Source organism: Camelus dromedarius, chromosome 22 (genome assembly GCF_036321535.1).
Source record: "Camelus dromedarius isolate mCamDro1 chromosome 22, mCamDro1.pat, whole genome shotgun sequence".
In the NCBI taxonomy this organism is placed as follows: Eukaryota; Metazoa; Chordata; class Mammalia; order Artiodactyla; family Camelidae; genus Camelus; species Camelus dromedarius.
The window spans coordinates 8,121,991-8,266,169 of record NC_087457.1 but is presented as its reverse complement, the minus strand read 5'-3'; the positions used below and the strand labels follow the sequence as shown (position 1 = coordinate 8,266,169).

The 144,179-nt window shown below is 43.4% G+C and overlaps 3 long non-coding RNA genes and 1 pseudogene across 3 annotated transcripts in view; 3 read left to right on the top strand and 1 right to left on the bottom strand.

The window, feature by feature from the left end:
* LOC135318843 (uncharacterized) overlaps positions 1–4,157 on the bottom strand; it is a 5,063-nt gene extending 906 nt beyond the window's left edge. Inside the window, exons 1-2 of the long non-coding RNA XR_010377226.1 lie at positions 4,043–4,157; positions 2,401–2,651 (exon numbers count right to left, since the gene is read on the bottom strand). This is a non-coding gene — a long non-coding RNA (uncharacterized LOC135318843). The remainder of the gene's footprint in view (positions 1–2,400; positions 2,652–4,042) is intronic.
* A 14,594-nt stretch (positions 4,158–18,751) lies between these two features.
* Positions 18,752–22,482, top strand: LOC135318842 (uncharacterized). The gene is made up of 4 exons (XR_010377225.1): positions 18,752–18,864; positions 19,654–19,763; positions 21,158–21,705; positions 22,360–22,482. It is a non-coding gene; the product is annotated as an uncharacterized LOC135318842 (long non-coding RNA).
* A 12,605-nt stretch (positions 22,483–35,087) lies between these two features.
* LOC135318892 (trafficking protein particle complex subunit 9-like) lies at positions 35,088–97,584 on the top strand (annotated as a pseudogene).
* A 3,681-nt stretch (positions 97,585–101,265) lies between these two features.
* LOC135318894 (uncharacterized) lies at positions 101,266–109,387 on the top strand. The gene is made up of 3 exons (XR_010377296.1): positions 101,266–104,866; positions 105,302–105,440; positions 107,333–109,387. It is a non-coding gene; the product is annotated as an uncharacterized LOC135318894 (long non-coding RNA).
* Positions 109,388–144,179: the final 34,792 nt, after the last annotated feature.

Genomic DNA, 144,179 nt, shown 5'->3' with positions numbered 1-144,179 from the left:
TTATTCACAGGCGCTGAAGCTGTGGAATCTCGATCTCACCAATTTAAACGGTATCATCACTAATTACAAAAGCAATCTTTTTTTCAGTAGCAAAAGCAGAAAAGACTTTGTGCTCCACACCTCCAACTTTCTTCCTCTGCCTTCAGAGGTGATTCTCACTCTCTGGGCAAGGGTAGAAAGTAACACACAGAATATTACTTTTCAATGTTTTTTTCCCACTCTGAAGATTGCTTTCCCAGAACCAATGAAGGCTAGGATGGTTTGGCTTCCCTGGACTGAGGAATCAGAGGCAAGGGGGGAGGGGGTGGGGAGATAATTCAGCATTATTGAACAAAACAGAGACATTAAAAGGTTCTACTCTAAACAGAAAGGAAGCAGGATGCTATAGAAATGGGAAAACCATAGTTGGAAATGCAATAACGAGTTACAAGAGAATAAACATGAAGATGTAAAAAAGAAAAAGTACATCAAAATAAAAAAAGGTGGGAATGGGAGATAGTAGCAAGAAAAGATAGATTTTTTTCTCTTTCTTTTCTTTTTCTCATTATTCTTAGGATGTATTGGAGCCTACGTGATTATCAGTCTAAAGGAAATAGATATAGTAATGGGTTGATATACTTGAAAAATAAGGTAACCCCAAATCGAAAGCATACAATAGAGTCGCAAAAAACAAAACCCAAAAAGAAACAAACTCAAAATGGCTTAAAGACTTAAACATTAAACAAGATGCTATAAAGCTCTCAGAAGAAAACATAGGCAAAACATCATTTGACATACATCTCAGCAAGTTTTCCTAGGGCAATCCACCCAAGCAAGAGAAATAAAAGCCAAAATAAACAAATGGGACCTAATTACACCTATCAGCTTTTTCACAGCAATAGAAACCGTAAACAAAACAAAAAGACAACCTATGGAATGGGAGAAAATATTTGCAAAAGATGAGACTGAACATGGCTTAACTTCTAGACTATATAAATCATAGAATTTAATAAAAAAAATAAACATCCCAGTCCAAAAATGGGCAGAACAACTAAACAAGCAATTCTCCAATGAAGATATACAAATGGCCAATAGACATATAAAAAAAGGTCAATATCGCTAATTATCATAGAAATGCAAATCAAAACTATAATGTTATCATCTCACACTAGTCAGAATTGCCACCATTCAAAAATCCACAAACCATAAATGCTGGAGAGGCTGTGGAGAAAAGGTAACTCTCCTACATTTTTGGTGGGAATGTAGTTTGGTGCAGCCACTGTGGAAAACAGTATGGAGATTCCTCAAAAGACTAAAAAAAGACTTATCATTTGATCCAGCAATCCCACTCCTGGGCATATATCCAGAGGGAACCTTAATTCCAAAATATACCTGCACCCCAATGATCACAGCAGCATTGTTTACAATGGCCAAGACATAGAATCAACCTAAAGGCCCACTGACAGATGACTGGATAAAGATGTAGTATTTAGATATAAAAGAATATTACTCAGTCTTAATAAAGAAAGAAATAATGCCGTTTACATCAAAATGGATGGACCTGGAGATTACCACACTAAAGTGAAATAACTCAGACAGAGGAAGACAAGTATTATATGATATTACTTATATGTGGAATTTTTAAAAATGGTACAAATGAACTTATTTACAAAACAAAAACACACTCACAGACTTAGAAAACAAACTTAGGAGTTTGGGATTAACAATTACAAAATACTATATGTAAAACAGACAAACAACAAGGATTCACCGTAGAACACAGGGGAAAGTATTCAGTATCTTGCAACCTATAATGGAAAAGAACCTGAAAAAGAATAGACTATGTATATGTACAACTGAATCACTATGCTGTATACCTGAAACTAACAAAACAGCTGTATATCTGAAACTAACAAAACACTGTAAATCAACCACATTTCAATTAAAAAAAGGTAAGCTCTAAATAGCTTTATTCAAAGAAAATCTTCAACACTTACCTCTTACAGAAATTAAAATGGGAAGCTTGAGCAAGACCAAATTATACTGAATGAGAGGTTACATACCTTCTCCATCATGTGGCCCATGCTACACACACATCGTGTTTTCCTTCAGGTAAGAATGGCCCTTACTGCCCAGGGAGCGAGTCCTGCTGGGACAAGGCCTCTGTGGCAGTGGCCTCCTTGTCACCGCTCCATCTCACCAGGAGGCCAGGGTTTTAAGAGGGGAGGGAACACAGAGCTCATACACTTCAGATCTATTTCCTGAGAAAAACTATGGAAAGAACAAATTCACCTGCAGTGCGGGAAACATGAGCAGCAAGACCCCTAAGCAGACCGACAAGCCCGAAGCAAGGTGGCCCGATGTTCACATCGGAACCAGAACAACAACCGTCTGGCTCCAGTTAAACGATCACCATCTCACCTGCAATGAACTGTTTGTACTCAGTGTCAGGGATGTTTCTGTTGAGACTTGAGAGATCAAAAAAGTCAGACCAGGGAATCAGGACCTGGTGGATGTCCAGGCTCTGCCAATGGTAGAGGCGACCCCAAGGGGGTAGCACCAGCACCAACTCCACCATTTTCAGCAGGGTCTTCAGGAAGAAGGTGATGTGGATACAGACGCCCCTACGGAGGCTGAAGCCCTCTGGAGGGTTGACGTCACACAGAAGGTACCTTGCAGGGAGCAAAGGAGAGCGGGTCTTCAGGGCCAGGCCTCTGCACAGGAATCCGGGCTTAGATATAACAGATACAATGGGAATCCCTGCACAGCACATGGCCTAGACTCAAGACACGTTCAGCAGCTTCTGGTTTGTATAGTGGAGGCACTGCCCACCCATCTCCATGTGGCCAATTACTTCGAGTCCAGGAGCACATGCAGAAGACATTTTGGCATCTGTCTAATAACGCTAAGCACCTGACTAGTACCTGAGCACCCGTTCTCCAGGGGCTCTCAAGCTTCTTGGTCTACAGACCCCTGTACACTCTTAATTACTGAGGACTCCAAAAGGCTGCTATTTATGTGGGTTAAATCTATCAATAGTTCCTGTGTTAGAAGTTAAATTAGAACTTTAAAAAATGCTTATGAGTTCACTTAAAAATAATAACAACCTACTACATGTTACCATTAATACTCTTAAGCAAAAAATAAGTATATTTTTCTAAACAAAAATCATTAATGAGAAGAATAGCAGTGATTTTAATTTCTGCAAATATCTTTTGGACTGGTGAGAGCTGAATTCTATCTGCCTCTATATTCCCTGTTTTGTGGTATCACAGACCAGGTTTTCCCTGGAAAACCCCACAGGAAACTCGGGAGTGCAATAGTGTGCAAAAGGCAGGTGACATACCGGCGTTTCTACGAAAATAGTCTTGCATCTCAGGGGCCTCGGACACACTTTGATAACTGCTGCCCTACCCTAGGCGAGACTCTCCTACACAAGAGCCAGGCAAGTGTCCTGGCTTCTTTAATGAGTTACCGCAGCCACACCCCTCCCTTCTCTGTGTTAATGTTTCCCACAGCCTCCATTACTGCAGTTGAGGTAATCCTCAACTGGGACCTCTAATCCCAGAAGACTGCCAACCTTGAGAGGGAGGGCCCATCTACCATCCCTACAGCCCGCACAGTCTATTTTGAGTCAAGCCCTAGATAACTGCTAATCGGCACTGACCCTTGTGTCTTATTCCTGAGGTTGACTGAAGGAACCAACATCTGGATGGAACCGAAATTTCCCTGCAGATAAACAAGGCTGATAAACCACCCCATTCCAACATCTGATTCTGGGGCTCTTCAAAACCCGGGTAAGGCCCCGCTTCATATAAGATGGGTCCTCCGCCTGCCCTTCCCGGGGGGTTCTGGGAGGCCGCGGCCACCAAGGGCGACCCAGACTCGCGGCCCCAGCCCCAGGGCCTGAGGGGGAGGAAAGCTTGAGGCTGTGACCAAGCCCTGCCCTGCCCCGCCCCAACACGCTCCCCGGCACCACAGCCCTCCCCGGCCACCGCCCCAACCCCGATCCCACCCCGGTTCATGTCCGCCGGCCCCGCCGACGGCGCGGACGTAAGTTTACCGTCTGTGGTACGCCGCCCCAGACAGGATGTCGGCCGCCGACTGACCAGGCCAGAACTAGTCGCCCGGCCGAGCAAGCCGCCAGCCCCAGCAGCAAGCACCGCCATGGTCCCGGGCAGCTGCACACTTCCGGAGCCCGCTGCCCGCCCAAGAAGCGCACGCCGGCCCGCGCGGAGCGCGGCGCATGTAGCCATGGCAACGTCACGGGGCCCTCCCCTAGCGCTTGCGTCGTGCGCCCTCCCGAGGCTAGACGTGCGAGGGCAGAACCTGCGGAGCCAATGGGAGCCAGGGAGCGGCCAGGACGGGGGTGGGGGGAGGCTTATGGGGCAGCTGGGCGGGGCCGGGGCGGGCGGGGCCGAGCGGACATCCTCACATGCAGGTGGCGCCGGCCGGAGGCTGGGGCGTTGCTGCCACCAGTGGGCGGGGCAGCGGGGCAGCGGGGCGGGTGCACCCTCAGCTGTCCGTGTGCGGGGCTCAGCCTGGGCTCCGCGGCCTCCACTTGCACCGGACCTGGACCCAGGCTGCCGGTGGGCAAGATAGAGGACTGAGCCCAGGCACGCATGGCTGGCCAGGTAGGGCACCTGAAGTGCAGATCCGCCAGGCCCTCTGTCGGACTTGAAATCGCGCTGCTGGGCAGTTTCCAAGAAGACGGGATCTGTCCCAAGAGGGGATGTAGGGCAGGGGTGCCAGATGCCGGGTTGGGTGTGGTCTTACAGGAGAGCCACGGTGAGAGGGTGTAGAGCAGCCCCTTTTTGGCGGGGCTAGGAATTTGGGATATGGGGTGGGGATGGTGTGTGCCATGCTCTGTGGTCTCCCCAAGAACTCTCACCCCCAAGCAAGGGACCCTGCTCCTTCCAGCCTTCACTGCATCCCCTGCCTTCCCCAGCACCACCGCCCCTGCCCCCGGAGTGTCCCATGACCTCTCCCCACACCGGGCACTGTCCCTGTTACAGGCACTGAACTCCTGGTGGTTCCTGCCCGAGGGTGGGTGCTTTATCTGACCTGTTAGGATGCCTGGAGCCTTGTATGAAACCTCAGACCATAATGCAGTCGTGCACAGAGGCCCCTCAAACAGGATTCCCTGCATGGCCCTCCCCACCACACACCCACAGCGCAGCTGCCACACTGGGCCAAGCCTGCCTGAGGGCCGCTGGTCCCTCTCCTACTGTCCCTGGTCAAGAGTGCACTGCCCAAACTGCTGGGTATTTAGGGGGCCTTAGAAGAGCAGCTGGTATTTTCATGGGCAAATATTTGCTCTTTTGGGAAGATTTGAGTGAAAAGGAATGGAGGTTATGCTTTTTCTGTTGCCCTGGAACTGGTGACTAGGATGCAAACTTAAGTCAAAGCAGTTTTTAGAGAGAGCCGCAAAATATCTAACGCAAAGATCACTGTTCCCCAACAAAGGCAACACCACCTGGCGGGTGGGGGGCCTGGCCCCTCTTTCTGAAGGTTGGGGTTTGCACCTTCCAGCTGTGACAGAACCCGAAACAGCTCTGAACACGCTCCAACAGGCTTTTCCAGCACAAACTGCCTTTATTTTGAATCTCGGTGAAGGAACCAGCTGAGAAACCTGGGTAAATCTCCCTGGGTGTAACCAGGCCTTTTATGCTGAATGAAAGAGCGGCTCTCCACATGCTAACATCTTAGGACTGAATCTGTGTCGAAGCTTTCATGCATGTAGCATGTTGGGGACAGCGTTTCATGGTGAGGGGAACTATATAACTTACAGGTGTATGGGGAAGCCCTGAATCCAACAGGCTTTTCCTGCGCACACTGCCTTTACTTCGAAATTGGTTGTTGCTGAGAAATCTTGGTAAGCGTTCCTAGGTGTAACCATGCCCATTATGCTGGATGAAAGAGCGGCTCTCCACTTGTTCACATCTCAGAAATGAATGTGTGTTGAAGCCGTCATTCACGTAGCGTGTTGGGAACAGAGTTTCGTGGTGAGAAGGACTATGTAAATTACATGTCTACGATGAAGCACTCGCTCGAACTGGGTATTTCAGCGCATACTGCCTTTATTTCAAAACTGGCTTCTCAGAAGACCTGTGGTCTCCACTACAGGTCTGTCTCCAAGCCCAGGGCCAGCATGGTGACTCTGCTCCCCCTGTCTATTCTGGGAGGTCTAGGTGTCCTCCATGGCCCTTCCACCATTGTTTCTTTTGGAAACACCCCCCAGATGAAATGGGCCTGAGAACAGGAGAGCTGGATGCCAGCAGCCACTGCCTAATGTGTGGCTCCTGGGAGGTGCATCTGCTCTCCGTGGGCTCTGATCTCCCCTCCCCTCTCCCTCAGCCCCACCCCTCTCCTTCTGCAGTTCTTGATTGATCCTTGGATAATGGTCCATACCAGGAATGACCTGGGAGAGGTTTTATGAGTCTTTAAGGGAAAAAAAAAAAGAAATCTTTAGACAAATTACTGAAAGTAACTTCCAGCTTTCCCGGGAAAGTCCTCTTTCCAATGTTTAAGGCCAGTTGACAGGGTGTCAAGTTGCCTAACCACTCACATCTGAGCAAGTGCTACCTCTCTCTCCAGTTCCCCGCAGCATCCACCTATGGCAACTTGGCCACAAGGGAGCAAGAAAGCTCTTTCCCCACCCCAGAGCCAGCGTGGTTTGGAGGCAGTGGAGGCTGAGAGAAAGGGCCCCGCCCTGAGGTTTGGGGGGCCTCCAGCCACAGCCAGAGGAGCCTGGGTTTTCAGAGTGGCCCAGAAGGGAAACCAGGCAAGGCCGCCTGGCCCAAGTCTTCCCTGCCCAGAGAGCCCCATGAACTGCTTTGGGCCCCACTCTCCATTTGGGCCCCCTGCAAAAAGTGATCCACACCTGAGAAGGCAGATGGACGGCCCTTTGTCTTGGGGTCCCTGCAGGTTTGTCCTGTGAGACCTGTGGCCACATATCTTCCTTGTTTCTCCAGGTCACTGAAGGGCCTGTGCTGGGCACCTAGTTGCTCAGAGACATGGGAACAACTCTAAACTCTGAAGAAGGACAGAGAGATTGCCTGGAAGCAAGGATTCCAGGGAGATGCCTTGCCCAGAACAGGCGTCTGTGTCCTGAGTTGACCCCTGGGAGGCAATGTGGGGCTGTGGGGTCCTCTTCAGAGAAGGGAGCAGGTGTGCTTTCCGGGGGTGGGGTCCTGCTTTGTCCAGTCATGTCCTTGTGTAAGACTCATTTACAAACACCTCCCAGTCCACCTAGGGGTGGCCCCAGTGGTGGGAGTAGAGGAGGAGAGTGAAGGGTGCAGACTTAGGGCCCCCTGACCCACACAGGGAACCAAGGGTCAGTGGGAACATCTTGGGAGTCTAGTGCAGGGGTGGAGTACGAGAACTAAAAACATGCCAAGTCATGCAATAAAGTGACCCGTGACCACGAGACACAGGTGACCGTACACCAAAGGAGGGAGATAGAAATTTAGACCCAGGCTCTGAGAATCTTGAGAGGGGCTGGAGGGTCCCAGGAGCCCTCTGGAACCGCTTTTCTAGGGGCACAGGCATCCCAATACACACATTTCTCATGGATGCTTTTTGGGGTGCAGAGTGAGTTACCAGGATCCTGAACTTAGTATGGAATCCCACCCCCTTGTTCATTATGGTTCCTGGCAATAAATTGCTGTCATTTGTTCTTGGACATGCACAGGGGAGCTGACTGCTGTGGGGGTCACTGCAGGACTAGAATCTTCTGGTGTGGGCTCTGTGACCACAGAAACCCAGGGGGATTTCTTAACGGGAGCACCTGGAGACCATGCCTGCAAGGACCACCCTCATGGGATGGCCAAGGAGCCCGTGGTACCCTGGTCACTAGGTGACGAAGTTGTGAGGTTGCCTGGGGTATCCTGGGGGCATGTAGGTTTCTGTGGTCAGCACGTGGGCCCAGCACTGCTGGATGGCCTGCACAAAGAGGGGCCTGCCCTCCTGATGATGGCTTCTAACACCTGTAGGGAAACTGCTCCCAGGGCTCCTGGAGGTCCATATTGAGAGCGTCCTGCCAGCCATGTGGGGTCACCTTCCCCTGATGCAGAGGCAGACCTCTCCCCCTTGAGGCCCAGGGGACATGTGGCTCAGGTCCCACCTGTGTGCCCTGGACATGCACAGCCCCAGATCTCTGGCACAGGCTGGAGTGTGGTCGTGTCGGGGCAGAAAAGGCCCAGGGAAGGGGCTCATTCAGGGACAGAGGCCACTCTGCAGGGATGCTGGATCTGGCAGCGATGCACTGCTTCAGAACTCCCCTGGGCTGGGTTTCCTAGCTGTGGGATGGAAGGGTCTCTCCTTCCTGCGGTGCAGTGTGGGGAACTAGATCCATCGTCAATGTCAGCCTTGAAAGTGGAAGTTGCGTTACCTCCATTCCTGGAAAGAAAAATCAGGCCCCTCCAGCCCAGGTGACTCAGAAAGTCATTCAGCAATGTTCGGGGTCCCCACTTTACGCTTTGAATTAGAGCTGAGCGGCTCAGTAGGCCAGATCCCTGTCCGTCACTCCAGGATTAGTCTTTCTGCTGGGGACAGGATCCTCACAAACACCTGTGTCTTTGTGGGACACTCCACTCTGACCATCTGGGAGGCAGGGTGCAGTTGTGGGAAATCGTGTTTCCATGAGCAGAGGGCCACCAAGTGTTGGGGGCACAGGAGACTGTGAGAATGAGTCCCACAGCCTTTCTGGAATCAAAAAAATTGCAAATGTGAAAAAGTGCATAATTTGTTTTATTGAACAAGCTGCTTATGTACGTTTGGAGGGCCAGGTTCAAGGACTCTGCATCCCTCCAGGACAATAGCCTCAAGAGAAGAACAGACAGAGCAGGAGGAGATCTGGGATTTCTCCCAGGAATGAGGCGGAACAGGGATTTCTGCAGATTTGCAAGGAGTCCCCGACCACTGAGCACGGGGTTACAACCCCACGTGACCCCTGTCGTGTTTGGCTTGGGCTCTGGGTCTGGCCTGATCATGTTTTCTTCCAGCTGAGTTCCAGAAACTCAGAGGGTGGGCTTAGAGGAGCTGCGTTTGGAACCTAGTGAGGAGGTGGAGGGTCCTTTATATTGAGTCCCTTCAGCCTAATATCCGTAGCTGAAGCCCAACACCCCCCAGGCCCCAAGGGTGGCCGTGGAGGGAGAGCAAGCCTGGCAGGCGACCTAGGGGACCCACTGCTGTGTCCCTCCCTTGTCTTCATTCCCTTTCACCTCGGAAGGTGTGATTGTGTCGTGTCATGGTGGCCACCGCTGTGTCCCTCCCAGCAATCTCTCTTCTCCATCAGGTGGGGTTCCCACCCCCGCTCAGCCTTCTCTCTGCATGGATGCAGAAGGACCAGGCCAACATGAAGTTCTGAGCTTGAGCAGTAAGGTGGAAACAAAGAAACCAATGGAAACAAAGAAGCAAGTGATTGTGGCAAAGCTCCCCACCACAGAGAAGCTGCCCTGAGTGGAAGGGAGGGTGTGGGCATGCCCATTTGTTTCCTATCTCCCAGTGCTCTTAGCTTTCTTATTGCAGACCTGCATGGTTACAACAAAATGATCTGCAAAACTGAAAATATTTCCTTTCTTGCTTTTACAGAAAAGGCTGGCCAGCCTCTGGTCCCGGTACCAGGCAAGTGATTGGAGTTCCTTTCCTGTTTGGAAACAACGGGGCAGGCCCAGGTTTGCAAAAGTCTTTAAGAGTAGTTACGGAGTTTTGCTTCTAAAATTCTTTACAGCTGTATATACTTCTGAGATGCGGTTGTGCTGTGTAATTCTGAGCAGGGATTTTCTCAAACTGTTTCTCACTTCTTATACCAGACATTCCTAAATTCCAAGGGGAATTGCATATTAAGGAAGGCACGGAATTTAGGAAAAGTATACAGATCTCATTTCCTTTTAAGCTTTGATGTACCTCCATCACGGCAGTATTGGTTATGTGTTATTCATAGAGGAACTAAATAGTAACCAGATTAATAGAAAATAGGGGATTTTAGGTACACAGTTTCATCTTTTCAACAATTTTTGTAATGTTTGCAGTTTAAGATGACCATTCCTGAGAAACAGGCAGCCTCTTAGAATGAAATAGCATTTCCTCTGAATCATACTTAATTTTTATTTTGTAGAGAGCAGGAAGGGTAATCACACATCACACACTTGGGGACCTCAAAGATAAAATTTAACTTTCTGGGAGCGCAATCCCCCATCTCCCCCTGCTCTTTTCACTGTCCCATTCTCCCTGGAAGGCTCTTTCTTATCTTCTGCTCATGGCTCCGGTCACTCTTTCTTCCTCCTCGTCCCTCAGCTGGTAACGTTACTTTTCTACTTTGAACAAGCCTACAAGCCAACAGAAGAGAAATTTCACCAGCAACTCCCAGCACATCCGCTCGCCTTCTGACCTCACTCTGTTCCCCACCTCTTATTACAAGTGACATGGAAAGCCAATTCCTCCAAAAGTCCCCGGGGCCCCTTCCCTCCAATCTTCTCTGGGTTGTCACTCCCAAAACCATCCTCTTTTTCACTACATCATTTATTTTGTTCTCCTGCTAGTTGGCTCCCATCAGTATATAAACGTCCATCCTCTTAAAAGAAACAAACAGCACTCCTTGACCCTAATTCACCCCCACCAATTGCCACCCTGTGTCTTTGCAGAAAATCTTTAAGGAGTTGTTTAAACTCACTGTCTGCATCTTCTCCTGAACCATCCCCTTTTACACCCACTCTGGCTTTCCCCCTGACCCCTCGCTCTATGGAAACTGCCTTGTCAAGGCCATCAGTGACCCCATGTTGCTAAATATAGTGGTCACTTTTCAGTCCTCATCATGCGTGGCCCCTCGGCACCATTTGACCCAGCTCTTCCATCCCTCCTCCTCCGTGTTCCTGCTTCACTCAACCTCTAGCCCATCGCTCTGTCTGCTTTTGGTCTACTGGCTGGTCCTTTCGCAATGTCTCCTCTTTTTTCCAAACATATACTGTGGGTGTGTCCCAGAGCTGGTTCCTAGGCCTCTCCTCTCTCTTTCTGCTATTCCTTTGGTGGAAACAACCCAGCCTTGGAAATTGGCATGCCATCAATTTCTCGATTTCTCCAAAAATCCCTGATTTGCCCTTTCCATCTGGACCTTTATCCCTGAGACTCACATTCTTTTTCTTTCATTCATCTTGGTTTCACATTCATACATGTGTTCTACTATGTAATTACTTTTCCAAATTTTGAATCAGTACATATATATCATGTAAAATGCTCAAATCTGTATTATTTCCACTAAGATGCTTATTTTACCTGAGAACATTTCTGCATTTCTGTATTTATGCGAATAAAGCAAATAGTATTTCTACAAGCCTCAAAGTGAAACAGTGTGTTTGTTTCGGGCTGTTATGTAACATGAAATAATGATACATCAACATAGTCCTTTTTCATTTATTTTTATGTAAAACCGAGATGAGGTTTTTGCACTGAAAACTGGTTTTATTGAAATTTTACCTACGTTACGGACAGTCAGTTTATGTGAAAGCCCTCATTTCTCCCCTTTTCTGATATATTTTCCATTTGGCTATATATAACATATACCTTGGCATGAAACAAAATTCCCAAATCATTCACATAATGCAATTAATACATTTAATTTATATTTTTTAAATGTTAAAAATAAAAAGAAAACAGTCTCCTCTACCTATTAAGCATTTCTGTGGCAATATGTAATACAACACTTAACCATGACATTGAAGAACTGAGCTGAAACCAGCCCCTTTCCACCTGCTCAGCCCCACCTTGTCCCATACACTGTGGATGGAGAGGACATCCCTCCCATTGTCCAGGTCCAGATGTTGGAACCATGTCCTTTCTCTCTCTTTCTCTTACACACACAGACAGAAAATCCAGCTTGTTAGAAAATTCTGGATACTCTGTCTTCATTAACCACCTGCTCCCTGCTCCCCGCCCTCCTAAGAGCCAACTTCAGCCCTTCCTGGACACCAATAGCCTCCTGTTTCCATCTATGCTTTCCTACAATCTCTCATCCACACAGAGTCAAAGGGAGCCTGTAAAAGCATACATTGAGGGGGTGGGTGCAGCTCAGTGGTAGGGCACATGCTTAGCATACATGAGATTCTGGGTTCAATCCCCAGCACCTTCATTAAAATAAATAAATTACCTCCCCCAGAAAAACACAAACACAAAAGCATAAGTTGGACTACATCACCCCTCCCCTCAAAATTCACTAAACGGTTCACCATTTCATTAGGAGCCAAAGTCATCACAAAGGCCTCAGGACCCGGCGTGCTCTGCCTCTCCGCCCACACTCTCCCCCTCACTCTGGGGGCCACTGGCTGCGGCTCTTCCTTCTTCCTCTGGATCTATTCTGCTTCAAGTTCATTACTCCGTGAGATCTGCCAGGATTGCCTTATTCCCTCCTCCCTGCCTCCCACCCCACCGCCATCACCCGAGTTTGCTCATATCACTCATTTTTTTTTAATTTTTCCAAGCTCTTGCTACTCCCAACATGCTGCCTGTTTCCTCTGCTAAAACTCTGAGCCCCCAGTGATGGGGAGTCATGTCTATTTTGTTGACTGATAAAGCCCGAGAGCCTTGGGAACGGGTCTAGTTAGGAGATACCCGTACGTAGTAGGAGCTTATACACATTTGCTGAATGAATGTAGATGCCCTGGTCCAATCCGATGGAGCACTTCTGTGTCCTGCTCAAAGAATAACTCTCCTTTCCACCTGAGAGGGGGTGACAACTTCCTTGGTGGTCAAAGGCAAGATCTTTTTGCTTTATGCTGTTAACCTTAGGCGGGGAGACTGGGGGATCTTCATATATATTTTTAAATTTGGTTCACTCTGCAGTTTGTCTTTAGTCTCTGTGTAATTTTGAGAAACTCTTTATGAGTGATCATTCTTCCATCAGATTGAACAGGGTCCAGGGGGAAGTACCAAGCCTGTCTCATCGGCCATCCTGTGTGTCATGTCCTGGGACCCAGTGGATGCTCAGCACGTAAGTGAATCGACAGGATTGAGTGAAGAGATGGGAGCATATCCTTATTGTGGTGGCTGCTTTCTGTCCGATGCCTTGAGATTTGAGGAAGGGTTTACAAGTGCAGAGGGGAGAGTTCAGGTCCTCTGTGCTCTTCCTGAGTGCCCTGGCCTTACCCATTCCTCCAGCCCCCTCTGGGCAGCCAAGCCAAGGAGCTGGGCCACTGGGGGTTGTGCTGATCAATAATCCACCTTCACCCCAAGTACGGAGGGTAGGTACACGTGGTTGTAGACTCTGGAGTCAGGTCCTTGGAGGAATTCCTCAATGAACTATGTTTTGGACATTTTATTTTTCTCTATAACCTCCAGCTGAAGAAGAAGATTGTCTTAGACACATGAAAGTTGAGGACGCCTACTGTCCCCTCCGAACCCAGGTGGGGCTGGGAGTCTGCTGTTTGTACAGCTGGTGGGCTCGTGTTGCTTTGGACATCTCTATGCCTGAATTCCTGCAGTACACTTGGTGGTAAGGACGGGGGTGCCTGGCAGGGAGGGAAGCGGGTCGGGAGACTGCACAGCTGGGGAGATGTTAACCTGGGGTGAGCGGGAGCCTGCTGATGCGTGGCATCTCAGTGCAGGGAACTCTCCACACTCAGAGGGGTTCCCACTCCCGCAGGGGCCCTTTGATCAGGGTGCTGGGCGGTCAGGGGACCGCAGGGGTCCCAGTGGGGATTAAGGTGCCTTCAGGCAATGGGAAGTGAGGGGTCCAGCGGCACTTAAATTAACTGTGCACCCAAACCCAGCCCCCACCTCTTTCAGCCTGTTTCCTAATCTGCAAAACTGGAATAATATTAACCATCCCGCGGGGTCGTTGATGGGCTGGGACAGACTAGACAGTCAGGAGCTGGAATTCCTCTGTCCCCTGATTGTTTTCCTTCTTTCTAACTATTTGCTCTCACAAGCTCAGTCTCTCTGTCTCTCTTTCTTTCACTTCTAACTTTCTCTCATGCTCTGGTTTCATTTGATTTCCAACCACCTCCCCTCCCCCTCGCTAATCGCTAGATGAGTGAACTTGATTTCTGTGTGTCAGTTCCAAATTCTTAGGAAAGATGCTCTGACTCCCTCTGGATCTGTTTTCCAACCCATCAGTTGTGGCCAGAGGATCGAGTCCCTCTGGGACCAGCGGAGGGTCTCTGCCCAGCCCCCCAGCCACCACTGTGGGAGCACATAGCTCTCCGAGGAGGAGGTACTGGCTGTGACCTTGTGTCAGTCAGTATGAATTTATGTCTCCTCTTGCCCCACCTTCATCCTCCTAAACAAAGATGAAAATTAAACACTCCCGGGATTTGTGTCATGGATCACTCAGGGTGGGGGCTAAGGAGGCTGGAATCTCTGCTGCATGTAAGGGGCTACAGTGAATCCCCAACGAGAGCCTGCAAAGGGAACAACACCGGCCCCACCCGGCACTTAGGGCGCTGAGTCTGCGTGATGTTGAGCTAGGCTTCTGACCACAGCTCAGGGGTCTGGTCTGACCAGTTAGCCTTTGAAACCAACCAGCTTTGGATTCCTCAATCCCTCCCTGAGGATTTACCTGAACCACCAGCTTCTGTATCTCTGAAGACAGATGATGGAGACCCTTCACGTAAGCCGTTCGCACAGCCCTTTACAGGCCTTTGTGCTGCGCGGTCTGTCCGGCGAGCTGACCGAGGTTGGTATTTTACTGATGTTAGAAATAGTCTGGTTTCCCGATGCACTGTTCCACTGAACAAGCAACAGAAGCCACTTCTCGCTGATAAAAGCAAAAAAGGGACTTAATGAGAAGATACTGGGAGGGTGTGTGGAGTGGCCAGGACCAGAGCCAATCCAGGAGCTGTAGGAGGTGTTAGGGAGCCCCAGGCACCAGACCAGGCAGGGTGCTACCGGGCCCCCTGCCACCCCAGAATGGACCCCCCTCCACCTGACCCTCCACCTCACTCACTGCAGGTTCACGTCCCGGCAGGGCCAGGTCACACTGAAGCCACCAGCACACACCTCAATAGGGGAGTTGACACCTTCTCAGCTGAGGGCGTGCCTGGTGTGGGGAGAGGCCCAGTTAGAGGAAGGCGGTTCTCCTACTGTTCCGAGTTAAGGTGCAAGTCAGTGCCCATCACTCAGGAGAGCCAGGCTGGTCGGACCTCATTGTGGTGACTAGGCCGTCTGAGTTCACTTATTACTTTCTATGTTTGAAGGCCCTGGAGGGAGCAAAAGTGAAGGTTCTAATACTTATTTTGTGTTTCCCACGTACCAGGTGTGGTAAGCAAGCCACTTCATGCAAGGCCCAGAGCAACCACGTTAATAGGCCACGGAGCAAGTCGTGCAGTCAGGCCTCTGTGGTCCCAAAACTCGTGTCCCCATTGGCTCTGTAGTTCCCAGTCGAAACTGGGGGGATTTATTGGGACTGTGTGCTCCTGTAGGGGCTGGGATGTGTGTGTTTAAATCCACATCTTCAGAAACTCGGCCAGAAGCACAGCCAATGATTGCACGGAGGCAGAGGAGGGGAGGCTTCCAGCCTCTGGTCCTGCTTGTGAGGAGCTCAGAAGTTGCTCCTTCTGTCCTGAAAACAACACCAGGGCTGAGGGAGCTGCAAACCCACTGCTCTTCTTAGATCCACAAGAAAACTGAGGGGGAAAGCTGCTCCCAACCCAGAGAGGCAGCCGGGCAGGCTTGGAGAGTCACAGCTCCCAGGGCAGAACCCGCTTTTGTAAGAACCCCGGCGGCAGGCAGATTTAACAGGTCCATGAGGCCAGCGGGAGGCTCAATGTGGGGAAGTCTGAGTGTGACCACTCCTGGGGGTCAGTCAGAGGGGCCCCCTGCTCTTTTTCATACATTTTACCTCCAGGACCGTACTCTGTTCTCAGACTGAAAGTCAGAGAAAGACTCCTCATGCTTCCTGCCTGGAAAGCAGAAAATAACTCTATTGAAATACACCCATAACATTGTGTTTCACTGGGGGAAGTTGTCTTTTATTTGTTTGTTTTTTTAATGAGAAATTATTTTACCAAAACCTAACCAACCTGGGGGAAGGGAAATACCTTCTGTGTCACCCAAATTGGGGTGAGAGGAAAGAGACACATTTGTGGAGGTCACAGCTCAGGGCACAGGCTCAATGAGAACTAATCACAAGACTACAGATGCCCTGCTCTGTCCAGCTCCCCCAACCCCTTACCTCCACGTCATTAGGGCCCCTGTGTAATGACAGGAATAAAACTAAAAGAAGTAAATGTCTCAGGAGTGTCTTGGGAAAACCCAAAGACAGCGGGGAGATGAAAACGAGGACACACAGGCGGCTTTAGCCTCTCGCACGAATAGCTGTAGCAAACTACACACAGCCCAGTCCCAGTAGATTAACAGAAAACCTCACAGAAGAAAGTATTTATTTTGATTCTCTTACCCAGTGCATTCCATGGTGAATCTTCACCTAGAATTTAGTGGAAGCAAGTCCATTTTTAAAGGGGCATAACTGAAGAGGGATGGCTTTCCAGACTCTGACGTGCAGAGACAGCACCAGCCTGAGTGAGAGCATGGTGAGGGGTGGGGTAGGGGTGGGCTGCCTTCTTCCCCAAATAAGGAAACTTCCTGAGGCCAGCACAGTGGGAGGGAGGGCCATGGGGTGGAAGCATCCAGACTTCTTCCTGAGAACTGATGGGATGCCTCCAAGGGACCATTCAGGTGCCCAAAATGGGCCCTGAGGGTGGGAGCCAGTCAGTCTGCCTCAGAGCCCAGGACTGAGGTGGGCGCATAGCAGGCAGGTCTTACTTGGCCAGATCCATTTCACATCCCCAAGCCCTGTGTAAAACATGAAGCGTGGACGGCCTGGTGAGCACAGCTCTGCCCTCAAGACCGGTTTCAACTCCTCTCTTCCCGGAAAACATCATCTCTGAGCCCGTCCTGGGTGACCTCACAGAGATCACCCTAGTGGCCCAGGCTAGTGACCGGGAACATGTACCTTCCTGCAGCCAACCCCAGACGTCCACTGATGCATCATATACTGGCAAAGATGTGAGTTCCTGTGCATTGGTCTAACAGCAGAGACTCTGCCACAGGCCCAAGAGGTGGTGTGTGGGACATGCAGGGGTGCAGGAGTGTAAGCAGTGCAAAAGTGTAAGTGGTGGCAGGGGTGCAGGGGCTGTGGAGGGCGCAGGCAGTTCAGGGGATGAAGGGTTGCAGGGGTGCAGAAGTGCAGGGAATGCAGAGGTGCAAGGAGTGTAGGGGTGCAGGGAGGTGCTTATGCACGTGGCCAGGATCAGAAGGCAAGTGCACATCCTCGCAGTCAGCCTGACCCTGGGAGGCTGGTGCAATGGTTTGGGGCGGCGGCGGCTGCGGCGGCGGGTGGGAGGCTGCCCGGGCAAGCCGGTCGATTTCTTCTCTTCCCTGCAGCCTGGCCTGAGGGGGCCTTGGCCGCCGGAGATTCGCCAGATGTTGGACTCCAGGTAAGCTTGCTCCTGGGAGGTGGGGCGATTAGGTCAGGGGGCGGTGGCAGCGGCAAGGGGGCGGAGCGGGGCTGCCCCTGGCGAACTGGTGGAATAGCTGCCTTGTCCCGCCTGCCGGGCCTGGGAGCGGCCTCTGCTGCCTCAGGTCGCCGGACACACCTGTCCCACTCAGCTTGCTGAGTGCGGAGTAGGGGCGGTGCCATTAAGGTGCGGGGCCCACGGGGGTAGGGGGTCTGCCGCGCGGAAGCCGGTCAATTCGCTCCGCTCTCCCCCGCGGCGGAGCCTGGGGGCGGCTTCTGCTGCCCTAGAGGCTGGACGCAGGTCTCCAGGTGAGCTTGATCCTGGGAGGCGGCGGCGGCGGCGGCAGGGGAAGGGGGTCCGTTCCAGGGAGCTGCTCCATTTTCTCTCTCCCCCGCGGCCTGGCCTGGGGGCGACCTCTGCCGCCGGAGATTTGCCTTAGGTCCGACTCCTGGTGAGCTTGCTCCAGGGAGATGGGTGCTGTGCAGTCAGGGGGCTGGTAAGGTGGTGGCTGCGGTGATAGGGAGGCTGCCCTGGGGGAGCTTGTGGATTAGTTCCCATGTCTGTGCCGCGTGGCCTGCAGGCGGCCTCTGCTGCGCCAGGTCCCGGGACACCCCTGTCCCACATTGCCTGCTGGGGGCGGGAGGCAGGGTAGTCAGGGTGCAGGTGTGGTTGGGTTCAGGAGCCTGCAGCAGAGGAGCGGACCCATTTGCTCCCATCTTCCCCGCGGCTTGTCCTGGGGGCGGTCTCTGTTGCCCTGGGTTGCGAGACACGTGTGTCCTAGTCGGCCTGACCCCGGGAGGCGGGCGTGGTTCATTGGGGGTCGTGGCAGCAGTGGCAGGTTTTCCCATGGAGCTGGTCCATTTGCTCCCATTTCCCCCCATGGTGCGCCCTGAGGGCGGACCCTGTTGTCCCTAGTTCGCCGGACGTCCATCTCCAGGCCAGCCTGCTCCCTAGAGGAGGCCACCGTGAGGTCAGGGGGCAAGAATGGTGGCTGCTGCGGGGGTAGGGGGATGCCTTGGGGAGCTGGTGGATTGGCTCCCGTCTCCCCGAAGGCCTGGTGTGGGAGTGGCCTCTCCAGCCCTAGATCACCAGACACAACTGTTCCATTGAGCCTGCTGGGGGAGGGGCGCTCTGGGCGGTGCCTTTAAGGTGCGAGGGTGGCGAAGGCGGGGGTAGAGGACCTGCAGCACGGAGCCTGACAATTTTTTCTCCTCTTCCCCGTGGCCAATGATGGGGGCGTCCTCTGCTGCTCAAGAAGCCGGATGCCCGTCTCCAGGTCAGCTTGCTCCTGGGAGGCGAGCGCGATGCGGTCGAGGGGCAGAGGCAGCTGCGACGGCCGGCTGCCCCGCCTAATAGGGCCACTTCTTCTCCTCTCCCCTGACCTGGCCTGGGGATGGCCTCTCCCGCCCAAGATTCGCCTGACACCCCACACCCGGTCAGTTTGCTCCTGGGAGGTGGGTGCGGTGAGATCAGGGGGTGGAGAACAGAGGGGGCTGCCCCTGGTGAGCTGGAGGATAAGCTCCCATCTCTCTGGAGGCATGACGTGGGGGCGGCTTCTGCTGCCCCTCGTTCCCAGGTCACACTTCTCCTGGTCATATTGCCCCGGGGGAGTAGTAGGGTGCGGGGGCGGCGGGTTGTTGGCGGGGGTGTGGAGCCTGCCGCTTGGGAGCTAGTGGTTTAGCTCCCATCTCCCCTGCAGCTTACCCTGGGGGCAGCCTCTGTTGCCCCAGGTCGCAAAGCAGTTTCCCTGACAGTTTAACCACCGGAAGTGGGCAGGGTGTGCTGAGGGGGCGGAGGCAGCCGCCAAGGCAGCGACGGAGGGGGCTGTCCCTGGCCAGCTGGTCAATTTGTTCCCATCTCAACTTTTGCAGCCCAGTTTCGCAAGACGCCGTTCTCCAGTTTATCGTTCTCCTGGGAGGTGGGCGCAGTGCATGCAGCCCAAGGTCTGGGCTCTCCCCTGGGGAGGGGCAGAACTCTCTTGTTGTCCTTTGTCTTTATTCTTCAGCGAAGTGGTTACTGGACCCAATTGTTAATCCTGAGAAAGTGTAGCCTGTGTTACGGAAGGGCTGCTGGACAGTGAGGTTTCTGGGTGGGTTTTCACATCAGCTGATGCCCCAGGCAGGCAGGAAAGCTGTTACTCAGAGGTTCTTAGTCTGGAGTTGTGGGATGTTCCCACCATCCTCACCATGTTTTTAAAAATGTGTTACTCCCCTCTTTTTCCTAGGTGACATTTTAGGTTATTGGGTCAAAGATTGCTGGCACACTCATCCCTGTTCTCAAACATCTTTTAAATTTGGGTGAAGTGATAAGTAGGGGAAGATGATTTACTGAAAGGTAAGAATACTTAAATTTGCATTAAAGCTACATTCTGTCAATCTTTCTCAAATGATTTTTCTCTGATTCTAAATCCACGACCTAGTGAATGTTGTCCTCCTGTGTAAATCATTGATCTTCACATCACATTTGTTGATTTGTCAACGAGATTTGTTAATTAGATTATTCCTGAAAGGAAAAGCTCAGGCTTTTGAGAATTCCTTGTCTGATGTCACCCAGGCAGTCACAGTAGAAGACAGAGCTGATATAAAAGTCCCTCAGCTGCCTGAACTGCAAAGCTTCTGGGATTACTGATCCCTGAAATGCAGGTGACTCTTGATGTTAATCTGGGGATGGTTTACATGATCAGATTCTTCCAGTCCTGTAAATGGGTTCCGTGGCCCCAGCCCCGGGAGAGCTGGTCATAAGGGCCATATCGTGAGGGGTGGGATGGGAAGGCAAGGTGTAAGAGCTGGCATCACTGAGATTCCACACTCGCTAAACACAGACTCCAGAGCCTGATTGTTGTCAGGTTCTGTTCTGGATTTGAGAGTGTGTTCAGACATGATTCTTGCCCTTCAGGAGTCACTGCCTGGGTGGAAGTAACCTTTACATAGATCTGGGGAGGATGGCAATTAAGTAGATGGGCTGTTATGCCTAGGCTCCCTCATCCAGGCACTCGTAGGACTAACGAGAGTCATGTTATTCACTCATTCACTGATTTATTACCCTTGAATTGATCACTTGTCCCATAGTAAGTGAAACAAGGTATCAGGAACCTGAGTTTTGTCCCCTCTCCTATCACTGATTGTATCTGTCAGTCGGGCACCCTGTGTATGCATTGTGAAATGGTGGTATTTCTTGCCCAATGGGGCAGCACTGTCAGTTCTGAGAATCAGGGGAGTCTCGTGGGTAGGACAGCACCCTGACACACATGGCAACCCCCCACCCCGTGAGACAGCATTGTCGATGCTCAGGTGACCCGATGTAGACGGCGGTGTTAAACCTGAGCATGTTTAGTGACCTTGGCGGCTCTGAAAATACAGACTACCGGTCCCTAACTCTGGAGACGCTGTGGGTCTGCACCCCAGAATTCTGCATTTTAAGAAGCACTTTAACTAATTCTGATGAAGATGATCTGAGTGCCCCATTGAGAAACAGTGTTGTGCGATACAACAATATTGAGGATTCTCAGGGAATGATGTCTGTTTAGGATGGTCCAAGGGCCCTCACTTGAGACTTTTGCCTTGGGTATAATTGTATGTGTTCAGAAGTGATGTCTCTCAATTCCAGTGCTTGTCACCATGCTCTGTGCAGGGACTTGCACTCAGTAGATGGCAAAAAGTATGATTCTTCAGGTCACCGGGCTAGAGTGTGAGCGATATTTTATTTTGGTTTTCTTTATGGCAATGCAGAGTCTCCCGAGAAGAGATTCAGACTGAACAGCTTTGTGTCAGGCTTTGGAAGACCGCTGGTGCCCAAGGGGTTCTCTGACAGCACAATGACGAATCTAGGTCCCTCTTTCACTGCTACGTCAATGAAGTGGACCGCTTGGACAAGGCCAAAGCTGGTATCCCAACCATAGCCCTTGACAGTGATATTCGGCTCCAGGAAGCCATCAGATGCAGCAGGTGGCCAGAGGAGGAGCCGAACAGGCTCATGAAATGTGACATCCCCAATTTCATCAACACGGACCAGAACTCTTCCTTTGGGGAAGATGATTTCCTGATTTTGGAACCACCAATTGTTCTAGAAGATAAGCCAGTTGCTCAGACCTCACACAAAGACTTGAATTGAGAAAACGTGCTTTGTCAAGTGTCTTTCTGAAGATGTGAAGTATGTCTTTGTATGGCAGGAATTCCCCTTTCACGAAATTGTTTGTGTTTGTGTCTGAAAGAGAGAAATGGAGACAGACAGAAAGACGGAGACAGAAGAGCGCCCCCTCAGAAGAGAGCTAGTTAAAGTGAGTTTTTGTGCCTTTAAAAAACATTTGGGGTTTTGGGGGCAACAATGTATTTACACTGTCTCATTCTCCTAGTTGGAAACCTTGGCCCCGTACTCAGTGTCAGCGTCCTTGAATGGGGGTTGGCACGGTGCGTTTCATCTGGCGCTGCCACTTCCACACTCTGCCTTTAGCACGTTGCTTTGCCTCTCAGGGCTGCCACCCTTTTAACTATAAGGAGAGGAGTCTGGAGTAGGTGATCCATCCCAGCTCTGCTGTTTTGAAAATTTCTGATTTCGTATTCGGATGAGGCTGGGATACACCCAGAGCAGTATAAACCAGGCCCTACCTCCTGTCTCTTGCTGGGGCATCCCTCAGGTCTGTGCCTTCTGCTCAACACTTTACTGAGCCCAGCATTTGTCAGGAGCCCAAATGCCTACCGGGATGGCAGGAGACTTGTCTCTCGCTGGGGCATCCCTCAGGTCTGTGCCTTCTACTCAACCCTTTACTGAGTCCAGCTTTTGTCAGGAGCCCAAATGCCTACCGAGATGCCAGGGGACGTCTCTCTTGGTCACGGTGGCCATAATTTCTATTGGTTGTGCTGAAACAGCTCAGCTGAGATCCTCCGGCCACCCTTGCTCAAACCTGAGGACAACCCTGTCATTTCTTTCCTAGGAGGAGGATCAATCCATGGTGCATTTTATGACAATCCTGTCCCCAGGAATGCACGGAAGGTTTTCAGCTGAGTAAGGGGAGGTGCCTCTGTGTCCCTGTGTCCCTGTATCTCTGTCTGCTCACAGTGCCCTGCCACTGGCTACTGAGCAAGAAAAGTGCTATTCACCATGCTGTGTGTTTTGCAGATGTGTAGGTGATGGTCGTGTGGCTCGTGTGTGGGCTTTGAGCTGGGATGTTGAAGAGCTTATAAATACCTCATCAACATGTATTCGAGGTGGTCTGGTGCCACACAGACTTGATTGATGAAGGCATCAAGCCTGCACACTGGTTTGGAAACAACTTGGTTTTGATCAGTCACACTGCATGCATGACTCGCTGCTAATCTCTGGGTGTTTTTTTCATTTTAGATTTATTCACCCAGTGTCTTGCTTAAGCTGGAAAATACTTTTATTTCACCAGAATATTCTCTGATTCTTTGTTTTCACACATCCAGTTTTTTAATTCCTTTAAAAATTGTTCTGTGTTTATAATGCCTCCTTATTTCTATCATCTCTAGGTTCCCAGTGGCCTGAGCCATGCACCAGATTTTATGTAGGAACTGTACCACCAAAAGAAATCCCCTCGCCATAATAACTTTTGAGGAAAATATTATTCTCTAAGACTCTAACACTAAATCGTAGAACAAAGCATGGAACATTTCTTGTAGTTAATACATGTTCATGCAAAAAAAAATTTGATATTTTCATTGAAAAATGTTGATTTTAATAACTTTTACTAATGTGAATATTATTATTCATAATTTAAATAACCAAATAAAACCACAGTTATTTATTATTAAGATTGGAAACTATGTACACTGTCTCTCAATTAGAAGACTGAAGTGTATTTAAAAGATGGAAAAATACCCATGATGACACCATCTTTTTTATTAACTAAATATCAAGAACTGTGCAGGGTTAAGATTTGACCCCCTGCAAGCTGCCAGATTAGCATGAGGTAGTGTGTGGATGCTGCCAGAAGACAGGACACTCCCCCAGGATCAAAGACAAAGGACTTCCTGCCATTACAGCAGGCAGCCTGTGGTTCATGTTCATGTTGGTTCCTGAGTGCCTTTCCTATTGCTGTTGTAACAAAGGACCACAGACTCTGGTTTAAAGTAACACACATCCATTGTCTCACTGTTCTAGGGTGCAGAAGTGCAAAGTCATTGTCAGTGGGCTAAAACCAACGTGTGGCCAAGTGTACGTTCCAAACCGAGGCTCTTGGGAGGGATTCATCTTCCTACCTTTCCCAGCTTGCAGAGGTGCTCACACTCCTTGGCCCAGGGCCCTGTGTCACTGTGACTTCTGCTGCCACTTCACATCTCTGTCTCTGACCAATCTGCCTCTCTCCTCTAAGGACCTCCGTGATGACGTTTGCTTTCCCACAGTGATCTGCCATCCCAAGGTCCTTGACAGTCACACCTGCAGAGTCCCTTTTGCCATGCACAGTGACATATTCCCAGGTTCTAGGGATCAGACCGTGGACATACTGGGGGCCATTATTCTACCAAGTTCTTCCCTTTGGCCCCACTGGTTCTTGTCCATCCCACATGCAAAATGCATCCACCTCATCCGAACACCCTCCAGAGTCTCATTTACTACACCATCAACTCAAAGTCCAACATGTAGTCTGACTATTATCAGCTCAAAAGCCTGAATATTTTCATCCTCATTGCCTAAGTCAGGCATGATTGAGACCCTGGGTGTGATCTTCTCTGCTCAAAATCCTGCAATGGCTTCTCATTTCACTCAGTGAAGAAGTGAGAGTCCTTATGGTGACTTTACAGCTTTCCTCCCGCTCCCCAAGCTAAGCTCATCTCCGGTTTTCTCCCTGGCTCTCTCCGCTCCAGCCACACTGGCCTCCCTGCTGGCCCTTGGGGACATCAGACATGCACCCACAGGCCTGTTGCCCTGGCAGGTCTCTGTCCAACTCATATGCTGAAGTCCTAACCCCCAGGACTACAGAACATGACCCCATTTGGTAATAGGGTTGTTGCAGATGTCATTGGTTAAGAAGAGGTCATTAGGGTGGGCCCTAATCCAATATGACTTGTGTTCTGATAAAAAGGGGCAATGTGCCCACAGAAACACGTGTACATGGGAGATGACGTGATGAGATGTGGAGAGAAGACGGTCGTCTCCAAGCCAAGGAGAGAGGCCTGGACCTGCCTCTCCCTCCCAGCCCTCAGGAGGAACCAGCGCTGCTAACACCCTGCCTGCAGACTCCCTGCACCCAGGGCTGTGAGACAGTGAGCCTCTGTGGTTCATGTCACCCAGTGTGCGGTGCTGTGTTATAGGGAGCTCAGCAACTAGCACCCCCTTCTCAAGGTCCTCAGTGAGCCCAGCTCTGGCCATCTCATTTTAAACTGGAAACTGCCTTCCCCTTGTCTCTGCCCCAGAAACCCCCTCTCCCTGATCATATTATTTCTATCACCTTCTAGAATACCATATATTTCACATGACTGTCACGACTGTAGTCTATGTTCTGCTCCTCCTCAGTCCTACAGGGACAAGGATCCTTATTTGTTCACTGACGGACCTCAGGTGGCTTGACCAGGACCCGTGGCACAGCAGTCAATACAAATTGGCCAGATGGAAGGAGGGATCTTTCCTTACATTCACAGGTGAGTGAACGAAGATTCTGGGGGACTGAGTATTTCGCTCAGGCACAGAGCTGGTAAGTGTCAGGCCAAGGTGGGTTTCAGGTACCTATGAACCTGAGGGAGGCTTGAGTGATTCCCTTTCCATTGATTAGTATTTCTCATGTGTCTCTTTTTCTGGCTCTAACTTTTGACCTCTTTCTGTTATTCTTCTAAGCTTTCAACCAGTTTTAAGTTTTAATTTTGCTTTGTCTCAGGTAAACAAATGAAATCTGTAAATCTTTTAACTCATTATTTATTTCATCTAAATACATTGTGATTAGTGATGATGTTTTATTTCTGGCATCTTGTTTTGTGAATTCTATTTGCTTTGCTCTGCTTTTCTCCTGCCTGTTATATACCTTGCAGTCATGGTTAAGAGCATGGCGTCTAGAGACAGCCTATCCGGGCTTGTCTCCCTCCCTCGCTAACCATGTAACCAGGATATGTAATCCCTCTGAGACTCACTTTCTTCATATACAAAGAGTGGTACTATCCACCTCACAGTATGTGAGCATTAAGTGATAAAATAGATGAAGAACTTAGAATAGTGACCGGCCTATTTTGCATTCTTCATTTTGACTTCTTTATTTTTATTCTCTTTTTAAACAATTACTTTAGAGATTACTGTTGAATTTTAATGAACACCCTAGATATTGAAGATTAAAATGTTACTTAACCCATACATTGAATTTTATATACCAAATGATATCTGTATTTTGTTTCCATAAGTTCTGTTTAGTTCTTTAAAAAATTGATCTGTTTTCTTTTTCATGATGTCCTGATTGTTCATTATGTTATATAAGATTAATTTTACCTTTTAATGATTCAGTCATACTTATTTATGCTCTCTCTTAGATTGTTTCATAATTTTAGGCTCTGGAATATTAATCATCCTGTGTTTTACGGTTAGCTCTTTCTTCCCTGTGGCACTTATTTCTTTCTGTTTTTAGTTGTGTGTCTGTGTGTGTGCAGAGTTGTGGGATCTTCTCTATAGTGAGTACAATTTTTTTCCTATGATTGTCCCTTACATCCTGGTTTTTAAATTTTCCCTAGAGAACAATTTTGTGTTGCTTATCCTAAGGCTCCAGGTGATATGATCAACCTTGAATTATTATATTTTTTGGTTTGGGAATTCCGGAATCTTAAGTGGAGTATCAATTTGGATTCCACATTCATATAAAGCAGGGGCGTGGAGATTAGACTTTTTTAAGGGAGACTTTGTTTTTCCCTAGAGAACCTGTTGTTTCACCACTTTCCTGTGTGCACATGTGGAGAACTGTGAGTCTCCCTTTCAGTGAAGAGGCAAGTCTTCCAATACGTCTTATGCAGAGGTTTCTATAAAGGAAGACTCTTCTATATCTGGTATGAACCCTTTTTCCTAAATGGATATTGTATCCCTATTTATGTGCAGATGAAAACCCCTTCCCTCCAGGGTGCGGTTGCATCAGCTCACAAGATTACCATTTTGGCGTTAAGTGTCCTCTTTTTATTGTCACCTGGGAACTTCTCTCTCCATAGTTAGCTCTGTGTTACTTTTGTTGTTGTATTTTATCCGGCATTACTGAAAGTTTTACTTAAAAGGGATCCTGATTAACTCTGTTTACATGTTTCCAGAGCTGAAATGTTCAGTTCTAGAGTATCTGTTTGATTTTTCTTAAAAATACATTCCAGTATATTTCTCTGGTGAAAGTCTTGACCCTGTTATATATTCTCCCATCATTTCCTTATTTTCTTGAATATATTAAAAGTATTTCATAGCCTTTATTGGTAACTCTGATGCCTACATCACCTGGGGGTTTGCATCCATTGTCTAATGATTCTTATTCTCATTTTATCCGTCATATAGTCTTGACATTTTACATGTCTAGAAATTCTTTATTACATGGCAGACATTTCAAATGAAAAATCCATATCTTATCTTCCATGAGAGGTTTTCCACCTTCCCGTTAGGCAGACAGGGTGAGGGACTGATCATCTCACTCCAATCAGGCCCTGAGTTGTGTCAGGACAGAAGTGCCTTTTTTCTTAAAACAGCTTTGAGGTATACTTGGCAAAATAATTTTCACACATTTAAAGTGTACAACTTAATACGTTTTGACATAAGTATATCCCCAAGAAAACATGACCACATTCAAGACAGTGAACATACCCATCACCCACAAAACTCTTCTCCTGCATTTTGTTGTCCCTCCCTCCCTCCCCGTCTATTCCCCTGGAAACCATTGATCTGCTTTCTATCACAACATACTGGTTTGCATTTTCAAGATCGTTGTATGAATGGATTCATGCAGTATCTACTCTATGTTGTCTGACTTCTTTCATTCAGTGTAATTATTTTGAGAGTCATCTGTGTTGCTGTATTAATAGCTTATTTTTCTTATAGCAGAGTATTGCTTAGTGCTGAGTTTTTCCTGAATAGTTTATTGTGTGCATTGTTTGGATAGACCATCCTTTGTTTCTCCATTTACTTCTTGATGGATGCATGGGTTATTTACAACTTGAGCTATTATAAATAATATTGCAGTGAATATTTGGTTACAAGTCTTTGTATGGACATATGCTTTTATTTTCTAAAGCATCAGATGAGGAATGTCTGGGTTATATGGTAGATAGGTGTTTACCTTTTTTAAATAAACTGTTAAAAAGTTTTCCAAAATGGTTGTGCTATTGTAAGTTCCTCATGGTATGTATCAGTTCTGGTTGCTCTACTTCCTTGCCAGCACTTTGTAAGGTCGGTCTTTCTAATCGTATACATTCTAGTATGTATGTGTACTAGTATTTCACTGTGGTTTTTAAAAGCATTTCTCTAATGACTAATGGCATCTTTAATCAGCATCTTTTCATATGCTTATTATCCATCTGGATATCTTTACTGACGTGTGTTTTCTGGCCTCATTCAATCATTCAGGTGTTTGCATTATTATTGAGTTTTGAAACCATTATATTCTGGATCAGACACAAAGAGAGACCTTTACCAGATATATGATCTGCAAATAGCTTCTGTCTATGGCTTGTCTTTTCATTTGCTTCACAGTATTTAGAAGAGCTTTGAAGAGTCTTCATTTTTGTAAAGTTCACTCTATCAGTTACTTTTTAAAATAGATTATACTTTTCATGTCATAGCAAAGAAATATTTGCCAAACCCAAGGTCATAAAGCTTAAGCCTATACTTTTTCTCTTAGCTGTTTTATAGTTTTAGATTTCCTATTAAGATCTATGATCCACTTTGAGTTAATTTTTGTATATTTTGTGAGGTGTGGATCAAAGTTCATTTTTTTTTTTTTGCATATCACTATCTAACAATTCCAGCACTACTTGTTGAAAAGATCCTTTCCTCCACTGCATCCTTTTTGAGAATCAATTGTCTATATAACTGTTGGCTTAGTTCTGAACTTTCTATTCTGTTCCATTATTCTATTTTCCTGTTTTACACCAACAGCATACTTTCTGATTACTGTAGCTTTATTAAAAAAAGTCTGAAAATCAGATAGTGTAAGTCTTCCAACTTTGTTTTTCTTGTTCAAAGTTGTTTTGGATATTTGGGATCCTTTGCATTTTTATATGAATTTTAGAATCAGTTTTTAATTTCCTTACATCCTGTTCTGCCAAAATTCCACCCGTGAATTTGGCCATCTCCAAAGCCACATTTTCAGAAGAAGTCTCTCTAGATCCCAGGTGAAAGGAATTTCTCTTTTGTCTGTGCTCCATTCACATTTCATAATATTTGATTACATTTATTCATATTTGGCTGTATGTACTTGTCTGATATTCCCTGCCATATAGTAAACCTCTCAAGATTAGGAATCTTGACTTGGTTCCCTATGTCTGCTGAGAAAACTAGTTCTGTGCTTTGCAGGGGTGACCCCTGCACTAAGAGGTATCTGCAGCACACATCTAGCTCATTGCTTGCATATTGTCAAGGAATCCTGCAGATTTAGAATTGTTTATTGATTATTGTCTCCAAGACGGCTCAGTCTTTTTTATTTCTATTACTACTGCTGCAGTTTCAAATAACAATGGGCTAATTATTTTCCAAATATCAAAACATACTGTAATTGAGTTGTGATGCAAATTATGTGCTGCTGTGTCTTAAAAACCTGCTTAGTGTTCACAGGCTCCTTCACTCATGGAACTTTTGGGAGAATGACATATACTTAGACATAGCACTGCTGACTTTGGTGACCTGAGCAGCAGTATCTGAACTCACTCCTCCTGTATTTCCAGTGTCCCCTCTTGCCCTCCTCAAGCCCCCCATGGGGGGACCTGCAGTTCTGCCCTCGAAAAGCCTGTTGCTTCTCAGGAAGACTTCTCTATGAAACATAATCATATCATTCTTGTGGGGACATTCAGTCCAGTGATCTGACAGCAGGGGAAAATGTTTAGTCTGCTCTTGGTAGAGCCTAAACTCTTCCATACTTGTTAGAAGCAAATCCAATGAGGAAACTGTGTTGGCATCTAACAAATCAGCATAAATGTCTGATGAGGAAGATCGGCTTCCCCGTCCCACTCAGGCGTCATGTTGATGTGACGCTCACCTTGGCTAACATTTTCTCCTGTGAGCAACGTAAGGTTGAAGACGTTATGAATCGCTTTTTGTTTTTCTTCCTTGGTCTTTCCACATTCACTGTGTCTGGTGAGATTATATGAATCCTGCTTATTTTCAGCCCAGCACTTACCCTTTTTAAAGGATCACGTGTTTAAAAGGCTAGTGGACAATATGTTAGAAGATAGAAATTGTTAGATTTTGGACCTAGAGTTGAATCTTGGTTAGGGGTGAATGAAAATTCCCATTAAAATTTTAAATTCAGTGTTACAAACTTTTAAAAATAGTTAAATATTAGTCAATTTCATTAAACACTTTAACAGTTATTTACGTTTAAGCCTGTTCCTGGGGCAATTTTGCAATGATTCCCTCCCTTTATTGATTCCCTCTTTATCAGAATCTTTGAGAGGCCCCTGTCATCACTGTCAGTATCATTATCATCATTATCATGGAACTGATTCCTCTGGAAGATTCTAGGAAAATAAAGAGATGGGTGGGGTTATGTGTAGGTCAGTGTGTGCATATACAATAAGAACAGTTATCAGACATTAGATGCAAGATATCCATTTTACTTAGAGAAGAATGTGGTCATGAAATCCTGATGTGGTGAATGAAGGAAGCAGTGGGAACAGGATAGTCAATGGAAAGGAGGAGGAAGTGAGCGAAGCGGGGAGCATAGATCCTTGGTTAGCCGATCATCAAATTGGTGTGAATTAGGGGGGTGTGGTTGCAGAATCATGTTCCTCCCCCGCCACAGGTTAGCCAACTGTGACATGTTACTGTACATGGCAAAAGGGATGACAGATATATTAGGAGAAAAATCTTAGAGGATTTCTGTCTTCTAAATTGTCTATTAGCCTTTTAAACCCATGATACATTATTAAAGATTAGCGGAGGGCCACAAATAAAAAGGATTCATATAATCTCACCACACATACTGAAGGTAGATAGACTAAGGAAGAAAAACAAAAAGTCATTCATAAGTGCCTTGAACCTTAATTTGCTCATGAGAGGAAATGTCACACAAGGTGAGTGTCACAGCCACGTACATAATGCCTGAATGGGAGGGGAGAAGGGGATCCTGAGATGAGACAATAGGGTGAGTAGCTTGGATTGTCCAGGTGGGCCCAATGTAATCACAGGGGTCCTTAAAATGGAGGACATAGCCCAGCTGAGTTTAAAATCAGAGGGTGGTGTAGCCATGGAGCAGTGTTCAGAAAGGCTGCTGGCCATGAAAATGGAGGAAGTCGTGGGACACAAGCTAAGGAAGGTGGGTGACCTCTGGAAACTGGAAATAAAAAACAAAAATGAGGAAACATTCACTTCTAGATCCTCTAGAAGGAAGGAACCCTGCTCGCAACTTGAATTTAGCTCAATGAGAACTGTGTTGGATCTCTGACTTCCACAGCCATAAGGTGATAAATCTGTGCTGGTTTAAGCTGTTAAGCTTATGGAAGTTTGTTACAGTGGTAATAGAAAAATAACATAGTGAGCGGTAGTGTAAGGGATTAAAGTTCTAGTCTGGGGTGTGGAGAGAATTCTGACATTTACACCTAAAAAAAACCAGGTGCAGTGGGAAGGTGTTTTAAGGAAGACCTACCTGACAGGGCTGTTAATAGGACTGTTTGGTGTGAGGAGAGCATTGGAGTAGAGGAATCAATTAAATCTCTACCAGAAAAATAAGGAATAAAATATAACAGTGCTTCAGTGTTAGTGGATGCAGGAATGGAAATGGGCAGAGAGATATAAACATTACTTTGAAATTAGCTGCAGGTTTGATGATTGCATGTTGGGGAGAGTTAGCCGATGTGTGGACTGAATGCATCCCCTCAAAATTCATATGTCAAAACCCCATCTCCCATGGTGATGGTATTGGGAGGCGGGGCCTTTGGGAAGTGATTACTAGGATAAAATAAGGTCATGAGAGTAGAGCCCTCATGAATGGGATTATTGCCCTTATAAAGGGCCCCAGATTGCTTGCTTCTCTCTGGCCAATGAAGATAGTGGGAAGACAGCCATCTTCGAGCTATGAAGGCTATCATCTCCCAGATACATTGACCTCAGCCTCCACAACTTAAGGAACATGCTGGTTGTTTAAGCCACCCGACCCATGGTAATATGTTACAGCATCCCAGACTGACGAAGACAGTGGAGAATGCCTCTGAGTTTGACACTGATTGCCTGGAGAATGCTGAAACCCAGGGAAGTGGGCAGCACAGACGTTTACTCATTTAATCCTGGCAACACTGTACGAGATATAGTCTACATATTCCTCGCTATTTAAAAGGGAAGGAAAAAGAGACACAAATAACAACAACAACAACAGCAACAACAACAACAATTTTTCCAAGATTCACACAGAATCCCCTGGAGGCAGAGTGAGAATTTATACTCAGGCAGGCTGACCCCAGAGCCCCTGCTCATAACTACTAAGTCAGATCACCTTGATTATGTGGATCAATTTTTTTCAAGTGTGATATGAGTGTACTGTGTCCAGTAACTTATAATTTCAAAATAACTCACTGTAAGGGAAACATTAGTCGCAGGCATTGCAAACCACAGAAAGCTAGACATACAAAAATAACTCGTTAGGGCAAGATAACCAATAATGTTTTTAAATATTATACTTGCTGAACCTTTGCAATAAAATGTGTATTTATAATTCTGTCTGGCTACAGAGTAACTTCATAATCCTGAATGTGGCTGGTGGCTCCCATGTTGGACAGCACGGGCCTAGAGAATTTAAATGAATTGTCCAGCCTCGCCCAGGAAGCTCGTGGTGGGATCATAGCTATAGGTTGGGACTTTTCCTTCCTATCCAACAAGTCCCTCATGGAGGCTTAGAAGCTTCTCCTTTGGTGCCCAGCTGTCTATCCGTACATATGACATCTTGTCAGGTGTCCCAGCCTGCTCCTGAACATCAACCAGTAACCACTTCTGCTCTTTTCTGGCCAGGTAATACCTTCTAGCAACTTCCATTGACTTCTTGGCATCAGTTCTTACCTGGAAGGGTAGTGGCTAGAGATGCAAATGTGTCCACATAACAGGGTTTTCATAAACATAGCAGGAGTTTTCAAGAGAAGAAAATGTCAGGAAGAAGAGTGGAAGCAAGTCATTTAATATACCAAATGGGTACTTTCAATGTATGTTTGTGTTTTCAAGTCCAGACTTGTTCTGCTCGTGCATTACAGGCCAATAAATCGGGAGACCAGGTTTTGGGGCAAGAAATAGCGACTTTAATTTGGAAAGCCAGCTGAGAAGATGGAAGTCTAATGTCCTGGAAAACCATCTCCCAAAGTCAGAATTCAGGCTCTTTTTATATTAAAAAGGGGAAGCAGGAATGCTTGGTTGTTGCAAACTTGGTTTATGAATTCATTGTTGTTAGAATCTTTTGTTCTTGCCGCTCTTCACCTGGGTCAGATCCGTGTAAACCTCCAACAAACACATGTTATTTTCTATTCTGTAACTTGTTATCTTTATATGAATGGAAAAGTGTTAATATCCTTTAAAGTCAGAGCCTTGAGAATAGGTTCTCCTGTATATTTCAGGCTCTAGGCAACACTTTTACAAAAGGTGCAGAACCAACAAGACTAAACCTAGGAAACAGGGCACAGGGTTAAAGTCAAAAGAACAGATCTAATATGGAGTCATATTTGTTCTTTCCTATTTCTGTAGTGCCACGGAGAAGGCACTTTGGGCAGCTTTTTGTAGGGTCCTGGAGGCTTTCTCTCTCAGCCTCTGGGCGCCTCTATTGTAAACCCTTCATAGCTGTCTGGCCTGCTGGAAAACCACTCCGACTGTTTTGCCTGGAAGATGTGTTCTGTTTATAAATCATCTCTACTCCTTGGAAAACAACTCAAGAAAACTCAGTTGATTTTCCGCCAACCCTGGGCAGGGGTGAGGGATAGCATGTTATTATTTTATAAAATAAAAATAAAAATAATAATAATAATAAAAATAATAAAAGAACTCTTAAAAGAGCACTGGGCACATAGGAGAGTCAATAAATGTTTCCTGGCTTAAATTAAAACTGATGGCTCAGTGATTCCATGGCTGCTGTATTTGCTGTGCTAATTACTCCTTTGTTCCATTACAATTGTTTTTTAACTGAAAAAGAAATCCATGCATATGGTTAAAAAAATTCAAACAGAGCACAAAAATACACAAGTGAAAGAAGTTTTCCCTCATCCTCTGTTCTTTCAGCCCTCCCTGGAGATGTCACTGTTTATTATCCTTTGTGTGCTTTTCCAGGTATGCTAAGCACGTTCCCACCTATGTATGTAAATTCCTTTAAACTTTTACTTATTTTTAACTTAAACGGGTTTAAATCCTCAAGTGCCTTCTGCCCGGGTAATAGAAAAGAACAAATCTGACTCTGTACTAGATCTTTTCCTTTGACTTTAACCCTGTGCTCTGTCTCCTAGGCTTCATCTTGCTTGTGAAACAATGTTGCCTAGAGCCTGAAATATACAGGAGAGCCTATTTTCAAAGCTCTGACCTTTAAGGATACTTAACACTTTTCCATTCATATAAAGATAACAATTTGCAGAATAGAAAATAACGTTAGTTTTGCTGGTGGTTTACAGAGATTTGACCCAGGCAGATAGCTGCAAGACAAAGGATTCTAACAACAAAGAATTCCTACACCAAGAAGTTTGCTACAACCAAGCATGTAGGAAAGGAGCCTGAATTCTGACTTGGGGAGATGGTTTTCCAGGACATTATTTTGCTATGAAGGTCTAGAGAAACTGGCTATTCCATGCCCCAACACCTGGTCTCCCAAATTATTGGCCTGTCCTGCACTGAGGAGAATGAATTTGGACTCGGTAACACTCCTATCTACCTAGCAAGCTGGGCACTGGAACTGAGGACAGCTCTCCCACACCCAGGGACCTACTGTGAGCCCTTGATGGTTCCACTAGGGTGGTGTGTGGTTACTCAGGAGGGAAGGGGACTATGCACCAACACTCAGGCAGTCTGCTCTGTCTGGGGCTCTGATCTTGTACCTCCCGCTCCCAGGCAGCCCAACACCTGGGACAGTGGAGCTAAGGCAGAGATCGTGCCTGCCTGTTTCTCAGCGTGTAAAAGGGGAATATATACTCTTCCCAAGGTAGTTCTGAGCGGCAACACCCGCGGGTGCTTGGTTCCCAGAACAACAGAAAACCCAGCTCTGCGTGGGGGCAACGGGTGTGATACCCGTAGGGATTCTGCAGAGGCCTCGGCTGGAGGGGTGGACAAGGGAGGGAAATTTTGAGGTGCGGGTCTTGAAGTGTTAGAGAAGGGTACAGAGGCAGGACTGCCGCTTGTGTCGGGGTGCCCCCCAGAAGTAAAGTTTTTCTCTCCATCTCTGCTACTCCCCTCCCCTCTCTAAATCCCTCCCTTCTCTCTGCACCTCCTGTCCATCGGTCTCCCTCCACTTTTCCCCTTCTCCCCTCCTCCTCCCATCTTCTCCCTCCCTTGCTTCCCCACCTTCTCTCTCAGAAACCAGAGGATCGCTGGCCCTCCTGCGCATGTGCAGTCGGTGCCAGCTGGACCGAGGTTTGGAAGCTCCAGCTCCGAGCCGGGGATCGGCCCCAAAGGCTTCTCAGCTCTGTTGCCCGGTAGGCCTTTGGCTCCTGCCCGGGGCCGGGGCCTCCGGCTGTGGAAGTGCAAGGTAGGGGGTTCACGGGAAAGTTCAAGGCGGCTGCGGGAGGGCGGTCCGTGTGTCACAACCCGCGAGGGCGCGAGTCAGCGTGTGTTCAGCTGAATTGCTCGGGCCAGGCCCCTCTGCCCGCGCCACCTGCCCCGGCGCCCCGGCCACAGCTGTCCAGGGCCAGGTGTGCACCTGCCGCCTCTCGCCCCAGCCAGGCTCCCCTCAGTCCGCGGCTGGCGTCCCCTTCCCCTCTCCCGCCCGCGAGTCCTCTCCTCCCGGGCTTCCTCTCCATGGCAGCCGGCCCGTCCCCGCCCCTGGGCGGGCTGTGTCCCGGGCGGGCGGGATCTGCGTACCCGGACGGGGGCGGGCGGTTGGGGCTGGGTCTGGCCTCCGAACGGGGCTGCAGCCCGCGTCCCCCACCCCGCTTTCCCTGCCCCGCGACCCTGGGGCTGCCCTCCTCTCCCTTTCCCGCTCCCTCAGGGCCAGCTCAGTGGCATGGGCGCTGCTCCCCGGGCTGAGAGCCTCAGGCTGTAAATACCAGCTTCTCCTGGTGAAGTCGTCAAAATGGAGGTCAGTGTTGAGGGCACTTCCGTCTCCCCCCTCAGTGTTTCTGCTGCAGGTAAATTCCTTGAACACTTTCAGGTGTTATGATGGCGGTGCTTGATGATGTCACGTGTTTTTATAGTGAGAGGGATTACAGTGTTGAAAGCAGAGCTTGGTTCAGTTAAAAATGATCTGAAAGCATGAGGCTGTGACATCCTCCAGGCTTCCCTCTCCCAGGGTGAAACGTGTGAACCTCGATTTTAGAAAGATAGTTACAGTCCCTAACTAGCCCAGCCCAGCTAGTGTGTGTTAACAGGAACAGCACCACCAGAGGCGTTGGAGACCGAGGGACTTTGCAGTCCTAAATAGCTCCTGGCACAGTTTGGTTTGTTTTGGTTTTTTGTTTTTCTTAAATTGTGTGGCAGACTAGTTGTATAGAGGTGAAAATAATTGTCAAGAAACATTTTTTCATATAACAGCTTTATTGTGATATTGTTCACACACCATGAAGTCCATCCATTTAAATGGTACAATTCAGCAGCTTTTAGCATATTCACAGTGGTGCAAGCATTATTATTCCAGAACGTTTTCATCACTTCAGAAAGAACAGTGGAAATCAATGACCTATCCACTCTTCCCCAGTGGTGGTTCTAAAGAAGTTTCTTGGCTTTTCCTGACCATAAATTAACTTGTTACATTCCATGAAACATCTGATAGGCATTCTAATCAGAATTGCATTGAATCTGTCTATCAAAACAGTAAGAATTAATGTCTTTATGGCAAAAACTTCTTCTACATGAATATATCTGAAACCCTATCTTTTCATCTGTCCAGAGCCTGGCCCATGGGAAGTCCTCACTAATTTTTGGGCTTGTGAATGATGAAAGTCTATACATTGTTAGTTGCAATTGTAGCCTTTCACAGAAGAGAAATGTAACCTCAGTGAAGCCAAGTGACTCTCTAATGGTCAGAAAGGGTGATAGTCAGTGCTGGAGTGATCCAGTGGACTTGCTGCTTGCAGCCAGAATTCTCCACCACCTACAGCTACAGGTATTACAGTGTTCTTTTATTTTTTTTAATGACTTGCTTTTATTTTTCTAATTATTTTTTTATTGAAGTTTAGTTAACTTACAATGTTAGATTCAGGTGACAGCAGAGATTCAGTTATTAAAATACGCATATATATATACCTTTTAGATTGTTTTTAGTACAAATCATTACAAGAACTTGAGTATAGTTCCCTGTGCTATATAGCAGGTCCTTGTCATTTATTTTATATTAATTAATGTGTATCTGTTAATCCCCCTTTTCCTGCCTGCTAACCACAGTTTGTTTCTATGCCCATGAGTCCATTTCTAGCAGCACCATTTTTCCTAGTTAATATATGCTGCTTGGCTGCTTTCAGTTTCAGTAAATCCATCTTATCTGTGGGCGCTTTTCTTCTGGTGGCCTTTATGTGGTTTGCACACGTGGTAATAGAGATCTGTATTTGGGAGAACTCCAGGCCTCATGTAGTCCCTGGTACAGAGTACCCACTGAGTTGATGCTTGAACTGGGAAAAAAACATAGTAAATGTTGGAATTTCCACTATGCTTGAGACTTCCAGGTTTCTATAACCTCTCTAGCCAATCTTAATGTTGGCTGCACCCATACTGGATAATTTGCTGGAACTCCATGTTATGGTGATGTAGAGACAGCGCCTTGTATGCTTCTTCTCTTTCCTTTTTCGAACACTCATTCTCCTGGGCCTCCCAGATCCTCCCACAGCAGTGCCCAGGGCTGGCTTGGTGCTGCGCTCAGGCAATATTTATTAATAAGGACCTTTCCTAATCTCTTCTGAGCCTCCACTTCCTTCTCTGCACAATGAGGGTTTAGACTAGATAAGTCCTTTTCAGTTTCTTTTAAAGTCATGTTTCCTTTGAGAAACAGAAAATGCAAATCTCTCCTCCCATTCCAACCCTTTAGATTTTGATACGTCCTCCAAGGAGTGACATAGCTCTTTGTGGAAAACTGATGTGATTGTGATTCCAGGTGGCACAGAAAAGACTCTTCAGAGATTTATTGCAGGGAAAGGGCAGGAAAGGTGCAGTGTATCACACTTTCTAGTGTGAGCAATGGAGCAGGGGATTGGGTTTAAATACGTTGTCTAATGTGGCCTCTCTCTAATCTTGCACAATGTGATAAACCTCTCTCCCTCAGTTTCTTCATGTGTCAAGTTGGGGTGATAGTATTTTAGGGTTTTTGTGAAACATTATACACATAATCCATTTGTGTCTTGGTAGAAACAAGACCTGCTAGGGAGTCAGTGATTTCTTTAAAAAAAAAATCTTGTCCATAGCACTCTGTCTATGTGTATTTTGAAGTTCCTAGAGGGTGAGTGTTGAAACTAAAGTCCATCGTGGGACAGGTGGCCCACAGTTCTCTGTGCCCCAGATTGCCCCCTCCTCCCCAGTCCTCTTCCCCTCAGTCCAGGATGAAGTTCCCTAGTAGATTTACACAGAGTTCTTGTGGAAATGGCTTTTCATTTTATTGTTTCACCAAGGGCTGCCATCTTGATCTCTGTGGTCAGGTTTTGGTGACCTGAAGGCTATGCAATTGGGGGTTTCTATTTAATAAAAAGAAAAAAATTACAAACACAAACTTAGACCTAGGGTGGTGACAGGGGCTCTTGGAAGTGGGGACCATTAGCTTTGTTAGCTTCAGGTGCAGTGGCCTCTGGCCATGAGGACCCATCCTCGTGTTCTGAAGTTGGAGGGACCAGTGGGTTCAGTGGGTAATTTAACTGAGTGTATCTCATGGCCTAGGGATTGTCCTATTTGTGCTGTGTGTTCCTTATTTGAGACAGTGAGCTCATTTAACCTCAATAGCTTCTTTAAAAAATTAGACTTTTAATTTTGTGATGTAATGTAGATTCCCATGTAGTCATAAGAGATAATTTGGAGAGGGCCTATGGACCCTTTGCCCAATTTTCCTTAATGGTTCAATCTTGCAAAATTCGGGGACAATTCATTACTGACTCACTAACCCTTTGAGGTTTGTGTTATTGCCCTCATTTGTATTCATGACTAAACTGGGGCTTAGAGAAGCACACAGACCTGCACAGCTCACCCACATGGTTAATGTAGAGTCGGGTGGAACATGGGCTTGGGATTTCCAGGCAGTACCATTGTGATGGTCTGTGGCAGGGGCAGCATTCACTTGCGTGTTTATTCATTCATTCAACAAACATTTATTGAGTAACCTCTGTGTGTCAGATGCTTTAATAGGGTTATCAGATTCTTCAGCAGTACTGAGAATCAGGTAATATTTTCTGTTTTTTAATCTGAGAAAATTAGCTCTGAGAGGTTATAACCCACCCCCAAAGGAAATATAGCTCATAAAGGAGGGATAGTAAATTTGTACAGTCCCCACTTTTTATGCAGGTTGTAACCTAGGCATTTTACATTTGCAAACTTCCATAATCCAGATATATTCTTGTTAGGCAAGGATTTTTTTTTAATTGAAGTATAGTCAAGTTTACAATGTTGTGTCAATTGCAAGGCGGTTTTTTTTTTTTGAATTTTGAGTTAAAAAATATTTTTTTGAGGAGAGTAATTAGGTTTGTTTATTTGTTTCACTTTTTAAAATGAGGTACTGGGTATTAAACACAGGACCTCGTACTTGCTAAGCACGTGCTCTACCACTGAAGTGTACCCTCCTCCCCAAAGCAAGTTATCTTATCCATTATTCTGCAGCTTAGGAGTTCAAATAAATTGGAGTTGAAATCCAGATGTTTTGATCCCACTGTGGTTCTTTTCTTTATATTCTGCTTAAAGGGGTTTGGAAAGCAGTTCCTTTGTTCATTTCTTTATTTAGCAGTTTTGAGCACTGACTTTCCATCAGGGTCTGGCTAGGTGCTTGGAACAGAAAACAAGAAATGACCCTGCTCTGCATGGGCAGGAAGCCTGGACCAAAAGCTGGGTAATGTGATCCTACCTACGGTAGCCATGTGCAGACACTGAGGATAAACTGTACCCCCGGCTTTGCTTGGGCTTCCCTTGCCTTCTGGCTGGTACACACCAGGTCACCACAATCCAGAGGGGCCCGCAGCCCACAGCCCACAGCAGAGTATGTATCTCGATCTCCTCTCCTCTCTCAGCAGGGGCTGCAACATGAGCATCCCTCTCTACGTGCAGTGCGCTGAGAACGACCAGATTCTCCCCGTGGTGATCCAAGCCATGGGGATCATCTCAGAGGAGAATTTCTTTTGCATCTATAAGCGAATCTCTTTGGTGAGCCAAATCAGCCCGTGCGGCTCCCATTGGGCACTCTGTATCCACTACAGGCACCACTATGCGCCTGAGAATGGGTGGAGAATCTTCCAGACCCACAGCAATGTAGTGGGCCTTGTCACCATTACCGACTGCCTCTCGGCTAAGGCCTTTGAGAAGCTCCACGTGCAGAGGAGCTGTATGGCACCTCGTTAATGACTCTCAGCTATTTGTCTTTGTGCTGCATGGGGAGGTAGCCGAGCAGACACGCACCGACGTGGCCTTCAATCTACGAGGACTGCAGACTGGTGAAGAAGAGGATCGAGGACTTCACTGAGTCACTCTTCATCATGCTCAAGTACAAGTGGCTGGATAGGGCCCCCAACAAGTCTGGGGACAAGATCCCCCTCCTCTGCACCTTGTTTGAGAAGGAGGACTTCATGGGACTGGACACAGACAGCAGGTAAGTCTACCTGGAGGCCCGGCCACCCTGGCTGTGTGCCGGATTGCTTCCCTACATCCAGGAAGGGATCAGCAAGGAAGAGGGCTGTCTTGTAGCCAAGGGTGGAGGGAGGTGCAGCCCGCTGGTTTACAGACATTTAAAAGTGAATCCGCCTTTGTTTCAGAGAGATCCTTTTATGGTTATTGTGGACACTTTCTTCCGCTTTTCAGCCAGGACCCCTGGTGGGACCCCTGGAGTTGCTGTCCAATAGAGTAGCCACAGCCACTGATGCTAGGAGTGCTGGGGAGGAGGCTGGTCTGAGCTGACATGTGCTGTAGGACAAATGCACATCAGACGCTGAGACTTATCTAGTAAAAGGAATGTAATCTACCTTGTTACTTTCTATATTGATTACATGTCAAAATGATAGTATTTTACATACAGTAGAATAAGTAAGATCTGTTCTTAAAATCAGTTTCTAGTATTTGTTTTTTGTTTGTTTGTTTATTTCTTTGTTTACTTTTTAAATGTGGCAAATGGGAAACTTTTTACATGGATCTCATTTTATTATTGTTGGACAGCCTTTCCTGGGACAGTCTCATCCCTTTGCTTATAGATAAGATGCTGAATCCTGAGATCCAGAACGAGGCTCTGGTTGAGCTGAGGGTGCAGCCGGTGTCTCCTGACTCCTAGGCCCAGCACCTGCACGGCTCAGGCCCTCTATTCATGCCCGACAGCCACCATGCCAGGTTAGGACATTAGAAACACCGCCAGGGACTTCCGAATGAACTACTTACACAGGAAAAGGCGTGTCACGGAGTATGGGACAGAGCAGGGAATGGTTCATCTTCACTTTGTCCCTGTTATTACGTCAAAGTCCTCACATTGCCTCAAAAGTGCAGACGAGCTCTTCTGGGCTGCCTAACCCCCATCTTCTGCTCTGTTTCCCCATGTGTCCAACGTGCTGTCCCTCTGGCAGGAGAGGTTGAGATGCCTTTGCCGAGAGGTGGTCCCCCTTTGCTGGGGAGAGTGAGGGAAGCTGTGTCCCCCCGGCCTACGGCCTCGGGCCTTGAGTCTGGAGAGCTCTCATGGCGGTCCCACAGGTGACGGTCGGAGGATCTGGCACGTGCTGCCGGGCCCACTGTGGAGGCGGTGCTCTGTGATTCTTGAACTTACGTAAGATCAGATCCTACTTTCTGGTTGTTGGTCAGTTGGAGGAGAAGATTGCAGAGAATTGATAAAAAGAAAGTCCAGACCAGCCCTGTGAGTGAGAGGCACAGGGGACCCGAGTCCCACCTGCCTGTGGTGCCTGGCAAACTCTGGATGAATTTTCAGTTCCTTCCCGGACATTCCTCTATGGCTTAAGGAAGGGGTAAGGCATGTCGTGGCCATGATCTGTACTTGTCCTCACAGGGCCCTGTGATCTACATGTCCACACTCCCCTTCTGCTACTTGGAGATGAGGTGGCAAGTTTAGGAGCCTGGGCACTGCTGAAGGCACAGCAGCCAGCACCGGGCCACTCCCAGACTGGCTCCGTTCACCTCACCTGTCACCTTCTGGTGAGCCCCCAGGCATTAGTCCGGGTAGGTGCATCGGTGCAACGTAAGCAGGGACTGTCTTCTCCCCCTGCACAGACCGGTGGGTGAGCAGTGGAAGCCTGGAGCCCTGCCCCAGCCCCCTGTCCAGTGCCTCCTCTTTTGTCATAGGAGGCACTGGTGACATGTTTGCTCAGCAACTGCTTGACTCTGAGTCTGTAGACCCACCAGAGAATGACAGCTTGTTTTTGCCTTTTTAAGTCTGTCCTTGGGATTTGGCAGAGTAGCTGGATGTGTGCTTAGCCCATAGTGTTTGACACTGTCACCATTGTTTACCCAGAACCTCGTGTATCAGTCATGGTTCTCGGCATCAAAATACAGCAGAGCATTAAACCTCCCTCCTGGTGGGTCTTTCTGTTTTGGTACAATAAGCGCCCAGCCAGCATCTGAACGTCAGTGAGATAACGCAGCCAGTGAGCTCGGGTCAATCACGTTCTCCTCCAGTCACTTTTACTCCATTGTTCCTTTTACTATTCAGCAGTCATTAATTTATAAAACAATGTTTTGGTGCAGGAGCAGAGCCTAATTCTCTCCTGCTGCTCTTGGTGGGAGTGAGTAAAATTTTCCAGCCTGGAATGCAACCATATTTTGTAGCTCAAAAGCTATCTAGACGCTGTAGGTGGAATTTTGGTTTGGGGCTCTGACCACGTTGGTGTCCCCCGGCAGCGCCGCTCCACACAGGCCCCTGCCTTCCCTGGAGCAGGAGGTGAGGGTGGGTCTCAACGTCCCCAAGTCCCTGTCCTCATCACACTCACGTAAGATCTTGTACAGGCTGTCAAAGTCACTTTTGTTCTTGTTTCTTTCTAATTTTCGCTTGTTCCTCTTTTCCTTTTTCTTTTTTCCTTTTTCTCTTGTACTGCCCTGTGAGCATGTTGTTGCGTCTGAAAAAGTGGGCTGTGCACACCCTGCATTGGAAACAGCTGGATCGCCCTCCGTGCTGTCTCCATCGCTTTAAAAAGCAAAAACTTAACAGCTGCCTTGATCCATGTATTATCCTAGTCAACTTTTTATTTTCTAATTTTTTGGAATATTTGCTTTGTTAGCACATCACCCACTGGTGTTTGATACCTGTTAAAATCCTTGCTTTGAAGAAGCTGTTTGGTCCTCCTTATATTTGGTGACAAATGCGCCCTTATTAAATTTGTTTGATTGTTTTGAAGAAGTGAGATGCGAATTCATTTAGGCTGCTGCTGAGGGATTCTTTTCATGGAGTATTTAAACTTGGAAAGTCAAAGTCTGCAGCACCTTGCTCGATTCCTGCTTTTACACAAAAGTGCTTAGCACACGGTTCCTGGCTGTCGCTGTGTGATGTGCGTGATGGCGCTTACTGGCCGGCGGTCACTGGTGAGGAAGTGGCAGGCTCGGGGGTGAGCAGCCGCAGGGGACACTGTTGGAGGAATCAGTCACTTTTTTTTTTTTTTGCATTCAACTTCCCCCTGCCATTTACTTTAGTTTGCCTTCATAAAGGGACAGTACCGGGTCTATAATCCATGCCACTCTTTTTTTCCCTGTACGAGGCTGGTTTTTCTGAGTATCAGGACAACATGGCCTTCTCCAAAGAGGCTGGCTCACCTGGATCTGGTGGACAAACGGACCGCTAAAGGGGACCGAATGTTCTACTATGCTTCATCCAGTGGGCATTCAGAGCCGGGTCTGTGGTTTGCCTCAGCAGCCGTGCAGGCCTCCCTGTACCGGCCTTTACTTTTAACCCACGTTTACAGTAAATAGCTAACTCTGTGTCTGTTGCAGCTGACGTCCACGACTGACAGCCGCGTCGTTAGTTTTCGATAGTGAGACCCCAACACCACAGTCAGCTGTGAAGGAAGATGCTTTGGCCGAACTAGGACCTTGCATTCTCACCCCTACCATGGTTCATCTCCCCTGGGGGAAGGGTTTGGCCACCACCATCATGCTGACCATGAGGCCTTGTTTCTCCCTTCATGCTCTGGTCCAAATGTGGACATTGTGTTTTTCACTGACTTGGTATCGCTTGAGACAGGCCAGATTTTCTGAAATAGTCCATCACATTCTGGGTGGGGAACAGAACAGAAGTAAGTGTGGCAAATAGAAGGAGTCTAGGCTGTCCGGGTTGGCAAATGCAGGCTGGGATCTGTGATGGCTGGGCTGTGCCCTGGACACAGGCCTTTCCCGTGGCTCCTGAGAGCCCAGGGGTCAGAGTGAGAACAGCCTTGCCTGGGTTCCTCCATCCTCATCTGCTCACTGGCAGGTGTGTCTGCTAATTAGGAGATCCCCCAGACCTCGGGTCCTTCAAATCTCAGACCACGGGAGAACCTTGAGTCCCTTCTCCTGGGCCTCCTGTGTGAGAATCCAGTGCCTTCTGAGGTGACCATCGGCAGGAGATGCCTCCTCCTCCAGGGAGCTCCCTTCGGAGGACTGTGATTCACTGCACCTTGCTGTGAGCTTGTGTGGTTACGGCCATGGTCCCTGCAGAACCAGACATGAGATGGGCTTAGCGACAGAAATAACAGGACTGATTCCAGGGCAGGGCTGGTGGGAGGGAACAGGGGAAATTGAATGTGACCTCAAACACCTAGGTGGGTGCTGGGGCTGTTACTAAAATGGGGAGTCTGGGAGGTAACTGCCAGGAATCGAATTCCAGAGTAAATGGTGGACATGAGGCATTTTTAAGATGTCATTTGTCATCGAAGTTAGGACTTCAAAGAGGCACTCGATTCTATGAGCCTGGGGCTCAGCTGAAGGTGCCGGACTAGAGATACACGTTGGGATTCGTCCTTCTTAACTGGTGTTCACAGCCTTACATGTGGTTTAGTTCTTCTCAAGAGGTGCAGACTGAGGCTGAGGGAGGGCAGGGCTTTGCCTTGGTTGGAGGAAAGCCCAGACAATGCAGCTTTGGTGTGTCAGTCAGCGGCATTTGGGATTTTCAGAGCAATGCCATTTATCCTTAAAGGGCCGGGTGGTGGGCAGGCCAGCCAGGATGAAATCTAAAGGGAGGGTCGTGGCCATGTGTGAGACTTGGGATGATGCAGAGGCTGCAGGGTCCTGGAGGGGAGACTCCTCAGAAGCTGGAGTTGGAGTGGGGAGTGGGGAGAAGGTAGTCACACTTACCTGTCAGGGAGGGAGGGAGGCCTATGGAGTCCCCACCCTACCGGACTCTCTTTCCCATGAACAGAAGGCTATCAGACAGAGGATCTGAGGTGAGAAGGTATGGGCGCTGGGAGAGGAGCCAACCTGGAGAATGGTGCTTGGACAGTTCTGGAATAGTCTCCCTGCAAATAGAGTTAAAAAAGTCAGACTCTTAAGAACAGTGATAGTGACTGGGGAGGAGACAGTTCTTTTTCTGGCCTCCTATGGGTAAGGCATGTATCCGGGGGTATACAGAAGATTCGGGCAATCTATTCTGGGGGCTTGATCCTTACCAGGGGGAACAGTGCAAGTTTAAAGGGGGAGAAGGGCAGCGGAGGGAAACTAGCCAGGCCCCGTTTCAGGTACCAGTCGGCAGCCCTAATTGCATGTTCCATTCACATCCATCCCTCCCATGGGGGAGGTGGCAGCCCCCTTTTGCGGATTGGCAAGCCTTCTCAGAGGGGTTAATTTATTGGTCCATTTAGTGACTAGTAAATGCTGTAGCAGGATTCAAGCAGGGCCTTGTCAGACTTCAAGGGCATGTTTTCTCTACTAATTCCGGTACCTCCCTGTTGTACCTGGAATGGTCAAGTAGGTCAGTTTTGGAGCCTTTCAGAAAAAGTGAGATTTAAGTGCCTCAGGACTGTTTCACAAAGCTCAGTGTTCTTTGATTGTTCGGAAGCAACGCAGTGCTTTACGCCCCACAGAGGTTAGGTCTTACTCCTTTGACGATGACGTGGTTGCAAATGACGTACAGGTGCAAAACAGACTTAGCAGCTTCTGAAGGGGAACTCTCCAGTTCTTCCTTGATCGGCTTTCTTCCGCGGGATGTAACTCTGCTGCAGCGTAAGCCTGAGGTTTCTGTATGGATTGAGGGTTTGATAACCAATGTTAACATAAAATGATCAGATGGAGAAAATCGACGTTGGCAATTTATTTTTGGGTTTCATTAGACAAGATGCACTATTGGTTAATAGCCCATATAACGTATGAAATTGAGTACAGAACATTGCATTTCTTACTTTCTACATAGAACTGTGTTCCATTGTAAGGTTGTCTGCTTTGAAAATTCAGCTCAGCCACTAGGGCGCCTGTCAGTGTGTTGGTGTGATTGCATTTACACAGTGCATGTAATCTGGGGTTCCTCAGACCCAAACACTCCAGTGTTTGAATCATGGGCTGTAGCAATCACTTAGTTATACAAACGCTTCTGAAACTATATGATTCCAAAAAAAAAAAAAAAAAAAAGGAGAGAGAGAGATTGCCTTTATCAAATTTCCTTTGGAATTTAACTGCAAACTGTTGTCGAGCAGTTCTGGCTTGCTTTATATATGAATATATACATTTCTTTGTATGTAACTTGGTTTTTGGACTAGAACACCAAGCTCTTGCTTTCCATGAGCCACAAAAATCATAGCCAAATGACACATGTATGAAACATTTTATTCTTTTCTTCTGAGACAGAATCCGTGAATCTGGGACTTGGGCTCTGATTTTGCTTTTCGCTCTTCCCACCCCTCTTGTTGTCTCGCTCCTTTTTCCCACGTGGCCTCCAAGAGGTCATGGTCTCCGAGGAGCAGGTGGACAAACACCAGTTGGTCACCAAGCAGTCCTGCTGTAGAGGGATCCCAGCCAAGAGCTAAAGGACATCATCAGAGAGGGCTTCCTGGAAGAAATGGGCTCTACATTCAGTTCTGAGGACAGAGTAAGAGTCAGCCAGGAGAAGGAGTCAAGAAGGTGTCTCAGGTGGCAGGTGCAGCCCGGGCAGAGGTCTGGAGGTTTGTGGGTGGGGACTCATAGAGACTGCCCTCTGTGGTCCAGGGTGGATGGTGACCCTGCTGGGGAGGACACTGGAGAGGTCCTGGGAGGAGGGTTTAGGAGGAGCTTGGGTTTTACTAGAACTGACCCAGGAGGCAGTGAAGGATGTCAGCAGGAAGTGACCCTCAGGAAAGGTACTTCTGGTTTTGCTTCTGATATTCTTCAGAAAGAAGGGCCGGGACGGGCGAGAGCAGGTATGTCTCTCCCTTTGAGACCCACCCCGTCATTCATTTATTCAAAACACGTGCACTTCTGAGTTTCTAGTGGAGAGAGGGTGGACCCACATTAGTAAGCAAAATGTAATTGCTTCTTGGGAGCTTAGCAGTGTCAGAAGTTGACTTAACCTAGAAAGTTCTAGGAACAGAGGAACAAATTGCGGAGGTTGGAGGGAGGGAAGGCTTCCTTGAGAAACAGTCAAAATGAGCCTGGAGGCAAGTGGGAAGTAAGAGCAAGTCAGGGGGCCCCTGAGGTCACTGGGGACCTGGGTACTGAGGTGAGGCTGGGCGAGCACGGTCAGGGTCAGGGTCAGGGGTGGGGCTAGAACTCTAACAGGGAGCCTCTGAAGGGTTTGAAGTGGGGGTTGATGTGATCAAATTTGTGCTTTGGGAAGGCTGCCTTGGCTCTGTGTGTGTGTGTGTGTGTGTGTGTGTGTGTGTAGCGGGGAAGAGGGGGAGGTTGCCACCAACTGGCGGGGTCATTAGAAGACCATTCACAGGCTGGGAGGTGACCAGTGGGAGTGGGGCGTCGGGGCTGCTTGCGGACGGCAGGGGCAAGTGGATGACGGATTTCCTTATGGGGAGGGCTTGTTAGTGGGGCCGCCCTTGCGGCACCTTGTGGCTGGAAGAAAACTGATGGAGGCCGCCAGGTGGACTTTCCTCTTCTCTCCTTCCCTGCCTTGGCTGATGATCTTAGCTCAGCCAACATTTGGAACAGAAGAGGTAAGTTCTAGGGTAGCCCAGTACATTGTTGCGCTCGTTCGAGTGAGATCTGATAGGACATATGTTTGTTTTCAGATCTGCATGTTCACTTAGCTAGAAACTTCCAGTCTTTTGGATTTTTATAGGGGTTTTTATTCTTGATAAAGATTGCTTTCTTGGTGAAAGGAAGTTTAATACAGCTGTTGTTTTTCTCAAAAAGAAATTATCTTTTAAGAAATTTAATATTCAAAAGAATCGGAATATTTAAAAATGATAAAGTAACGTTTTGGTGTAGTTTCTTTGGTTTCTGAGTTAATGTGGAGTTAGAGCCTTTGCATTACTTAATAGCACATCCTTGTCTGTATTTAAAGAGCTGTTAGTGAGCGCCCCAGGCCCCACCCCTCAAAGCATCATTAAAGTTTGCTCTGAAATAGTGAGGTCATAAAGGTCTTGTTTGCAGAAGCCAAACAGTTGGTTTATAATATGCAGCATAGCTCCCTTTAAAAAATAATAATAGGATCAACTTTAAGAAAGTGGAAGATAATTGAATTTTTTTAGAGCTGAAACATAAACTTTCTTGTGCTAATGTTGCAACTGGAACTTTTGAAAAGAAAAATCCTTCTGTAATGTCATCTACGTGGAATACATATATGCGTTACACGTTTAAAAAAACCCAGTGGTTTTTGAAGTCAGGAGCATTCCAGCGGAGATACTGGCAGTGACGGTTGCTGGTTTTCAATGGAAGACCCTAAATTTGCCTTCTTAGCTTTTTTTTTTTTTTTGTAGTGAGAGGGTTGAGTAGTGCTTTGCCAGCATGATTTTGGGGTAATTTGGGGGTAGATGTCATGCACCAGCAGTGAGATATTTCCACGCATTTTAATTTCTGGACATCAACAGGGCACATGTGGGGTTTGTTCCTGCAGGCTGGGATGCTGCAGGACTCCCTGATCCATCACCGTAATGTCCTGAAGCTGCTCCGGTCAGTGAATGATTTTCTGTGGCTTGGAGGTAAGGTGGTCTGATGCAGATGATCAGATGTGTAGTTAAAGTGCTTTTACTTGAAATAAGAGAAACATAGAAACATGGCTCTAAAAATACAGGATGAGGGAGGAGAATTGTCTGAGCTGCTTGCAGTGGGGAGTCTTCTCAGGTGACTCCCTCACCGTGATCCCTTCCAATATCCGCCCCAGCCCTGCACGATAGTCCTGCCGAAGCAAGAAAGCACTTTGCTCAGAAACGCAGTGAATTTCTTTGTGCCTCTGTTGGTTGGCTTTTCTTTTAAAGCACATCTTGCCCTTTGTTTAAATGCCATCCCTGCTAGTCACCTCTTAAACTCATTCTTCTGGACCTCGTCCATACATAGCTGCTGAATGGATGAACAGAATGTAGTATCTCCATGTAGTGGAACATTATTCAGATGTAAGAGTGAATAAAAAAGAAAAAAAATAATAAAAGGGAAGATGAAAAAGGCCTCCTGCTTTGGGAAGTCCACCCTGACTGCTCAACCCGCCCTTTTCCCTTTGAAACCCAATCCCTTATATTCCACTATACTCTTTTGATAGTACTTACCACCTTCTAAAAAACTTTAACGTTTTCAAAAAAAAAAAAAAAAGAGAGAGAGATGCTTATGCCACTTCAAAATGGACAAGCCTTGATAACAGCACGTTAAGTGAAAGGAACCAGACACAAACGGCCACATATTGTTGATTTAAGTGATCTCAAATGCCCAGAATAGGCACATGCAGAGGCAGAGAGCAGGTGATGGTTGCAAGGGGCTGGGTGGAGGGCTGTTAAGGAGTGACTGTTAGTGACAGGGGGTTTCTTCTGGGGTGATGAAGTGTTCAGGAAATAGATGGTGGTGAGGGCTGCACAACCGTGAGTGTGCAGAAGACTGCTGAGCGCTGTCTCTGGGAGTGCCTGATGTTGGGGCGGCTTTATTTTGTTCTCACCCTGCAATGTGAAGAGTCATCTTGTGCTGAGGCCGTTCTACTCCTGTGAGTGGTGAGGGTCAGAGACTATGTACAGTCATGTTTCTTTTTCCCCCTTGGTGAGTGTAGGCAAAAAAGGTTTAAGCCTGAGAAAGTGCTCCATCTGCAGAAATGTCTTTCAGTTTTGCATGATGTAAAAATCTTGAGAGCTTTTTAATCGTTGAGGACAGTCTGTGCGGGGAAACTGCCCGTGAAGCCTAGGTGAGACCTGGAAGAGCCGTGCATCCCTCCATGACACGGGTGGGGATTTCACCCCCGTTCAGGCAGTGAAGGGCCCAGACCCGTGAGCGGAGTTGACAGTCATGAATACTTACGTGTATCCGCTGCTTCATTTTGGATGTTAATTTCAAGCTGAGTCAGTTTGTGGCAGCAGCCTCATCCTACATCAGGAATTTATAGTATCTGCTCTTTGTGAAGGCCAGACAAACTTGATTATTTAACAGTCTCCCTTGAATTGATATCTCAGATTCCTTTGTCAAAAGAAAAACAGCAGAAATACAGATATCCTTTAATAACAATGTGACCTGGAACGGGTTTAGTCTCAGTGCCTCAGTGGCCTTATCTGCGGGTGGAGAAGATGATAACAGTGCTTCCCTCAGATGGTGAGGGGGGAGTGAGAAGCACAAATGGAGGACTTAAACGAGATGCTCATGAATGACCGAATTTAGTGCTCTCAGCCTGGTGAGGCCTCAGGGGCAGAGATGTCAGTACACAGCAGTCCTAGCCGGAGCTCTATCCGCGTTGGCAGCTGTTACGATCAGTATCACCAATGTGGGTTATCAGGTAGTTTTAAGACTTGGTAATATGAATTCATGAATAATGTTAAAAGACTAGACATCTCAGATCCAGTTTACATAGTTCTCAAGATTTCCTCTGAGAAATGGAAGTTTTTTTCCTCATCTTAAATCTGAGTTGAGTCTCTAAAAAAATTCTGTATTCCTCCAACTTTTTGCTTTAATTCTCCATTTATTAAAAAAATGTTTTTAAATGGAGTTATTGGGGACTGAACTGAGGACCTCATGCATGCTAAGCACATACTCTCCCAAATGAGGTAAAATATCCCCCCTGATTTTTTTAAACTTTAATTTCTTAGTAATCAGAGGTTAGAGTTCTCTAATACTTTTTCTGGAGACTTGTCCATGAACTTGTAAATCTATAATTAATGGACAAAATTTGGTTTATTAAAAAAATCAATAGAATATTCTGCAATCCACTCCAAAAGGAAATGCTGTTTGACTTAAAGTGTTTCTCCTTTATGGTGACTTCTACTTTTTGGTCTAGCTTAATTTATTAACAGCCATCCTCATCATCATAATGACCAACTCGCTGTGAGTGGACACATACCTAAAGTCAAAATGCTTTCCTCATGTTTTACTTCATAGCAGGTGTTTGAGCATAGGTATCAGTGTCTCCTTTTTTGCAGCTGAAGGATTGAGAGATGGGCCAGCTTGTCCCAAATCACACTCAGCTGGCGGTGGCTAGCTCGGTGCTGGAATCCAGGCTGCACATGATGCATTCTCAATTGCTCCTCTAATCAGCATCCCGTTGAGTGGTTTCCCGAACTCCTGTGAGTCCATAAATGACCGATTTTAGCGATCTTAGCTTGATGAGTTCTTCAAAGGAGAGACACCAGTGACAATGTGAGACAGAGTGGCATAAAATAAAATTGTACATTTTCACAAATGATTTATTCTCAGGTAATGACTTAAAATTAATATTTTTTTTGTTTTAGTGCTCTGTAAGCACTAAAACCAAATCATTAAAAGTAATTATAGTGCAAAAGAGAAGTGGGCTTTGAACGTCCAACCGTTGCTAATGATGTTACTTGTTTTTCTCTAGGGGCGCTTATTGACTGAAAAATTTACAAAGACTGAATTGGTTTTACGTAGTCTTAGTATGTAAGAAAATATTGTCAGTGAGTATTGTAAGTAAAATCCTTACTCTTTCCTTTCCTGATGATGAATATGTTAATTGTTTTCATGGCTTAAGTACATTTTGTCATTTGTGAAATTTGAGTAATATCGTTTACCTTGTCTGACTGTGAGAGTTAGACGCGTTGTATACAAAGCACCGTAGAGGTGCTTAATAAAAATTTACTGTCACAATGACTGATACTTTAGAAGTATCAACTCTGAATACTAAAAAGGGTAGCTTATTTCTGATGCATATTCATTATGTATATATATGATATTTATGAATATGGATTAAAGTAACAAGGATTCAGTTTTCTTTTCTTTTAGGGCAGTATGAAGTTTTAATGAAATCTGTATCATTCTAGTGAAACAGGGACTAGTTAAATTGCCTTAAGCAGAGGACCTTGAAAATTATTTACACAGAATGTGTATTGATAGAACTCAGAATTCCTGTTGTCCTGTAACCATCCACTCAGATATTTAAATTCCTGGGATTCTGACCAGAACCATTAAGTTTAGAAAAATCCACATTGATCATTTTCAGGGAATAAGCTTCTCTGTTTTGTGATTAAATAAAATTTTGATTTTTTTTCTGCACTCTTAACAGGTTTTAAAATATCAAAATTTTGATTTCACATGTCACTTTTTTAATAGAGAGAATAAAGCTCATGCTGTTTTAATATGTAAATAAAAGTTTTTGTATTTCAACAAACTTGTACGATTTCCTGGCTCTTTGAGAAGTATTTTGCAAGATACTTAGATTACCTACTGTTGGAAAAATACAGACGTGACTTTTATGAATATAGGCCTAGTATGGATCTGTTGGTTTTTGCTACAGTGCAAGACGTGAGGCCTAGGACAGCTTTGCTGCTGATTGACAGGAGGACAAATCCAAAGTCTCAGTCTCCCCTCCTGTAAAATGAAGTGGCTGGACTTGATTCTTTCTTCTTCTAAGATGAGTTTCCATTAGCCTATGTCTTTTGTTTATATTCAAGAGTATTAACAATGTCAGATTAAATACTGAATACCCCTCCCTTCCCCAGAACCAAAGTGCAGTATGTGCTACATAAGCTTTTAGTTATCTGATTCTCGTTTCTCATCCTACAGGCAATTTTTGTGTTGCATCTTTCCCGGCAACCTGGAAGGTCTTTTTAGCCATAGGTGGCACTGTTGCACCTTCTTACACTCTTAATTTTCCTGTTTGTAAAAGAAGGCTTAAACAACGTTATTTTATTTTGATTACTTTGCTTAATGCTTCAGAATAGCACAATGTCCATTGTGCCTGTCTAACTGGAAAAATTATTCTGCTTATATCTTAGTTTTATTCTGTCATCTCGCTGTGAACATTTCAGACTTGCTGTGCAAAACAATGGCAAAATCGGAGTTTTCTTCCAGTGTTAGAAACCAGTGAGCCGGGATTTTATAAAAGAGCTAGAAGCGGCCTCTGGAGCAACTTAAAGCTAAAAAGTTTGTTGAGTTCCCTGAGTATTGACCCGCCGCTGTGTGTTAATTGGTGGGAGATGATTAGGTACATATACGAAGGGGTGTAGTTTTTTGACTTGGGTTTGCGTGCACATGCTGCCACTGAACCACGTGAGCCTGAGTCAGTTCGTTCTGAGTTTTTCCCTTGTCTGTGAGATGGAGACGCTCATATCTGCTTTGTAGAATTGTGAGAATTAGAAATTACGTAAAGTGTTTACCACAGTGGGTATGTCAAGAGGGCTCTTAAACTTTAGCTGCTGTTTTATGTGAAGCCATCATTTGATGGTCTTTGGCAATTACTAAGAAACAGGTAAATAAGAAAAGCTGGTTTTATGTTGAAAGATATTTGAGGAGGTTCTATAATTTCTATACCCATAGTTTAGCATCAGCAGAGTCAGAACTGTTACACAGTCGCCCTGAACCAACGTTAAGCCACAGAATTTTTCGTTACATCATATATGTTGGGGCCTAAGTGGATCCAATACTTATACACATGTTGTCTCCAGCAGCCAACTGAGAGATGACACAAAAGACTAGGCAGGTGATAAATGTCTTCTTTGTTACTGATGAAGCCACGTTCTCCATGAACTTCAGGGCTGTGGGTAAATGAGTGTCATGATACTGTGTCCCAGAAGTAGAGACTTACCCTGTCCCAGGTAGCTCTGGACCACAGCGAGCCTTCCCTTGACAGGATCAGCCCCATAATGCACAGGGCTGTTCTGCCATGGAGCTGAGCATCCCAGGTGCTTCCCAAGGGTGGCCAACCCTGGAGGGAAAGGAAGGATTTCACATGTCCTGCTTGTCTCCCTGGAATCACACCTCACTCTGTTAGTGTGAGGAGGGCTAGCCGTTTGCCAGGGGTCAGAGGTGTGAAGGGAGAAGCACTCTCCATGGCCCAGAGGAGTGGGGAGGAGGCATCCTCTCCTTCAGTTTAAACAGGTGGTGGGATGGAAGAGAAGGGTGGACCCCAAGAGTTTATAAGAGGAGAAATAAGGATTTCCTTTGGGACTTAGTATAGCCAGGAAACACAGAAGATGATTAGAAAGGAGACTTGTAAACCACTGTAATATTAAGTTGACATTTGTTGAGCACCAAAAATGTGCTACATTCATTTCTGAGCATTTTACAGAAATGAATCCTTCAATCTTCTCAACAAGCGAGTAAGAAAGATTTGATTGTTATCCCAGTTTTACAGTGTGGAATTTGAGGCACACAGAGGATAAGTTGGCCAAGGTCACAAAATTAGTTAGTGGCAGAGCTAGTATTTTAACCCTGGCTGTCTGGTTTTGAGGCTTCTAGAATGGGCTTTGGGTGTTTATATGTATCTGCATCCTTGGATTTCTGAACGTCTGTGCATCAGTTAGCCCAGAAAGGACAGAGAAAGGAGAGTCACACAGGTGCTCACAGTCGTGTCTCGGCCACTGTCCATGAAGAGTGCACCGTGATTAGCGTTGTTTTCCAGGCAGTAGATCTGTTGGTATAACAGAAATTTAGTCCATTGAATTTATCTAGAAACCCTTCCTGCTCTGCTTCTGTCCACGCTTGCCATGTGACTGCCTGCCCGTGATTGGGCCATTGAGGAGAACATGTACTGATGGTTGAACTCTGATATTGCAGTCTGGTTCATAGTTTCACGTCTTCTGTTACATTAATAATTTAAATTTATGGTTTTCTTGCATCAGTGTGTCATGAGTTTGGTTAATGTGAAACCAGTCCATGGGAGCCCAGGGTTGCTGACGGTATAATGTCTGAGCACGTTGTGGCAATTCTACCCGTGCAGACCTGACTGGAAAATGTATGCCTTCCTCACTGATTTCCCCCAACAGCAGGGTCCTCTCCCACCCCCGCATGTGAGGCTGGGAGCTCTCTGAGTAGGCCAGTCAGCGGCCAAGTCCACCAATCAGAAAATGATGAAGTACCTGGAAGTGGTTTTAATAGAAGAAAAGGGCTTCCAGGTAGTCCGATGGGCTGTTCGAGTAATTTGGTGAAGAGCTGTCCACTGTCTGTGGTTGAGCTGCTTCTTTGCTGTTGAAATGTCTGGATTAGATGAAGGGATTTTAAAAAGCAGAAAGGAGTGTTTTCAGGTGGTACATCCACACTGGTGAGAAGTGATGGATGACCGCCTGTGTGAGGCATAGACAGAGTCTTACAAACTTCATAAAACAGCTTTAAAAGCTCTGCCATCTGAGTGCACTTCATAAGGGGTCCAAATCATCACTGGTCACGCTGAGAGGGCAAGAAACTGATAATGGCAGAAAGGACACGGAGGCATCAAAAAGGTCTCAGTCGTGTTCCCTGTTTAAAGGATGTGGCACTGTGTAACATATTTGAGCTGGTTTTTCACTGAACAATTTTTTGAGTTTTCTAGGACTCCCCAGTTCCCCAAGGTTCCATGCAGCTGGGTGTCCCCTCACTGCAGCTCTGTCAGCGCTTGCCCTGGGCTGACGTGTTGTCACGGGGAGCAGGACGGTCAGCGTCCCCTGCTACTCCGAGCTCCGTCTCCTCATCCACAGTGCCGGGTTTCTCTTCCGTGTCTACTTAGTAGGATTGCTGAGAATCACACGTGATGGTTGTCAGGTGTGATTTGTGGTTGTCTCTGTGATTGGCATATAGTCAATATTTGATAGAAACTCTTGTTTTTTTATTTTAATTGTGGCTCCAAGATGGCAGTGGTTTTTAGTCTGCATTTTTTTTTTATAACTTTTCTCATATTTTTAAATATGCACTTACTTTTATTTATTTTTTTGGAGGTACTGGGGACTGAAGCCAGGACATTGTGCATGCTAATCAGGTGGTCTACAACTGAGTTATACCCACCCTCCTTGTCTGCACTTAAAACTACATATTGCAATACACAAAATAGCTCTTAAACACCATCATGGGACCTAGACTCTGTATAGGCAATTGAACACGTATACTATTTCAATAAGAATAAATGTTGGGACATACCTTTCTGAATCTGCTAATGTGCTTAAAAACGATCATAGCTAGTGATAAACACGAGACTTGTATCCAGTGCTTCTAAGGGTCTGTTTTGCCATCATGGGAAATTACGTACTACAGAGAAGGCTAATTGGGTCTCTTTGATATTTGGATGGTTTAGCAGATGAACAAGGCTTTCAAAAGCTGACAGTTTTGTATTTTAAAATAACTACAAAGTTATCTTCTAGAAGTTGGAAGTCCTAAGCTTGTGAAGTGTCCAGTAATCCAGGGGGAATATGTCTGTGTGTGTGAACGATTGTGTGTGTGATTTCAGGAATGTAGAAAGAAGTTCCATATAGACTTCTGATATATTTCTCCTCTAGTTTAAGCTGTAGGCATATATTTACACAAATAAATTGATATTCTTTTGTCATTTGGCATATTGGTGGGAATAAGTCGTTCTCATACTTGTTTCAGAGGGTTGGGGAGCATGAGCTTAGAAAACGGGAGGAGAAAGAGGCAGGGAGGCCCTTCACACTCTGTGCAGGATGAGAAACAGTAGCTTTTCTCTTCTCTTTTCCCCTAAAGCAAACTGGCGCTGAATTGTAACCTACTATTACTCAGAATTGCTTTTCTAATCAGATACAAGTGCCTCAGATTTTTCAAGGCAACATGAAAGATGAAATGTGTTTTAGCATTTATCTTTAAAAGTAGTTTTATTTTTCAAGTAAAAGGCTATAGCCTGTTCTTTCTTCCAGCGGTTCAAGAAGTTCTCATTGATCCAGGTACATGATCTATGTGCTTAGTTTCTTTGGGTTTTTTGTTTATTTTAAGTGCTTGTTTCATTGTAGTGTGAATGAATGTTTAAAATTTTTGGATTTTGATCTTTAGAACATGCTGATTTATCAGAACTGTTAAAAACCTGATTGTTCTTTGGTCCTTGTTTGGTGGTTCACCCTATTTATTACTGTTGTATGTTAAAGAGAGAAATTCTTCCTCTAGCCTGCAGATCATTAAGTGAATGGTTTGCAGTGTGCCTTTAAATTTCATTGAATGCATTGAACATGATTGTCCAGTGAATTTTGTATTGACTCATCCTAATGTCTTTGCTTTGTTTCTGTGGGTTTTGCTCCTCTCCACAAGAGTTTGAATTCTCTGTTGCATTTTGTACACGTGTTCTTCACAGGGGAAGAAATATTGCATTTTTTTACAGAGGTGGGTTTTCCTAACCCCTCTGAATGTCTTCTGTAATTGATACAACAATAATCTGTTATTGCAGTGCTTAATTATTTCATAAACTATTTTTTGGCTTAATCAGAAACAATGACAGAGTGATAATAAAAAATGGGAAAACCTTCCTTCCTTTGAAGAATAGAAATCAGGTGGTCAGGCTCACCCATGCTTTGTGCCTGACACACTTACTTTCATGTCATTGTGTAACATGATTCGGAGATGGAGTTTCTTCAGGTTTATAGATTTTTGTTTTAACATATGTGTTGAATTCTTTCTCCAGGCTGATGTATCCTGTTGGGTTTTTTGAAAGTGCAGAAGGGAAACAGATGCTTTTTTTTTTGTTTTCCGGAGGCCTGAGTTGCTGATGATAAAGAGTTGAGGGTGGGCTGAGGATCAAAGTGACACTCCCTCTACTCCCAGCTGAAATTGATGAACAATGAAATCAATTAAGTGTATCGGTATTTGACCAATAGAAGTTAGCGAGACCAAACTGGCTAGTTATGCCCAAAGGAAAGTACGGAATTCACTTGCAGAATTAGGTGCTTTACCAAGAAGAAGCAGCTTAGAGCAATCAGAAAAATCAGTCCTATTATGAGATATAAAATGAATATAATATCTTTTATTTCTGAAACTTTTCTACGTTAAGTTGTGTAGAGCTAAAATTAAGTTTCAAGCACCAGGAGTTAAGACTGTGGGTGGTACTGTGGGATCGTTATTCAGGGATGTGCCTAGACCCTGCTAGAGTGGCTGAAGCTGGCAGGAAAACGCCCAAAGCCAGGATATGTCACCCTAGGGTGTCCTCATTTATGGTTTCATGTGGGAGCCCATGATTGGGTTAACAAATTTTAACCGACCCCAGCTGCCTGTCAACTTTAAGAAGAAAAAATATGCTTAGTAACTGCTTTGCAAGCAGGGGCCTGTGCATCCTCACTCCTGTCTCCTTGCCTTAAAAAGCAGAGACAATGCTTTCCTTGCATAGTTGAGGTTTTAGATTGCACTCTGCTCAATGCAAAGCAATGACCCAGGCCCTCAGCTATAAACGCTGGGCTTGTGTGCAGTTAGATAGTCTATTATCCCCAAAACAAGGACCTAGCTGGTCTGGTGGTCTGCTTTGTAATTCACATGTCTAAAGAATGTATCTTGTTCCCCTCACCCCATGACTTCCCTAAAGATACACTAAGCCTTTGTACTCATTGTGGATTCTGCAATCTCTGTCTCATCCCTTCTTTCCCCAAGTTCCTGCTTACTATCACACAACTGTTAATGACTTTTTCCTTTGATTATACACAATAAATATGGGAGCATTGGAGAGGCTTGTGGAGTTGGCTCCCTACTCCCTCTCGCTTTCTTGACTTTTTCCACAGAGTATTGAGTAATCATTCCCTGTAGGTAAGACTTATGCCAGCCAGAACCCACAGTTCCAGGTGAGATGGATGCAGGCTTTATCTCTCCTACCCGAGGGAGAGAGAGTAGAGAATTGAGATCTGCTCCTCCGTGGTCCCTTCCTGCCCCAGGGCCACCCCAGTTCACCTGCAGCCTTCTGGCCTCTGCTCAGAGTCTCTGTCCCAGGACTTACTGCAGCCTTTTCTTCCCTTGTCAACATTTCCTGTGCCTTTTAGAAGTTGGTCTCTTCTCTGCAATTCAACCCTGGCAGATGTGATGGTGGTCGGCGTGCTGGTGGGCAGTCACTTGGGGACTGCCAGGAGCCATGCTGATTCTCCTGAGTCTCTCATTCAGGGATACAGAACTGTCGAGCACCGGAGGAAGCCCATTCACATCAGGCCAGCACAGCATTGCGTCACTTTCATTTTATTTTTGAATTTTCAGTGGAGAAATTATTTGTAGCTAACTGTTCCAGATTTTCGGCCGCCTGCTTTACTCACCACCATTTCCTTGTTGGCTCTGGTGCTTGTTTTAAGAACCAGGTTTCTTCTCTGGTCATTTCTAGCAGCTGGGCTTGCTAAATATTTGATCTGCATTTGAAGCAGAATGCTTCTTCGTGATGTCAAGCTGATTTTCCTATTTCTGAATATTTCGTGTACACTCAGCAACTGTTTCAAGTGAAATGCTCTTGTCCAATTTCAATTAACCCATATTTGCTGATCTGCTGCTTTCATGCTGAGGGCAGTTTCTTCTTCCTGTAATAAAAGTTAGCAATTTGAATTTACTATTTGAAGGTACTGGCCCTAGGTGCTTTTGTCCTTAACAGTTTTAATACAATTCACCCATTAAAATGTACAGCGGTTTTTACTCTATGCCCAGAATTGTGCATCGCAGTCAATCTTAGAACATTTTCATCCCCCAACAGGAAGTCCCGTATGCACAAGCAGTCATTGCCATCTTCCCCATCCTCCCCCAGCCCCAGTCAGCCACTATTCTCTCTCTGTGGATTTGCCTGTGCTGGACATTTCATGTAAAATGAGTCATTTCATGTAAATGGAACCGTCTATTGTGACTGACTTCTTTCACACTGAGTAACGTTTTCAATCTTTGTCCACGTTGTGGCCTGTGTCAGTACTCTATTCTTTGCTATTGCTGAATTATATTCTACTGTATGGATGGGCCCCACTGTTTACCCATTCATCAGGTGATAGACACTTGTGTTGTTTCTGCTTTTTGGCTGTGATGAGTAATGGCGCCGTGAATATTCCTGTAGAAGTTTTTATGTGGACATTTGTTTTCAGTTCTCTTACGTGTGTGACCAGAGAGCAGAAATGCTGCGTCATTCATAAACCAAATGTTCAACTCTCTGAGGACCTGCCAGGCTGTTTTCCAAAGTGGCCACGCAGCGTTACATCCTCACCAGCAAGGGCTGTGAGCTCCACTTCCTCTGTGTCCTCATTAGTGCTTGTTACACTTTTTTTTTATTATAACCTATTGTAGTGAGTGTGAAGCGGTTTCTCCTAGTGGTTTTGATTTGATTTCCTTTAGAGCTAGTGATATTGAACATCGTTTGATTGTGCTTATTGGCCATTTGTATATTTTCTTTGAAAAATACATTTTCAGATCCTTTATTCACTTTTAATTGAGTTATCATTTTATTGTTGAGTTGTAGGAGCTTTTTTTTTTTATTTGAAGATACAAACTCCTAATCAGATAAATGATTTGAATAACTTTTCTCCTGTCTGTTGTTTTTTCACTATCTGGATGGTGTCCTTTGAAGCAAAGTTTTACATTTTGATGAATTCCAATTTATCACTGTTTTCTTTGTTCCTTGTGCTTTTGGGGTAATATTTAAAATCTGAGGTATTTTATTTAAACTTTAATATATAAAATAACTTAATTCTTAGGACCGTTCTAGGAGACAGGTGCTGTTGTTGTCCCCAGCCTATGGATAGGAGACTGAGATGCAGAAAATTTCACTGACATATCAGTGTCACAGCTACCCTGTGCTGTGGGACTTCAGGCCCTCATGTTTGTCCCCAGCATCTGTGCTCTTCACCAGCATGCTCCACTCCTTCCTGGAATTGTTAATAAAATTGTCTTTCCTTTTATGATTTCTTGTTAGTTTGTTTTCTCACTGGGGACCTCATCTCCTCATTTTGTTGCAGAGATCAGTGTAGGTTTATTTTAGGTCTCATGTAGGCAGAAGCATTGCTATCAGTTTACTTCTTTATTACTCACTCTCCAGTGATGATTGTTGCTAGTTGACCAAATCAATTCATGCTTAAGTCTTTCCTGCTCATGACACTAAAAACTGAGTCATGACTTACAGAATGCTCAAAGGAGAAAGTACTTGATTGATTTCATTTTGCAACCCAATCAAACCAATCAAATAAAATCCCCTGTGTTGGCACAGATTATAAGCCCTCCAGAATAGGGTCACTGTCTTCCTTGTGTTTCACTTGTTTGGTCACAGTGTCTGGATAGTGCCTTGCTGTCCAGCAGTTTTGTTAGGATACGGTGCTCGTGAATCATTGTAAGGACAGAATTTTGACAACAAACTGTGTTGTTTATTTCACGAGGGAGAAGATCATATAGAAATACTGCTCAGATCTATTTTAAAATTAAGATTGGAATTTTGAGAAGAGTTCAAGAAGCCATACAAAGCTCTTTTCACTAATTTTAGATCTATCTTAGACACATTATGGTTACAAAGCAGAGTAACTTATCAACTAGATTTGACCGGAGGAGTGCATTATTGATTATTTGTTTTAGTTGAAATACTCTACCTGGGATAAAGTAATCAGTGCCCATAAATGAACAAATATGTTTGTATATTTATGCAACATGGGAGCAGACTTCATATGTTTCTATATAATATATATGACTGTGTGTTTTAATCTGTCTGTCAGTGTATTTATAGTTTTCCAGCAATGTTGTAACTTTAGAATTCTTCTAAGAAAATCACCCCCGATTCTAGTGCAGTTTGTACTGTGTATACTGTCTTATGCATGGGATTCCACTGTCCCCTCAGTGAGGAATTTCCTCTCCTATTGAGTTCGTAGCTGATTTAAAGGAACTGTGATTTCTAGGCCTTTGCTCTCCATGTGTTTGCAGTTGGCTGTCAATCACGATTTTCTCTTTCTTGAGTTTTCATCATTAAATTAGAATTATGGAAATAACTATTAATATGTTGCATCGGTCTCCCTAGAAACTTGATGTGTTTGTGCTTTTCAGTTTTCAATTTATGAAAAATGTAAATGCACTCTTGTTTTTAAGTAGTCCTTTTTCACTAGATATTTGTTTAACTCTTTTAGTTAAAATATTTTTTTCCCAATGAATGAATCGGTGTGCATGTTTTAAAAGATACATTGCTTTTTAGTTTTCTTATTGTAACAGTTATTTTCATTGTACAGAATTTGGAAAATAAGGATAAACACAATAATAACTTAAAAATGGCATCTAAACTCACGTGGAGATTCAGTTGTAAGGTTTGAAATTGAGAATTACAAGTCCTCTCACGTTGTTCTTCTTTTTCAAGTACGTTTTGGTTACTGAGACCCTCGAATTCCCATATGAATTGTAGCAGCAGCTAGTCAGTTTCTGCAGAGGAGGCCGCTGGGATTGTGATCGAGACCACGTTGAATGCACGGATCGCTCTGGGGAGCACTACCATCCCAAGAGCGCTGTCTTCTGATCCATGAATGTGCGTGGTGTGTCTGTCCAGGTATTTAGGTCTTCTTTAATTTTTTTCAACAATGCGTTGAGTTTACAGAGTATTATTTTACTTTTTTTCTTTTCCTTTATACTGAGGACAAGTGTGCCAGGTACCGGGATCAGAAGTGTATTTGATCCCCGCCAATTGCTGCCACCATGGACATTGCGCTCTTGCTTTGCCCTGTGTAAGATCTTGCACAAAATAAGACCTCAGTAACTCTCTCTTGAATGAATGATTATATGATTGTTGGATGATGCTTGAGAGTCCTTGTGATGATGTCTTTTTCCCAGCCTTTCCCCTCTTCTTAACTATTCCCTTTCTCTTCCTTTCCTCCAGCCTGGTTTTCAGCCTGCCTGTGGTACAGATTTTCCCTGTCTGTAGACTCTTCCTTTCACTGGTACATGATGATGTTACATGGGGGCTGTGGAAACTTGCTAGATGTCAAGGAAGAGCAAATCCATTGCATGCTAGTATTTTTAGAGTGTGGTATTCTTTTATCGATTGAAATTAAATGAGGCACACCCCTTAGCCCTCCCGTGAGCACTTTTTGCCTTCCTACAGGTGATACTGCTCTGGTTGCTGCCTGTGCCCATCCCCCAGCCTTGGTTTTGGAGTTAAGTCACCATCAGTGGAGCCCTCTTTTTAAAAGATGAAGAGAACATTTGCTCCTTCTCCCTGGTTGGGGACTTGGATGAGATGAGGTACCAGATAAAGAATGGAGCCCCACCTCATTGTGACCCCTGCTCTTTCCGTTCCTTTCTCCAGGGGAAAAGAGTACAATTCAACAGTATAAAGATTGATTGTGAGCTAATGAGATAGACAAGACAACCGAACATTTGTTAAATATCCTTTCATGCCGGAAACAAATGTATTATACACACAAAAAGCACACAAAACACGGTAGTACCGTGATTACAAACGTGGGTCCGAGTTCGAGTCCTGCTCTGGAGTGACCAGTCCTGTGAGATGGAGAACTGGTAGGTCGGCTTAGCCTCTCCCGGACTTGTTTTCTGTCCTGCAGAGACGGGGTTCGCTAGGCGTCCCTCTCCCGTAGAGGTGCTGTGGGGTGTAAATGACGCACGTGGGCAGCCCGAGCACAGCTGCTCGTTCCTCTTAAGTGCAGGATAGAATGGATTTGTGGAGACGGCTTTATGGCCCCACCGTGTAGACTCTCAGTGCTCCAAAGGGATGCCTTGTGGATTGGAGATGGGATTCTCATTTCTGTAAATACCCAATGATTGTGTTATTGGGCTCTTCTGATTTGAATCTATTTTTTAGAAAGTACATATTGTAGATATATTTTTCAAGCATGCGTGTTTTTTTCTTTTATTATTTATAGTTCCACCCTCTCATCTCTTGGTGTGACTTTTCATGGAATCCAGGAAACAGCCCTAAGCTACCTGCCTCTTCACTCTTCTCCGTGGTGGTTTTCTTCCCTGACTAGAAGAGGGTTCTGCAGAGGAAATTTTCTTTGTTCCCCTTTTCTTGGAGTCTGTCTGTCTGCCCATCTCTCACCTGTCCATCTGTCCATTTCTCTACCCACTCATTCTTCTGACTTGTTCCAAGGAGCACTTCAGGCAGCTTACAGAAGAACAGATACCAAATAAACAGGTGAGAAAATGGGGCCAAGTTCAGACAGTGAGGCTAGGAGGCGAGCCTGTGTGAGGGTTGCAGGTGTGAGACACACGCCTCTGCCCTGTGATTTATAAGATCGACAGCAAGAGTGTGCCTGAGGCTCCCAGCAGACACATGGAAACAGGGTTTGTGGGAGATGCTCACTGGCTGTGAAATAAATAAGTGGCTTAGGAGAGGCCCAGCCTTTCCTGCTACTAAGGCTTAGGAGAATACTTTGAGTGTCTTCCAAAATCAGAGTATTTCATCTTTTATTTTGTCAGAGTTCTACGTATTGTTGGTTACATTCTATACCTGGAAATTTCTCCAAAACTCCTTCCCACCTGAGTCCCATGGCTCGGGAATGGAGTGGTTCTGCTCATTGACTGTGTCTGGACAGAAACAGAAAATGATAGCCTCCAAGGAGCCTGGGATTTGTCAGTTATGTTTTGTCACTGCTGTAGTTTTCCGAGAATGCTTTCACCGTTTCTCTCCATCTGAGGTGGCAGCGTGCTCTCTTAGCAGCATCAGGAGCTCAGTGCCACGGGATGGTGCGGGCTGACTGCACTGCCGTCAAGACATCTAAGGTAGTCACTACAGGCGTGGTGCTTTTATGTAGTGCTTTTCATATTCTTTAATAGAAGGTTTCAACAGGGAGTTAATTAACTGAGTTAATTAACATTTAATAAATATGATGCTTTGTTGAAAAGACAGTTATAGGCAGAATATAAGCTGTGAAGATTTTAAGAAAGGTTTCATTACTGAAATTTCAGTAGGGAAGATTCACAGTTTATCTTACTTATGCCTCTTTTTTAAAGTAACAAAGAAACAGGACAGAAAAAGCAGAGAATGATTTCTGTTCTTCCTCTCGGCTTACAGGTGCCCTCACCTACAGTGGCATCCATCCAGACACCAGCACTGACACTGTCCGTGCTCAGAACTGCCTCAGCCCTGAAGACACAACTGACAAATAGAAGGGGGCCGTGTCCTGTTACAGCAGGTGCTCTCACTTTGTGGGTCCTTACGTAACTGCGCGGTGTTAATCAGGATCGCCCGTTCTACACTGTGTGACGCTGCTGCCGTGCCTCCTAGTTACTTGTTTCTGTATGTAATCGTGTATTTTCTTCAATGTGTGGTACTACACATCTTAAAAATGCTTTTTTTTCAGATGAAAAATAATGTGTATTTAATATAATAAGTCTGAAAAAAGGGACAAAATAGGCTATCCTGGTCCCACTACTCAGAGATAATAATTAACAATTTAACATCTATTTTATGTTCTTTTCTTCAGCGTGTATCAACTATCTCATAAAAACCAGCGAGCACTCTGTGCCTGTTTACTGTGTGGAGAACTCCATTTTCCATTCGGATTTTTATACGTTTTACTACAATATTCTAACTCCCCTGGTATGATTTTTAATGACCAGTATAGCATTCTGTCTTGTGGAGGCATCGTCCATTTTGCTTAGGACTTAAATAAACTTTTAAATTCCAAGTATACTTTACTAAAATACTGAAAAGAGAACTGTGGTGGTACCTATAGGCCCCTACATCCCTTCCCCTTATTTCCTGAGGGTAAAAGCTGTTGACAATGTGGTGTATATATTTCATGACATTTATGCCTATGACATATATATATATATACCCATAAATACATACATACCTACATACATACACGTATATGAGAAATCAATGTATAGGTGTGTGTATATATGCTTTATTTAAAAATGAGACCATACTATATGTTTTCTGCAGCTCGCTTTATTCACTCAGGGGTATATCATAGACGTCCTCCCACTCCAGACTCACCCGGTCCTTTCAGATAGAGTGGAGGGGTCCCCTGATGTGCAGGTGTGGCCTCTTGTGCAAGGACACCCATGGTGGGAGAGTGTTGTGGACAAGGCCCTGGACCATGCCGAAACGCCGGCCCCATCAGAGCCCACAGCTCGCCGTGATTTACCGCATCGTTGTCTTGATGGTGGACACTTAAGTTTTCTCCAATTTCCACTATCAGAAAAGATGTTTGACTGGCATCCTTCTTCTGCAAATATTCCTGTGAACTTGTATGAGTATTCCTTTAGTTAAGTCTTCTCGAAATTTAGTCCCTGGATGTGACATTTACATTCATCACAGGCTCTTTTCAAGTGACTCTAGAAATTTCTTCTCCAGTGGGGAATGAAAAGATGTAGAATTACTTATGTAACCATTTCTCTATCGCTAGATATGATTTCACTTCAGCTTTTCTTCCCACCATTGTAAACAGTGCTGTGAAAATATCCTGATGAGTACATCTTTTTGAACTGATTTTTTTTTCTAAACGAAACGATTCCTAGAAGTGGAGTTGAGTCTGTGTGTACACACGTTTTTCAGAGTTTACATATCCATTGACATGTCATCCTCCAAACAAGTCGCTCACAGTTTGTTCTCTCACAGATGGACACTAGCTAGAATATCTTTTAAAAATATTTGCCAATATGATGAGCAAAAGTGCTTTTTCATTTTTTTAGCATGCATTTGATGACCAGTGAGGTATTCAGCATTTTTCACATATTAGCCATCTGACTTTTAAAAAGTGAATGATCCTTTTTGTCCGTTGCACACATTTAAGTGAGGGAGCTTATTGTTGCTTTGTGACAGCTCTTTGTATGTTATAAATATTAACCCCTTGTCTTCATCAACATGCATCACACAGCTTTTACTTGTCATTTCTTGCCTTTCATTTTGTTCAGTAGGTTTACTTTTGTTGTGGCCCAAAATATACTTAAGATAGTAAATGTCTCCTTTTTCGGTTTTATTTTTGGTATTATTCTTAGAAATACTTTCTTATAATGGTACAAATCTCTTCTGTAGGTTTTGTAATCTCTAAGATGGAGATGATAATAGTACTTGTTATAATGAGGGGAAGTTGAATTAATATGAGCAAAGAGTTGTATTTGCTGTTATTAGTACGTTTTAATATTTACATCACTATCTAAATTTTCTGGTGTTCATTATGACAGGAATAGAATTTGTTCTATCCAGGTGATTCTCTGATTGTCCCAGGACAATTATTGAATTCATACTTTGCTTCTTTGATTTGAATTCCCACGTGTACAAAATACTTATGTACACTAGAGTCTCTTTTTGAGCTCATGGTTTATTTCTGTCAGTCTTACTTTCTTATTCCAGCATCATAACTTACATAATGTAAAAATTTATTTAATATCTGAAAGTGCGTTTTTTTTTTTGATTCTTTCCTTCCATCCCAAATTTTCTTGGCTAGTGTTATGACTTTATTATTCCTGAAGATTTCTAAAATACTTTGTTCAAGTTAAAAAAAAAAACAGATAAGGGTTTTCATAGGATTTTTTAGTAAGTTTTGAATTATCTTTAGCAGAACTTTCATCTTTACAAAACTGCTTTCCTCCATGCAATATGTTGATGTCTCTACATCCACATCTCTTACTTTACCCCTCAGTACAGTCCTGTAGTTTCTCCATGTAGAACATGGGCATTATTTTTGAGTTTATTCTGGATTATTGTTTATGTTTCAGTTAATTTTGTAAGTGAGAATTTTTTGCGATTATATTTTTTAACTGTTTAAACTGACACCTAGGAAGGCAGATTCGGATTGTCAATACTCACTTTGTAACTTGTCATTTAAAATTGTAAGTATTAAATACTTGTTCCAGAATCCTTTCTTTTCTGTTTTTCAAAATTTGTTTCCAAGATTCTCAAAACGGTCATAGCTAAGTAGTATAGGTGGGGAGACAGATGGAGAGAGGTAGTGTGGCTCACGTACAAACTGTGAGCACTTTCATGGCTGCCTTTAGGCTGGAGAGGCCTCCGAAGAGCCCAGGTAAGACCAGGGATGGATTTGTATGCACTTGAAAGCCAGCTTTCCTGCCTTTATGGTGAAGCCTGGTGGGCGTGGCAGGTAGATGAACAAGGTCCGATGGAGGCCATTGGCTGCACAGAGCGCTGTGTCTGTGAGAACTGGAGTCCATCGCCATGGGAAATGCTTGGTGCCAGGAACACTGCAGGGGAGCTGGGGAGCCTGTGTATTAAGGATTTTCCAGTCCTGGGAGTGGGAAGCTCAGACTCTGCATTCAGATCTGAGGTTGAATTCATCCTCTCTTGTTTACTGGTCCTCTGACCTTTGTCAAGTTATATACTCTCTTTGAACTCCTGTTTTTTTGTCTCTCAAAATTGGAGAATTATGGCCTGCTGCTAGAGTGTTTGATCAGGGTAAATGTTTTGTGTCTATAAGATGCCAAGTACTGTCACAAGTTCAGTGAGAAATGGGCTGTCGCCTCTTCTTCTGCAACTCAGTGCTCGACAAGACATCAGGGGAAAGCCAGTCCCTAATTTGTGTGTGATGCAAGTAGGAACAAAATTAATGTCTTGCTTTTCACTAGCAGTATTCTTACTCCTTTGCTTCATTTACTTCTTTCCTCTTTTCCTTTCCCCTTTCCCCTCCTCCATCAAAAGAGCCTGAGACTGTCTCAGAACACTAGATTCAAATTAGTTTAAATGATGAAATGATAGTAACTTAAAAAAAATCTGTACACATCCCAGAATTCATTGTATTTGATTTACGCACACGCGTGCGTGCACACACACACACAATCAGGCTACCTCCCACTTACTGAGGGAGAAGAACCAGTTATTCTGAGTTTTCATTCACTGACCATGAGAGCAAAGTGTGTAACGCAGACTTCACCTGGCTTAGTGCATGGTGTTTTTAGTTGGATTTCTGCTTTGTGGCCATAGAATTATTCTCCTAATAGAAGAGAGGAAGTGGAGACATAGACATTCTGCTGAGACGTTGGTGTCATCATATTTGTGTTGGGAAGGCCTTAAGACAGCATAGAGTCATAACTGTTTATGGGTGAGAATCCATGATAGTGTAACTTGGACAAGAACCTGGATCTTCTGCCATCGTGTCCACGCAGGTGACGAGGCAACTTGGTGGGGGATGGCAGGGATCCTTCTTGCTTGAGTCCCAGGGTCTTGTTAGTTTTCATTGCTCACCTGCCTTTAGTTTAGGTCCATGTGGCCTCTCATGGGAAGGTCACTCTGTCCTGATAAATAGAGTTTCTAATCAGCAAAAAGCTTTGAACCCACTCATATTTACCAGAGTTTTTTCTGCTGACCTGCTGACACTTTAAATAAATGAGACCTAAGAAACTACTGGATATAAAATCCTTTGTGTTATCATTAGCCCTCGAGTTCCATAGAAATGGGGTGCTGTCTCAGGCTGTCTATGGCTAGATCTGAACAAAGATAGGGTTATAGGCTGTGCTTCTGGACCCTCCACAATCAAATGTGATTTCCACCTTAGTTTTTAGAATCAGGCAGATGAGTTCAAATCTTGCCTTTACCAGTTATTAGCTTTCTGACCTTGGGGAAGGAACTACTTTTTGTGTAGAATTTTTTTGTCTGTAAATAAGTTCAGTATTTATTTTAAGGTTTTTGTTTTAGAATTGAATGAGCTAATTCCCTCATTTATACCTAAAATACTGATTGCGTTGTTCTATGATGGTGCCTTGGTTGTTGATTACTAAGGCACTCGGCAGTGAGAAAGGGAGTGGGGGAACCCTGGATCCTAGAGCTTATATTCCAGGATATGCTTGTAAAAGCCTGGATGTGCAGTGGATTTTTAGTAAATATCCATTCCTTTCTTAATCCACATTGATTGTGTATATATCATTATACTAATATATGAACAATTTTTAATTGTTTAAATCTTTCTGTATTTAAAATATGTAGCTGTAAAAAATGGGTGAAATAAAATGATTTCACTTTTAATTTCTTTTCAATAACCAAAACAAAATAAAATAGAAAAGAAAAACAAGTATTGAAGGAATAGAAATAACTTTATTTCCGTAGAATCAATTCCCTATGATAGGTTTTTTGGTTGTGTTGTTAAACAGCATATCAAATTGATAGGTTGTGACATATTGGAGTTGAGGAAAGAGTGGAGACATACTACCACCAATGCAGTCATTTTGTTACCAAGTCCAAACTCGTTCTGCTTGCTGCATGACAGGACAATAAATCGGGAGATGAGGTGTTGGAGCAAAGAATAGTGACTTTATTTGAAAAGCTGGCAGACTCAGAAGATGGCATACTGATATCCTAGAGAACCCTCTTCCCCAAGTCAGAATTCAGTCTCCTTTTAGACTAAAAAGGGGCGGGGGTATGGTTGGTTGTTGCAAACTTCTTGCTGTATGAATTGTTTGTTCTTGGAATCCTTTGTTCTTGCAGCTGTCCATGTGTGTCAAATCATGGTGCCCCTGTAAAACCTCCAAAAAAAAAAAAAAAAAGATTATTCTCTATTTTGCAACTTGCCATCTCTACATAAGTGTAGAAGAGTTAACATCCTGAAAGTTCAGAGCCCGGAGAATAGGCTCTCCTGGATATTTCAGGCTAAAGGCAACTTACTTTTACAAAAGGTACAGAGCTAGCAAGTCTGAGCCTAGAAAACGGCACAGGTTTAAAGCCAAAGGAACAGATCTAACATGCAGTCAAATTTATTCTTTTCTATTACAATTTCTTTATCTACCTCATAAATAATTTTAGTAAGAAACATGAGTAATTTTTTTACTTTTGCTTCTTAGTAACGGATAAGTGGGCCAAATACATTTATGAGAGCAGGGATGCTGTGCGGGCAATGGGGTCACAGCAAACTCTTGTTGGGGGTGGCCGACCCTGCAACATGTCTGATGTCCCTTGGGTGTTGGTGAGGGACCCCATAACCAGGGACTCTCTTCAGGAACCAGCGTATGGGCATTGACCTCTGGAGACCTCTTTTTCAGCTGCCGGAAATTTTTTCAGATACTGTGACTGAAAAATCACTTCAACTGGGGATAATTAGGGAATAAAGGAAGAGGAAAAGGGCTTGGATTAGAGTAGAAGAGAAGGACAGAAGATCAGGGAGCCTGGGGGCTTGGTAGTGGGGCCTTGGGAGAGAGGGGAGCAGAGGTGGGGAGGGGCCCGGCTCCGGAACCAGCTCCTGCACCTGTCCCCGCACCCAGGCCACACAGCTTTTAATTGGCCAGGACGCTTTCCTGTCTGCATGCCACCCTGGGCAGAACCTTGAGAATCGAAGGTAAGGGGTGGGCAGCACTCATCTAGGGGATCACTGAGGACTTCGTTCAAGTCCACGGTGCCTTTTCTGGTCATGTGTCTTCACTTGCCCTTTATCTTAGGATCTGAGGAGCAGGAACAAGGAACGCAGGGAGAGATCCAGGAAGACATCTGACTGTGTTAAGAGACGACAAACACAGCAACACAGGAAGTGAGGACACTTGCAGCAAAGTAAAACGACTTCACAACTATTGCATCAGAGCTGCCGGTGTGAGAGAGCCTAAGCCTGTCTCAGAGTGCAGGGGACAAGCAGAAAGGAATGGTAAATTTCCACTGACAATTGAAATTTTGTTAAATAGCCTGCTACTATTGATTGTATCACTTGAATGAATGCAGGCATATTTCTGTGGGCATTTATAGGTTCACTCAACCCCACCAGCCCCTCTTGCCCCCATCGGGGATGGGATTTCTAAGGCACAGTGCACCTCCTGCTGGGGTGGGACACGCTGCGGGTCCTCACCTGGGGCCGGGCTGCTGCAGGGCACTGAGTCCCCGAGTCACGGGCTCTGAGACACGACAGGAATATCTCAGCTCATGACTGAGGGCCTCCGTTTCCCCCTGCAGTGTAAGAATGCTGTTGACTCAGTTAGAAGCATGCTTTGAAGCTGTCCATATCCTCGCCATCGAGAAGCGGAGCCTTGAATCTTCCGAATTTCTCCAGAATGCGGTCTACATTCACCTTCAGCAGGTGAGTTTATGTCCGTTTATAAGTGGAGGAATTACTGCAGTTTTTCTGGAACTTACTTACCACTAGTCCATCTGATTTTTCTGTGCTAGGATTCAATATTGCATGCTAAAAATTCTGGAGTCAGATCTTGAAACCCTGAAGAGGATTATTTTATTTCTTTATATGATAGAATTTTACTTTCAAAATTCAGAGTTTTCGGTTCTTTCAAAAATTTTTTGAGGGGTTGGAAAAACAACTTTGCTCTTACCATCTTTGTGACCTGTTGCTATATGTCTCTCACCTGTCTTCTGTCACTTGTGAGGCAGTTCAATTTGTGACCCTGTCCGGGTTGTTCATGTTATAAAACATAAAGTCTGTAAAAGTACAGTCCCTTTTACTCCGAAGACATTCCACAAATACTACTTAAATCTGGGTGTGGTTTTAAGAAGACAGAATCATTAGAACATGTACTTGCAGGTTGCTAGTGCAAAATCCCCAAATCAATAGTCTAGCTCAACATCTAAAATCTTTCTAATCTACCTTGGATTTGTATGGATAAGTGAAGCAGTTTGCTAAGAACTCAAGACCAGGTTTAGAATACAGGCTGGTGTAGCTCAGCAGGTCCTCCCAAGCTGATGATCTGCCAGAGGGCAGGGCCGAGGGGAGAGGGCGGATCCTGCCCTCCCTGAGCTGACAGTTTCATGGCAAAGACCTTCACCAGGTGAAGAAATTGGAGTTTCTTCTAAGAACAGTGGGTTTGAAAAGAGTCCAAAAAGCACGGGAGTGACACAATCCCATTTGTCTCAAGTATGGGAGAGTGGCTGTGGGGCCACTTTGGAGACCCGTGAGTCCAGGTGGGCAGTGTTGATGGTTTCCACTTGAGCGGTGGGAAGGTCAGTGGGTAAAAGTGAACAGATTAAGGGCATGTTTAGATGGTAAAAAGGAAAGGATGAATACTGTCTGTGAAGTTAGGATGGAGTAAGGCCCAGGTTTCTGGGTGGGTTAATGAGGTAAATGATGGTCCTGCTGTGCTCTGAGGAGGGAAAGCTGCAGAGGGTGTTCTGGGGAAAAACTGATGAGTTCAGCTATGGGTAAAGTGAAAGGCTGTTAGATTTGTGGTTTGGGAGCTCTGGTGAAGGCAGTAGTGAGTAGGGGGAGGGGAGAGGGACTTTCAAATCATTTTGTCTTGTGAACATACAAATAAGTATGAGCAATGACACACTTAACACCTCTATATTCTGGATTTAAAGCCCAGTAACATTTTGGTATATTGACTGCAGTGGTTCTTAATTTTTTTTTAATAGAAATAAAATAAATATAAACAAAATAGTGGAGTTAATGAACATCTTAGAGTTGATGTGTGTCCTTGTATGTATTTTGATACCTCATCTGTTTATAACCATAATCTACAAAAAGTTAGCTTGCTTAGCATAAGAGTTAAACAGAGGGACGTGACACACAGTGTTGGGGTTTGAAGCTGATCTTCTAGGGTAAATTATGTCACCTCTCTGTGCCTTAGTTGCATCTTCTGTGACTGCCCCCAGGCCCCTCGTCACAGCTGATTTCCTAGACTGGATGTTGGGAGGGAGGCTGCTGAAGGGAGTAAGAAGTGGCAACTTCTAGGGACACTGAAGGAGACAAAAACAGATTAAAGCTGATAAACTGAGTACAAATACCCTCCAAAGAGAAAGAATCCCACAGTGTTTTGAGCCCCTTAGCGTAAGGGAAACAAAACCACGTAGACCCAAAGCTCTTGTGCATATGAGTATTGTGGGTGGGAGGGTGTCATCACAAAAGTGTTGAGGAAAGGCCTTTTCGTTTCCCTTGACGTTTCCAGTAAGTATGGGAGCAGAAGAGAAAACCCCCTGCTTCAAAGTTGAAGCTGCTGTTATGTGCGAAACTGACCAAAGTTTGGAAACCAGCCTTCAGCGGTGCTGGCAAATGAAGACTTCGGGATTGGGTGGGGCACTTGCTGCGACTTCCAGGTGAGCTGCTGGCTGGGGGCTGTGAGGCGGGCAGTAGGTTTGCAGGGTGACCGGGCATAATCCCTGGGTCTGAGGCTGCTGGTCTGACTAGCAAACCTGGGCACCCGCAGTCCTAATGGGGCAGCTCGGGATGTGGCCTGGGACACCTGCCATGCTGAGGGCGAGAAGAGGGCTCCCCTGAGGGGGTGTCATGCGGAGAGTGGGAACGTCCTCCTGCACGGGAGGAAGAGCCTCTGAGCAGTGGGCCGGATGCACAGGCAAGACCAGCCTGAGCACGGAGGCTTCTGGGAGCCGGAAGTCATACAGTGGCCCGAACCGCCTTGTTCCTGCGAGACTGCAGGGAAAAGATGCTGAAAAGGCAGGCTAGGGTCAGACCCTTTGGTGTGTTATGAGTGACAGGAAAGGACTGGTCAGGCAGGCACGAGAGAACCCTGTGGGCGTCCCAGCTGAGGCGTCACGCTGAAGGGAGGAGAAGAGTTATAGACTTTGCCACTTATTAGCTGTGTGACTTTGAGCAAGATCACCCCACCTCTCTATATATATCTTCATCTGTAAAGTGACAGAGTGACAAGCTCGTGTCATCAGAAGGCTTAGTTTAGCTCTGATCCTCTTTGTCCAGTCCTGTCAGTGCTGCCCTGCAAGGTTCTGCAGCGGCTGCTCTTACCCTGAGAAGGGAGGGCGTACAGGGACATTGTAGCGCCCGAGGGCAGGAAGGGGTTGCTTTAAATGCAGACATGTTGCCGCCTGCAGCTGCAGACCTGCAGGCAGTTTGTTTGAAGGTCCTGGAGGGGACTTTGGAGGCCTTAGGTCGTGGAGAGTACTTTGGACGCCTTAGCTTCGTCTTAAGTCTTGTTTTCCCTTGCGGACTGGATTTGCCTTTGCAGATTGATGCTGAAGATTTGGGCTTCTGGCAAATCTGTTTTCAGAGATGGGTATATACGTAAAATATCGTATAAAATAAAATGATTTATTTAACGTGTGGGACTTTGCAACTATTGGGAACAGCTCTGTTGTCCTGGTCATCACGGAGGACACCAAGGGTCAGCAGAGCGTGCGGGAGGGCAGGTAGCCTGCAGTGCTGCTGCGGGGTGTTCTCCCCAGTAGAGCACTCTGCTGAGTTGACTCTTCTCTGAGTTTGGTTGCCAGATGAGCAGACAGCAAATTAATGAGTTCTGGTGGGATTGTATAATGACAGGAAGAAAGAGGAAACCGTAGTTTTTCTGGACTAAAACACGCTTTTGTTTCCTGATCCAGTGTGTTCCATTACAGAATTTATGAGTTGTGACTATTGTGGGACTTCATTGAAATAAACATTCAGCCTAAATGTTAAAAGTTATGTTTTATTTGGCTGGAGGACTCGAGCCGGGATGACAGCCTCTCAGATCACTCTGAGGGACTGCTCCCAAGAGGTAGGGGAGGAGCTAGGATATATAGAAGATTTACAAGAAAGACCAGGTAGTTGGAACAATAAAATATTGCTTGTTATCTAAAGAAAACCAGATATCTCAAGTTCAAGTATTTAGTGCTTTTCTATGTATGGGAGGAAGCAAACATTTGGGTCATTGAATTCATTCCTTTGGCAAGTACCTAGCTATCTACGGCCAGTATCCTGTCCTTTCTTACCCTGAGTCCACTCAGAGGGCACCACTGTGAGTGGCTGAGAGGCTGGGCTGCAGGCATGCACTCCCTGAGGGGTGGCAGCAGCCGCTGATGACTTGGTTTCAGCATTCTTTGTTTACTGACATGGTTGCAGTATTTTCATTCACAGTGCTCCCCTTTGGTCCTAAATTCGACCAATATTTTGAGAGACATTTCATGACAAATTTCGTCCCACGGTGCTAGGATGGCTCAATCCTAGTTCAGGCGAAGAATCTTCTGAGTTGCCATTCAAGGTGTTAGTTTTTTTATCAGGCCCTGTTGATACTAAAAGTTCTCTGGATCACCTGTCTTACTAGTCTATTATGATCCAGGAAGTGTTTACCCTTCATTGCTCATTCCCATACCTAGAATCACACTATTACAATTACTTTATTCAGGGTTATAAATTTTATCTATTTCTTCAAGATATTTAGCCATCATCAATCTTGTAGGCCTAGTTACACATTGGGAAATGTAACAGACAACAATTTTATAAAATAGACAGTATATCAGTAATACAGCTAGTAACGTTAATAAAGTCACGAGTAAGAATTTAATAGTCAAGGAGTTGTATTTTTGGGTTAAAATTTTGCTTGTGTTTTTGATTGAGTTTGAGTGATCTTATGAGAAATTTCATATTTATGGTCAGGGTCAGAGCAGGTATTAATTGGCCGGGTGATGTCTCCCACCTTGTAAGATTAACAGTGGCCTAAACAGAACTATAATTTATTTTTAGAATAACGTTTCTGAGGGCTATCTAGTTAGAGCCTTGGAGTAGGGAAACCCACCAAGGTAACACAGAAGTACTAGACATAGGCAATTTACCATAAACTTAACAATTGGAGTAGTTCATAATTAAAGGTAGGAGAAATTATCACAGTAATTGTTATGCAGGCCTGGTCCGGTTTCTTGGGTCAGCTGTCTACCTCAGATGTCGTCTTCTTCTCATCCTGGCCTGGTAGCTTTTTCTCCATTTGGGCATTGTTTTAAGGTGAGCAGTGCTCTATAGGCCAGTGCACTGCAGGGGCTATTTCTGATAGGAAATGAACCCGAAAGTCCATTTCCTTCAGTTTTGGTGTGTATGGTCTAGTTAAGAGTTCCTGATAAAGGGTCCTTCCATTCAGGTTGGAGAGAGTTCTTTAAGTCATGCCTGTTCCAGTATGTATAATCCCCTGGCTGCAGGTCATGGGGCATTGGAAATTTACCCAAGGATAGATTACTGAGCTTCAGAAACAAACCTAGAGTATCCTTTTCATAATTCAGTTAAACTGTACAGCAATGTGACATAACAGCAAGGAATGATCTGGGAAGTGTCTTAGTAAATACGGACCTCAATTAACAAAACTAGAATTTAATATCCACTAAATTATAATCTTTTTTCTCTCTAAAGTTACCCTCATTTTTCTCAAATAAAGCCATGTCAAGATTAATTTGTTTACAATTTAAGTCTGATTATTTGATCATATAGGCTTTTTTAAATTGGCTGTGTTGGAACTTTTAATTAGGAGTCTCAGGGTAGAATGTTAATAAGGTTTGCTAAGGCCAGGAAAGCCCCGTCAAGGTCTTGTCATGGATTTCTGCCTTACAGATTTAGGTAAATTATTTTGTCTTTAAAATCCTTAAAATACCTTGAGATTCCTATATCTGTTAGGAGATGATCTTCCTAATTTGTCTGATAGAGCCACTGGGGACCTAAGAGTTTTTAGTCGACTGAGGGATCAGATAGAGAGAAAAGATAACTGTTCCAAGTCTGATTACATAGGTATAATTTATCAAATTGCTGTGAATCATAACTCGCTTAAAGAGAAGAGATTCTTTATGTCTGGGAAACAGGTTAAAAGCCAGTAGTATTTTAAACAAAATAAAAAATTATAACCATATTCACCAGTTTACTCAGTCCCATGTAACTAATTCTTTTAATCACAGTTTTCATTGGAACTTTAAAATTTCTTACCAAGTTTAGTTCAGTGCTATAGTTTGAAATTTATTAGAAACCAGTAAATCTCCTTGAAGAGAAATCATTTTGCAAAACCATCAGAAGACAACCATTAACTGTCTATAAATGACAAAAGATTTAAAAGCATGGTTAAACTGTTACACTATAATCGATAAAGAAACCTGGTCACTATACCCAGAATTATCACTGGTAACATTTCAGATATACCAGAATTTTAGGGAGTCCATTTAATTTCTACAATATCTATATTAATAATATTTTCTCATACAATATAACCTTAGAAGATTTATTATTCATTTGACAATACCATGTTATTTAACATGCCAAATGAAACTTACTAGATTAAAATCTCTCTTTGGAATGTTTCAGGGGCCCTCTGTAACATCCCAAACTTAACTGGAGATTAAAAGAACTTTAATTAGAAATTGATATTTGGGGAGCTTGTTAAAAGATTTCAGAACACTTGGTCAGATAAACATATAGATCACTGTAAAGTAGTACTTATTCATTAACAAGAAAATACGTCAAAGGTAAAGGCAGAACAGATCAGTTAAGTGATATAAGAAGTTTTACAATCTGTTACTGAAGGTGGATTAACATTTTAAGAAAATTTTTTCCTCTTAACAGAGAGAAAACCAAATCTAGTCTTGTACCTGCTTACTTCTAAGATTCATTTACTTTGCCCAAGTTGATTCTAAACTTAGCCAATTCCTACCACGTATGAAGCTCTTTCCTCAGGGTTCCTCTTCCACAAGCTTTCCACAGCTTTCTATACTCATATTAGTGTGTCCCTTATATTCTCTTCCATTCAGAAGTAACCAGCTTCAGGAGATATTCACTATTTTTCATTAACAAAATATAATTCCATTCTTATAACTTCTTTACACATTTATCTTATTTTCCTAGGATACTGAGATCATTCCCTTAATAATAGAGACTATTTCAGGGTGGCACCAACCATTTATTAATATTTCTAAACACCTTTGTTTTCTCTGTAAGAGTAAGTTACATGTTAAGTAATTCATATTTCAATATTATTTTATCTGAAAATGGCATAGCTATTTAATAAAATCCTATCATTTGACTTAATTTAGTACAACTCTAGAATTTAAAGATACCAAACATTTAGAGATTATCTTAAGCATACATTTTAAAAATATATTTTAAAAATTTACCCAAAGCTCTCATCTCATTTGCATTTAATTTACTTAAAATTTTACCACACCACATTACTGTTTTTTTTTCTTGACCAATCTGCAACAGATATAACAGGATCGTATTTGACTTTCATTAAACCTAGGTACAGTAAAGGTATTATACTTAATATTGATGACTTTAAAGATGTCTATATTAATTAGAACTTTCTTAAACTAAACAATATCAAATATTATCTTAATATTGAATATTTTCCAGTTCACGTGAAGCTGAAATTCAATTTGGTCAGTTTTTATTTTAAAAATACTTAATTTGTAAGCTCTTATTTTTTACGTCAATTAAGCAGAGCACTTTGACTTTGATTTTTTTTTTTTTAGCTGTAGAAGTATCTCACATCTATAATGTGTATGCAGTCTTATAAACAGAGAAAATCTAGAGATCTCATAGCTTCACTTTAAAACTTACTTATAAGATAGGTATAATAATAGTTGGAGTAAGCTGAATTTGCTTGCTCAAATCACTAAGGCTTACTGTTTATGAAACAGACATTTAAGATTTCTTGACAAAGTCTGAAGGATGCGTCAGAGTTCTGAGTTCTAATATGCCAAAAATTTCTTGGCCTTAAGTTTTATTTCGTTGAGCTAATTAGGCTCAGTCCTAGGTCACTGTTTGCTGTGTTTACATTTCTGATCTGCAAGACAAAGACACAAGCTTCCAGTTCCCCAGAGAACTGCTCTATCACCCAGACCCAATTTTCTCTCCTTAATTGGCATTTTTTTATCAGTGAGAAGAGCTGTAAACAAAGAATTCCGTGTTTTAAAACTTTAAGGTTTACTTTATCATGTCTTCCAAAGCTTGCATAAGGCATTTAGTAAGGTCTCTTTTCCTTGAGCTATAAGTTAAACCCAGGGTAAACCTCTTAATATATTTTTTTATTAGCCACCGAATATTAATTTTTAGTTTTACGTTATACTGGGCGGCTCATGTAACTCTATTGGTTTCCTTTACTTTGTTAAATTAATATTTTCTGAGGGACAGATATGTGCCCAGCCTTATAATACCAAGAAGGGGAGGCGTTTTTCCATTGAAACGTATCTATCCCACAACATAAGCAAAAGTTTTATATAAAGACCATTTAAATATACCAACTTTACAAACTTTTATCTCAATTTGATTAAGTCTTATACCTCTAATTTTTATTTTTATTAGGTTTAATCAATAATTCTAATTTCTAGAAGGAGTGCCAGAAGCCTTTTTTTTTTGTGCATTGTATCTAATTTTATAGAAAATTCTCTAGATGCCCAAGTTTCAGCCAAAGAGCTTAGACCCTTCTCAGTTTTTAATTTGATTAATTGGTCTGTTGTCCCAATCATTGATCAAGTATTTCAGTCTATATATACATATATTTTAAACTGTGGTAAATAAAACGGACTTGTTTGAACTTTAATGTTGGGGGGCAGTAGGTGATCTCTTTGGCCCTTTTTTTTTTTTAACTTTAAGTAGTGTATTATCAAAACCTTATATCTAAATCCAAAAATGTCCATTTTATTTATCTCATTCAAAATAACCATATAAAAATATTTATCCACTTGGGATAAGCTCCTTATCTTTTTTTTTTTCGACATTTTTACAATCCTTTTTCCAGTTATTCAATCTAATTAACATTGATTATTCTAAGTTTTTATTAACATCTCTAGAACCATTTATTGGAAAGGAAAAACACAAATGTAGCTTTTCAAACCAGTTTTTTTTTTTAAACTAATTTCTTAGGTTAAACATTAGATATAATTTTCTACCTTTAAACTTGATTTTAATAGGTACGAATAAAACAGCTGTTTATAATGAGATCTCTTTCAACTTTCACCAATTTAAAAGTTTTCCCAAATTAAAGGATCCATCATATGGCCATCAATTTATATATATATAGTGATTTTAAACCAATAAGATGAAGAGCCTCTTCCACATGAGAGTGGGGGTGTTGCCTAAATAAAATTCAAAGGTTTATTCCCCAAAAGCTAAAGGCCTTTGTGGTCCAGGCTGATGCAACAAAGTTTAAGATGGCAAAATAACTGAAAATTGGTACAATCAAAGAATTGCTTAGAATCCCAACTTATTTGCATGGCCACAATATGTACACAATACTTGAACCTTTTGTATGGCAGAGTCCAAGGTTTCCTTAAAAAAAAAAAAGTAAACATATATATATACATACATACACACACTTAAAAGAAACAGAGAAAGATAAAACGTTTACATTTCAGGGAAACAGGAAGAGAAATCCAAGTTCCCCCTAACGGGGATTTTGTTTTTATAAGTTCAGAATTCGAAAAAATGTTTTTATCAGGCCTGGTTAGTTACTTTCAGAGTGAGATTTTTTTTTCTAATTCCTAATTAATGTTGTAAGTTTTGTACGTACATAAACCTGGCTGGGGTAATAGTTGGAGGCAGGCAATCTGTCATTTCTTTTTCTTTTCTTTTTTTTTTTTAATTTTTTTGAAAGTTCTATTCCCCATTGTAAAGTCGGGTTCTCAGAATAAATTTGCTAGTAAGATTTCCCGCAGGGACAACTCTATGGCATGAAATCTTTGCCTCTACCACTCCTGCAAGTTTCTCTGTCACCCGAGAAAGCTGTTACCAGCCAGGAGGAGGGTCCCATTTGTGGAGTTGAAAGGTTCCTCATAAGAGTTTTACTTTTATCCTGAAAAATTCAATGGAGGTAACCAAATTGAGGAAAACATTAGACCAGCCTCTTACCTAACCACTCAGTCCTGAACCCAGTGTCTTTCAACTTGGACCCACTCGGGTAGTCTCCACTGGGTGAGTATTTTCCTGATATGTTTCCACCAGCCCACTTCAGACGTCTCCTCAAGGTGGGTATTTCTCGTTATCTTTCAACCAGGTCCCACCCAGTATGTCTCTACTGGGTGGGTAATTCCCCCCAGTCTCCTTCAACTGGAGGGCCAGGTACCTGGAAACACCACCAAATAAAACTCAGGATTATCAACCAATATGTGAGATCCGAGAACCAGGAGAGACTCACCCAAATTCATCTGGACTCCCCGAGGAGGCAGACGGGCACAAAGGGCCACTGCTGGTACCAAGGCTCCAGTTCCTCGGAGAGTTCAGGTGGAGAAAGTCTGCTCTGGGTCCCTTCATGGTTTCCAAAACTGTTGACTGAAATACATGTGCAGCCTAAAAGTTAAGAGTTATGTTTTATTTGGCAGGACAACTCGAGCGGGGATGACAGCCTCTCAGATCTCTCTGAGGGACTGCTCCCAAGAGGTTGAGGAGGAGCTAGGATATATAGGAGCTTTACAACAAAGACAAGGTTGTTGGAACAATAAAAGATTGCTTGTTACCTAAAGAAAGCCAGGTATCTCAAGTTCAAGTATTTAGTGCTTTTCCATGTATGGGAGGAAGCAAACATTTTGGACTCACTGAATTCATTCTTTAGACAAGCACCTAGCTATCTAGGGCCAGTATCCTGTCCTTTCTTATTCTGAGTCTGCTCAGAGGGCACCATTGTGAGTTGCTGCAGAGGCTGGGCTGCAGGCCTGTCCTCGCTGGGGGGTGGTGGCAGCCGCTAATGACTTGGTTTCAGCATTCTTTGTTTACTGACATGGTTGCAGTATTTTCATTCCCATTGTAGTATTTTCGTTCACGGACTGATTATGGATAATCTGCAACCTTGGAAAGCAACCGAGATGGAATTACTGCAGGTACCTCCTACTTTAATAAGCTGTGTGCAAACATAATCATGGAGGAAGCATAAAAAAGGATTTGGTGGTGTAGGGAAGGGTTTCTGCACATTACAGGAGAACGCAAAGCAGAATTCCTTAAGTCCACCTTTCTTTACTGTAGTGATTTCTGAGAACAGTCTATGGTAATTAACCAACATTGACAAACGGTGGCACACATTGCATTTAAGAGCTGGCCAGCTGCAAACTTAGGTATTGGACAGGTGGAATTCATAGGCAAGTGGTCAGGTGGAAGGGAGAGAGATGGAGCCAAGGCCTGGGCCCAGGTTCCGGTTTAAATCGCCATTTCCTCACCATAGGGCCTTGGAGTAGAATGTAACCTCCCTTAACCTGTTGATGAATCTGTGAAATGGGCATGATAATATTCGTTTCTTCCTGGGATTGTTGTAAGTTCTAAAGAGTATTGTAGCACACATGAAGCACTTAACACACTGGCACTTAGCAGTGTTCACTGTGTGCGGCCGCCCCACTTGGCGTGTGTCAGAGCCGTAAAGGCAGCATTTGCCTGTTGAGGGCGCACTTGTATCCCCTTGGCTAGGTTGTGAATTTGGTGATTTCCTTTAATCCTTGTAACTCTGTGTGCCATGGGCAGTTATTTTCATGGACAGATGAGGAATCTCAGGGTAAAGAAGACTGTGTAATTTGCCGAAAGTCAGACCATAATTTTGGGTGCAGGGGCTTCGGTTCAGCATGGGCCCCTGGGCCTTCTGCCGTCTCCGTTCAGCACCAGAGCCAGATGTGTGGTCGGCTGTTTCCCAGCCCAGAATATCCGGCAGGCCGCAAGACACACCTGGCCCTGCGCTGCTTGAGCAAAAACTCCGGAGGAGAGGCAGGTACTAAAGGGATAAACATAAAAACAGACGACTGCAAACTGTGATCAGCTCTGAGAAGGAAAGGAACACATCTCGCCGTGCAGAGCTGGGAGCTTTCCCGTCGGGGCTGCTCTGGGGGCGTTCATCTCAGCTAAACAAGCTCTGCTGCTGCACCAAGGCAGGAAGGCAGGGCGCGTGTGACCAGGTAGACTGGGCCTCGTTGGTCATACTCATTCCCCATTAAGCTGCAGCTGTCACGGGCACTTACCTAGTAAACAGTTGTCGGCCATAATCATCACGCACATTGCTTGGTAGTTTTATTGGCCCCACCTTTGAGATGAGGTCATTGAAGCTGGGGTGTTTGCTGCATGCCGGTGATTACCTTGGAAATACCCCCACTGGTCTTTCAACCTAGACTGGTGTGGCTGTCATATCCCAGCCCTGTGAATGGCATCCTGTTGCTTCTCCTGAGTGGCCCAAATGACTGACATTGATATTCTTAATTCATAGGAAATGGTATGTGACAATAGGAGAAAAAGGTATTAAGAAATTGTTTGGAAAACTAGAAAAAATTCCAATTCTTCCCCAGCTAGGGGAGCGTACCCTGTGTCACTCACCCCACTCACTGTTTGGCACCTCCTCCCTGCCGACTTCGCCTTCAGAAGCCTCTCTGAGCCTTTGAAGAACATTTTGCCTCATGACACTGTTGACTAGGACCTGCGACCTCTCTGTACCTGGTTAACCCTCTCTTCAAAGCCATTTAAATTTTTTGCAGGCTCCGCTGCTCAGATGTAAGAATAGCCTCTTTAAAATTCTTGATGCAGCTCCTTAATGAAGATCTTGCGAAGGAAACCTAGTCAAAACCTGGGAGGTATGCACACAGTGACTGCAACCTCAGCACATTGTGAAGTTCAGAATCAGATTTGTGGGTGACTCAGGAAAGGCTTTTTTAAGGTAACAAGGGGAAAGTGAACGGATGCAGGCTGTGTGAGACTGAAGCATCTCGGTTCCAGCCGGCAAGGCACCTGCGTTCAGGATGGTGTGTGTGGAGAGCAGAGTTCTCACAAAGAAAGAAGTGGTGAGATGGGAGGGAGGACAGTTAGGTACTTTACTGGGGAGGGAAATAGTGGGCTGTACATTTCCTGGTTGAACAAGAGGATTGTGACATGATGTGCTTGTATTTTGGAGAGAAGGGTTTTGTGGGGACAGGCCTAGGGAGAACGCTGTCTGGCTGGGGAGTCAGCACAACAGGGAACCACAGAGAACCGGGCAGACCCCAAGGCCCCTGCTGGGGAAGAGGCTGCTCGCCAATTCGAGCCCGGGTGCTGCTTCTGTCCTTTATCTGGGGCCTCAGAGCTCCCTTCACAACCCAGTCCTGTTGATACAAGAAAAAAAATGTGAGGCATGAGAAAGGCTGTGTCCCAGGCTTTTGTTGAACCCCTGGGATGTGCCCCACCAGATTTTGTTCCTCGTCTTCGTGCAGTAAAGAATTCAAGAGCAAGCAACTGTTGAGTAAAGGTAGATTTACTCAGAGAGATACATTGAAAGGCAAGAGAAACGTCACGAGGTGTGGGGGTTTGATGCTCAGATTAAAAGTAGGTACACACTCCACAGACAGAGTGTGGGACTTCTCTGAAGAGGGAGAGAGAGTGGTGACGGCGAGGCGGCCCTGTGTTGCTTGTTTTCTTGGGCTTGGTGGTTTCATATGCTAATAAGTAGAAGGACCAGCCTAAGGGGAAGGGGCTGGGATTCCCAGGGAGTTGGCCATTTCCCACCTTGTGACCTTTTGTGGCTAGCCTTGGGACTGCCATGGTGCCTGGGGGCGTGTTATTCACCACGTTACTATTACAATGGGTGTATAATTAAGCTCAAGATCTGCTAGAAGTTAAATCTCTTCATCCTGAGCCTCAAGGCGTATTGGGGGTTGAATCCTTCACCATTTTGTTGTTAATTGCTGTGGCCTTCCTTGAATGGCTGTGCTCTGCCTGATTCCATCCTGTCTCACTGTGATGACACAGAGAGAGCAAAGGCTGGGCCCTGCCTGTTCTCCTGCATTTAACAGGGGGAGCAGTGGGGTGGGCTGAGGATGACTCTGAGTGGTGAGAAGGATGTTTCAGATTTTCCCACGTGGGACATGGGGACCTGCCAGCAGCCATCGCAGATTTATCTCACGGGCATTATCGCTTGTGTTGTTACGGAAACAACAGGCCAGCCAAGAAACAAGCACTGAGATTTATTACGCAGGCGGGCTCAGAGGGGCTTCTGCTCCGAAGCTCTGAGCACCTCCAAGACCTGCACATGAGGTTTCATAGGGTTAATTACAAGTAAGGGGCTATTAGCCAATAAGGCTCAAACAACAAAAAGCGAGGTATCAGTACACTGAAGCTTATCAATTTGGAACAGATCACGTTACTGATAATTGTTAACCTTGGATTTACGAGTTAGCCTATTAGCCCAGTAAACTGACACTAAACTTCAGATTTACGAGTTAGCCCAGCAAAACTTAGATCAGTAAACCGACACTTATCACACTTAGATGTGTGACTTAGCTTGTTAGCCCAGCTGGGCTTTTCCTTCACAGTGTCACTCACATTTTCTACTTTTCTTTTTTTTTTTTTTAAGTATTTAATCCAAATTTAATATCAGGTTTGTTTTGGAAAGAAATTTCTCTTTTTCTTTTCTTTGGGGCTCATTTGGGGGGATAGGTAATAAGGTGTATTTATCTGTTAGTGGAGGCCGTGGGGCTTGAACCCAGGTCCCCGTGCACTCTAAGAACACGCTTTACCACCCGCCCCATCATCTTTTTCTTTTTGCTTTAGCTGCCAAGAATCTTACATCTGAATTTCTAGTCGGCCTTTAACACTTGCCCTGACTTCATGGAATCCATTTTTATGACTTTACCTCCCCCTGGTTTCATTTAAGTATTGAATCTCTATTTTCTCTTCACTCTCAGTTTTGCCTTTTTGTTGTTATGGTTGTTAAGCTGTGTTTAAAAAAATTGTTTAATTTCTCTTTTAGCAGGAGGCTGAAAGTAAATAAATATGTAAACAAACAGCACACTTAAATGCTTTTATACATTCTAAGCTGTTTAGTAGTTACTTAAAAACTGAATTGAATATTAAAATGATAACATTTTTAAATTATTTTTTAATTTTTTACAAAGATATAGCTGATTTAAAATATGATATAAGTTTCAGGTGTACAATAGATGCTCCATTTATAGTTACTGTAAAACATTGGCTGTATTCCCTGTGTTGTAAGATACATCCCTCTAGCGTGATTACATTACATGTTGCAGTTTGTATTAGAAAGTTGGGTAACGCAGAGTCTGGGACGTGGCTGTGTCTGACTCAGGTTCACGGTCACCCTGAGTGTCAGAGCCCAGGCCCTCACTCCTGTCTGCAGGGCAGCGAGTGGATGCAGCTCTCATCAGCGCTGGCACCACCCTCTGAGTGGCAGTGACAGCAGTGATTGTGTGTGGATGTGCAAAGTGTTGTTCCAGGAGCTTTACATGCATTTCTGCATTTAATAATTAAAGCCCTCCTGTGAGGAAGCCTTTTATGTTTTTAATGAATAATACATTTTATTTTGATATTGATAGAATTAAAACCTCCGGAAAATTTAGAGGAGTAGTACAGTAAACGCTTAGATACAGTTCACCTAAAAGGGCACTGTTTGCCCTTTGTGTCTGGCTTATTTTAGCATAAACTTTCAAGGTTCATCCATATTTTAGCCTGAATCAGTACTTTATTCTTTTGGTTTGATAATATCCTTTTTCTTTTTTTTCGTTATTCGTCTATTTAAAAATATTTTCATTGAAGTCTAGCCAGTTTATAATGTTGTGTCAGTTTCTTGTGTACAGCACAACACTTCAGTTAAATAGGAACATACCTGTATTTATTATCATATTCTTTTTAAACATAAGTTACTATAAGATATTAAATATATTCTCCTGTGCTATACAGTATAAACTCGCTGTTTATTCTATACAGAGTCGGTATCTGCAAATCTTGAACTCCCAATATATTCCTTCCCACACCCTCTCCCCTCTGGTAACCATAGTTTGGTTTCGATGTCTCTGTGTCTGTTTCTGTTCTGTAGATAAGTTTATCTTTCTGTTTCTTTTTTTTTTTTTTTTTTAAGATACCACATGTGAGCAATCTCATATGGTATTTTTCTTTCTCTTTCTGGCTTACTTCACTTAGAATGACATTCTCCAGGTCCATTCATGTTGCTGCCAATGGCATTATTTTATTATTATTTTATGGCTGAATAGTAGTCTATTGGAGAAATATACTACAACCTCTTTATCCAGTCATCTGTCAGTGGACATTTATGTTGTTTCCATGTCTTGCTATTGTAAATAGTGCTGCTGTGAACATTGGGGTGAAAGTGTCTTATTGAACTACAGATCCTTCTGGATATATGCCCAGGAGTGGGATTGCTGGGTCATATAGGAGGTCAATTTTTTGTCTTTTGAGGAACCTCTATACAGTTTTCCACAATGGCTCCACCAAACTGCATTCCCACCGCAGTGTAGGAGGGTTCCCAATTCTCCGCAGCCTCTCCAGCATTTACTGTCTGTGAACTTCTGAATGATGGCTATTCTGAATGGTGAGAGGTGAGACTTGATTGCAGTTTTGATTTTCATTTTTCTGATAATGATATTGAGCATTTTTTCATGTGCCTATTGGCCATTTGTATCTCTTCATTGGAGAAATGTTTCTTTAGGACTTCTGCCCATTTTTGAATTGAATTGTTTGTTTTCTTTCTTATTAAGTGTAAAAGCTGTTTACATATTCTGGGAATTAAGCCCTTGTCAGTTTCATTTATTGGAACTATTTTCTCCCATTTCATAGATTGTCTTTTTGTTCTGCTTTTTGTTTCCTTTTCTGTGCAAAAGCTTGTAAGTTTAATTAGATCCCACTTGTGTATTTTTGCTTGTATTTCTATTGCTTGAGTAGACTGCTCTAGGAAAACATTGTTGAAATGTATGACAAATGTTTTGCCTATGTTTTCTTCTAAGAGGTTTATAGTGTCTTGTCTACATGTTTAAGTCTTTAAGCCATTTTGAATTCATTTTTGTGTATGCTGTGAGGGAGTAGTCTAACTTCATTGATTTACATGCAGCTGTCCAGTTTTCCCTATACCATTTGCTGAAGAGGCTGTCTTTACTCCATTGTATGTTCTCACCTCCTTTGTCAAAGATTCAATGACCAAAAGTTTGTGGGCCTATTCTTGGTAATTTTGTTTATCCGTTCATTGATGGATGGATATTGTTTGTAACTTTGGCTACTCTGAATGATACTGCTATGAATATTGATGTGCAAGTTTTTGTGAGAATATGTTTTCATTCTGTTGGCTGTACAGTTGGCCCGCCATATCTGTAGTTTCCACTTCATGGATCCAGATGGCTGATTGTAAAGGCACTCGAACATCCTTGGATTATGGTATCCAGGGTGGGGCTTTCCTGAAACGAACCCCCCGAGTATACTGAGGGATGACTTTATATGTAGGAGTGGAATTGCTGAGCCATATAACTCTAACCTTTTGAGGAAACACCAGGCTTTTCCAAAGAAGCTGCACCATTGCCCCTTTCCAACGGCTGCGTATTGAGGGTTCCCATTTCTCTGCCTCCTGACCGACACTTGTTATTTTCCATGATTTGATTATAACCATCCTAGTGAGTTTAAAATGAGATCTCATTTTGTTGTTGATTTCGGTAGTGATGCTGAGCATCTTTTCATATGCTTATTGGCCAATTGTGTATCTATTTACATCCTTGTCATATTTAAAAATTGGGTCGATTTTCTTTGTATTGGTCAGTTGTAAGCATTTGTTTTGTATCCTGGATACTAGTCTCTTATTAGATATATGTTTGGAAAATTTTTCTCCTATTCTTCAGATTGTTGTTTCACTTTAATTTTTTTAAACATTAAAGCTATTTCTTTATAGGGGAGGTAATTAGATTTATTCATTTTATTTTTCTTGCTAAGCATGCACTCTATCACTTGAGCTACCCCCTTCCCCTTTCATTTCACTTTCTTGATGATGCCCTTTGTAACAAATGGTTTTAATTTTGATGAAGTCCAGTTTATCTTTTTTTTTCCACTTGTGCTCTTGATATTGTATCTAGGAAGCCATAGCCTATCCTAGGACCACAAAGATTTATACTGTCTTCTTTTAGAAAGTTTATACATTTAGTTTTTACATTTCTGTCTGTGATCCATTTTGAATTAATATTTTATTTGTTATATAAAATACGGGGGTCCAGATTCCAGATTCATTCTTTTGCCTTCAGATACCCAGGTGTCTCTGCACCATTTGTTGAATAGACTATTCTTTCAATGGAGTGTTGTTGGCACATTTCTGGAAAAATGACTGTAAATGTAAGTTTCCCCCCTGGATTTTTTATTGTGTCTCATAGATTTATGCATCCAAATTTATGCCAGTAACATAATGACTTGAATACTATAGATTTGTAATAACCTTTGAGTGAGTCCTCCAACTTTGCTCTTCTTTTTCAAGATTGTTTTGGCTGACCTGGGTCCCTTGCAATTCCATATGAATTTTGAGATCAGTTTTTTAATTTTTGCAAACAAGTCAGATGGAATTTTGATAGGGATTCCATTAAATTTTTAGATCACTTTGGGGAGTCTTAACATTTTTAACAATATTGTCTACCATTCCATGAACATGGGATGCCTTCCATATATGTAGATCTTTAAAAATTTTTTTGGTGATACTTCAAAATATCCAATGTACAAATCTTGTAAAATTTTGTTAAATGTATCACTCATTTTATTTTTAATGCTGTTGTAATTGGAAAGGCTGAGCTTCCTAAGGGTGGGACTATATAACAATTTATTTATTTCTAGGATTCCTACACAGCAAATACCCTAGATTTATATTTGCTACATAAATCTATCCACAATTCTTCCCACCCCTGTGTCATAAGAAACCAAAACCCAGGTTAAGCTACCTGAACACCTATGTGGAAGTGAGAAGTGAGACCCTTGGGTGGGGCTTTGTGCAGATTAGACTGAGAGCTTATTCAGTATGGCTTCATCTTAATTTCTTTCAAAGAATCCTTTCAGTGTATACAGTCAGATACATTAAGAACATGCCCTTTTGATGTGTGGAGGAGCTAAGACTATGATTTTCAAATAATTTCTAGTGACAGTGTTGTACTTGAAACCTAATTTGCATCAATCTTTGAAGATTTATATTTCAGGAGCTTTGACTATATAATACCTGTCTTTATTCAATAACTACAACTAAATGCTCAAACAACATGTAATAGTTTGAGCAAACTGCCCCTGCCCCGTAGTGCTCAGTGGCTGCAGCTGTAATTAGAGTCAAGGCTTACCTATCCCAGTACGCTTGGGCTGATCTGCTCAAATTAGTCCAACAGTTTGTCGGTAGTCTTTTGGACAAAGACATAAAGCATTGATTTAAGGTTGCTGGAATGGAATCTATTTTTTTAGTATTAAGTAAGCACATATTGAGTGATTACTGTGTTTTGGGAATTGTCCCTCAGCCTCAGATGAATATTATTTTGCTTAAAACCTCTCATATTTCCTTGTTATTTGCAATTTACAGATAAGGAGACTGAGGATTAGGTCTTCTCTCTTTTGGGGTTAGCTCATTATCAATGATGGGAAGTTGTAAGGAAAAAGATATTGATTCATCCAGAGAAAATATTTTTCTGAGAGTCAGCATTGAAGAGGGTGACCACTGAAGAGGGTGATCATTGTTGGAGTGAGACGAGCCCCGGGTTGTACGGAGTCAGCTTCCCTGTCCTGGACATGTCACGTGTAGAGCTGCGTGGTGGGTGAGGCGGCGAGGCCGCGCAGGGAATGCGGATGCCGGGCCGTTGGGCTGTGTTCAGGCCCGGTGGGGCTTTCTCCTAAGGGCAGTGGACCGTCATTGACAGATTTTAAGTAGGGGAGTGGGGTGCTCTCGTAGATCACTTTTGTTTGTAGAATGCTTAGAAACATTTAGAAGGCTCGGCAGGAGGTGATGTGATAAGTCAGAGTAGGGTGGCTGCAAGGTGTAGCAGTGTTCAATTTTCAAGTGATTTTCAGTCCCAGGTTTGTGGCTCAGTAGCCGTGTCACTTTGGATGACGCACTCAAGGAAGTGAAATAATTTATCTTATCAATTGAAGCAGTGATATACAGACTTCCCAGGACTGCTCTGGAGGTCCAGTGAGATAACGTGTGCACAGTGTGCAGCATGGTCCCCAGCACACAGCCAGTGCTGAGGGAGTGCCATTGAGTACCTGGTAGGTCAGGTGTGGGTGGTGGGACTCGGTGACTGAGGAAATCGGGACCCTGAACGAGGGGTCCAGTCACATCTGTGAGTTATGGGCCTGAGCTGGGAGAGGCAGGGAGACCTTGCCCCCCAACAATGGGTCCTGGGCAGGACGGCTATGGGAGGAGCACCGTTAAGTCAGCTCTTTGCTGGTGGAGTTGGAGGTGCCATTGAAACATCTAAGTGCAATGTCACAATCACAGAGGAGGTCTGGGCCCAGGCTGTGCATTTTCCTATAATCTCAATCCCTGAGGACGCCGAGGTATTGATCACTGAACGTGAAGGCATACTTTACAGGACAAGTGAATAGTCATCAAAGCTCACTTCTCTTTATTCATCACTCACTTTGCTAATTGGGTACTTACAGAGCTCACTTCACCGTCCTCACCTGGGCTCAGGCTCCACAGAAAAGAGCTGGTGAGTCTCCCTCTTTTCCAGAAGAAAACACATTTAGCTGGTAGCCTTCTGTACCTCGCCAGACTTAGAATTTTAGTTTGTTGATTTAATTCTATTTTCTGATGTCCGTCTCCTGACAGGAGACACGTTTTACCTCATGGTCAGGTTTCAATTAGCTGTTACTGAGAATTGCTGATCTGATCCTTAGTGTATGTTTTCTATTAACTTTGTAGAGTACTTATCATTTTTCTGTCTTTGCCCTTTAATTTTGTTTCCTCTTCAATGTTCTATCCTATTTGTGGCTTTATTTTATTTTTTAATTAAAAAATGTTAGCAGTTAAGAAAACAAAAGCAAAGAAAAAATGCACATGATATCTAAATTTAGAAAATATCTAGTGTGTTTTCTGTCTCGGCAATGGAGGGCTCTAGAAACTCGTGAAAACCTTCATTACATAAGTTCCTTAAAATGTTGATTAAGAAATAAAACTTTCCTTCCTCATCTTTCAAGCTGCACAGCTAATTGTCAAGAAAGTGAGGGGAAATTCTCAGAAGCCAAGACAAACCAGAAAGCAGGGATTCTGGGAGATACGTGAGCCTTAGAAGCCCTGGGGTGCCGGTTGGCTCCTGAACTGAGTTTCAGTTGCCCTGGCAGGAGGGCAGGAGGTGAGCCCGAGGCCTCTCACACTGGGAGTTGGATGGCTGTTCTTATGTAAGGCCAAGCACATCCTGAGAATCCTGCTTTATAAAAGGGTGAATTAGAAAGAAAAATAAAAAAGCATTCCTCAAGGCAAGGAAGTAAGAAAAGTCAATTTTTTTGGAAGCGGGGAAAAATAACATATCCAAAGTAAGGATTTAGTTTAAATCTGTACTGGCATGAGAGTGACAACAAACTCCTCGCAGAAAATCACAGCTCCTCCCGGAAAGAGAAGTTGTGTTTTGAATGAATCAGTGGGCAGCCATTCCAATAAAGGCCTCCAGAGTCTTCTGGATCAAGATACTGGACCCAAACTACTCCCTTCCATGGTCTCATTTAAATAACAGGAAAGGTTTTAAAGAAAAGAAGCCATAATCATAGTTCTATTTATTGGCATTACTATATGCTAGGAATTCAGATGTGACTATGGAGTTGTCTCCTCTTTTATGGACCTTACTTTCTATTTGACATAGTTGGGGAACCTGGTGGAGGGTGGTGTTAGTCTGTTGCAATTAGCCAGGGGAGGAGATTAAGAAAGCAGTGAAGGTTGGGTGACATTTTTAGCTGAGGACAGTCCTGTTCAGTTGGCTTGTAATTGCAGGCTCGTTGAGTTGTCACTGGAGGGAATTGATCTTATGGAATTTGGACTTAACTCAGGCCTCTTCAGAATGGACAAGTGAACCTGGAGAAAGACAGTCAAATCTGTACAGACATTAAAGTCCACGTGAACGTGCTGTCTCCCTGAGCCAAAGATAGGACAAGTAGGCAGCACTTCTTGAGGACAGAGGAGTGGCTTTTAAGGTTCTCCAAGAATGAATCCCAGGGAACCGAGATGGCCAGTTGTCAAACTGTGACTTTGCTCTTTGGACGGTGTACCCACAGAGGTTATTGGCCGTTTATAGGTTTCCATTTCTCTTTAATACATGTCAGGTGATGAGGAAGTGGGCATAAACGTTTGACACCTTGTCGAGGTGACTGGGTACCTGCCTAGAAGCGAGGGCACAGCTGCGGCTGCGCCATACATCTTGCCGCCCATCCCGCTCCCCGGCTCCGTGATCACTGCAGAGTGGTTCCTTGTTGACGTGTCCGTCTCCTCTGTGACATCGTAACTAAACAAAAGACTGGAGCGTATTAGCTTGGCTTTGTTCTTTTCCATCCTTCCCTTCAAATGATTATGACTGATAGTGGACCGAGTTACATTTGCAGATGATTTACACGTAGGGCTTTCAGTACAAACCTTGTAATCTCCGCTGTGTGATCTAGAGAAGAAAGTTACATTCTTTCCAAATTGTTTTGATGCACTTATGTGGGAAAATGATGTACGTTTGAATATGTATTTCCTCTCTGAATCTTCATGGCTGGAGATGAATATTTGTAGACATGGAATGAGTTTTCTGTATTTGAACTGTATGGTACCCTAAATTCTCCCCATCTTTTTAAAGTCATCACTGGAGTGCTACCTCCAGAGTGCCCCAAAGCATCCACCACTGCCTGTTCTTCAGACACTGTGAGTTTCCAAGTTGGAGAAGGCTGCTGGCTGTTGAGGCATTCTCTGGCACATATCTGGCTGGCTGATGTGGGCTTAGCACCCAAGACTTGGCAGACAGTAACTAACCACGGTCACGTCCATTTCTGGAACACTCATGGAGGATTTTACACCTATGCTAGTGGCATACGTTATTTCATTTAGTTTTCCCAACAATCATAATTAGATTTTATCCCCTGTATTAAAAAGGAAACTGTCAAAGCGAGTGACGTGCAGACTTTGGACTGGAACACGGGACTTTCTGATCCCTGTCTCTGTTCCCTCCCCGGCCTATCCTTCCAAATGGCCAGGAGACTCTTCCTCAGTCTTGAGTTTCCCGCTGATGTTACCACTCTCTTTGTTTCTGGAGAGGAAAACAAGTCTAAACTTACTTTCCAGTTGTAAATGGAATGGAGAGTTAGCGTTGGAAGCCGGGAGAGTCTGTCCTGCGATGAAGCGGTCACCGAGCCACTTCCATTGTGACGTCACGTCACTGTCTGGGCCCCTTGCACAGCCTGTGCACAGGTGATAAGCCAGATGTGCCGAGCAGTCCTCCCGGACAGGGCAGTGGGTTGGAAATGAGTTTGGGGATTTGGTTTCATTACATAGGTTCCTGAGGGCCTTGGCCTTGCACTTCGAGTGGGAGCATTCCCTGTCCACAGACTCGTGCTCTGGGCCAGTGCAGACCTGACGTGGCCTCAGCCTGAGGCTCAGGGCCCGTGGTGATGAGGAGCATTTTAGTCCAGGGTCTGCCAGAGTCTCTGACACTTCTCGGCTGTGGGGCTTTGTCCAGGATGATAATAATTCCTCCCCGAGTTTCAGGTTTCCTTGCCTGTGAGCCGGGGTAGTAATAGTTTCTGAGATGATTGTAATGATTCAGTAAGGGGCGCAGCGTGTGCTGGCAGGTAGCTGGTGTTTAAGGAGCAGAAGTCGCAGTCACTCTGTCAGCCTCTCACTGTGTGCTCTGTGCTTTGAGAGGTTGTGTGTTCGGTGAAAGTCCCGCCCAAACCCTCGGGTCTAGATGAAACGGTGTTCCCTTTATTTTCCCTTCCTTTTCCTCTTTCCCTTCTCTGTGTCCAATGTTTAGGTAGCAGATTCTTCTATTTCAGGGAATACGGGCCTTTCTAGTAAAAGGAGAGGCGGAACGCGGAGAGGTGGGGCCCGGAGGGGGTCTGGAGAGTCTGCACAGCGCTGCTTCCCTGCGTTTCTGCATCCGGTCCCATCAGGGCACTAAGTCAGCCTTCCTCTTCCTTCCTGTGTCATCGGGTCTCTGTTTTAAGGGAAAACTTTTTTCGTGTCTTTTTTCACTTACCTGTTTTGTTCAGATGCTTGTTGCTTTTCTCCCTGTGCCTCAGCGTTCCGAGGAGAGAATTCAGCAGTGCAGCATCCTCTCCGAGCTCTATGAGTTGATCGGCTTCCACTGCAATTCCGCCTTCTTCAAGTTGGTGGCCCCCGTGCAGCGCACGGCCCCCGGCATCCCGGAGCCTGGCGGGAAGGCCTGCTACCGACTCCTTCTGCAGACGCTTCCTGGCTACAGTCTGTCGCTGTTTCCGCAGGACTTCAGCAAAGGTGTTGGAACTAAAACATTGCTTCAGTCCGATTAACCATGCCTGGTTTGGGCCCTGCTGTCCTGTCTCATCAGGGTGAATACTGGTTCGTGTAGTAAAGGGCTCAGCAGACTTTTTCTGTCAAGGGCTTGGGAGTAAATATTTCAGGGTCTGCAAACCTCCTGATCTCTGGTGCAGCTGCTCAGCTCTGCTTTTCAAACGCCAGAGCAGCCGGACAGTCCACACACCCACAGAGCTTTATTCACCGCGGTGGCTGGGGCTGGATTGGGTGTATGAACTGCAGTTTGTCCCCACAGCCTCCTCACATTTGACGCCTGCACCAGAGCGTACATTTGCGACAATGGGTGAACCTGCACTGAGACGTCATCATCACCCAGAGCCCATGCTTGACACTAGGATTTACACTTGGTGGTGTCCAAACTCTGTGGGTTTGGACAGATGTGCAATGACACGTATCCACCGTCACAGCATCATACAGAGTAGTCTGTCTTAGTGACCCTAAAAATGCTCCGTGCTGCACCTCATTCATTTCTCCTTCCCCTCTAGCCTCTGACAGCCACTGATCTTTTAGTCTCTGTGGTTTTGCCTTTCCCAGAACACCATACAGTTGGAATCAGACAGTTGCAGAACCTTCCCAGATTGGATTCTTTCCCTTAGTAATATGTGTTTAAGGTTCCTCCATGTCTTTCCATGCCTTGATAACTCATTTCATTTTAGCACCAAATAATAGTCCATTTTCTGGCTGGACCACAGTTTATCCATTCACCTACTGAAGAACAGCTTAGTTGCTTCTGAGTTCTGGTGATTATGAGTAAAGCTGCTATTAATATCTGTATGCAGATTTGTGTGTGGACACAAGTTTCCATTTCGTCGAGTAAACACCAAGGAGCACAGTTGCCCGATCATATGGTAGGAGTACGTCTAGTTTTGTAAGAAATTGCCAGACCACCTTCCAAAGTATCTGGGCCATTTTCCATTCCCACCAACAATACATGAGAATTCCTGTCACTCCACATCCTCACCAGCATTCGGTGCTGTCAGTGTTCTGCGTTTTGGCAGTTCTGACAGGTATGCAGTGGTACCTCGCTGTTTCAGTCTGCATCCCCTTGATGACAGATGCTGTGGAGCATCTTTCCATAGACTTCTTTGGCATCTAGATTTCTTCTTTAATGAGGTGTGTGTTCAGGCATTTTGTTCATTTTTTTAATCAGGTTATTCATCCTTCTTGTTGAGTTTAAAGAGATTTTGGTATATTCTGGATATCAGCCCTTTATCAGTGTGTCCCTGCCCTTCACCTGCAGCACCGGAGTTGTCCTTTGGGTCTCAGTGGAGTGTCAGCACTTCAAACAGGTTCCCTGTCTTCCTTCAGCCTAAATACTGTCCTTGTATTTTTCACTTTCATTGACTCATTTTGTTCTTTTTGAATAGCATTTCCCATAATTTGTAAGTACATTAAAAAAGAAGGGCAATGATTGAACACCGCCTCCCCCACCAGGCTGTGTGCCCTGTGAGAACAGAGGCCCTGTCCCCACTCACCATTTCCCATGACAGCACATGGCACATGTCCATGTAAAAGTGTGTAACGTGGGGCCAAACCTGATGAGCAGCTATGATGACAAGTGTTGGCTACCATTTATTGAGTAGACTTTGTTTCTGATCTTAATTATTAAATCACATGAATGAAATTTGTTTGTTTTGAAAAATAAAACAACAAAGCACACCTCCATGTGATTGGTACTTTCTACTTAGCCTTCTGACCCAGGAGGGGACTTTCACCATCATGTTGTGGAGGATGTTGTGGAGGTAAAGTAAGAGAGTGAGATCAAATACAGTAAAAATGATAACTATCGGCTGGTTTTATTTTCACTAAGCCATAAAAGTAACTTTAAACTCTATCTCAGATGTTGTTCTGTTGTTTTAAACATTTCTCATAGAATTAAATGGAAGCCCACTAAACCCTGAAAGGGAAATTGCGTGCTCAGGTCCTGAAAAGTGTTTATGTCTATTTCTTGAAATGCACATTTTCCCTGCTGGTTACAGAAAGTCGAGGCGGAAACACAGCCGTGCGCTGTGTGTGTCTGCCGGCTTCACGGGCTGCTCACTGTCATTTTCATTTTCTTGTGTTGCAGCTTATGAAGGTTTTCCATGAGATATATTGCTCAGCCTTTTCCTGAATGAAGGATTGAATTTTCCACAGGAAATATTATGAAAGAGAGTGACAAGGCACATCGGTTTTCCAAAAAGGCATAGTTGATGTAATAAACTCTCACTATGGTGAACTTTTTTAATACAAGCCAGTTGAAAATTTTATCACTAGGTCATATGCCACAAATCTGTCTTAAGAATAAAAAGATTCAAATTTTATAGAAGAAGCAGTTTGAATCAAGTAGAAATTATGATTTGTACACTATTTGTTGTTAGATCTTATACTCAGTCTTATCATAATTGCCTGTGGTAGGAACTGGATCATTATTTATTTATTTAAAAAAGAAAATCCACTAGGTGCTATTTGCCCCATTCTTGATGTGGCAGTGCTGAGGTTAGTTAAGTTGGGCCATTCAGGATTCTTAGCTAGGTTTCCTGGACATTGATTTCAGCCTCTTTATCTTTTTTACAATCTATTCTTTTGTGTCGGACTTTGGTCTTTTGACAACGTGGAAATACTGCACGGATCTGCCTTTCCCTTTTTTCCTGTCTTTGTGGGGAAAGATTTCTGTAAGACAGACAACTAGGACATTAAGGATTTTGTGTGGGGTAAGTTTGGTCAGTTCTAAGGATTTCAATTAATATGTAATAATACTTGCCATTCAGCTAATGACAGTAAAATTATAAACTAACTTAAGTATACATCAGTAAGTATAGTACAATAAGCCCATCACCCAGATTAAGGAATGCACAAACTTTTCCATATTTCCTTTATTCAGACCTTTGTTCTTTAATTTGTCCATTGTTGAACTATTTGACAGCAAATCCAAGAAGACATGTCATTTTACCCTATGTACTCAAGTAGGCATGTCTGAAAAATGAGGGCCTTTTCTTTGATCAGGTTTTTCCATTTGACCCATGTGCTCGTTATGTACCAGCTGTATCAGGCATCTCACTAGGCGTTAGGGACCCTTGGGGCAATGAGACAGTCCTGGCTCCCAAGGAAGTTAAGGGTTGATGGAAGAAACCAACACAGGAGCTTGGGTGCCTCACTTAAGGTCCCTACTGGATGACACCATTTGGACAAACTTTGTGCACAATACAGTAGGATTCACAGAAGGGACTGGTCAGACTTGTAGGGCCGGCCGTGAGAGAGGCAGTCAGCAGGGCTACAAGAGGAGGAATCATTTGATCAGAATCTGAAATCCTTTCTGCCAACCTTTCTACCAAGCCCCCAGGGCCCTTCACACACAACCCTGTGCTGTAACTGTTTTTGATTCCAGTTACCACATCTCCTTCAGGAAGGATTTTAAGGTGGAAAATATTTAAAATCCATAATTGTTGACAGAAGAGACATAGAACAAGGAACATGTAAACAACACAAATGTCCATCAGCACATGACTGGATAAAGACGAGGTGATACACATCTACAATGGAATACTACTCAGCCATAAAAGATGCCATTTGCAGCAACATGGATGGACCTGAAGACTGTTATTCTAAGTGAAGTGGGGTGGAAAGAGAAAGAAAAATGCCATAAGGCTTCATTTATGGGGAATCTAAAATTAATAGCAATAATAATAAGACCACAAATGAACTAAATATTATTTTGATTTCTTGAATATATGTAAGCACATCTGACTGTCCTCTGTGATTTGTTACCATATTCTGTTTATTATTCTTTTGTAGATGTCCTTATTCCTCTGGTAACTGTAATTTTAAAAATCTAAAGCTCTAATCTGTTCTTAGAAAGAATAATTAGTACATATATGTAAACTAAAAAATGCAGTATGCTCTATACATGTATTTACATGCAATATGTGTATGTGAAGTTGAACTGTAAAAATTCTACCTGATAAAACTGAAAAAGGAAAAAAATAAAAAACTTATTTTAAAAAATCACCCCTCTATAGATATTAAAACGTTCATTTCTGAGATTCTGTGAAAGACGGCATGGAAGTAGGTTTTTAAGATTTCCTCCTTGTTCCTCGGTGAGCAGCCTGGGCTGCACAGCTTGGCCGCCACAGGCGCCCAGGACTTGCCGGCTTGCTCCTCACTTGTTGGGAGGAAGATTGGCTGCTTCAGGAATATTTATGCTCTTAGAAGTTGCTGAAAACCCCCCAGAGCTTCTGTTTACATGGAGTGTAGCTGTCAATATACCCCATTTTAGAAATTTGAACAGAAAATTTAAACCCAAGAACTGACAAGCACTCGCTGCCCCAGCACGTGGTCAAAGCAGTGCTGCCACGGTGGCGTGTGTTGGTTCTAGAAAAAATGCACCATACACTCAACAATGAGGGTGAACCCACAGAACTCATCTCAGCAATGCTATGAAGAGGTGGGACCCAAAGCCCCTAAAACAGTGCTGAAGTCCCCAGATGTCTCAGAACACACAGAGCCATGGGATAAAGAATCCAGTGTCTCACGGATCACCAGCTGTGGAGACCGTGTCCTGGGTCAGGAGGAGCAGAAGTAGGGATAGAAGGCACACAGTCCTATTGGCAGCCAAGCTTTAAAGGTGTTGAATTGACTGAAAGTTTGGCAAAGATTTGCATTTAGACTACTACATTTCCTCTCCTGGAGACGTTAGAAGGATAACACTGATTAATAGAGGATGATTGTAATGGATTAATTATGATACTGATGACATGGGCTGCGAACACTAACCCTGCACTCAGTGTAGACTAAGCATTTTATGTACACACTTCGTTAGGTCTCCACACCACTGCAACGTGGCATTAAGCACTCATACAACCATGAAACCAGTGACTATAGAACAGTCACAAGCCTTCCTCTCCAGCATGAGGTAGCAAAAACAGCAAGGATTTTCAATGAGAAAAGCCAAAATCATATATTTTTGGGAAAGAATGCAAATGAAACACTGAAGAAAAATAAACCAAAAGAGCAGATGTAATGGAAAATTTTATTGAAGAAAGCAATGATTGATTCAATTAAAACAGCTAATGTCCCTGGTATAATTGAACCATCAATCCAAATTTTTGGAAAAGTGGGTTGTGAAATTACTGTTTCATTTAATATTGGAATTCCTATTTGGACCAATTTGATATGCATCACTGGTGTGAGGTTAGATATTAAGGTAAGTAACAATATTCCTTTTTTTTTTAAGTTAACAGGAAACATAACAAAGGACTCCAGATTTTGGGAGAGAATGCAAACAACTACTATCATACTCCGTCCAGTAAGGACACGTGTCCCTGCGTCACCAAAGCAATGAGAATTTGCAGAAAGAAAACACAGTTCTCCAATTGTGACAAATAAGAGACCGTGAGCCATGAATTACGAGAACAAGCAACTGTTTAAATGCCATGTGCAAATTTTTTTATCATCTTGAAAACATCACTGATGTTCTAGGTAAGAAAAAGAATTGTTTTACTAACAAATCCAACTGACACAGGGTTTTTTCCAAGTGAGAAGTTGATTCTAAAAAGTGCAGAAAAATGAGTAAAGATGATCTGCGCAGTGACGGAGATGGTCTTAGACTAACCAGCACCACGATTCCCGGTTTTACACTTGCTCTCTGCTCGTCACCTCTGACACAAGAACTCATCAAATGATTGTTTTTTTCTTTAGGGAAAAAAACAGATAAACAAAATCTAACTACAAGATGTGGTATGTAAAGCGGTAATGAAGTTGTCTAACCTTATGATGCAGCCAGTGTAATGTAGCACTTATTCGGGCACTAGAATTTTTTAATTTATTTCTTTTATACCCTATTTCTATCCTAAAGGAGACACTTAAAGTTTTCTGCTTTATTCAACATATCTTGTGAGGGTTGTGATATACACTGGTATGGCCGTTTTCAGAGATTCAAAATCGCCTCTGTGGTTGTGGTCAGGAAAGACAAGGCTCCCTCACAGCTGCGACGGAGAAGGAATCCCGGAGTCAGCCCACGGGCAGCTTCCGAACCGCATCTGCTTGCACTTGGCACAGGACACCATCAGCAAGTGTAACTCTGACAAGGAGATTTCCCCGGGGACCTGGGAGGTGCTCTAACATTCTGAAGCCACTTGTTTCCCAGTTAGGTAAGGCTTGGAAAAATAGTTTTTTAGAAGTGACTCCCTTTGTATGTGCCTTTTGTCCTGAGAGGCCACTAATTAGCATAGAATATAAAATACTCCATAATATAAGAATTTGGGTACCCCATCTTTCCATCTACCTGTCTATTTGTTTATCATATTTATAGTTAGGTTACATTTTCTACGACGTTCATTTCCGGGCACCAGAAAGAAAGGTTACAAAATATTTATTATAAATAGGGGGGACTGGGTCTAAGGGTTAAAAACCACTACTGCCAACAATAAAAACGATATAATAATTTAAATCTCAGTTGCATCAGTCCTTCCAGAATTACTCCCTCAATTTCACTGTTAAAACAGTAATGGAATCTCTGTTCTTCCAAGACTCGGGCCTGATCGCCACCCATCCAGACATCTGTCTGTGTGTCCCTACTTGTCCTCGAGGCCCCCGAACACACCTTATGGGGTGAACTTTCTTCAGTGTCCCTACTGTAGGGGAAACCTGGAAGTCCCAGACACTGTCCAGGATTCACACCTACCTGCAAAAATCAAAGTCATGTGACTGAAACGGGACAACCCAGGAGGTGTGATAGGGCTGAAAGCTCACCAAAAAACAGGTTTGGGGGCCTTACCCAAGCCCTCCACCTCCTAACATGAAGAAGGACAGGGAGGCCCAATTAGCCACGAGACTGGGGGGCTTCATTACTCCATGAATAAAGGATTTGTGCCAGTGCCACCTTTAGACAGGGAACCCCAGAAACCATACTTGGAAGCACCCCGTCCCCTCCCCTCTGAACAAATATTCTCTCAAGACACGTAGTGAGAGATGGGAGCCCCGGTGAGCTCTGGAATAAGATGCGACCTGAAAGACTGCTGGTGACAAATGGTGTGGAGCTCGGGCAGCCCCCAGGGCCACCAGCCCTCCTGGTACCACTGATGCCCACACTTCCATCCACAACAGTTTCTTCAGGACCCTTACGCACACATAACCATCACACAAAAATGATTGCTTAGACATAATTTAAGAGAAATAACATTATGAGAATGCCAAATTCATGACAAGTCAGAGTCAAGACCCCAGAGTATTTACTGGATGTGATCTCACGTGTGCCCCGCAGTGAGCTTTAAACCCTTAGGACACAGTCATGGAACAGTAGGCATTTTCTTTCTTTCCTCCAAGTTGGCTTTACTGGAGAACTCTGCAGACACAGGAAGACTCTGGATCCCACCTCTACTACTTACACAAAGGGCTCATCACGTGGAGTGGGATAAGCTCTGGTGCGACAGGCTCCAATGTGAGCACTCCCGTGCCCAGCTCCCCAAGGAGCAGAGCGCCCCCCACGTGCACTGCAGTGCCTGCAAGAATCAGGTGTCTGATGAGTGAGCCTGGGGCGGGCAAGACAGGAAGCGAGCACAGCTCCCTCACGCTCTGCAGGTGATTTCTGTGTCATCTTGAATAAGTATAGACAGCATTAAAGATGTTTGACAAGAGGGTAAAAGGTAAGGCCTCCCCAAATCTCCTTGCATTCCTTTAGTGGGAGACCTGTTAGAACACATGGTGATAAGAGACGCTGGCTTTACATGAGCACGTTGCCCTCAAGGCTGCAGGGGAGGCCACGGTGCTGCATCTGCCCCACCTCCTGCCCTCGTCCCCCAGACCTCACAGGGGCCGCTGACTCATTTCTCTGACTGTCTCTCCTTGTTATTGCTGCTCTTCCAGCTTTTAAGAGCTCATAAGAACCTCACCAGAAAATCTTTAACAATGAACCCAAATCAAATGAAATCAACCACAGAAACACACTGCCTTCATCATTACTTTACATTTTAGGAAGAAATTCTTGAAGACGACTCCCTGACCTGAAGGGATGGATGGAGGAGAAAAGAAAAGAAGACAAGAATTTTTGACCCATAAAAAATGAGAGGTAACCAGATGGTGGCCAGTTTTCATTGCACCTCTCTGCCCGCCCCAATTTCACATGCCCCTCCCAACTCAACTCATCAGAACTCCACTGAAGGAGACGGCTTTGCAAATTTATTGGAAGCCAAAGAAATCGCTCGAGAAACAGTCTCCCAAACCCAGCGAGAACACTGAAAGCTGACCAGTGCCAGGATGTGAATACTAAAACACACAGATTCAAACTCCGATACCCTCCCTGGTGGGTGTACTTACAGTGGGGGTGTCGCCGTGCAATTTGTCAGCATCCAACATATAAAAATGAAGGGGACACCAGTTTTCAACATCACAGTCCCTCTGAAACAACTGGTGGTCAATTATCGTTTGTCAGCAGCGAAAGTCGATTTTCTCCCCTGCACGTGGAGGTGAACACACAGAAGAGACTGATGATCCCCTCTGCGTGTGTAGCTAAGTGTGTCTAAGCAAACTGGCTCCATCAGCCTCCTGATGAGCAGGGGACTGTGTGAGCCGCGGGGCTCTGCAGACTGATGGCCGGGCAAGGAGGGCGCTTCCTTACTTTGGGGAGAAAAATGCGGAAGCAGCACTCGCTGGAAATAAATTCTAATTAAAATTTCAGGTGCAGTTCCTGCAGCGTAACCCACGCCAATAGATGAGGCTCCCTCCGTGCTGCTCAGTCATGTGAGCCAGGCTCATTATTGTACCTGTGTGTTTGGTTTAGCAAGTGAATCATGTCTGTTTTCTGGAAATTACATGAGGGTGGAAAACCTTCCAAACATGTTCATTTATTTGCTGTGGAATTTGTTTAATCCTCTTATGAGCATTTACAATGACAACCTTCTTAAATAAGCATCTTTGCCCGAGAGACCTTTCCTGGCACATGCGCCGAAACCTAGTACAAATCAGAAGCAAAATCAAAACCTTTCCAGCTGCACAGCACAGCAGAATGCGTCCAGTTTGAGAATTAAGGATTTTTTTCTCCACACCCTTTTACTCTTCTGCCCAAATTAATCAGCCTCTGCTGCTCTTGTATAGTGAGTATCGTATGACTAATCTTCTCTGCCTGTAAAATGGAAATGGGAGATACTTCTACCCAATAAAATGTCATAGAACTAACTACCAAAATTATATATATTAAAAAAAAAAAGCCAGGGCTTTATGCTGTCCAGGGATATGAATCATTTGTTTAATGTGTCAATTGTTACAAGAATAAACTTTTCTAAATGTAAAACCTCCTCAGAAATCTTCAACTACTATTCAAGAAAAATATCACAGAAAATTTCTGAAAAGTATTTAAAGGAAAATCATTTTTAACTGAATCATATTCTAGGCACACTGAATAAATTCTCTTTAGAGAACTCCTACTTTTTTTTTAATAAATGACCTTTAAAAACACACCCAGCTTTAATCAGTAAATCTTCATTCCTTATTTTTAAAATTCTTAAGGCATGCTATTTTTCTTAAATCAGATGAGGAGGTATTCGCAAGCCAATGGACAACGGAATTACTTAAGAAGACATTATAAAGCAGCAAGAGCAACTAGCAATTTGCCAAGCATTCTGCCTGAAAGTCACTCTTACCATCTCATTTTGACCTGACCGCTTGGAGGTGAGCTCCATCAGCCCATTTAACGCATGAAGTAACTGAGGCTATGTGTGGTCATGTTTCCAGTACTTGATGGAGCCAGGATCCAAACCCGGATCTTTTTCTATAGAGCCTGTGCCTTTACCAGATCACACTTACATTTCTCACTCTTCAAATGCACTCAGTCCCCGAGGTAAAACACCTTCCTTGCGTTTCTAAGAGTTTTAGTAATTACTGAATTACAAGGACTAATCAGACATTTGTGTGGGCTAATTTTTTATTTTCTGATTTTCCTGAATCATTTCAGGCTGAATTCATACTACTTACGAGGAGAAGTCCTGAGGCAGAGAAGTGAGGGTATGATAAGCCAGACATAAACAATTTCAAGAGATCCACTTCATCAAGGAAGCAAAGTATTAAATAAACCACTTCAGCAACATGCTTGTCAATAAGCCTTGGTGTCTCTGTCTCAGCCTGAAGGAGGGTAAGCCCTCCAGCCCATCTGTCTTCCAGCCACTTACCCTGGATGATCGTGGTTCCCTCACCTGTGACACGTGTGTTCTCCAGGGAATCTTTGTAGAGATTAAACGATAAACTATATGCAAAGGGGCTACTTATTTGCTAGACAGAAGGCACTAAACAAATAATAAAATTATTTTATTTCATAGAAATGGGAGGTAGGTCTCCCAATTAAACATTCCTGATAGAATCCCAACAAGGACTTTAATATATCTGCCAGAAATTGTAAAATAACATTTCTTTTTTAAAGGCTGTATCCATTCTCCCTACTTTTTACCAATCCTGGCTGTTATCCTGAAAATCTATTCCCAGAACGTGGCATCCATCTCCCATATTTAAATCCTTTAAGTTTGAAATTATGATGAAGCTTGGGCACATAAAGATTCACACCATAATTCACAGAATAAACAAACACCACAGGAACAGGGCCACCTCCAGAACCCATGTGCTCAGGACAGGCTCCAAACTTCATAAAATCAGATGCATGCTGTTTGAACAGAAAGAAAATTGAATGTCATCAAAGAGGCTGACATAGAGCACTGGCCGGCTCAAGAGATGACTCCTTCACCCCTCATCTGACTTAAGTCATCTAACAGTTATCAGTTGATCTCTAACTAAAAGTAAAACAGGGGTAGGTTTGGAAAGTAAATTTTTTTCCTACAATATATACATATTGTCAACTAAAAATTGGCACTTGTCATCTGCCTCTGATTTCATTAAGTTTTGAGCCACTGCAGCTGCTGACCTTCAACAACTTCTGAAAGTAGTTAAGTGTGGAGATCAGGAATGGGGCGCTCTGTGCTCTGGGAAAATGGGCAGAAAAGCCTTCAGATAGTTAGACATTTCCAGGAAATTTTAAGAGCCCAAATTCTTGGATCTCCTCCTATCTAGAAAGGCACTGAAATCATTAACACAGACACCTGCTCCTCGACTAGCAGCAGCCTCTGACTTAACGTATACTTGACTGCACGTTCCCATTCAATGAAATCTCATATAATGCTGAGCTCCCCCTCATCTTCAGAGCAGCTCCTCCGAGCTCTCTGAGATGCTGTCACCTGGGCTCTGGTCCTCATTTTGCCCCAGATAAAACTTAACCCACAACTCTCACATTGTGTGGTTTATCGACAGTACCACAAAAATTAAGCTTACATACTTGAACTCATAGTAAACATTCAGTATCAAACATTTCTTGACTTAAATTACTTTTTAAAAGTAAATAATTATTCCATTTCTTAAATATAGCATATTTAAATATAAATTAATTATTTATGAATCTTAGGAAAATATATTCTGCGAAAGTTTTTAGCTAATTAATAAAAAAGCTATTGTGTGGAGTTATAGAAATTCAGAAGTGGAAAAGAATAGTATTGTAACTCAAGTTCTTGTTTTAATTGCAGAGATCCTGAGGCCTCAAAAGACATATCAATTTGCCTGGTTTTATACACTGTCCTTTAACAGAAAATCTAGAACTAAGACCCTGGTCTTTGAGAAACCAAGACTTGCTCTGCTGGTGCAGGGCTGAACTTTATGAAAATGGGTCTTGAGAAAGAACCAGAATGCGGGGGCCTGGGCGAGGCAGCGGAGGAAAGGAGGGTCTCACCTGGTCGTGGGTGAGAAATAGGCTCCCGCAGTGCTAGTGTGATGGGCATCCCTCAAGTGCCTGGAAACTACTATTTAGCACACCTGCCACCGAAACGCACACAAGCTGTTTAACTAGAAGGCTGACCAGGAGGCTTTCTCAGTGACACAACAAGCTATTTTCACGTTAACTCTACAACTACAGGAAGAGAAAGAATAGAAAGCTGATATTAATTATTAATAATTTACACCAAGAGCCAAGGAATTTCCAGGAGAAATATAAAGACTTGTTGGAAGTTTCATTATGTGAACTTACTGCCAATTCAGTTGTCTTAAAAATTGTTCTATAAAATATAGTGTCCTTTGCTGTTCCAAATCACATTTGAAGGAAATAATGTTTCTTAAGGGTGTTTCTGGAATTTTCTTCTACTTCCTAACACCAAATCTCAGAACTTTAAAGAAATGGAGGGTTGGAATTTCGTCCACTCTTCTCTAGGCAATTTATTGTTCCTTCAAAGAACAAGGGGGGAATCACACATAAAAGCATTTGAGCATCAGGCTGCTTATATTTCCTCCAGAAGTCTTGGAAATTAACCTGGAAATGAACAGCAGGACAGAAACCTGGCGGGAGGGTCACTGGCTAGAAGGTGAGAACAAATGTGTTCTCCAACGTGCTATGGTAGCATCTAGTTTAAATCAACCGAGCAATTGTTCCAGCATACACTCACCTCTACGTGAAAATCTCAACCGTTACCAACTGCTCAGTGCAGCCAGAAGCAATGGACGGACTGCCGAGGCCCCCGGCGGCTCATCGTGGTGTCTTACACCATGTGTAGGATGATCGGTTCCTCCCCACCCACTCCCTCCCCTCCCCTCGAGGGAGATGGCTGGTCCTGAGTTGAGCTTACCTCATAGCAAGCTGTCTCTCAGCCCTCTGTCTAAAGCAAGATAAAAGCAGGAAAGCTACCTGGGACTTTACAGAACCATCCCAAATGGGAACTGAAGCACCTTTCTTCCCTCTTGTCTTCTGCCTGGAATGCGGACCTGATGTTTGACACTCAGGCAGCCACTTTGGGCCATCAGGTGATGGGCTGAAGATAACAAGCATCTTGTTCTCTGACCCAGGGGCCATCATGCAAACCAGCCCTGGGCTGCCGATTGCTTGACTTCTTTATGTAAGAGGGAAATACAATTTTAGCATGTTTAAGCAACTGCTGTTATCTGGGGAACTAGGTGTTGTACATTGCCATGGTAAGACCTAATAATAAAGTTAAATATTCACCAAAAACTATTTACTAAATAGTTAATAAATGATAAAGAGATCTTGATTTCTGTTTTAATGCTATGAAATGTAAATCAAGTTTCAGCATATGCCAATAAAACAAGACACTGTGGAGATAAAACAAAACAGAATTTGTAGAACAGAGACCCAAAGCATCCTCCTCTCCAATTCACAGAAGGACAGCCGTGACTCTACGTGCCAAGGCTAGAGTCACATGGGCTCCCTGGTTTCCATGTCTTTGGTTGTGTTTTGTTTCCAGCCTTGGGAAAAATGGATAAAACTTCTGCTCAAATCATTTCAGGAGCAGCTTCCATCTTGTAGAACCCATGTCTCTTCCTTTCCTCTGCCTCCTGGAATGTTCTGACACAATTAATCAGTCCAGCCTTCTAAACTGAGTAAATGGAGTTCAATCAATCTGTTTTAGACAGAGTTAAAAATAGACATTAAAAAGCATAATTAGGAAATCTTATCTTCCAGAGGTCATTGCACAGATGAAATAGGAGAATATCTGTGAATCACTCTGTAAACACTAAGTACAATACAAACAATATTAGTACTGATTCTGTTATATTCATCAATAAAGGAATACAGAACCCTTTCTTACCAGAAGGAAAAGGTGCTTTATAATTTTCTGTCACTTTAATTCTTCAAAAGTTTCTATAAATTTGCTGTCTTTAAAAAAATCAATGCACATTAGGAACTAATTTTAATTCCTTCATCTCCCCCGGTTTAACACATATCAAGAATGTTACCATTTCTAGATATTTTATTTAGGAAAGCCTTTGGTATACATGAGGAACAGAACACGGCAAATTGTCAGCATCACTCAGGATAGGAAAACCATTTTTGATACCCGAACTTGAAGACATGAAGAAGATGCCTGACATGTCCCACTGACCTTTCAAGCTATTCTTTTTCAAATACTTGTTTCTTCTTGGTCCAGAACAGACACGCATTTGTTGATGTGAGACTCTTTAAGTGAAAAGGTCAACCCATCATTACCACTTTAGAGACTGAAACCTTACCCTCCTCATCCATGTGGACATAGCATCCTTACTGATTCCTAACATGAAAAATGACCATCGATGACATCTCAGGATGCTCCAATGCAGAGGTTCTCTGCTGCAGTGAGAAGGAAAGAGCCGTGTGCTTCAAGACACGCTTACTGTCTGCAGCTCACTTGGCAAGACACGGCAACTTGTCTAAGTTAATGCTTAAAAGTGGAGAATAGTGACAACACCCATGGCAAAGGGCATTCGGAAGCTAATTCCTTGGCCCCACTTCATCGCTTCTCAAGAGCCGAGGGCAATACCTTTAGAAAGGCAGCAACGTGGTACCCAAGTCATCAAAAAGCTGCACCTCCTACTAGTTGACAGTAAAGCAAGTGTCATCTGGCTCAACAGATCTCCCTGTGTCTCTACAGTGTATGGCTACATTTTCTTTATTTTTTCGGTTGGGGGACACTCCATTTTTGAAAATCCCCCTCCCTGTAGTAGAAGTTCTTAATTTCCCAATTACAATGCAGGCTTGAAGGGGGGATAACAGAGCTGACAAAACATAGATCACTATTTATTCCTTGATATATTTTTGGCACATGGACTAAAAATCTTTGGGTCAGTTGGACATCAAGATCATATCTAATTTACACAATTGTCAACTGTCATTTTACTACCAGATCCTGAAACAGTCACGTGGTCACTAGGCTTTTTTTTTTTTCTTCCCTTGACCCATGGATTTGATGATTTCTAACCGGACACAAGAGATTTTTGAAAAGAAATCTGTTTCACCTTTTGTTTTTAAACTAAATTTGTGTACCTGACCCTGACTTCACGCTAACATTCACAAAAAGCTATCCAAGGACACCCCCTTTTGACATCATCTCTAGATGTCTCGAATACACTGCTGAGCTGATTCTTCTAGATCATTAAAATATATATGCACATTATGCTGTGGTCCTCTTCAATTTGTGGTGTTTTCAGTACTCATTACCTCTTTGGATACTTTATTACACATTTAGCATTTCTTTATCCAATTCAGTTACATTAGTATATGAGATTTCAAAAGAACTGGTTTCTCAAAATGATGATATTTAACATCTATGGCCTTTTCTTAATCAAGTAATTCTATAAGGCTGTCAAGGACAGCAGTGAAAGTTGTGTGTGGTGATTGCTGCTTCAGAGTCTCCGGTCCTGCCCCATGATCTTGCAAGTGTTTATGCATCCTTGTGAATGTCAACACATCAGTCTATTAGGAGCTGAAATTAAACTACCTGGATGCTAATTTTTCTTTTAAAAACAATAAACTCAATTTCCCCTACTAATTCTTTATTGTTTCTCATACTGAGGCTCACCAATTTTCCTAATATATATGTTTGGTGGGGAGGGGGGCACAGCCCTGAAAGCCTGCATACAGCACCCACTCTATAAGATTAACCAGAGGTGGCCGTGGATGTTGTGTGAATTCAGCCACTGAGCACGAGCACCTGCTGTCCGTCCAACTGTTCTACCTCCATTGCTGACAGCCCTGAAAGTCACTGCCTCTTGTAAAATTCTACAACATTACAGTTCATATATTTTTAAAAGGTACCAAATTGTGAAAGTCGTCTGTTGTTTGTGTAAAATGGGGCGTACTTGCCTTTGCTCGTTTCAGGCTAATCTAACTCCAGAAGGACACACACACACACACACACACACACAGAGTTCTGGGTGCCCCCAAAGAAAAGTATAAAAGGCTTCGGGACAGTGGTGTCACTCAAACGTTTAGAATTTTGAGCTCTATGAAAGCATCACTTATTCAGAAATTAAACATTATAATTCTAGGGCAAGAGAATCAGAATCCCTCATAAGTTACTTACAAGAATTTATTTAAAGAAACTATCTTCCTTAAAATCCAATGATAAATCAAATATCCATGGAAAGAATATAGATCAGTAATATCAAGCAACAATTTCTACACTAATGCTGATTAGCCATCAGCCCAAACCAAAGGACATAGAAATAAGACACCTGGAGATAAAGAGATGGAAGAGAGTTATTAAAAAGCAAGGATATAAAATAAGTAATGGCCCTATGGAAACCTTCTCATTTTTTTGAAATAATTATTTGGTTAAAGGAACTCACTCTTGAGGATTGGAAATGCACCAAGAGGAAATCTAGCAGGGAAAAGAAGCAGAAACAGGCCTCAGTTTTCTCCGAGGCTGATCCTAAATGAAAAAAATTTCCTTGGCTTCCACAATACACAACCTGCATTGATGTCTAAGCAGAAGAGTGAGGAGGAGAGAAAACCGAATGTGTGTGGAAGCCATCCTTCACCAACACTGCTGGAAACACAGAATTGTGGTGTTGGGGCACTGCCCGACCAATATATATAACAGCAGGAATAAGCTCTAACTAGGTTTCTGGGCGAAAAATGCTTTTATTTTAAATCTACTCAAGTAAACATGCAGAGAAATCATGGTAAGTACTTGAGATGAAGCCTTGCTGTTTAGGTGAGATAAAGGAATGCTTCTACACTTGTTCCATTTTGGAAACATGTGAGTGGAAGCCAACCTTCACCTAGGTTTTTGAGAACCCAGTTTCTGGTCTCGGGGAATTACGGTACTTACTTATATAAGGGGAGGCACAAGCTCCAGTTGGCTTTTCCATTCCAAAGAGCTTTTACTTGAAACCGGCTTTCAGAATCATGCTGAGAAATCAGAGTACGTGTTTCTGTATGTCACTCCACCTTTTATGCTGTATGAAAGAACTCCACACCACATGCTCAATTTTTAGATATGTATGAGTTTGGAAGTCGTCCTTCAACTAGCTAATTGGGAACCCACAGTTTCTGGGGTAGGGAAACTACGCTACATACATATCTATGGGGATGCACTAGTACCAAAACGGTTTTTCACTGCAAACCGCGTTTACTTACAACCGGCTCTGAAAAACGTACTGAGAATTCTGAGTAAGTGTTTCTGTATGTCACTTAACCTTCAATGCTGGATGAAAGAACGTCTCTCCACATGATAACTTCTGACATTTGAATGTGTGTTGGAGCTGTCCTTCACCTTACTTGTTGGAAACCCAGAGTTTCTGGTCTAAGGGAACTACGCTACTTACATATCTAACCGGAGGCAGTCGCTCCAACACGGTTTTCCTAAGCAAACCGCTTTTACTTTGAAACAGGCGTTAGTAAACACACTGAGAAATCAGAGAATGTGTTTCTACATGTCACTCTGCCTTTTATGATGGATGAAAGAACGCCAGTCCACATGCTCTATTTTCAAATCTCTATATGTATGGAAGCCGTCTTTCACCTAACTTGTTGGGAACCATAGTTTCAATACTAGGGGAACTACGCTACTTTCTTATATTTGGGGACGTCCTAGCACCAACTCGCATTTCCACTGCAGACTGCTTTACTTGAAACCGGCTTTGAGAAACATGCTGAGAAATCAGAGAAAGTGTTTCTGTATGTCACTTAACCTTCAATGCTGGATGAAAGAACGTCTCTCCACATGCTCACTTATGACAGCTGGTTGAGTGTTGGAGACGTCCTTCACACAAAATGTTGGAAAACCAGAGTTTCTGGTCTAGAGGTACTACGCTGCTTACATTTCTAAGGGGAGGCACTCGCTCCAACGCAGTTTTCCACACAAACAGCTTTTACTTTGAAATCGGTGTTAGTAAACATGCTGAGAAATCAGAGAATGTGTTTCTACATGTCACTCTGCCTTTTATGCTGGATGAAAGAACTCCACTCCACATGCTCTATTTTCAGATCTGTATAAGTGTGGAGGCCGTCCTTCACCAAGCTTGTTGGGAACCCAGAATTTCTGGACTAGGGAAACTACGCTGCTTTCATATATGTGACAACGTACTAGCACCAACTCGGTTTTCCTATGCAAACCGCTTTTACTTGAAACCGGCTTTGCGAAACATTCTGAGAAATCAGAGTAAATGTTTCTGTATGTCACTTAACCTTCAATTCTGGATGAAAGAACGCATCTCCACATGCTCATGTCTGACAGCTGAATGTGTGTTGGAACTGTCCTTCACCTAACTTGCAGTAAACCCAGTGTTTCTGGTCTAGGGGTACTAGGCTACTAACACGTCTAAGGGGAGGCACTCGCTTCAACGCGGCTTTCCACAGCTAACTACTTTTACTTTGAAACCGGCATTAGTAAACATGCTGAGAAATCAGAGAATGTGTTTCTACATGTCACTCTGCCTTTTATGCTGGATGAAATAAGGCCTCTCCACATGCTCTATTTTCAAATCTGTATATGTATGGAAGCCGTCCTTCACCTAGCTCATTGGGAACCAACAGTTTCTGGACTAGGGAAAAAACGCTACTTTCATGTATATGTGAACGAACTAGCACCAACTCACATTTCCACTGCAAAACGTTTTTACTTGAAACGGATTTCAGAAACATGCTAAGAAATCAGAGTCAGTGTTTCAGTATGTCACTTAACCTTCAATGGTGGAAGAAGGAACGCCTCCCAACATGCTCACTTCTGACATCTAAATGTGAGTTGGAGCCATTCTTCACATAACTTCTTCGAGAACAAGGGTTTCTGGTCTAGGGGAACTGCGCTGCTTACATATCTAGGCAGAGGCTCTCACTCCAAAGTGGTTTTCCACAGCAAACCGCTCTTCCTTAGAAACTGGCATTAAGAAACATGCTGAGAATTCAGAGTAAGTATTTCTGTATGTCACTTAACCTTCAATGCTGGATGAAAGAACGCCTTTCCACAAGATCACTTCTGACATTTGAATTTGTGTTGGAGACGTCCTTCTCCTAACATGTTGGAAAACCAGAGTTTCTGGAATACGGGAACTACCCAATTTACATATCAAAGCGGAGGAACTCGATTCAAAGCAGTTTACCAAAGCAAAGTGATTTTTCTTTGAAACCAGCGTTTCACAGTAAACATAAAAGGCAGAGTGAGATGTACAAACACGCTCTCTGATTTCTCAGTATGTTTCTTAAACCCGGTTTCAAGTAAAAGTGGTTTGCAGTGAAAAACTGAGTTCATGCTAGTACGTCCCCATATATATGAAAGCAGCGAAGTTTAACTTGGACTGAAAATCTGGCTTTCCAACAAGCTAGGTGAAATGCGGCTTCCACACTCCTACATTCCTGAAAATTGTGCATGTGGAGAGGCGTTACTTCATCCAGCATAAAAGGCAGAGGGACTTCTAGACACACAATCTCTGATTTCTGACCGTGTTTCTTACTCCAGTTTCAATGTAAAAGCGGTTTGACCTGGAAAACGAAGTTGGAGCGAGAGCCCCCCCTTACATATGTAAGTAGCGTAGTTCCCCTATACAAGAAACTCTGGGGTTCCAACAAGTTAGGTGAAAGATGGCTCCAAGAGAAATTCAGATGTCAAAAGTGAGCTTGTGGAGAGGCTTCTTTCATCCAGCCTTGAAGGTTAAGTTACATACAGAAACAAGTACTCTGATTTCTCAGCATGTTTCTCAAAGCCGGTTTCAAGTAAAAGCGGTTTGCAGTGAAAAAATCGAGTTCGTGCTAGTACATCCCCATATGTTGGAAAGCAGCGTAGTTTAACTTCAACTGAAACACTGGGTTTCCAAAAAGTTAGGTGAAGAACGGCTTACACACTCATACAGATCTGATAATTGAGGTCGTTGAGAGGCGTTCCTTCATGCAGCATAAAAGGAAGAGGTATTCTAGACACAAATTCTCTGATTTCTAAGCATGTTTCCTAATGCCTTTTTAAATGTAAATCCAGTTTGCTGTGGAAAACCGCGTTGGAGAGAGTGTCTCCCCTTAGATATGTAAGTAGCATAGTTCCCGTATACCAGAAACTCTGGTTTTCCAACAAGTTAGCTGAAGGACGGCTCTAACACAAACTCACATGTCAGAAGTGAGCTTGTGGAGAGGCTTCTTTCATCCAGCATTGAAGGTTAAGTGACATACAGAAATAATTACTCTGATTTCTCAGCATGTTTCTCAAAGCCGGTTTGAAATAAAAGTGGTTTACAGTGAAAAACCGTGTTGGTGCCACTACGTCCCCATATATATGAAAGCAGCGTAGTTTACCTTGGACTGAAACTCTAGGTTTCCAACAAGCTAGGTGAAGTACGACTTCCATACTCATATATTTCTGAAAATTGAGAATGTTGGGGGGCGTTCCTTCATGCAGCATAAAAGGCAGAGGTACTCTACACACACAATCTGTGATGTCTCACCATGTTTCCTAACACCGTTTTCAAAGTAAAAGCGGTTTGCTGTGGAAAACCACTTTAGAGCGAGTGCATCCCCTTCCATATGTAAGAAGCGTAGTTCCCCTATACAAGAAACTTTGGGTTTCCAACTAGTTAGGTGAAGGACGGCTCCAACACAAATACAGATGTCAGAAGTGAGCTTGTGAAGAGGCGTTCTTTTATCCAGCATTAATGGTTACGTGACATACATAAACATTTACTCTGACTTCTCAGCATGCTTCTCAAGGCCGGTTTCAACTAAAAGCCATTTGCAGTGTAAAACCGAGTTCTTGCTTGTTCGTCCCTATATATATGAAAGCAGCTTATTTTACCTTAAATGAAGCTCAGGGTTTCCAACAACCTAGGTGAAGTATGGCTTCCAAAATCATACAGCTCTGAAAATTAAGCATGTTAAGAGGCGTTCCTTCATGCAGCATAAAATGCAGAGGTATTATAGACACACATTCTCTAAAATTTCAGCATGTTTCCAAACACCGTTTTCAATGTAAAAGCGATTTAGTGTGGGAAAACCACGTTGGAGCGAGTGCCTCCCCTTAGATATGTAAGTAGCGTAGATCCCCTATACCAGAAACTCTGGTTTTCCAACAAGTTAGGTGAAGGACGTCTCCAAAACAAATGCAGATGTCAGAAGTAAGCCTGTGGAGAGGCGTTTTTTCATCCAGCATTGAAGGTTAAGTGATATACCGAAACACATTCTCTGAGTTGTCAGCATGTTTCTCAAAGCCGGTTTCAAATAAAAGCGGTTTGCAGTGTAAAACCGAGTCCGTGCTAGTAAGTCCCCATATATATGAAAGAAGCGTAGTTTCCATTGGACTGAAACTCTGGGTTTCCAACAAGGTAGGTTTAGAATGGCTTCAACACTCATTCAATTCTGAATATTGAGAATGTGGAGAGACGTTCGTTTGTCTAGCATAAAGGGAATGGTTTGCAGTAGAAACACCCACACTGGATTCTCAGTATGCTTCCTAGTGCTGGTTTGAAGTTCATGCAGTTTTCATTGTAAATCCGAGTTGGAACTAGAACCTCCACATTTATACAAATGTAGAGAATTTAGCCACTCATGAGAAACTGGATGTTCCCAACAAGCTAGCTGATTGAAGACATCCACACACACTAAACACTCAGAATTGTGCAAGTGGAGAGACATTCGTTCATCTAGCATGAAGGGAATGGGTTTCAGAAGAAACAATTTCTCTGGTTTCTCAGTATGTTTTCCTAGTGCTGGTTGGAGATTCATGCACTTCTCACTGAGAAACCGAGTTGGAGCTTGTACCTCCCAAAATATATTTATTTAGCGTAGTTTCCCACACAAAAGAAACTGTGTTTTCCCAAAAACCTACGTGATTGACGGCATTCATACTCATTTAAATGTCAGAATTGAGAATGTGAAGAGACGTTCGATCATCTAGCAAAAGGGAATGGGTTGTAGAAACACGTACTTGGGTTTCTCAGGATGTTTTCTACTGCCGGTTTGAAGTTCATGAAGTTTTCACTCTAAAACCGAGTTTGAGCTAGTACATCCATATATATATGTAAGTAGTGTTGTCCCCACATAAAAGAAACTGTGTGTTCCCAACAAGCTAGGAGATTGATGGCTTCACAAACAATTAAATCTCATAAATGAGCATGTGGAGAAACGTTCGTTCATCTAGCTTAAATGAAATGGTTTCTACTAGAAAGACTTCTACTGGGTTTTCAGTATGTTTTCCTGGTTCCAGATTGAAGTTAATGAAGTTTTCACTGTAACACCGAATTGGAGCTAGTACCTCCCATTATATACGTAAGTAGTGAATTTCCCGAACCTAAAAAACTGTGTTATCCAAACAAGCTAGGATTATTGAAGGTTTCCCACACACTTAACTCTCAGAATTGAGCAAGTGGAGAGAAATTCGTTCATCTAAAAAAGGAAAAGGGTTGAAATAGAAACACTTATCCTGGACTCACAGAATATTTCCTAGTGCCGCTTTGAAGTTCATGCAGTTTTCACTGAAAAACCGAGTTGGAGCAAATACCTTCTCATATATATGCATGTTGTGTAGTTACCCACTGAAAACAAACTGTTTTCCCAACAAGTTAGGTTTTTGATGGCTTACACAAACATTTATCTCTCAGAATAGAGCATGTGGTGAGCCGTAAGTTCATCTAGCATAAACGGAACGAATGAAGTAGAAAAAATTACTCTGGTTTCTCAGTAAATTATCCTAGAGCCGGTTAGAATTTCATAAAGTTTTCTCTGTAAAGCCGAGTTGGAGCTATTAACTTCCCATATACATGTATAGAGTGTAGTTATCCACTGAAAATAAAATGTGTTCCAAACAAGCTTGAAGACTGAAGACTTCCCACACACTTAACACTAAGTATCCAACAAATAGAGAGACGTTCGTTCATCTAGCTTAAAGGGAGTGGTTTCTAGTAGAAAGACTTATTCTGGTTTTTCAGTCTGTTTCCTAGTGCAGGTTTTAAGTTTATGCGGTTTTCACTGTAAAACCGAGTTGGAGCTAGTACTTCCCCATATATATGTATGTAGTGTTGTTTCCAACTGAAAAGAAACTTTGTGTTCCCAACAAGCTAGGTGAAGGACGGCGTTCACACACACTAATCTATCTCAACTAAGGGTGTAGAGAGAATTCGTTTATGTAGCATAAAGGGAATGGATTGCAGTAGAAACACAGACTCAGGTTTCTCATTAAGTTTGCAACTGCCGATCAGAAATTCATGCAGTTTTCACTGTAAAAGACTGTTGTAGCTAGTACCTCCCCATATATATGTATTTAGTGTTGTTTCAAACTGAAAAGAATCTTTGTGTTCTCAACAAGCTAGGTGAATGGCCTCTATCACACACACATATCTCTCAGAACTGAGCATGTGGAGAGACTTTTGATCATCTAGCATAAAGGAAATGGGCTGAAGTAGAAATACTTACTCAGGTTTCAGAGTCTGTTTCCAAATACCAGTCTGAAGTTCATCCATTTTTCAATGTAAAATAGTGTTGGAGCTAATATTTCCCCATATATATTAATGAATTGTTGTTTCCAACTGAAAAGAAAATTTGTGTTCCCTAGAGGCTTGGGGAAAGAAGGCATTCACACAAAATTATCTCTCGAAACGTAGCATGTGGAGAATGGGAATGGGTTGCATTTGAAACACGTAAACAGTTTTCACAATATGTTTCCTAGTGCCGGTCTGAAGATCGTACCGATTTCACAATAAACCAAAAAGGAACTAGTACCTCCCAATATATACGTATGTTGTATGGTATCGAACTGAAATGAAACATTGTGTTCCCAAAAAGCTAGGTGACTGACGGCTTTCACACACACTTATCTCTCAGAACTGAGCATGTGGAGAGACGTCCGTTCATCTAGCATAAAGGGAACGGTACGTAGGAGAAACACTTACTCTGGTTTCTCAGTCTGTTTCCTTGTGCCGGTTTCAAATTCCTGCCGATTTCACTGAAAAACCGAGTTGGAGCTAGTACCTACCCATATGTATTTATGTAGTGTTGTTTCCAACTGAAAAGAATCTTGGTGTTCCCAACATGCTAGGTGAAGGACGGCTTTCACACACACTTACCTCTCAGAACTGAGCACGTGGAGAGACGTTCGTTCATGTAGCACAAAGTGAACGGGTTGCAGGAGAAACACTTACTTTGGTTTCTCAGTCTGTTTCCTAGTGCCTGTAGGTAGTTCATGATGTTTCCATCTAAAACCGAGTTGGAGCTACAACCTCCCAATATATATGTGTGTTGTGTATTTTCCAACTTAAAAGAGACATTGTTTTTCAAACAATCTAGGTGAAGGACGGCTTTCACACAGAGTTATTTCTCAGAAGTGAGCATGTGAAGAGACATTCTTTCATCTAGCACAAAGGGAATGGTTGCAGGAAATCACTAACTCTGGTATATCTGTCTCTTTCCTATTGCCTGTTTGAAGAGCCTGCATTTTTCACTGTAGAACCGAGTTGGAGCTAGTAGCCACCCATATATATTTATGTAGTGTAGTTTGCAACTGAAAAGAAACTTTGTGTTCCCAGCAAGCTAGGTGAAGGACGGCTTTCACACACACTTATCTCTCAGAACTCAGCATGAGGAGAGACTTTCGTTCATCTCGAAAAATGGGAACGGTATCAGGAGAAAAATTTACTCTTCTTTCTCAGTCTGTTTCCTAGTGCCGGTTTGAAGTTCCTGCATTTTTCACTCTAAAACCGTGTTGGAGCTAGTACCTCCCCATATATGCATGTATTGTAGTTTCCAACTGAAAAGAAACTTTGTGTTCCCAACTGAGTTGTGGAAGGACAGCTTTCACACACACTTATATCTCAGAATTGAACATGTTGAAAGACTTTCGTTCATCTAGCACAACGGGAACGGGTTTCAGGAGAATCTTTTACTCTGGTTTCTCAGTCTGATTCCTACTTCTGGTTTTATGTTCCTTCAGATTTCACTGTAAAACCTTGCTGGTGCCTGTACCTCCCCATATATATATATGTAGTGAAGTACCAACTGAAAGAATCTTTGTTTTCCCAACAAGCCTTGTGAAGGACGGCTTTCACTCACAGATATCTCTCTCAGCTGAGCATATGGAGAAACGTTCGTTCATCTAGCACAAAGGGAACGGGTTGCAGGAGAAACTCTTACTGTGGCTTCTCAGTCTGTTTCCTAGTGCCGGTTTGAAGTTCCTGCAGTTTTCACTGTAAAACCGAGTTGGAGCTAGTACCTCCCCATATATATGTATGGAGTGTAGTTTGCAACTGAAAAGAAACTCTGTGTTCCCAACAAGCTAGGTGAAGGACGGCTTTCACACACACTTGTCTCTTAAAAATGAGCATGTGGAGACACGTTTTTTCATGTAGCACAAAGGGAATTTTTTGCTGCAGAAACACTTACTCTTGTTTCTCATTCTGTTTCCAAGTGCCAGTTTTTAGTTCATGCAGTTTTCACTGTAAAACCGAGTTTGAGGTAGTACCATTAAATATATATTTATGTTGTGTAGAATCCAACTGAAAATAAATTTGGGTTCCCAACAAGCTAAGTGAACGTCGGCTTTCACACACACTTATATCTCCGACCATAGCATGTGGAGGGACATTCTTTCACCTAGCACAAATGAAGTGGTTTGCAGTAGAATCACTTACTCTGGTTTCAGTATGTTTCCTAGTGCCGGTTGGAAGTTCATGCAGTTATTACTTTAAAACAGATTTGGAGCTAGAACCTCCTTATATATATGTATGTAGTGTAGTTTCCCACTGAAAAGAAACTTTGTTCCCAAGAAGCTACCTGATTGATGTTTTTCACACACACTTATATCTCAGAATTGAACATGTTGAAAGACGTTCGTTCATCTAGCTTAAGGTAAATGGGTTGTAGTTAAAACACTTACTCTGGATTCTCAGTATGTTTCCTCTGCCGATTTTAAGTTCCTGCAGTTTTCACTGGTATTTCCAGTTGGAACTTTTTCCTCCTCATATATATGTATGTAGTGTTGTTTCCCACTTAAATTAAACTGTGTTTTCCCAATAAGGTAGTTGACTGACGGCTTTCACACACACTTAACTCTCAGAATTGGGCATGTGGAGAGACGTTCGTTCATCTAGCATAAATGGAATGTGAAAGTGATGATCATGACCTGTGCTTGTAAAAAAAAAAGTAAAGGGAACATTAATTTAGAGCCTTTATAATTATGGTCATGAGACATAACAGAATTTCATTTTCACCATTTGTTTTCTTTTTTTAAACTTCAGAAATCTTAAGTCTTTCCTGTAACTGGATATAGATAGTGAATGTCTTAAAATTTTGAGCGACTTCTTCAAAGTAGAATAGTTACTTTGCTTTTGGTCTTTAACTTAAGGGAATATCCAGAAGTCCAGTGGCAGTTCTTAAACAAGGGCCTTATCCTTGCCTTTTCATTTTTTATGTGGAATAGGTATAACTGTATACTAGGGTACTGTGGTTATGTCAAGAGCTGCTTGGATATGTATATGTAAGTTATATTTTCATAAAGTATAAATGTCATGAAAATCAATTAACCTTAGTGATATATATATTTGGTATATTTTATTCTTTAATAATATAGATTTAGATAGCCCTTTTTTATGTAACACTTGTGAAAATAAGTTGACTTTATATAACTCCTTTTTTGATAAATCATTTAAAAATTGGTTTTCTTTTTATCATTTGCTTTTTAAAAATAGGATATTAATTGCACAATATGTATTTTCCTTCAAGTTCATACTTTTTTCTCTATACTATCTTGAGTTGTTTAGATAATTTTTCCCATAGTCATTTATTTTAAACACTCAGTATGTGCTTCTCTCTGTTGCTTTATTAGAGAGCAAGAATTCTTTATTATTTTTAATAAAATATACTTTCAGGAAACTATACTGGGATTCTTTCATTCACAGAGTCAAGCATCGATACCTGTTTTGTTATATCAATTGTCTAAGTCTCTCAACTTCCAAAAGATTACATGGACAAAGTTAAAAACTCCATAAATGATTGACTAACAAAGTTTATTGTGTTCCTTGATTAAAAGTATAAATATGGGTCAGTCTTAAATTCGGATGTAAAGCTCTTATAAATTACATGAGTCTTCTCCAAAACTCTTTAATTTGGGCTTTAAATCCTCCAGTAAAAAACTGGTTTGAAGGAAGAAGAAAGTCGAGAATAGATTCAATCCAAATTCTATGGGAATAAACAAATCTAAATGTTTCAGTCATTTTTTGAAGCAGATAAGATGTTTTCTGCACCATATGATTTTAATAGTATTCATCTGATCATACGGTTTCGAGTCCATGAGACCACAAGCCAACAAACAAGATCTAGGCAAAACAAGAAAAACAACTGAGGGATTTTCTGCTGCAAATTTTCCCCTAACTCGAACTGTAATAGAGAAGAAATCTGATGCCTTATTAGATCTGTTCCTTCAGTTTGAAGTACTGCGCCCTGTTTTCCAGGCTTAATCTTGCTGGCTCTGCACCTTTTGTAAAACAACGTTGCCTTTAGCCTAAAACCTACAGGAAAGCCTATTCTCAGGGCTCTGACCTTTAAGGATGTTAGCACTTCTGCACTTACGCAGAGATGGCAAGTTACAAAATAGAGAATAATTTTTGTTTTGTTGGAGGCTTAGAGGGACACCATAGCCTGACCCAAGAATGGCTGCAAGAACAAAGAACGCCGGCAGCAAGAAGTTTGCACAACCAACCACACCCTCTCCTTTTTAGTTTAAAAGGAGCCTTAATTCTGACTTGGGAAAGTTGATTCTCCAGGACATTAGTCCCCCATCTTCTTGGTCTGCCAGTTTTCTGAATAAAGTTACTATTCCTTTCCCCCAAACCTTGTCTCCTGATTTATTTATTTATCACTGTTGTGCAGTGAGCAGAACAAGTTTGGCCTCTGTAACAGAACCAGCTTTGTCATTCCCTCTAATGTGAAATCTCTCTGGGTGTACACGTGCTTGCCTGGTGGTGGTGGTGGTGGTGGTGGTGGTGGTGGTGGTGGTAGGCAAAAATATTTCACTTCTCCTGATTTCAATAGGCTAAAATTTCCTGCTATTTAAGTCAACTCTAGACTTTTACAGAATCACCTGCACATGTGCTTCTGGAAGCTACAAAAATTCCAACAATGAAAATAATTCTATCGTCTCCAGACAAGATAATTTTCCTCCAAATTGAGCAGCTCTGAAACACACTTCAGGAGTACAGATAGATGCAGTGTTCTTCATTTCCCATGCTGTTCTGACACAATTTTCCACTTATATCAAAATAAATTAAAATCGGTCTTCAATAGCAGATGCTCTGGCATGATACAACAATGTCAATTCCACTTATTTATTGAGCCATAGCAGCTTTAGAATAAATGACTTTATACCAAACTCCTGCTTGATATCCTGTCTTCTCCCTGGTGGCTAATTCCTTCTTCTTACTTCCTAAAAGTTCTCCTGTTATGGGAAGTTAGCCTTTACTGTGCACATTCAATTGCGAAGGCACAAATTAAATATGTGAGGGGATGACATGCATATTTAATTCTTACTTATACATATATACAAGCACACAGGACCTGTGTCTTGGAAGATGTCACTTCCTAATGTGGGCAAGAGGATGGTCTATAGTTCAATCAATGATCTAAAAGCAGTTTTCTAGGATATAATAAAGCAATGCTTGAGTTATAAGACAGAACAACTCCTGGATATGAATCAGTGACACCAATCAGTGGGTGCACATGTGTGCAAGCACATGCCCATGCACAAGGAGCAGCCTTGGAGACACTCCATCTGTGCTGACGGAGCAAAGCCATGCTGGGGAGATGAGGAAAAGTGCCTAATACAATCAAACCAGGACACCTGAGTAATGGGGAATAGGAGTCAATTGAATTTTCTGGTTAGCTGAAGGTCAAACAAAAACACTTTTAGTTTCAAACGTCATTGTTAAAAACTTTCTTAAAGCACAGGAGCCTGTTTTCCTGCCTTGCTTAGTGTCATATGGCATATTAAACATGACAGATTCATAGTTCTCTGACGGTGGAACGGGAAAGGCCTTGCTGTCATATTTCTGAACATTAGTCTATGTTTTGCAGCACAGTGGATACTGAAAATGGGGCAATTTGAGTGAATGGGAATGGTCATAACGTAGCAGTCACTGACTGTGTGTGATTTGCCAACTTTCTCCAAAAAGTAGGGGTAGTAAGCAAATCAGATAAATTGCAGGTTCTTGGGGTGGGGAGTCGGGTGGGCTGACAGCTGGGTGGTCCCAGGTAGCTTGTTTTACTGTGTAAAATTGTGACTATGATCCAGACAGTGACTCATTGTCAAATTCTTGTGCCTGTAGCTTTGATACCTGGCCAAGTCTGTGCAGCCAATTTTATCGATGCTGCATAATGAAGAAAACTAACATTCCCTGAGGACCAGGCTGTGTGACTTCCATGCATTGACTCACTGAATTCCCTAAGCACCCTTTGTGGTACATAACAGTCTTAAAATATGCAGCAGGGAATTATTCTGTTTGCAGATTAAAGAATGAAGCTCTGAACTGTTGAAGCCTGGCTCGAAATCATGCAGATGGGAAGACGCCGTCCTGGGAGCTGAGCTCGGGCCAGGCTACAGAACCTGAAGGGCCCAGCAAGTGCCCTCACCCAGGAACCTGGCCCACAGCCACTGCCAGGCCCTGTTCTGTTTCTATGAGTGCTCATAGGAAAAGGCCAGGTACTCAGGTCAATGTGACTTGATTAAGAAATTCAAACTGGGATAGCCTTTTGTTGGGGACTGTAACCTGGGAGTGAAACTGGCAGTGAAGTAAGGGAGGAAACAGCCCTGGTTGTAAGAATATTTCTAGGGAAGAAGGTGCCCTGATGGGCTGGCATGGGAATCGCTGTGGTTGTGAGCCCCCTGTTGCCCTGTGGGGGTGTGGGCAGGGAAGGAGAGAGACTGTTCAGACTGGTCATAGTCAATACAGTTTGTAAACAGCTGAGTTCTGTTCCCTCACAGCTCAGACACCTGCAGGACATGAGGATGCTTAGCTAATGACCAACAGTGGGTAGCTAAGGCAAAGAGTGGGGTGGGGAGGAGATGGGGCCACCTTCTGGAAGAACTTCTGCCCCAGGGGACCAGGAAGCTAATGAATGATTGGGGATGCACAAAGGGTTTATATGGCCTCATAAGGTAATTCCTACTTTAAACTGATAGTCTGGAATATATGGTCAAATGCAGTGGAATGACTGCTCTTATTTTAGATTCTACAAACTCTTAAATGGATAGATTTCTATCTCCATTATACAAGCACTGCTGGGTAACCTTTATAGTCATGTGAGGATCAAAAGAGTGAGTACTTATTAATGCTATTACCATGCTTCTACTGAATTAACACTTCAGTAACAGTATAATGGCCACGCTTCTTAACAACTGCATCTGTAAGGGTCTTGTAAGTCACAAATAATAATTACAAAGAATATATATTTAAAATAATAACAATTACAGTTACAACAACTATGTTGTTTATAACGATGATAACGTTAGCATCTCCTTCTCATATTAAACAATACCCAACACTGGATTCCTTAGGAAGCAACGCCAATGAATTTTTGGACTTTTCTAGGTCTTCACTGCATGAAGCCTTTTTACACACATGGGTCCACCACAGCCAGAATTGCTGTTCCTTGCATGGTTGGCTGCCATGCTGCGATGTCCTGGGCTTTTTCTGGCACCATGGGTCTGTACTGGGTAGTCAAGTTTCCATGTACCCACTCTGATTTCCAACATATTGTTCTCCAGAGCCAACAGAGGGGCCACTGGAAAGAGGCCACAAATAAGGTGGTGAACCCAAACTGAATACCTGTTGAAGGAATGGACACACAACATGGACTGGTGGATGGATGGAAGGACAACATCAATTCCTTTACTCCTGTAGGAGAGAGGGGCAAATGGTGAACTAAATCCCAAAGAGAAAAGACATTCATGGTAATAATAATGTTCAACAGTGAAAGAATCCAAACAAAAGGCAAATATAAAATCCCTGGGAAGAAGACTAATTACAACCTGTTTCTTTCACATATATATCCTTAGTAGGAATAACATACTTAAAAATCTTCAACCAACCATAGTTATTTGGTGGTAATAAACTTTGGAATCTTGAAGCATATTATTCACTCTTGGTGTTGAAATAATACAATCTTGGAAGATGGTTTGTAATTGAGGATTAAAAAAAGAATACTGTGGATGTATCTAACAATTTAAATAGAAATAAGAAATGTACCTTTGGGAAAGCTATGCATAGAGAATGTTGGAGGAAATACACTGAAGATAGGCAAGTGAGCAAGCTCCCTTGAGTCTGGGAAGGTGAGTGCAGCACATTCAGAGGGTCTATGAAGTTACTACAAGTCACAGAAAGGTGTGCAATTAAAGTGCCTTCATAAGCAAAATATCCTTCTTCAGGAATTTTTATCTTCATATTTCTATGGTCTGTGTGGTCACAGGAAATCAAAGTTATGCTGGTGGCTGAGAAGTTCTTTTCTGTCTGTAATTTACAGGGCAATGCTACAGACGGGGCAGCAGAGATCTGTGGTAAGCTGTTCCATGGGGCGGGGGAGCGGTTAGAAATGATAAGGCCAGAGATCTAAAAGACTTTTAGACCCTCCCCTCCTAACTGGCAGACCTTTAAAGTAAACTAGCACAGGTATGTAACAAAGACAGTGGATTAGAGGCAAGTTTATAGCCCTTTAGGTTTACTGCTCAGTCAAGGGGTAGGGACCACTCTGGCCAGGAACGGCAAGACCGTGGATGGGGTGGATGGGTAGGAGAAGCTGACATTTGCTTCTGACCTGAGAGGCAGGGGTGTGTTGCAGAAAAGCAGACAGTGCTGGAAAGATGCAGCATGCCCACAGCCCAAAAGAAGCTGTCATATTCAGGGAGGTCAGAGAGCAAGAAACAGAGTTAGTGACACCACAGGGTCAGCAGCGTGGCAGCAGTGATGTCAGTATCTGTGTCCATAACCCACCTAACCCTACATGAGCTCATCTGCCTACGGGGGGCAGGTAAGGGGCAGGTAAGTAGCAGAAGTGTGTGGAGTGGTTGCAGCCACTGGCAAATTGTGCAAGTGGACATCCTAATGAGACGCACTGCTCACAGTCACCATATTGGAAATAGGGCCTCACACTGTCAGATCTCCTTCTTATTCAAGAGAAGCCAGAAATTAAGACTTTATTAACAATCAACCCAGTTCAAAACCCAGAAAATGTACCTTTTATAATGACAACAAAGGCACAGAAATAAATGAATGAAAATGTTAAAATGATTCTGATAAATGACTTAAAAAAAAATGATGATTGAATGAACAGTAGAATGCACCGTACTCTTCACTGGGCAGACTCAAGTTTGGGGGACATAGAACATTTTTTCTCCAAAATAAATTTAGAATCTGAATGCAAATTTAGTTAATAATCCCAAATGGATTTAAGAAAAAAATCTGAAAGGTGATCCTAAAGTTCTTCCAGAAATATACACAAATATACAAATAAAATAATGAGGAGGGATGTTTGAATTTGTAGTATTAGGGACATTCTGTAAATGGATAAAATAGGACCAACTCTAAGAGGTATTAATCTATGGTCATGGAAACAGTATAGAAATAGTGCACTAAGAGTATGAATGAAATAGAATACATTTTAAGAATACACGTGGATATTTATGAGATTTTAGTAGTATTAAAAAACTGACACTTCAAATCAGTGGATTCAAGTACTGGAGTAATTAGCTAAATCATTGGAAGACCTGGCACAGTGTCCTCACTTTTGACATTAAAATAAATTCCAGATAATTTTTTAATTAAAAAATTAAACACCAGAAATAACCCAACATGATTTAATCTGTTCAGATATTCGAGCAAGAAGAACTTTCTAAAAAGCTTTTGGAACAAAGACCAACAACAGCAAAGGCCTAGCAACTCAGCAAGGCCAGAAACGCCCACTGGAAAACAAAACTAACCCTCGCCCAACCCTCTCTCATGGCACTGTGTTGCTCTCTGATACTTTCTACACTTTCTTCTTCCGTTTAAAGTCCAGTTTCTTGGAGAAGAACCTGCGATGATGACTCCTCGAGGGCTCAGAGCCCTGCATCCCCCACGGCCCTCACTGCGGCACTGAGACAGGAGTTGCACTGCCGGTGGCTGCGTGTTTCAAACCAGTGGGCATTTTCAGCTCCTGTTTATTTGATTACCAGGTAGCTTTTGCCGTGGACAAATATTTTCCTCTCACTGGAACGTTTCCCCCCCTTAAATTTTGTTTTACTTAAATAAATTTAAAAAGCCCAGGCAGAAAATCTGTGTGCACATATGCACACACACAGATACACACAGATCTGTTTTTTAAAGGCTACCTAAGTATAGTCCTCCTCCTCCTTTTCCCCAGTCTTGGCAATTAAAGGTGGGCTTTAGCTCTTGCTTTTTTGCCCCACACACCCCCCTTTCTCACTATGCTGCTTTTAGTCAGTGTTCAAATCCCTCTTAAGCCAGGTTACAGCCTTCTCTGTGTTGCCTCAACTAGTTTTCTGCCAACTGCTCTGCTATTCTTCTTTCTCTTGGTGGATTTCTCTTCTCCCATTTGCCATGCACATGGTCCTTTTCCCCAGGCCTCGTCTTCAATCCTCTGCTTGGCAGGACTGAATCTCCCCCACGGCCTCACCCACAGCTCCTCTGAGCTCCTGACTGGTGAATCCAGCTTAACAATGGACATCACTCCTTAGATGTCCCATAGACATTTTGCACTCAAAATGCCACACTCAGAACCATCTCCTCGAAACCAGCTCCTCCCCTTACACTCCCCCTGCAGATCTGCTCTCCGGATGGGTCACTGGAAAGTCACCTCAGCAGCTCTGCGGCCTGCCGCCCCAGCCCTGCAGTCCCCTCTGCAGCAGTCGCCACTTCTGCCGCCCACGTCTCTCTCCCTCTGCCCAGGGCCTCTCTGCAAGCGTGTGTCACTTGTCTGGGCTACCTGCGGTGGTCCCCAAAATATCCTTTCCCCCCAAAATATGGGCCTCCCCCCTAAAATATTATCTTCCATTCTCCTGCCAGAATAACCAGATCTTCTTCAACATAAACATTATGCAATTCTCTTGCTTACAAATATTCCAATATATCCCTGTTTCTTTAAGTATACATTCAAGTCTAAGCACACAAGGCCCATCGTGACAGAGGCCTTGTGCACCTGATAGTCCCACCTATGGATCCTTTGTTCTAGCCCTACTTGTTCTTCAGTCTGGCCAAGCCTCTTCATGCCATGTACTCTTATATGTCTCTACCTCTCTGCATGAAATGTCCACTCCCTCTACCACACATTCGAGAGCAAATTTCCTTTCACCTTTCAAGATTCAGTTCAAATATTTCCAGCTCTAAGAAGTCCAATGTGTGTTCACCTGCTTAGCAATCCATCATCTACTCGCCAAGCCTCGCCTGGCCTGGGGAGTGCAGACACCATATCTTACCTGTCTGGTCTCCCCAGCAGTTGATACAGTGTTTGGCACAGCAGGTGCTCAGTGTTTGTTGGATGGATAAACGAATGTATCAGTAAAGAGATGAGAGGTCTACAATCCCCCCCCAGTTACTCAGCTGCCATTTTGCGAATTTCATTCTGCGGAGTTAAGGAAATGTCTGTGCAGGTGGTGGGCAGACAGAACAGAGGTGAGGGCGTGGGGGAGAAAGGCCTGGTCCTGGACAGCGTAAGAGAGGCGTGGGTGGGATAGCACTGGAGAGAGAGGGAATGGAGGGGGCGGGTGCAAGGAGATGTTGAAGAACAACTGATATTAACTGCAGTAAATTAAATGGAGAACACAATATATGAAGGGAAGATCAAGTTAACACCGCAAGGGTGGAAAAGGCAGTACCAGAGACGAAGAGCTCTCACTTCATCTCTCACTGCTTTTCACTTACGGCACCCGCTCTCTGGGAAGGCAGCGTCAAATTCTTGAGAGACTGGTGTTTGTGCTGTGGGTGCTCTATGGCTATTTTATGGCTTCCAGATTTTAAGACTGATAGGTTATTTCTCTTATGTCCCATGTCTGAGTTCTCAGACAGCAGGATCATTCGCTGGTGGGGGAAGAGCTATTGTGGTTAACAACTCAGGGTTACTCTAATAATCCCAAAGGAGAGTGGGGAATTCACTAAAACAAATAAAAGAGAAATTTCACTCAGAAAAAACATATGCCATATAGAACCTTGTGGTGGCCTTGGGGGCAATATTACCGCCAACTCACCTAACAGTTTTATGTGAGTGTGTTGAAACTCCAAGCTCAAGTCACTTAAACACGTATGAGAACCAGGGTCCAGGCTGTGGAGCTCCAGACATGGACGGGAAGATGAAAAGCCTGACTACTGCCTCCAACAGGATCAGCCCAGCCAGGGAGCACGATGGACACGGACACGATCACGCACCATGAAGACAAGAATCAAGTGCAATTCATGCCTAGAGAGGAGAACAGAAAATCTCTAAAAAGTGACGGGGTTCCTGCCAAGGCGTGGCAAGAGTCCTTCCAGGCAGAAAAGCAGAGAAAGGTACTTCAGGCGAAGGAGACTAGGGTTGGTGGCTGGGTGCGAGGCCTATCGAAGCATGGGTGGAGGGCTCCAGGTCATCTGTCAGAAGCTGTTCCCCTTCAGCAGCTAAGAGGCATAAGTAAAAATGCAGGTGGGGTGTCATTAATGATCATGAGGAAAACTGGGTGGAGGAAACTGAGGTCAGGAGATCACCACTAAAGGCATTTTATTTTAGAGGAACAAAAATAATTCATAAAGCACTTGGAAATTCTATCTCCCATGAACAAAAAGAACACAAAATAAATTTAACTCCAGCGTTGAATACAGGATAACAGACTGCCTACTCTCAGAAATGGATTGAATTTTCTAATTCGTTAGGGATTATTTAGAGAATAGGAAAACGAATAAATCTGAAAATCTCTCTGGAATAGCTATTACTCCATCCTGTTTTGCAGGGTAGGGGGAGGCTGAATTATTTAATTGGTATTTTAATGAGACTATAAAGTTCTAAATGTCCTATCAATTTCTCCCAAAAGCGTACAACTTTTCCTTTCAATGACCTTTATTTGACTTAACTAGAACAATAACTTTTTTCCAAGGCTTTTTTCGTGTGTGTTAAAATACCAAATGATATGCTGCCCCCAGAATGTTGTTGTTATTATTAATGCTGATAATAGCCCCAATAAGACATATTTACAATTATGACTCATTTTGGAATAACAGGTCATTGGCTTATAGTCCTTTTGAAAATAAGCAGAATAAACGAACATAACTTCTACACCAGGGACTGCAGCTGCACCCTTAAAGGAACCTGGTCATGAAACACAACAAAAGCAAAGATGAAACTCAAATCAGACACCAGGCCACAAAGCATAGCTGACTGAAGATGCCACAAGATGACCTTTCACTCACCGAAGGAACCAGACGCGTTTCCATGTATAATGTATATTTTTTGAAAGCAATTATTTTATATATAGAATTTAATTTAGGAAAAAAAATACCTCCATCTGTAGCCTTATAAACAGGAAGCACAAAGTGGTGCCTTTGCAGACATGAACCCGCATGCATAAATGCAAAGCCTATTGACCAAACTCCTTTCCTGTCTCCTAAGCTTAAAAAAAACAAAAAACCAATTCAAGGCAGTGGTGAGCTGAAAGGGCTCAGAAACAAAACGTGCACATCATCAGCCTTCTAGTAGATAAAAGTGCGCCGTGCATAATATAAAAGATGATGTTTCCTATGGAAATCTATTTTGAGATGCAACCATTTAAAGGCAACCGAGAGCTCAAATCCAAGTTCAACCAAAGAGAAACAGAGCCCAAGCAAATGTACAGAAATGGACAAAGACATTGGAGAAGGAGGGGATCTTTTCTCAACCGATACTCCAGATCAGCAAATTCATCCTGAATTCAAGCCAGTGATGTGCCATGAGGTCACTCAAGGAACCAGGCAGAAACCATCTGCCAGAAGAAATAGAAACGTCAAAGGCAGGTGTGAGACATGGAAGGGGTGACCCTGTGACCCTTGCTGCCATGAGGCAGGATGCTCTTGTGGGCTTTCTGCACAGGCTGGAGGGCTCACATGACTCTGTTTAGAAGGATATCAGCCAACAGCTGTGCCATACGGGCTACAGCCCGAGATGAGTCACATCCAGTAACGGTTCTGAGTTCATCCTTAGATGACATGACCAGAAGGCTCTGAGAATCAGTGGTGGAGACGTACCTGAATGAGTATTCCATTTCATTCCTTGGCAGTAAATCTTCAGCTTTGTACAACATAAATATTGACAAAGATACACACAGGCACCCTATTTGAAAGCCTGACTGCATAATTGCATCTAATGGAGAAAAGCGGGCTCCGTTTCGGTATGCTAGGTCATTGTTTGGCTCGGTAACCGATGCTTCTGAGACCCAAAACATACTCTAGTATAACCGACAGCACAGAAATCTCCGCTGATGACTTGCTCATTTCAAGGTATTCATAAAATAAGCCCAGTTTGCCCATGGGATACAGATGGTTGTCCCGTTCCCTTCGTGGGGTGCTCTGTTCTGCTCCCGAAACTGTGGCACCATTAGTTTCATGACCCAGCTGCCAAACAGATCAAATTATAAGGCAGGATATTATCAGACCAAGGTCATTAAAGTATTACTGACATTTCAAGGTGAAAACATCATCTTCCCAAGAATTTAATTTCTTGTTTTCAGGATAAATTTCCTTTTATTGCTGCCTCCCTACCCCCAAATATTGTGAAAACTAGTCCTGACTACGTACCTTGGGTTTACCAAAATTGTAACGACTACTACTTTTTCTCCTACCTCCTTTTCAGGTGAGCATTTTAGCTTTTAGAAGATACCTTCCCTCATTTGTCTTTTTTCCCCCCATTTCTCTGCTATTATCCACCGTGGCCTTTCCAGTCTCAAAATCATCAGAGAAAATAAGTAAAAGAAAGAAATACAGGGTATGTGAGCTGGTGATAAGTGCTGTGGGGAAAATAAAGGAGGGCGAGGAATGTGTGGTAGGGAGGAGTGGGGATGGGGCAGTGACCTTTGAATAAGGCAAAGATGGAGGGAACGGCCGGGCAGAGGAGGGGCAGAGGGAACGGTGATCACAGGCCTGGAGGTCCCTCACGCTGGACAGACAGCATGGAGGCTGGTGTGGGCCAGAGTGAACAGGAAATAAGTGGTGGTTTTGGGGGTGGAGCCTAAGAGACTGCAGTGAGGATGTGGGCATTTTTCCCTCTGAAGGAATTGCAGAGCCATGGAGGGTCACCGAGCAGAGAAGTGATATTCTAACGTTGGATCAAACAGGACCAAGACCCTAATTTAAGCTGAACAAATCAAGGGTCAGAGAATTGACATGCCACCTCAAAGTCAGTGCAGAGCTTGAAAGAAACACAGCCTCGACTCGCAGCCCAGTGCTCTGCCCACTCCTGGATGCTGTCCCACAGAGCTGTCTCTAAGGTTATGTTTTTCCCTCACTCAGAGGCTTGTGGGCCAACTGAATGCTTCCCCCTTTTTCAAATGGCAATTTGTCCTGAAATGAAATCAGAGTTGGCAGTGAAACAAGACATGGACCTGTAGCTTACAGAGCTATTGTTCCTGAAAGCAACAGCTGGCGTGTGGTTTACTTTTGGATTTCAGCAGAAGAGACAGAGCAACAACAGACAACTTAGCGTCTGGCTGAGTTTCGGCTGACTGCGCTGCACGTGTGGATGGATTTCAAATTTGGACAGTGAGGCGGCTTCAGATGAAAGGCAGGTGTATACGTCATACATGCCCACACGTCTGTATGCACACACACGTGGATACACACAGAGTCCATGATGTGACTTGTAAAGAGCTGCCCCTGCTAGGTTTCCCACTGCCTCTGATCTCAGCGTTAACCTTTCCCTGGCCATGCTCCCAGGTTTGCTACGAGATTTCTTTGCAATGGAACATGTCCTTTGCTTCACAAACTTTCCCCACTTCTTTCAATAACTTTAGGGGAGGAGCAGGGAGCTCTGGGAAGTGGTGGGGATATGGACTCGAGATACCCCTGAATCTGAATCCACACTTCATGGCTTATTTGTTATTTAAGTTTATTTACATTCAAAATGCAATTGTTGAGGATCTCAGAAGATGATTTACACTCACTGCTGTGGCAGAATGTTGCGGTTAGCAGACCCACCACTGGATCCTCTTATTCAACACGTCCTTCCAATAATTCAGATATTACTGTATCACAAATGCCCATTTCTATATTTTGATATCTGCATTTCAGTATAATTATCTTCCTTCTTTATTCTCTAAATCTTATGATTTTAAAACATTTTTCTGAGAAGTGGTCCACAGGCTCTTATGATAAGTTGATAAAGAGATCCTGGAGATCAAAACCACATTTAAATCCTGAGATAAACACAACTCTGTCATATACATGGCTAGGTTTAGTCTGCAAATACTTTGTTTAATAATTTTTGCATCAAACAACAAGGTCCTACTGTATAGCACAGGGAACTACATTCAGTAACTTTTAATAGCCTATAGTGAAAAAGAATATGACAAGGAATATATATATATGTATGTATAATTGAATCACTATGCTGTACACCAAGAATTAACACAATATTGTAAACCAACTATACTTTCAACAAAAAACGTTGAAATAAAATTGGGAGATGAAACTTCCACTGCCCAGGCTGCTGCCAGGATGAAACGATTCAAAGCAGGCCAGGTATCAGCAACCCCCCTAACAAAACCCCCTATCAAAACCCCATGTGGGATCTTCCTTTTGAGCAGCACAGGCTAACAGGCTGTGGTCACCTGGAAATTGGTTTGAAGTCACTAAGACCCTTGGCTTGGGAACGCCGTGGCCACAGGGGTGGGGGTCACTGCAGCACCTACGAGAATGACAGGGACAGCCTGCTCCTGACGCCGCTCCCCAGGCCGCAGCCCGGAGCGCTGCAGTCAGGTCTGAGGTCCGGCCGGGAGCGCGCAGCTCCACAGCCACTCGGAGCCTTGCGGTGCGGGTGGAGCTGGGACCGCGCTTGTCCATCACCCTTCCTGGCACCCAGACTCGGGAGTCTCCTGGGGGAGTTTTTCTCTGCCTCATACTTCGTGTCTCAGCCTCCTGTGGAATCTGGTCCATGCCCCAGGGAAGCAGGGCTTTTACCCTCCGGGACCCAAATCCAACACAGTTTGGATACAGGATGAAACTTCCATGTTAACTCAACTGGCGCTCCCTTCTTGTGCTGACCTGCCCTCCCCCGTCGATGGTATTAGGTCATATTAGAAGTCCCGACTGGCTTGTCCTTAGCTAAGGCTCTGAGCCTCTTGCTCAGTCTTCCTGAGTGGAACCACTCTCCTGTGGCAGAAAAGCTTGGGCTGTCGGCAACCCATCATTGTCCTCGGTCTTTTGGGTTTTCTGTTGGGATATGGTTCTTGTGCAGGGATATCAATTTGCACATGAGAAGCACCTGTAGGCATTTTAAAAAGTACAGACACTGGATACGCCCCCCTCTCCAGTCAAGGCTGGATGTTTTCTTCCTCTAGCAGGGTTTAGACAATCATGTGCTTGGGAATTGACCACACATATTGGCATAATCACAGTAAATTGCCCTTTACTCAGTGCTTGCCACGTGGCATTTTCTACTTCATGTTGTCTTTGTACCTTCATTAACACATTTAATCCCTGCATTATAGATTATCACCGTTTCTGTTGAGGACATTCCCACTTGCTTAGCTCGAATACAAGTATCTTTGATTCTCTTAATCTATTTCATTCCTGAGTCCTGTTCCTGAAATTAAAGAGTGAATTATGGACACATGTATTTAAGATTCTCTTATTATATGTATCTGACACATCCTCTAACCAAATCATATCTGGAGAAGAGAGATTTTCTGTTTTAAACATTTGCTTTTTCTTACTATATAGTAGTGCATACACACGGTGGAAAATGTAGAAAACATATAAAGTAAGAAAATTACAGCCATACATTATCTAAACACCAAAGGACAATGCTATGTCATTTTGGGCATTTAACTATTTTTCTTAATATTTTATCATAAAATTTCCCTAGGGCAAGTTGTTTAACCCTGCAATTGTACTAGCCTTTTGTCAAGTACAGAATAACATTCCCAGAAATGACCCCAGTATCAAAATAGTATGTGAGGCACGGAAGGCCACACGGCTCTCAGCTTATTCTCTGAGTCCTACAAAGAATGCTGTTAATTCACTGATGTCACGCATCTGATGCCTGTGAGTCACTCACCCACTCAGCTGGCTCGGACTGAGACCTACTTTATACCAGCTGCCGATCCAAGTGCTGGGGAGACCCCAGAGGGAGCCTGAAACACAGCATCACTGTCCTTCTTCATTTGCTCCGATAATCCTACTCAAGAAATCCACATGGAACTTGGGGTGTGGAGGCAGGTGAGTTATGGTGAAATTCATTTCATTATGTTCCTTTAGACATATTTACATAGCATGAAAATAGTCGCTACCTTTGTAAGTTTTTTTTTCCCTTCCTATGTATTTTTGAGGATGGGTATAGTATTGGTCCAGCAAGAGTAATTGATAGATCTCTGGTATGTTACGATTTTATATGAAAAATTAAGAAGGAAACAGGCACATTATACAAAGTGAAGAGGCAGTGAGGAAAACGCAAGCCACCCTCGAACTTGGCTACCATTCAGTATTCCTGGTTTTCAAACAAGGGAAACATAATTCAAAACATATTCCCTAAATATTTCAGCCCAGATTAGAAATACATGTAGGCAAAGTTCAGCTCACTGGAACCTACAACAATGTGCTAACTTAAGCGAAGGTATAAACAGACCACAGATACCATAATGCATCCTTTACTTTAAACTAGTTCATGTGAGTAAGTTTCATTTCACATGAATTGCTCAGTACCAATTTAGGAAATATATCCTTCTCCTTGATTGGTAAAAATAGCTCACTGATAACCAGATTCAACAAAATTTACTGTTAAATAATTAACCTATTTCCTTCAGGAAATGCTTTTGAGTAATCTGAGTTAAGTATTTCCTCTATCTGATCTATTTCTTTTCACAGAGAAAAATAGTATTATTTGCACATGAGCTACTTTTACTCCTCTGGAAAAAATCTGACTGTGAGCTCAGGGCAAGGGATGTCTACTGCACAGTAGGGAAAAAAAGTTTCATTTCACAGCAAAGATCAGAATCTTTTTTTTTTTTTTTTGAGGGGCGTGGTGAGATGGGGGACAAGGGAAATGCCTTTGTTTAGAGACAGATGCCAGTAATCCATACTGAAGCTGAAAGATGAAGCCCTTGTGAAGAAATGTGGAAGGGCACACTGACACCCAAAGGTGTTCACTCGGCAAAAACAGAAAGAAAGAAAAAATAATTTAATTGCCCTATAAAAAGAATGGACAGAAACTTGGTAATAAGGGAGGGAGAAGGAAGGTTAGGGAAGGGAGGAGAAGCAATGAAAGGGAACTTGGATGCGGTGGGCAGGATAGCAGGTTTCTGGAGCCTACAATGTAGGATGATAAGAAAAAAAGTAAAGTTTAAAAAGTAACAAAGTTTAAAATAGTTTAAAAATTAAAAAATGAATTTAAAAATATAAATTTTTAGTGGCATGGAAGATTTTAAAATTACGGAGGTTTTTTTATTTCAAAATTCAAGTTGTTTTAGTTTCTCCTCCATGCTCCAAACAACAGTAAGGCCTACTTGTGTAAGTGGTTTTGGGGGACACCACAGAGAGGGGTGAACTCTGCAGTTAGGTTGGCCAGGAGCAGAATGCTGGTATGGAAGGCAAGACAGAAGAGAGATCAACAGTTTTATGAGAACAGAAACTCAAACCCAGAAATTGTCTTAAAAAGGTTAGTGTGGTAGGCAGAAAAATGATTCCCCTCCCAAGATGTCTATGTCCTAATCCCCAGAACATATGAAGAGGTCAGGCTCCCTGGCAAAGGGGGCCTATGGTTGCAGATACGGTTAAGGTTGCTAACCAGCTGACTCTAAGAGAGACGAGCTGGATTATAGAGGTGGGCCCAGTGTAATCACCAGGGTCGTTAAAGGAGGAAGAGGGAGACAGAAGAGGGGAGAGAGGAGAGGAGATGTGACCACAGGATCAGAGTCAGAAACACAAAACCATGCTGACCTTGAGAGAGAGAAAAGAGGTCACAGGCCAAGAAATGCAGGTGGCCTCTGGGAGCCAGAAAAGTCAAAGATACAGGTTCCCCTGAGGCCTTCAGAAACAGCCCTGCCAATAATTTGACTTCAGCAGGCTTCTGCGTTCAAGAACGTTACAAGGTTAAATTTGTGTTGTTTAGTGGAGACTTTTTCTTTTTTCTTCCTACTACCATGACGTTTGGGGATACTTGTTACAACAGCAACATAAAGCGAATACTGTAAGCTCCTTGAAATGTTCAGAAATTACAGATAACCCTGGACTGTCCACTTTGATATGGGATTGGGCGTATTTGAAAATCAAAAGGACAGTGTGACCTTTGCTAACATCTGCTTTTCTCATTTTTAGGAAGAGAACAGTAAGTCAAAACCTCTATAGTTATTCTTTTAGACAAGTGTCTCTTAAAACATTATGTAACCCTGTGCCTTAGGACCACAAGAGAGTCTCTGTTCTTAGAAGAACATGGATTCAGAGAGATAGGGTCTTACATGTGAGTCCCACAGTGGTCTCTTATTGGCAATGAGAGCTTGGGCAAATCATTTACCCTCTTTAAGCCACAGGATCTTCATTTGCAAAAGGAAGATAAGAATAAGGATTGTTTGGGTGATTAAATTGTACACACACATGCGCACGCACACACACATATATGTACAACATTTAATACAGTGACTAGCACATACTAGGCACTCAACAAATTCCTGTTATGGATTTTTAAATGCATGTGTAAAAGGAGGAGAAAGTTGTGGGAAGTTGTGGGAAAACTTAGTTCACGGCCCTAAAAAGGGCCATCTCTCAAAGGGCTCTGATCAGTCAGTCCCTAATTATGGGCTCATAAGCAGAAACTATAGCACTTGGGGATTTAAGTTAAACATAAAAAGGAAGGTATCTAAGCATAATTGTTAAACAGCAGGTACGTTTACACTGTCAGCTGGATCATCTTATCTGGAGAGCTTTAATAAGCAGAGAGTCTCCCCTGTTTTAGAGATGGGCATGCAGGAAAATGACCTGGATGGGTGGGCCGTTCTCACCCCAAGATCATATGACTTAGTACTCATGGAAGTAACACCTCTTGTATGTTATTCCAGATTGACTGTCCTCCCATGATTATTGTCAGCTGTGTCTGCAGTTCAAGGAGACAGCCACCTTGGTCACACTGGAATATTAGAAAGAAAATCTCATTTAAATTTTAGGTAGCTCTAAAATGAAATAAAGTCATTATTATATGCCTAAAAAAGTCTAAGGAACAGAGAGTAAAGACACTCTTCATTGGGCAACTAAGAGAAAACATTAAACGGTTAGACTGTCAGAACACAAAGCTGTATTCACACGTCTTCATTTCTGTATTTTCACAGCCAATACACCAGATCTCCAGGATAAGTCACAAATCTGCCCTTAAAGAATGTGATGTAGAAACACGAGGAGTAGTAGTTGACAAACTGGAACAAGAAAAACTTCATGGCTAGATTGTTCTCATAGTCAGTCTGGCCCTTGGGAGCTCTGCAGCTAGAATAAAGAAAAGTTAATTCTGTAAAACTGTGAACCGCTTTGAGACGCTCATCAAAGCCACGGACACATGAGTTAACACAGTAAATATGTATATATATACACAATTCACACTGTTTTCATTTAAGCTGTTTTGAATTCCTTAACATAGCTACTATGTTAATTCCAAGTGTACACACTGTTGTAAGAGTTTCTCCCACTATGAACGCAATATCCCACAAGGCAAAAAAAAAAAAAAAAAAAAAGAGTCAGCCGTTCCTTAAAATTTATAAGCACAACAGTATCCAGTGGGCAAGAACTGTCCTCTGTCAGGTGTAAGTTGACAGAAAGCTACTTTTAAACATCCTGCTAAATGATATTCTCTTGTCTCCCTGAATGGCAGTAAGGTAGGACTATTGAAGAAAACAAACAAAACACGGGGCAACTTGCTAGAAGCATTTGGGGAACATAAAACGGGTCATCCTCCTAGTTCGGAATTTGAATTGGTCTTAGTGTTTTCAGAAGATGACCACTGAGCAGACCACTGGGAGAACGACCCAGCCACATGCAGCGGGTCGGAAGCACTTAACTTGGGCCGCTAAGCTGCTGGCTGGGATGCAAGCCAGAGAGAAGAAACATTTATTATAGAAGCCACAGCTGATGAGAATGGAGCTACACTAACAGGAACAGCATGGGGGGAAGACACATAACACTGTGATTACTTGTCCTCTCTGTAACGCACAAGCAAATCTGCCACTGGAACCACGACCCTCTTCCACTTATTTGCAATACAGAGACTATTTACTTTCAACAATAAGGTTCATGATCTAATGTAATTGAAATTATTATTAAGCACTGACCTGTTTACACAGAGCTTGGACATTCTAATGCTTCCTTTTTCCCTTTTAGTAATGCAAAGCTGGAGCTAATTCACTTCTCACATAGGCTAGAGAAAATACGTTTACACTTGAAGTTTTCTAAAGACTGTAATGTACTGGAATTGTAGTGCCTAAAAGATACAGTCTCTGTTCTGACCTGGTTCTAAAACTGGTGTAGAAATGACCTCAGCTGCAGTAGGAGCTTACCAGAGTCAGTCATCATGATTGCCACTTTCTCATATATGGCATTCAGGGTCACGATGATGATAACGCTGATGAGGGAAGCAGTGATGGGCGTGGCCCACCTGCAGAGTCAGGTACTTCTGGATTGGGTCTCTTCCATTCAAGTTCTTGGAAAGTTTTGCAGAAAATACAGTGAACACTGAAAGTCCGCAGACAATGATCCCAATAACTGAAGCAATGGTCAACAGGACCTGACAACCCAAAAACCCAGCAGCATGAGACTCACTAATGATCGTATTTTTAAACAGAAAACTTGCCCCCAGCCCACGCTTAAACAGACAACATACATGTGCTGTAAACCTCACATAAACGTGAGAAGTGATGTAAATCGCACATAAATGCCACAAGAGACGTGAATATCAGGCATGTTAAACTTTAGGGGAGGAGGAATGAAGGATGTCAAAAAGAATGAGTGCATCCACTAATGTAACTTGATGACAGCAGGATCAGCTGTGTGAAGGGCATAGGGAATATATGGGAACTCCAATTTCTGTGAAGTTTTCTGTAAACCTAAAACTGCACTAAAGAAGGAAGCCTGCTAAGTATATCTTTAAATGGCTGAAAATGGAGTAACTGGTGGCATGTTCTTTTGGAGACAAGTCTGTGATAGCAGAACCAATGAAAATACCCCTTCTACATCTATAGAATTACTTAGGTTATGATCTAGTTGTAACCCATGAAAGGGATACACTTCCTTTCAAGGGAGAACCTATCACTGATTCAGGGGTCAGCAGGTGCTAGCTGTCGTCTTCATTCTGAATAGGACCAGTGAAGCTGTGGACGTGCCATGAGGGAAATACTGGAAGTGACAGCAGGTCTCTGCTGATGGAAGCTTCACATGATTTTCGTACTCCTTGAGATCTTAAAATGGCAGGTATTCATACTCCCTGCATTTGCACAAGATTCATGTCCCTGATCCATTGTAGTTCTGACTGTGTGGACCCAAGGGCAACGGGAGTGTCTGAAGCAAAATTTGCACGTGGCTGATAGGGTTTCAGCTCCTCACTAGGCAGGTATTTTTCTGCCCACTGAAGAATGCACATTAAAGTTCCCATTTTTAAACTGTTTTCCTTCCATCTACCTTCTTGGTCATAGTCCAGAAGCATGTACTCAGTGTCCCTGGCTGCTCCTGATGTCTGCCCCAGAGAGAAAGCTACAAAGAATGTGAATTTCAAGACTAAGTGAACCACATCATGTTATTTACAGTAACAGCGGGAGGCTGGCTTGCACCTGCAGGGGAGAGCAGAGGGAGTGTTTACAAGCCCCTCCAGGAGCCACACTCCTGCATCTGGATCCCAGCTCCGATGCTAGCTGTGGGGCCTTGTGCAAATTTCTTAACCTCTAGGGGCTTCAATCTCCTCACCCATATAATGGGGGGATAATAATAGCAATTTATAGGACTATTGTGATGAGTCAATGATTTACTAATTGTGAAAACATTTGGGACATTAACCACAGGCATGTGAAAAACTCTACCTAAGTTTTAGCTATGAATATGGTGACCAAGTTCTTAAAAAGTTGTTTTTCTTAGTTTTTAAGCCATCAGTTTGTAGAGAAAGCATTTTATTTCCTCCTCTACTCTCTTTCATCATCCTTTTCTTCACAGTTAAGGCTTCATGCTTGTGAAAGGAATAACTTTTTGGTGTGTGTGTGATTAAATGTGAAAATTAGTTAAGGCTGAGAAAAATGTATTCTAGAAGGTATATTAAGCCTTCCTTTCTTGTACAGCACATATAGGCCATTTAAATATTATGCATTTTAAATAAGTCTGCATAATAATTTTTTAATTATGTATTAAGAAAACATAATAGTTAAGATTCTTTAAATGCTTACTATTGCTTCAGCACACATCTATTTTTTCTAAATCCTCACAATTACCCTGTGGGGAAGGTAATATTATGTCTCTTTTACAGATTAGGAAGTAGAGCCACGTGGAGATGATGCAATTTGTCCCAAATGAAGCAACTATTAAGTGAAAGAACTGAAATACTCAAAGAGCCCAAAGACACACTAACTGTATAGCACTGTCTCCTTCATGGTCTGTGAAATCAATTCTAATTCATTTCAGAACTTTTACAAACTTGACACATTTCTATTTTTCTTCCAAGCACTTATTGCGTTCAATATTTCTTAAGAAACAGGAAAGCTTTCCATTCTCCTTCCTCAAGTTTCTTATTTATCATGTTTTCTGATCATAACTTTAATATTTGCTCATTAAAGAAAATTTGAAAGTAGTCAGTAGTGGACAGAACTGCTGTCCTGGATCTGTCACCAGTCTTAGAAGAGGACCCAGAATTTGTTTAGGGTAAATAACCTCCCTTCTGTTTTTAGTCCTGTGATTTAAGCATGATTGACCCACTCTTTCTGAAGCACCAGAGGTAGATCTCAGTTGGTTTAAGACAAATAATACCCCTCATTCTATTGGCTTCGCACATGATTTGAGAATTGGCAAATAACCCAGTAAGAGCCACTATTATGTGAGAAGATACGTGCTGGTGCCCATGTGAATGATAAGCTTCCTCTATCAAGAGAGGAAGCTGCCAAAAGAGACCTCTCTTTGGATGGATGTGTGATCTGAGATGCTGAGTGCCTAGAAGCAGAATGCTGAGACATCCTTGGACACAGAATGAAGACAGGACAAAACCAGCCCTTGACATCATCTGGGCTACAGTATCTCTCCTTGACTGAAGCCAGACCTCAGACCTGTGGATTTCATTTACAGGAACCAATAAATCCCATGCATCCCCATTTTTTGGTTGTTGCTTAAACACATTGGAGATTGATTTTGTCACCTACGATCAAAAGACTGCAACTCTGGGAATGAATAAAAAATAAAATAAGAAAAATGCTTCTACCTATAGACATAATTCCATCAGAATGGTGA